Raw genomic sequence first — 144,179 nt, 5'->3', positions numbered from 1 at the left:
TCACTATTCTATCTTGCATAGTCTACCATAGAGAGAACTATGGTGTACGTGTCAGAATCTATTTTGTGCTTCAGAGACATTTCTGTGTGGATTGCTATTGGACTAGAGTGTAAAGTACAGAAAGAAGGTACCCTATTCCAGGTACCTGTTCTGACTGAAATGATTTCAGGACTGATGCCAACAGTCTGAATAAGTATGCATGCACTGTGACCTACTACATCAGCTTCTTTGAGGACAACTGTGAACCATCACACACCATTGAGTGTTAACCATGACAAACCCTGGCTCACAGCCAAACTCAGACCGCTACATTTGCAAACATAGGAGCAGTTTAGGAAAAGGTTCAAAGTTTAAAGGTACAAGGTAAAGTAAGGTTACTTATTCATACCCATAGTATATTTGTTTTGCAGCGAGAGGACTGCGTTATGGCACCCAATTACAAAACAAGCAGGTTAAACAAGGAAGTGAGAAAGGCTAAACAACAGTATTTCAACAGAGAAACATCGACAGAGGTATTGAAAAAAAAATCACTTTGGATCTGTTTTGAAGGATATCAGGCAGATCATTACGTGTAACCTAAAACCACAAATTCTGTAAACAACCAGCGCCTGGCCATTGACCTGTATGTGATCTGTTGTAAAAAAAAATCTGATATATCTAATACCTTGTGAGAAATAAGAATAAGTAAAAACAACTATGGAGCCACACAAACAACTGTTCGGCTGAGCAGGGTCACAACTCCTTCCACGAGTTTAATCAATGAGTTGACTTACTCAGGAAACAAGAATTAAGACCCCTCACAAGGTGGGGACACTAAAGAGGAACCACATGACATATCAATACAAGAAAAAACAGGTCAGCTCCTCCACTCTTTTCACTTATCAGTTACATACTTTAAAAAAAGACAGTGTCACAAGACAGTAAACAATTGGGAACATTCCTTAAGAAAAAATGATTTTCCCATCACATAATACTATAGATTTGAAAGACAAAAGGACAGTCCCGAGACCATTCCCATCTACGAACTCAGTCAATCAGCTCCACCTCACTCACCAAAGTAAAGGTCTGGTCCTCTCAACAACTGCCCACTGCCCACCATCCCATGGTGCAGAGGGGATGACAAAGAACATAGAACGGGTAAAGCAAGTGTTAAACAGTTTATTTTCATTAGTGGTTTTCATTATGTTTAAATATTACTTTATTGTAACTGTCCAATTATTTAATAATTTTAAATTATTGTTTATTATTTTATTTTATTTTTCTTAATTCAATTAAATTCAACATAGGCCAATGCACAGAATATACACTCACCGCCACTGGCCACTTTATTAGTGGGTTTGACCACCTTTAGCCTTTGGAACTACCTTAATACTTTCGTGTTGTGCGTTCACACATGATATTCTGCATACCTTGGTTGTAACAAGTGGTTTTTTGAGTTATTGATGCCTTTCCATCATGTCAAATTAGTCTGCCCATTCTCCTCATGACCTCTGACATCAACAAGGTATTTTCATCTACACAACTGACGCTCACTGGATTTTTATTATCTTTCGGACCATTCGCTGTAAACCCTAGAGATGGTCGTGCGTGGAAATCCCAGTTGATCAGCAGTTTCTGAAATACTCAGACCAGCCCGTCTGGCACCATCAACCATGTCACGTTCCAAGTCACTTAAACCTCTTTCTTCCCAATTCTGATGCTCGGTTTAAACTTCAACAAATTATCCTGTCCAGGTCTACATGCCTAAATGCATTGAGTTTCTGCCATGACTGACTGATTAGCTATACAGTCCCCTCCATAAGTATCGGAACAGTGAGGCCAATTCCTTTATTTTTGCTGTAGACTGGAAACATTTGGGTTTGACACCAAAAGATGAATATGAGACAATAGCTCAACATTTCAGCTTTCATTTCCAGGTATTCACATCTGGATCTGATACACAACTGAGAAGATATAATTATTTGAAAAAGAACACAACATTTGTAGGCAAGCAAAAGTATTGGAACAGATAGACTTTAAATAAATTAAAGTGAATAAACCGTAATATTTTGTCGTAAATACTTTGCTTGCAATAACTGCATCAAGCCTGTGACCCATTGACATCACAAAACGTTTGCATTCTTCTTTTGTGGTGCTTTTCCAGGCTTTCACCGCAGCCTCATTCAGTTGCTGTTTGTTTTGGTTTTCGGTCTCCTCTTTAGCAGGTAAAATGCATGCTCTATAGCGTTTAAGTCTGGAGATTGACTTGGCCAGTCTAAAACCTTCCATTTCTTACCCCTGATTAACTCCTTTGTTGTTTTTGCAGTTTTTTTGGATCCTTATCTTGCTGCATGATGGAGCATCTTCCAATCAGTTTGTTTGCATCTTTCTTTAAATTGTCAGACCGAATGTTTCTGTAGACTTCTAAGTTCATTTTGCTGTTGCCATCATGTGTTACTGTGTTGTTGTCAAGATGAACCTTTACCAAAGTGATGGAAAGGCTAAAGTTTTGAGAAAGAAAGGATCTACTCATGATCCCAAACATACAGGCTCATCTGTGAAACACGGTGGAGGCAATGTCATGGCTTGGGCTTGCATGGCTTCTTCTGGGACGGGCTCATTATTCTTCATTGATGATGTAACACATGATGGCAACAGCAAAATGAACTCAGAAGTTTACAGAAACATTTTGTCTGACAATTTAAGGAAAGATGCAACCAAACTGATTGGAAGATCCTTCATCATGCAGCAAGATAATGACCCAAAACACAACAAAGGAGTTAATCAGGGGCAAGAAGTGGAAGATTTTAGACTGGCCAAGTCAATCTCCAGACTTAAACGCTATAGAGCATGCATTTTACCTGCTAAAGAGGAGACTTAAGAGAGTAACCCCCTAACACAAACAGCAACTGAATGAGGCTGCGGTGAAAGCCTGTAAAAGCATCACAAAAGAAGAATGCAAAAGTTTGGTGATGTCAATGGGTCACAGGCTTGATGCGGTTATTGCAAGCAAAGGTTTTGCGACAAAATAGTATGTTTTATTCACTTTAATTTATTTAAAGTCTATCTGTTCCAATACTTCTGCTCGCCTAAAAATGTGGTGTTCCTTTACAAATAATTATATCTTCTCAATTGTGTATCGGATCCAGATGTGAATACCTGGAAATGAAAGCTGAAATGTTGAGCTATTGTCTCATATTCATCTTGGACTAAATCAGCATGTTGACAAACCAACTCATAACAAAGGGCACACGCTGGACCTTATCATTTTCAGAGGAATGAACATTTCAGACATAACAGTGGCAGATATGGGTCCCCTCACGGACCATTCCTGTTTATTTTTTGAGAGTACAATGTCTGTTCACACAATTGATCAGTCAAAAGTAATCAAAAAGCGGTATATTACAGAAAATACCAGTGAAACATTCATTCAAGCATTTTCTTCGATACCACCCCTCCCCTGTAACTCAGTTAAGGAGCTCTTAGACAACTTTAACGGCAAACTTACAAGTGTTATAGATGCTATTGCACCCACTAAGATGAAGGTTGTCTCTGGTAAGAAAAGATCTCCTTGGAGAAATGCCCCGCAGGTCAGAATAGAAAGAAGAGAGTGCCGTAAAGCAGAACGCAGGTGGCGAAAAACAAATCTCCAGGTTCATTATGACATCTTCAAAGAGAAACTGTGCACGTTTAACTCAGAACTGAGAAATGCAAGGCATTCTTTCTTTTCTGACATCATCACCAAAAACAACAACAATGCACGTGCCCTGTTTGCTACTGTCGACAGATTAACAAACCCTCCTGTGCCAGTAGCGTCTGAGCATCTTTCCACGAGGGCCTGCAATGAATTTGCCTCCTTCTTTACTGAGAAAATTCACAAAATTAGACAAGCTGTCACTGCATCAATACCAAGTTCAACATATGTGTTCTAATGATTATGCCGGTATTCCCTTCACCAGATTTAAACACCCCTAAATTAATATCAGGACGTTTGTGTGTATATATAGCCTGCCAGGTTCGTTTGTTCCTGGTTTGAACCTGTTCCACTATAAAGTTTATGTGTTCATCGACCCCTGCTCTTTATTTATGGCAAACAAAGACCAAAAGCTGATTTACACAATTCCCAAAAGGTTTTACTTTTCACCAAAAACCTTCACACCATATATTACCTTAAAGGCTCTGGTTTTAAAGCATGTTACCCTTTGACCCCTGCCTATCTACAAATCTCCCCCTGTGTTGATCCCCTAACGACCCTTACAATTGTCTCTTCTAATTTTATCCTAGGTTAAGTCCAGATTTCAGACCTTTATCCTTGATAAGTGTTTAGAAAGGAGGAGATTAGATAATAGGTTTTTAAGTTTTCTGGTGGATGAATACCTCACATTTACCCCTAGCTTCAAAAGACTACCGTTAAGTCCTCACTAAGTCCATACACCTGGATGAGCTTAGGCCAATAGATAAATGCAATTCCCTCCTAATTCAAGGAGTGTGTTTATGGGATGTGTATTCTTTGTTATCAGTAGTGTAGCCGTAGTGTAGGTTTGAATTGCTTACCTCAGAGGCGCCGCGGTCTCTTTAAAGAAAAACCCTAATTAGGTCCTTGTTCCCAACTCTAAACTAAAGATTCAGACTCAAGAGTTATAGCGTTTTCAAGAAATTTTATTTAACCAATACAAAAAGATTATACTTTCACAATATAAAAAGAAAAAAATAAAATAAAATGAAAGGAAGGAAAATAAGTACCTACACTCCCATTAATGTGGTTAATATATGTAGAGAAGTATAAGACTTAACTTATGTGTTGTATGTCTTTTGTTCACATTGAATTTAGTTCATGAGTTCTCCCATTTTCAATCCACAAGAGATCAGGAGTATTCTCATCTTCAGGTTTTTTAAAGCTCTACTGTCTACACAACTTCAATAGTTCTGGGTGTTGGCCGATTCTTTCAATCTTGTCATATATATTTGAATATCTTCAAATGCTATGACAAGCTTGATTTTGCGACACAACAATCAGGAAAAGTTGGTTCAACAGTTTATTTGGTTGATCCACAAGAGATCAGGAGTAAAAGTTTGTCCACTGTCTACACAACTTCAATAGTTCTGGGTGTTGGCCGATTCTTTCAATCTTGTCATATATATTTGAATATCTTCAAATGCTATGACAAGCTTGATTTTGCGACACAACAATCAGGAAAAGTTGGTTCAACAGTTTTTCAACCTCAACTCCATGCTATTCTACAACCTGGTTCATCGATTAGTTCCCATCAATAACCCAAATGGTCCCTTACCAAACTTCTCAGAATAGAAAAGGAAGAATTGGTTCCGAGCCTCTTCCCCTTTTTGAAAAGAAAAAATAACTCCTCTCAATTTTTCTAAGTATTTTGCACTCAAAGAGATTCAGAGTGTTTCTTTCGAGTTTTTCTTCTAAGTCTTTCGTCCATGCTAAAAGAACAAAAAAGTGGAACAGTCAAGGCTTCCCCAAAAACCCTCAGCAGCAGCTTCCCCAAAAAACTAAACTTCTTGCTCAAAACCCTGGCTTTATATAGTCTGAAGACAGAGAGAGTGGGTGTGTGTATTAGGAGGGGAGAGGGTGGGGGTAAAGATGAGGGTGTGTGTGTGTGTCCAGCTCAAGGACCCACTGCCCCCCTTGTCTCTCTCACCCCTGACCTGTCCCAGGACAAGCCCAGGCATGCCTTTTCAGAGAGGCCTTAGGAATTCACAATTATGTATATATTTCAGGATAATAACTTGAATACAACACTTTTAGTGATTCTACCTTAATATTAAAGGTCACTTGTTACCTTGCCTGTCTTATTAAAAATATCATACTTTTCCCTACGAAAACAAGAAATATACATTTCACATTCTCCTAAGAACAAGATATGTACAATGAAAAGTTGCAATATTCTTGCCTATCTCAACACCCTCTCTTGCAACTTCATAATTGACCTATTCAACCATCATCAAGACAATAATTGCCTTTGCAATAAAAATCATAAAATTAAAAAAAAAAAATAATAATATTTTTTTTTTTTTTTTCTTTTAACCTGATCCACAAAACATAGCAATATATCACAACCACAAAGCAGTAGGATACAGTATCCGTAATACGAAACTACAAATAAAGAAAAGCATAAACCCAGTATACCATAATATTAAGGTAAAACCCAATTCAGAGAGCAAAAACACAACACCAGATCAAAAAAATAAAAAATAAATGAAAAGTAAAAAATAAGTGATGGATTACCAAAAACCTAATTTATATAAATAAAAGGATTATATAAGCAACCTCAAAGTTCAAATCAATAATATGAAAAGAGTCCCCTAAATCATAGAGTCCCAATAAAACACCACCCTGAGATAAGTAGACATGGAAATTCCTCAAGCAGAATACAAATGAGTACCCATGTAGAAAAATCACAACATCTTGACCAAATTCAGAGTAATGAGTACGTCAGACAGTATAGTCAAAAGTTCTTAAGCTTTTGCTATGTCCAAAAACAACAATTCAGTCCCACGACGATTCAATCATAAAGACAGAGTCCATTTTCTTCAGCCTGTTGAGGCTCTTTTTCAAACACAGAGCATATAGATGAGTCAATATCTGAGTGTCTGCTTACACATAAGGTTTGTCCCAGGCATACACCTTGTTATAATCTCCTCCAAGCTTATAGCATATATGTTGGTGAGGACCAGTGGACTGTATAGCTTGGATTAAGGGGATTGTGTTGTATAGGTGGCGTCGGTTAGAACCCCATAAGTCACATGAAGCAGTGGTCCAGTTTAGTGACTTTACTTATCTTCTGTTGGCATCACATTGGCATTGTGTGTGTGCAAGGGGGTGTGTGTGTGTGGGTGCGGGGGGGGTGTGGTCTCGAGCCTACATCGTAGAACATCTGCAGTTGCCCAGTAGTGAGAGCAGGAACATGGGCAGATGATGAAAGGCCCACTGCAGGACAAGGTAGAGTTGATGCCCCAGCAGGATAGAGTTGCCGACCTACAGCAACTGATGGAGGTGCAATGGTTCACCTCACCCAGCAGTGGATGATTCTGCAGCTTCAGGAAGCATGGCGCAGTTTACCAGGATGTACCAGGAGTTGGAGAGTTGTCACAGCTGAAGATGTAGCTGTCAGGGGACGCCTGTGTGTCAGAGGTGTAGTAGGCCCCAGAAGCCTGTCAGCTTCTTCTGCAGACAAAAAAGTCTCCAAGCGGTTGTGATATAGTACTCCATGTTAAAGAAAAAATGCATATCAACAGCTAAAGCTGCTGAAGCTATATCCGGGATTTATAGAAAGGATCATGTAGATTCTTGGTAGAACATAGAGCTTAATGTTTAGTGAATAGGCAAAGGAGCCCTCTTGTCCATGAGAGGAAAAGTATCTCATGATTGAAAAACAATAAAAAAGTAGCAAATGAAAAACTGTAGTAATCCATCAATAAAATAAAGGTAGCAAAGGTGTCTTTACTGGTGTTATGCTTCTATTGGTTATTTTGATTTATTTCCGGGTACTGACATAATATCAGGTAAGCAAAACAAAAAAATAAAAAATCCTATTACAGGAGTAAAAAAATAGCAAATCATTAAAAAAATTCAGTAGTAACTTAATATGATAAAGATAAAAATCTAAGAAAATTGTGGCTATACTGGTGTTAAGCACTCATGTTTATTTATTTATTTTAAAATAAAACAAAGAATAAAATTCACAGGTTGAAAGGCAAGTAGAAAAGTCTTCAGATTTTGTTTTAAAAGAGCTGAGAGTTGCAGCAGACCTACCGTTTCTGGGAGTCTATTCCAGACATGCAATGCATACAAACTAGAAGCTGCTACTCCATAATTATGTTTTGGCCACTAAGATAAATAAAAAATATGATTTACTTTCCCCAAAACCCTAATATAGGAAAAGGTTGGATGGGCTGGCAAAAGAAAATTAAAGGGTGCTCTGGCCAACCACACAATGGGCCGTCGGACCAGAGACTCTACCCTGCCTACAAGTAACTAAACTTCAAATAAAGCCGCGAAAAACAGTGTTACCAGTCCCATCCTTCCGTAGCAACATCAAATAAAATTTGAAGTCATTCTATTGGTGATTTTAGTTTTACCCTCAGCTAGGAAAACAAACAAAAAAAGAATGTGCTGGGAGAACAACATCTTCTATGTTTGAGAAGACTGAGATTGTGTGAAAAGATAAAAGAAAAAAGAAACAATACACTAAAGTAGTAGAAAGTAAAAACTAAATATAGAGTTACACCAAGTGCAGGTGGTAGAGGTGAACGTCGTAAATTAAGGCCATTAGTTAAGAATGAGATGTCTCCAATGGAGACACCCACACTAGAGACTGTCCATCCTTGCTGTTATCAGTCCCAAAAGGGTTAAAGGTCACAGGCCTAGGCCAGTGAGAAACTGCAAGTGTACAACTGGCATCCCTCTCTACCACTTGACTGATTTTTGCACTCAAAAAAAACAATTGAATGCAAATGTATTTACACATTTCAAATAAAAAGCGCCCCTGAGGAAGACAATACCCACACGGCTTGTGTTATGTAGATAGAGGTCATAGGGATTCAACAGCAGGACCAGGTAAAAATGGGATAAGGTGACTCAATTTAGTTTAGTTTCTTTACAGAGTAGTTTCAGTTGTTTCTTTAACCCATCAACCATAGCACCCTGTTGACCCCTGACCTCAGTTGTGTTGTAAGTGCATTTTAGGCATGAGAACCAGGTTCTCTTTAGAGACACATAAATAATATGTGTCCAACCTGGCCCTTCATATGTGCACCTGCAGTAATTACTTAAAGAGGCTTTCTCAAGTATAACTGTGGTGTGCGATTTTCTTTGTGTTTATCTGATGGAATAACAAAGAGATGTTTAGCCATTTCCGGCCTGGCTTGGGCCATTTCTACTATTCTGTGTTACCACAATATCTATATTCTAAATACCTGCTTCAACAAGCATTTTAGAACATTTTGTTCTTTTATTGAAAACTTAACAATAAAACATTAAACCTATATTAAATAAATTAGTTTACATATGAGGGCTAATTGAAATTGGTTGTTTGTGGATGTTTTGGGGTAGCTATATGGTGGCTCATTTCAAACTTATTCATATACTCTGGACTAGCACCAAAAACTTCAGTGACATCACATGTATTTGTTCTTTGCAGCTGCAATGACTGGCAGCTCCCACTAACGTTTAAGAAGCTCTTAGCGTCAGCACAGAGTCTACAAGTATCCTATTTGAGAATGACAAACTTTCTGTCTTCTATTTTCACCATGTATCTAACTCTCATCACTAGCAACAAGTGCAAGCAAACTTGTTTTTATCTTTGCATGTCATTTATTCTAATAGCAAATGTGATCTCAACTGTCGCACTGTACTCTGAGTCTAGAAATTTAGATTTTTGACAATTTAGAAAACCCTGGTGAATAGCTGATATCTGTTATCAGTTTTATGGCTTTGGGAGCTGCAAGCACAGGCTGCAGGACGAGGGGCAATAAAACAAGAAAAGGTGGAGAGGAGAAGAGGAGGAATACCCCTTCACTACCCCCTCTTCAACTTTCAAGAATAGCTTGTTGACGAATGTTTCAGCTAAATTAAATTATAAAAAGGTAACAGTCTTACCCAAAAGGCCCTTGATAATTCTGTCTCATCCGAGTAGACTCCCTCTGCATTCCTTCCCCTGTTATTGTTAAGATTGTAGCAGCCACACCACCACCATAAGTCAGATTCCAATTCTCTGTATTTGTCATCATACAGGGTTCGGTAAAAGGAAGGCCCACAATAGTAGACTGTAATATTACTAATTTTCCTTTATTGTATTGATTACAACCCCGTATTTCCTCCAGCTTTGGAAAAACGACGGTTGGACTATTTACCACCCCAGAAGAAACGTTGTTATCCTCATTAACATCATCATATGAAGGTGGACATATTGCCATATGTGTCCGACCTCTATTCCCAACCTCATCTGTATAGCCCTCTGCACCTGTATTACTCCTAGAATCAAAAAGTAGGTGCATCAGGGACCTCAGGAACTAAGAATTCCCTGTTACAGACCAAAAACAGTCTGGTTATATCATCCATATTTCCAGAATGATAGTATTTTTCTTGGAAGGTTTATAGCCGTTTAATTCGCCTCTTCTATCCCTGAGTCTTTATAGCACTGGTTAGCAAGGCCAGCTTGACTTTCATAGAGTTACAAGTTACACCATCGGATACAGCTGCTGTCGACGGGAGAATGAGCTATATTTATTAGTCAAATAAGCCCTTTCGCCTGGCTGTTATTTCAACAAGTATCGGTACCTTCTGAACCATATACGCAAAAATAATCAAAATCCACTAACTACCCTAAATGCCCTCCCTTGAAGTACGTTTAGTTTAGAGTGATTTTTTTACTCAACTAGCCAAATGTTATCCCTATGGCAATTTTGCTCTCCCTTTTTAAACAGACAATCCCTTCTCCAGTGAAAAGGGTGACCAGAGTTTTTAGAGGTGAGTTTTATAAGCCTTTGCCAAAGGTCTTAGCCTAGTTTAAATAAAGCAGGAAGTAATAAACACTCAATCCTAGTTTTGCCGGTACATGCGTTCTGTTTAAAGAAAACTTTAACACATCTTAAGGATATTTTGCCCCGTTTATACTTCCTGGCAGATTTCGAATACTCCCTCAGCTTGATTTCGCTGGTTGAAAAAGACCCCCACTAAGGGCTGTGGATCTTTGTATTTTAAGCCGAAAAGAATAATAGTTGCCCTCTCCTCCCTGTTGTATCTTTAATATAAGTAAACAGTGATTATGGGTCTATTTATCTTATCAGCCCCACGTGCGGGCGCCATAATGATTATGCCGGTATTCCCTTCACCAGATTTAAACACCCCTAAATTAATATCAGGACGTTTGTGTGTATATATAGCCTGCCAGGTTCGTTTGTTCCTGGTTTGAACCTGTTCCACTATAAAGTTTATGTGTTCATCGACCCCTGCTCTTTATTTATGGCAAACAAAGACCAAAAGCTGATTTACACAATTCCCAAAAGGTTTTACTTTTCACCAAAAACCTTCACACCATATATTACCTTAAAGGCTCTGGTTTTAAAGCATGTTACCCTTTGACCCCTGCCTATCTACAAATCTCCCCCTGTGTTGATCCCCTAACGACCCTTACAATTGTCTCTTCTAATTTTATCCTAGGTTAAGTCCAGATTTCAGACCTTTATCCTTGATAAGTGTTTAGAAAGGAGGAGATTAGATAATAGGTTTTTAAGTTTTCTGGTGGATGAATACCTCACATTTACCCCTAGCTTCAAAAGACTACCGTTAAGTCCTCACTAAGTCCATACACCTGGATGAGCTTAGGCCAATAGATAAATGCAATTCCCTCCTAATTCAAGGAGTGTGTTTATGGGATGTGTATTCTTTGTTATCAGTAGTGTAGCCGTAGTGTAGGTTTGAATTGCTTACCTCAGAGGCGCCGCGGTCTCTTTAAAGAAAAACCCTAATTAGGTCCTTGTTCCCAACTCTAAACTAAAGATTCAGACTCAAGAGTTATAGCGTTTTCAAGAAATTTTATTTAACCAATACAAAAAGATTATACTTTCACAATATAAAAAGAAAAAAATAAAATAAAATGAAAGGAAGGAAAATAAGTACCTACACTCCCATTAATGTGGTTAATATATGTAGAGAAGTAAGACTTAACTTATGTGTTGTATGTCTTTTGTTCACATTGAATTTAGTTCATGAGTTCTCCCATTTTCAATCCACAAGAGATCAGGAGTATTCTCATCTTCAGGTTTTTTAAAGCTCTACTGTCTACACAACTTCAATAGTTCTGGGTGTTGGCCGATTCTTTCAATCTTGTCATATATATTTGAATATCTTCAAATGCTATGACAAGCTTGATTTTGCGACACAACAATCAGGAAAAGTTGGTTCAACAGTTTATTTGGTTGATCCACAAGAGATCAGGAGTAAAAGTTTGTCCACTGTCTACACAACTTCAATAGTTCTGGGTGTTGGCCGATTCTTTCAATCTTGTCATATATATTTGAATATCTTCAAATGCTATGACAAGCTTGATTTTGCGACACAACAATCAGGAAAAGTTGGTTCAACAGTTTTTCAACCTCAACTCCATGCTATTCTACAACCTGGTTCATCGATTAGTTCCCATCAATAACCCAAATGGTCCCTTACCAAACTTCTCAGAATAGAAAAGGAAGAATTGGTTCCGAGCCTCTTCCCCTTTTTGAAAAGAAAAAATAACTCCTCTCAATTTTTCTAAGTATTTTGCACTCAAAGAGATTCAGAGTGTTTCTTTCGAGTTTTTCTTCTAAGTCTTTCGTCCATGCTAAAAGAACAAAAAAGTGGAACAGTCAAGGCTTCCCCAAAAACCCTCAGCAGCAGCTTCCCCAAAAAACTAAACTTCTTGCTCAAAACCCTGGCTTTATATAGTCTGAAGACAGAGAGAGTGGGTGTGTGTATTAGGAGGGGAGAGGGTGGGGGTAAAGATGAGGGTGTGTGTGTGTGTCCAGCTCAAGGACCCACTGCCCCCCTTGTCTCTCTCACCCCTGACCTGTCCCAGGACAAGCCCAGGCATGCCTTTTCAGAGAGGCCTTAGGAATTCACAATTATGTATATATTTCAGGATAATAACTTGAATACAACACTTTTAGTGATTCTACCTTAATATTAAAGGTCACTTGTTACCTTGCCTGTCTTATTAAAAATATCATACTTTTCCCTACGAAAACAAGAAATATACATTTCACTTTCTCCTAAGAACAAGATATGTACAATGAAAAGTTGCAATATTCTTGCCTATCTCAACAGTTCCCTCTTAAAATCAATTCAAATACAATGACAGAATTTTATCTTATAAACCACAAAAACCTGGAGGACATTATACAACACCTGAACTCCTCATCCTGTTGCCTTGACATTCTGCTCACAGGCTTCTTTAAAACTGTTTTTAGCTGTATGGCCTCAGATGTTCTACAAATTGTCAATATGTCCCTTCAGACAGGTGTATTCCCACAGGCCCTGAAAACAGCAGTCATCAAGCCACTCTTAAAAAAGAACAATCTAGATACACCACTCATGAAAAATTATAGGCCCATATCTAACCTACCATTTTTAAGTAAAATCATTGAAAAAGCTGTTTATCAACAGCTAAATAACTACTTAGCAATGAATAACTGCTTTGATGTCTTCCAGTCAGGATTTCGACAACACTACAGTACTGAGACTGCTCTGGTTAAGGTCCTCAATGACACCCATTTAAACACAGACAGTGGCAAAAGTTCTGTCTTAGTTTTACTGGATCTCAGTGCCGCTTTTGACACAGTTGACCACAGCATATTACTAGATCGACTAGCAAACTGGGTTGGACTTTCGGGAACTGTACTAAGCTGGTTTGAATCCTACTTAAAGGATAGAGACTACTATGTGTCAATAGGCAATTTCACATCTGAGCGGACAAATATTACATGCGGGGTCCCCCAAGGTTCCATTCTTGGCCCTCTTCTATTTAACATCTACATGCTCCCACTAGCTCAGATTATGAATAAGAACAAATTATGCTACCATAATTATGCAGACGACACACAAATTTACATAACCATATCACCAGGAGACTACAGTCCAATACAGGCACTGAGTAAGTGCATTGAACAAATCAATGATTGGATGTGCCAAAATTTCCTTCAATTAAACAACGATAAAACTGAAGTAATTGTCTTTGGTGCCAAAGATGAACAATTAAAAGTCAGCGCACAGCTTACATCCATTATGTTAGAAACTACACCCCAAGCCAGAAATCTTGGTGTTGTTGTAGACTCTGACTTGAATTTCAAGAAACACATAAAATCAATCAATAAATCGGCCTACTACCACCTAAAAAACATATCAAGAATTAAAGGGCTTATGTCTCAGCAAGATTTAGAAAAACTTGTCCATGCATTTATCTTTAGTAGACTTGACTACTGTAACAGTGTCCTTGCTGGCCTTCCAAAAAAATCAATCAGACAGCTTCAGCTAATTCAGAACGCTGCTGCTCGAGTCCTCACTAGGACCAAAAAGGTGGATCACATTACCCCAGTTCTGAGGTCTTTACATTGGCTTCCAGTCACTCAAAGAATTGATTTCAAAATTCTGATGTTGGTTTATAAAGCACTAAATGGTTTAGGGCCAAAATACATTACTGATATGCTGATAAGTTATGAACCGTACAGAGCCCTTAGGTCGTCTGGGACAGGTCTACTTACAGTCCCTAGAGTTAGGACTAAACGAGCAGCTTTTAGTTTTTATGCACCAACAATCTGGAACAAACTCCCAGAGAACTTGAGGTCTGCTGCAACTCTCAGTTCTTTTAAATCGAGTCTGAAGACTTTTTTGTTTCCTTTTTAACTTGCAATTTTCATTTTATTTGCTTCTTTTATTATGTTTTTAAATCGAGTTTTAATTTTAATTTTATTTTTATTTGCTTCTTTTATTCGCTTTTAAATGTTTTATAATGTGTTTTATGTATTCTAATCTTGCCCCTGTAAAGCACTTTGAGTGGCCTTGTGTCTGAATTGTGCTATATAAATAAACTTGCCTTGCCTTGCCTTGCCTTGCCTTTTGGTGTCAAACCCAAATGTTTCCAGTCTACAGCAAAAATAAGGGAATTGGCCTCACTGTTCCGATACTTATGGAGGGGACTGTATGTGTTTACAATAAATTGAACAGGTGTACCTAATAAAGTGACCAGTGAGTGTATGTTGGACTAAAATGATTAAGTTAGAGGTCAATCCGGTCCGTGTATTGGTTGGTCATTCGGTTTGTAGGCTAAATAACAACTTCCTGACGCAAAAATTAATAAACGTGCCGTCTTTTGTTTCAGTTTTGTTTAGTTTAGTTTAACTAATAACTTCCACCATGACCCTTATCCCCCCAAAAAACAAGGACTACATAGCTTAAAGACAACATCCCCGTTTACCAACCCACCACAAAACCATTAAACCCATTATCCTCTCGTCTGCCTGCAAATTGCCTAAAGAGCCAAAGGGTCTGGAGATGATGGAGTGAACATGGTCCCCCACTTCATCCTACAGTGCGTGGACTCTTCAGGAACCCTTGCCAGGATCCTGATGAAAGATTCAGCCCGCATTTCTCGCCTAAACAAACTCGAATACACAACCACAACATAATCAAATTGAGTAAAAATTATTAGGTCTATGAGTAGGACGTAGGTAGATCTTTCGGACCACCGCTCCTCTTCTCAAGACTGCATTCTTTGAAGTGTTTCTCCAGCCAGACAAAAACACCAAAGTAAAAGATTGGTATATAAATGTTTTTTATTTCATTTGGAGATGTTTACAAGGTGTGAGCTTTATTAAGAGGTAGGTAAAACAAAGGGCATGTGTTTGTAGAAACAATCCATAGTGGCTGAAAAGCAGGAAAATGTAAAATAATGTAGTTGTCTCATTCTAAAAAAGTAATTTTTTCCCGATACAATTTCAGGTAAGCTACTGTCATGTTATAATCATCCCATTGACACAAGCAGTTATAATGCCATGTTCCAGCACTGCTACTCATTAGCGACAAACAGCACACAGCTCATGGAAGGAAGGGGTGAGGGTGAAGCCCACAGCTGGTGTCAGATCCAGGTCATCTTCTCTTACTCCTGGTGCAGGTGTGAAACGAAAGCGCTGAAGGAGGGAGGTGAAGAAGAGAAAGAGCTCCATCTTAGCCAGACCTTCTCCCAGACACACCCTGCGACCTGCAAGGAATGGATAAAAGACATATGTCAAGAGCTCAACTGAATCATGCTGTGTAAAATATCTTATTAATCTTCAGACAACAAAAACTTGGATAATTTGTCGTACCTGCAGAAAAGGCCATGAAGGCGTCTCTCCTGACAAATTTACCATCCTTATCCAGGAAGTGGGAAGGGTTGAAAGTGTGTGGGGTCTCCCATTCGCTCTCATCGTTCAGGACAGATGTAAGCAGAGGTAACACAGTAGTCCCCTGTAGGCAAAAGAAGAGAGCAGGTCTGTCATGTGAAGGCTCAGTATGAAGCCCGTTTTCAGGTTTTACGAGTGTATGTACTGTAGGGGAGAACGGGTCATATGTCACACGGGTTGGTTGTCACAATCCTTACATCTCGGAACCAGAAGGCGCTGTCTGTGAAATGTTGGTATGTAAATATCCAGAATTGTGACCAGAGGTCACCTACATAGTCTTCCTTGGAGTTAGACTGCTGAATTTGAGGTGAGAGGACTGTTTGTGTTTTTCACGTCAAATTCAAAATATTTAGCTCCTCAGTGTTCTCCTTCTAGGCTTTTACACAATGGGTTTATAACAAAACACTTGTTACCCTAAAAAAGTGTGAAGGGTAAACTATAGTTTAGAATGTGGTTAGCAAGCTAATTAGTTGTCAGATGGTTGTTGGCCTTGATGCTAGCAAGAAATTCAAGTTGGGGTTGGTCGTCACATTTTTTGGGGGGTTGGTTGTCACATGTTATCAAAAGGCTGCAGCCAGAAAAGGAACCCAATAACGAAATAAATTGACAAGCTGCATCCTCACTGACACCCCAGAGAAGGAAAGAATAGATCAGGAAAAGGCAGCTAGCATGCAAAAGAAAAAAGGGCAACAAAATCAAAACAGTGCATCCCAAACTAGACCAGCTGCCAAGGCTACAGTAAGTTATGTAGGCCTATTTGTCAACTTGACTATGCAATTAAACTTTCAAATTTAGTTCTGCTTCCTTGCCTTCTTTTTAAGATTATTCTCATTAAGATAACATTGTGACAAACAACCCCATAATGTGTGACAACCGACCCCTTGATGGGGTTGGTTGTGTTTAGGTGATGAGCAATTCTCACTTGAGTAAAAAGTGTGCCTACTATCCCCGGTCTCTCCTACATATCGAGCAAAAAAATAAATAAAATTGTGTTCAAGTACTGAAACAGACGTGAGCACTAAACCTTCTTGATGAAGTAGCCCTGGAAGGTGACGTCTCGGCTGGTTTTGTGAGGAATAGCCATGGGGACAATGTTGGCAAGTCTCTGAATCTCATGGATGACTGCATCAATGTACGGCATGTTTTTCCGGTCTTCTACCCGAACTGGGCGGCCTCCTACCACCCTGTTCAGCTCCTCGTGGACCAGGTCTAAACAAACACAATTTTAAATTGCTAGTCTTTGTCTGCATTCACTTGATCAACTCAGCAGCTTTGTGAAGCTGTTCATTGAAATAGTTGTGCTTTAAACACAATGCTAAAATGGTATTGTTCAGCAGGTGTGAAGTTTTCACTATGCCCACTATCTAGTTTAGCATGCAAACCATTGCTAATCAAACACTCAACACAAAGTATAGGGCTGATGGGAATGTCATTTTCAGCTGGAATTTGGTTGCAAACCAAAGTATTCGGGAGGAAAAGTTAAGGTATCATTACATGATGACAATCCATCCAAAAGGGATCATGAATGTGCGTAACCAAGAAATTCCAAAGGTTGTTGGGACAGGAGATCATCAAAGTCATTAGGGTTCCTAGTCTGGGCATTTTGGATATCTGTTTAAAATTGGGTGGTGGTGAACGTACTGACAGACTACTAGCATGGCTAAATTAGTACAACTCAGTCATTAAAGTATTGGCCTGAACCATTCAAAGGATGCAGAGGAGCAGTGTAAAGTGGGAGGACTTGGTTAGGCTAAAGACAAGCCAGGCCGTTGCATTCTGGGTGAGCCTCATAGTTCAGATAGCACATGCAAGCTCACCAGCCAGGAGCAAGACGCAGTAATCTAGCCACCAAACATCAAGAGCCTGGAACAGAACCTGTTCTGCTTCCTGGGTGAGGAATGAATGTATCCTCCTGGTTTGGTGAAGATTAATCTGCCGAAGCTGGTAGATGTAGCCATGTTGGCAGCAAAGGACTTCTGGTTATCCCAGGCCCGGCCCTGGGCATAGGCAGTATAGGCAAATGCTAGGGGCGCATCCATCCGCAGGGGGCGCCGCTACAAAAAAAAGAAAAAAAAAGAAATGGGCTACCAAAACTTTATTTTAATTTGTTTTACTAATACTGTTAATACTATAATTTCAAAATATGAGTTAAGCTTAAAATATGACAACTACTGAGGATAGACAAACTATAAAAAAAAATTGAAGCGCCCCCCTCTCCTCCGATAGAGTCTTCCAGATTTCTGGCGATCAGCCAGGTATCTGAACGGTAACTTCACAGGTCGGAACCGGAAGGAAAGAGCGCACACCATGTCAAAATGACAAAAGCTCTCTCGTGCCAAGGGAAGACTGAGAAGGAAAAGAAGAGGAGGAAAAACGTGACAAAGACAGAGGTAAGCCTACAATGACGTTAATGTGATGAATGAATTGTGTGCTGCATTGTTTTAGCCGTTGTAGGAGCAGTGTTAACTTGCTAGCTTACTTTTGGAAGATGGGTAACGTTACTCCCAGCTTAAATTCATCAGAGGCATTTAGATTTTTCATGTAGCCTACATCCCCTGTCATAATTAGCCAAAGTTTGCACTGCTTGTAATGGTTATTAGAAAGCTATTCCTTTTCCACTATAATTAATGGTTGTCAACCTTGGGTTTATTGTGTTAGTTTACATCAGTGTTAAAAGTGCACAGTATAATAACAGTTAATATTGCATACTTGAGACAAGTCAAGTTTATTTGTGAGGCACTTTTCAACACAAGGTAAATCAAAGTGCTATACATAAAGCCATGAGATATCATCAGAAGGCTTGATTCTGATTTAATAAAAAGCAGGAGCAAACTTTTCCGTTTGATTGTACCTTATCTAGGCCTATAGCTTTCCATTAGTTACTGCTTCTCTTCACTCTGGTTGGATGCTAAACTGCATTTCATTTTAATGACAAGAGTTTAATCTTATCTAATTTCCATTTTAAAGCTTTTCACCATGTATTAATATAAATAATGTAACAACATGTATACTCCAGGAAGAATAGCTTTGGCTATGGCCTCAGCTAATGGAGATCCCAATAAAATACAAATACAAATACTTCTCTTCTCTCTTCAGGTTTTCATTTGAAATACTTTGAGCCACCTGTCCTGCAGACATCTTCTCCACCTTAGTACAGCACGTGTTGCAGCATGAGGAATAAAGGCTTCACCAATAGACCCAAAGGCAAGAGTAGTCAGGCTGTAGCAAGGTGAGGTGAGCTTGTTGAGATATGAAGATGAGGTCTTAACATCTAAATGTAGACAGCTCTCTGTTGGAATCAAGTTAAATAGCAGTACAGACCAGAGGTCTCTGTCATTTAATTTTGTAATATAGCTTTTGTGTGGAATTATATTCAATGCAAAGTTATGATTTATTGAAACTATACTTGTAATAGATTATACTTTTAAATGTTAACGTCTGCATTTTTTTGTGCAAATCGAAATATTGTATTAATTTTTTAATGTTATGTCACTTGTTTTGTAATGTGTTTTTTTATTTTGTGGGTTATTTTCTATCTAAAATAAAATGAAATGTCAAAGACAAAGCTATCCAGTTCTGTGTGAGTGTATGAACAGTGGTGAACCTGACTGCAATGCAATGGGGGGCGCCAGCTAAAATCTTGCCTAGGGCGCCAAATTGGTCAGGGCCGGCCCTGGGTTATCCAGTATCACACTCATGTTCCTGAGAGTTTGGGTATCTATAGTCATGTACAGGTCATGCACTGGAGATACAGTATCTCCCCTGGATGGAAGAGCAATTCAGTCTTCTCAAGTTTGAGCTTTAGGTTGTGTACAGACATCCACTAAGATATGTCAGTCAGACACACAGAGATTCATGCTGCCTCCTGGGTTTCAGATCAGGGAAAAGACAGAATTTGTTAAATCTTTCATAGCAGTAGACAGCCATGTGAGTGAGTAAAAGAGCCAAGGGAATTGGTACAAAGAGAGAAGAGGGGACCCAGAACAGGACTGAGGGACCAGAGTAGTGAGACTATCTTGTAAGTTTAGTCCTTGAGGCAGTATGCAGAGAGTGCAGAGCGTGAGACTCCTGGTTGTAATAGGGGCGAGAGGGTAGGCTGCTCTAGCAGTCTGGAGTTCCTTTGTGACGTTCAGAAGGACAGTTTCAGTTGAGTGGCCTGCCTTGAAACCAGACCGGTGGGGTCAATAAGGTTGTTCTGGTGGAGATGGGTTAGGGTTCAAGATGCTTTTAGAGTGTAAGGAAAACAACTAGTTCTCAAAGAGATATTGATGGGCTGGGTACGAAAACGCAACAAGGAGGTCAAAAGAAATAGAATGAAAAACGTGAGAGGGAAATTCAGGGAATTCCGAAAACCATAGTGTTTGTCCAGGAGTAGGTACACATGTGGTGTGTATGTGATTCCCGCCTCCTCCACAGAAACATATTGGAGGGATATATAGTGCATTGATATGGATGTAACAGTCAAGTTGGTTATGATTTATTCTGATGTGACAGTGGCTGACTCATGGTTTGTAGGCTGAACATTGTTACGTAGTTAAGCCATTAGAAATGTTGAGCATGATGTTCATTGCAGTTTTTAAATATACTGTATATTGTTAGAAAAAAACAAAACCTCATTCTCTCCTTACCTTGTATATGTGGATATTTGGCCATGAGCAGCAAACCCCATCTAAGAGTAGCTGCTGTGGTATCAGTACCAGCTCCAAACAGGTTGGTCACTGTAGATATCATGTTATTCTCATTGTAGTGAGTGTCCTTAACACAAGAGTCCTAAGAGAAAGAACACAGACTTATAATTATAAAATATACATTTGCAAAATTGTTCTTCCATTTCGTAGATGGAAAAAGGTAAACGATGTTGCCTTACATCTTCTTTCTGCTTCCGAATCAGGAAACAGTCCACGAGCCCCCTGCACAGGTCAGGGTTTAGTGTCTCTTTCAAATGCTTGATTAAATCTTTGACATCAGCGACAGACGTCTCAAGATTTTTTAAAACATTCTTCCGGGTTTTGATCCAACTGAGCAGCCTGGGAAACATGTTGAAAAGCTGTGGTGTAACAATAAAAACAACAAAGAGTATCAAAGACAGTGAAGACCAAACAGCAACCCAAGTAGGTAGATTTAATTCTGTGTGCCTAATACGTGTTATGGCTCATATTACATGAAAACACTTTTTTTGTTTTAATACAGTGCTGTGCAAAAGTGTCAGGCAGGTGTGGAACAAATGCTGTAAACTAAGAATGCTTTCAAAAACTGAAGTTTTAATAGTTTATGTTCCTAAATCGACAAAATGCAGTGAATAAACAGAAACTAAATCTAAATCCAGCAGTGCCATCAGCTCCGAACTGCCAGAAACCAGTGGGACCTAGGTACATCCATCATAAAACACATCTTTTTAAACTGACATATTCAATCTAGTTCCTTGTCTCCCACCCATTTCACCCCACTTGTGTAAATTGTTTCAATGTATCTTGTTCTTGTGTTTTTTATGATTGTTGATTTTGTTTTTTAAACACTGCCCTGTAAGGTGATCTTGAGTGCTATGAAAGGCACCCTCAAATAAAATGAATTATTATTATTATTACTGCTCTCAGCATTGAGGACATCATCAATCATGACCAAATCTTCAACTCCATTTGCAGAAACATGCAAGGAACCTCCACCATGCTTCACTGTTGCCTGCAGACATTCATTATTGTACAGCTCTCCAGCCCTTCATCGAACAACCTGCCTTCTGCTACAGTCAAATATTTCAATACAATATTTTTGACACATCAGACCAGAGCACCTGCTGCCATTTTCTCTGAGCACCAGTTCCTTTGTTTTTGTAGATAGTTGAGTTGCTTGACCTTGTTTCCATGTCGGAGGTGTGGCTTTTAGGCTGCAACCCTCCATGAAGACCACCTCTGGACAGACTTGTCCGGACAGTAGATGGGTGTACCTTGGCCCCACTGGTTTCTGCCAGTTCTGAGCTGATGGCACTGCCGGACATCTTCCGATTTCGAAGGGAAATAAGCTTGATGTGTTTTTCATCTGCTGCACTGAGTCTCCTTGGACGACCACTGCATATACGATCCTCAGCGTTGCCGTTTCTTTGTGCTTTGTCAAAAAAGCAGAAACCCCAGTCTACTTTGAAATCTTTGTCTGTGAGAGACATTGATTTTCCAATATAACTACTTTATTCCCTCACTTACCACTATTGAAAATTGATTAAAAAAAAATTATTATTTATATTTGTGAAAGCGTCCTTAGTTTACAGCAGTTTATCACACCTGCCTAAAACTGTTGCACAGTACTGTAATTTTCACATTAACAGTCGACATTGATGAAGAAAAGGATTTGCCTGAAACGGTCAGAACTGGAAAATGCCATGGTCTTGGCCGAATCTATGAAAGGAATAACCTCAGAGATTAATACTCTGCTGCTGTGTACTAACGTGTACATAGATATAAAGCTTTCTCTGCAATAGGCTTCATTAGCAGTAAAAGGACAGAATAGCCAGCCCTCCAAATTTAGGGGGGCTGGTTTTACAGGTTTGTTTGACCACAATCAAAATCACTGGGTGCTAGTGCCCACTGGTGGTGTGTAGTCTGTATGCTGAGGCACAACTCTCCTCACTTATGTGCAGATCTGCTACAGCACAAATGCAAATAGCAGAAGCAACAATTCAGAGGCATTACTCTGATCTAACTGATTATATGCATGTCCAGCTCTTGGAGAAAATTACTTTCAAGCCATTAATATCTATGTACATAATTACCAAGTTTGTGTACAAAAACAGATCAATGTACGCATGTATAGATTTGCATATTTCCAAATCTCGATACACTTGCAAATGTGTTTATCACAATCACAATCTGACTACGGATTGTAGCGACTAAAAGATTCTGAAAACACATTTGCAGATTCCTGGACACATTCACAAATCTCACAGATTGGTTTAAACATTTACAAATCTGACCCACATACATTAACATATCGTACTGGCTTATTCTGAAAAAGAAAATAGCCTACATAATTCATGGCTTTACAATCTCAGAGAATATCCAAGTTTTATTTTTCTTGGTAAATTAAGGGCTTTAAATCTTTTTTTTATTGAAATGTGAAGCTTAAATGTACCTGGATTTGTGCAGAGCCAACATCGCGTATGTTCTCGTTGGCTCTCGTCACCATGTTTATGAATCGGGGATCGCTGTATTCAAACCTGCTTCCATACACGATAGAGGAGATAATATTGGATGTTGCATGATTCATTGGACGTGATGTATCAAATGGTCTCCCTGTTAAACAGCAGCATTATTGATTAAGATTGAAGTACAACTCAAAATGTGCAGTCTTTCACTATTACAACAGACCTCACCATAACTTATACATTGTTCCAAAACTTAAAAAATGGATGTTTTGAGCACAGCTATCGTTTCATTTGTTGATTATAATAATGCACTCATACCTTTATGCTCTTCAAATATCTGGTTCAAATGGCGACATTCCTCCAAGATTTTCTCCTCTGCAAGTCTTTTGCCCATCCCAAAGTCTCTCAGGGTGGTGAGGGCAAAACGTCTCATCTCTTTCCATGAATCTCCGTTTGCAAACAGAATCCCTATGAAACATGGCATGACAATTAATCTGTGCTAGTCATTTATATTTGATAAGATAACAAACTCATCTGGGGTTCAGCTTGTTAGCTAAAAAATAAAAGATAAATAATTGAAACATTAAAGAAATGATCCAGCTTGTAACTAATAGGAAAAAAATTAAGTTTGTGCATACCATGACCTTGATTAATTTCATAAAATATAGGGGAGATATCTCTGTCTCCAAACTCTTCTGCGTGGCCGACCAGAGCCTCTTTGACTGTCTTGTACCCGGCCAGGACCACCACTTTATTGGTTCCAAAGTACACAGTGAATACCGACCCATATGTCTTAGAAAGCTGCAAATACAAAAGAAATGCAGTCCAACGTGAAATCTGCACTTTTGGTTTTTAATGTGAGATATAAAACATGATATACGTATATAATAACATTTGTTTTAACTGGTTTCAACAGATTTATTTTTTCTATTTTTGTATTACTGTCTTGTATTTAGTTTTGATTTCCCTTGATTGTTCTGCATATGTATGTGTGTGTGTGTGTGTGTGTGTGTGTGTGTGTGTGTGTGTGTGTGTGTGTGTGTGTGTGTGTGTGTGTGTATTGTATTCTTATATGCAAATGTATTTTCGGTGTGGTTTCCATATAAGCGTACAAGTTACTGCTGCACCCACACATGTACTTTGTTTTAGCACTGCGTGTTTTTTATATTGTATGCATGTGAAATAAACTAAACTAAAACGTAAAAAGTGAATGTCTAAGAGCATTAATCAATATAAATGAAAGGCAAAACACGTGAAAAGCATCATAAGACGGATTTGTTTCTATCTGGATTAGAGTGCTAAACTCACCTCACAGAGAGTATTGTAGGGTCTTTTGAGATCAAGCTGCAACAAGTTGCCAAGCAGCGGGAGAGACCTTGGTCCCGGAGGTCCTTTTCCCAGGTCAGTGGAAGGGAGGCTTCTGAAAACAATAAAGATGACGAGTAGGACAACAATAGACTCCAACACAGCGGTGGGATGAGAGAGGAGGGAAACAACTACATTGTCCAGAAGAGACATTTTTTTTGCAGAACCGACTGACTGTGCTGCTGTCAAAACGCAATGCTGTTTACACTAAAACAAATATGTGGAATGTCTCTTGCAGCTGCAAGTGTTGGGTTACTACTTGTCGCCTCCCTCTCGATAAAGACTTTTTCAGGTCACAGTTCTTAAAGGTACAGCCTACACTACTTGGATTTTTCGGTTTTGTTTGGTAATTAGGCCTACAAGATTCACACTTAGCCCCACCCCCTAGTTGTTCTCTGATTTAGTGACCGCCAATAAAATAATGTCCAGTTTACGCAAAACCATTTTTTTTCCTTCAATAGGCTATCTTCCATACCATCATGCTGAGTTGGACATTTTATTGAAAATTAGGATTTATAAATTATAGGGGAGAGTGGCCTGAGTTGTGCCGGTGGGGAAGTTGTGCCACCCCTTGTTTCTAGAAAACCATTGAAGAAATTGGAAATGTGACCACATATTTAAGAAGAGCCATCCATTTAACTCATCCTATAAAGAAGGGAGAAACATGGAATAAGATATGAGCACATTTAAACTCAGAAAACTGTTTTTTGCCTTTCAAAGTAAAATGTCCATGACCATTTTTTATTATTATTATGTCTGAACAATTACAGACACGTTTGAACACATTTGACACGTGTTTTTGTGCTTTAGTATGCAACACTTTGTGTCTATATACGTAGTTAGCACGATGTCAGCCCTAAACTGCTGCATCATGCTTATTATCCAAAATTCTGGGGTTGGGGTGATTTGTGCCAGAGGGCCTGGGATGAGTTATAAGTAAGTAAGTAAAATGTATTTATAAAAGCACATTTATAGCAGTTTGCACTGTCCAAAGTACTGTACATAGTGCATTCAGTAGGTAAAAAATGAAGGTAAAATAACAATAACCAAAATAAAAGACATCTTTATGTCTTTTATTTTGGTCAATGAGTTGACTTACTCAGGAAACAAGAATTAAGACCCCTCACAAGGTGGGGACACTAAAGAGGAACCACATGACAGATCAATATAAGAAAAAACAGGTCAGGGCCTCCACTCTTTTCACTTATCAGTTACATACTTTTAAAAAAGACAGTGTCACAAGACAGTAAACAATTGGGAACATTCCTTAAGAAAAAATTATTTTCCCATCACATAATACTATAGATTTGAAAGACAAAAGGACAGTCCCGAGACCATTCCCATCTACGAACTCAGTCAATCAGCTCCACCTCACTCACCAAAGTAAAGGTCTGGGGCCTCATTTATAAAGCTTTGCGTGGGATTCACGTGAAAGCTAGCGTACGGAAGAAATGTAGGATGTGTACGTGCGAACAAAAATATTCTGATTTATAAAACAGTGCGCACTCACGTCCTACGCCTGTTTCCCTTAATAAATCACAATCCACTCTAAATGTGGCGCAGCCTTTGCGGGCTTCACGTAACGCCCATATTTAACCATACATAGTCATTGACACGCCCGAATTAATATCATTTACTGAGTGCATGAAGGCGGTAGTGGCAGTCGCCGACTGAAAGGGAAATGGAAAAATAGACTCCACACGGTGTGGATCACTGCGGTCACGCCGAAGTACCCGTTGGAGAAGTGGCGACCAGGGAAAATTTAGTTTGGTGGCACAGTGTGAGGGTCAAGGCGTCATAGTGCAGCCTGTGGCGATCTCTGTGAACGCTGTGGTCGAAATAAAAAGAAGCGATCCGACATAAAAGTGGACGCAAAAAAGTGCATATCCTCACTCAGTGTTTGTGCCACGAGCGGGGGACACTGAGACCCCCCATGAGATACAGATTCGGAGAATTCATCCCGGTGCAGTGACGGGCGGCGGAGGGTTAATAATAATATACTTCACATTCCCTTTCAAAACACAGTTACGACGTGCTTAAACACAAAGAAAAACACATAGATAAAACGGACTAAAAACAGCGAAAAATTAGCACAGTATGTGATGTACAATAGGCTTATGATTAGTGTATGAAACTGTGCACTCCTGTCTGCCTGACTGAGGCATCGAGAACAGCGTCAGTGTAAAAGTAATAGGTTGTATTCCACCTCAATATTATCAGAATGAATCCAATAACATGCAGAGCTTATTCAAACGTTTTTTTTTTGTTTGTAGGCTATTTAAGATCCTAATTCGTTTTGTTTTTTGTTGGTATCACTCCATGGAAAAATCCGTGGAGGCATTTTTGTATTAGTTGTAAGAATGGCTTCATACGTTTTGCAAAGGATCTCACTATATGAGAGACCTACATGGCATATAATAGCCTATATCTGGATTCATTTTACACAAACACATTGTTTCTCGCACTTCATACATGTGCAGTCGCCGTTTCTCCTTTCTCCACTTTCTGTGCGTACGCATGGGTCAGAGTTTGCGTGGAGGACCGCACATCTTCCCGTCAAGTTTGCTTTTTATAAATCCCAATGTTTGCGTAGAAATTGGCGTGCGCCCTCTTCTGGGCGTACGCCACGTTTATAAATGAGGCCCCTGGTCCTCTCAACAACTGCCCACTGCCCACCATCCCATGGTGCAGAGGGGATGACAAAGAACATAGAACGGGTAAAGCAAGTGTTAAACAGTTTATTTTCATTTGTGGTTTTCATTATGTTTAAATATTACTTTATTGTAACTGTCCAATTATTTAATAATTTTAAATTATTGTTTATTATTTATTTTTCTTTTTCTTAATTCAATTCAATTCAACATAGGCCAATGCACAGAATATACACTCACCGCCACTGGCCACTTTATTAGTGGGTTTGACCACCTTTAGCCTTTGGAACGGCCTTTTTTTTTTTTTTTTTTTTTTTTTTGAATTTCAAAGAGAAGGTTTCTTCATTCATATCATTTCCTGCAACACTTTTTTTTTTTTTTTTCCCTTTCCCCTCCACCCCCCTCCCCTTCTCTCCTCTTTAAACAATGAACACAATTAGCAATATACAAAAAAAAAAAAAAAAACTCAAATAAAAAGAAAATAAGTAAAAGAAAAATTACGTAAGTAATGTAAGTAATGTACACTTAAGTTATGACTTGGTTTTATCCACTTGAATTTATTTATCATTATTTTTTTTTTTTTTAATTATTATTATCTATTTATTTACCCATTTTTATTCTATTCATTTATTTAATTATTTATTTATTTTCCCCTTCTCTTTTCTTTTCTGTGGAATATGCTAGGTCACTGTCTATTGTTAAAGTAATCCAGGAATGGGGTCCATGTAGTTAGGAAGGAATTATGTTGTCCAGTGAGTCTGAATGTGATCCTTTCACAGTTTGCCATGTCTGTCATTAGTTCAATCCAGTCACCAAAGGATGAAGGGGTGACTGATTTCCAATTCCTCAGGATAATTCTACATCCTGTTAATATGGCCAGTCGGCACCATGATTTTTTTTTGCCGTGCAACTGTTGATCACTTGGTATTATTCCCAGAAGACAGAGTGCTGGGTTTTTAGTTAGGGTGACATTAAACAAAACATTTAAAAGGTATACAATATTAGTCCACAGGTCCCTTACCATAACACACTCGTACAACATATGCACCATTGTTCCAGTCTCATTTTGGCAACGCCAACATTTATCATCATTTCTTAACTTGAGTCTGGCCATCTTGCTTGGGGTCCAGTATGCTCGATGGAGGATTTTATAATTTGTGTATTGTGTTTTGATTTCTCGAGCAGTTGTGTGCCAGCTAGATATGGCTTCCTTCCAATGTTGTTGTTCTATATTTTCTCTTATATCTTTCTCCCATACTAATTTGAGACTATTTAATTGTGGTGCATTGGAATCTCTAATGTAATTGTAAAATAATGAGGCACCACCTTTTTTTTGGCTGGCATGATGAAGCATACGTTGTATTTCAGTGTTAGGGTCAGGTCCAGAGCTCATGGTTGACAGGAGACAGTGACGTAACTGGAGATATTTCCAGAAGTCAGTATTTGTCAGATTGTAATGTTGTTTCAAATGTTCAAATGTTACCATATGGCCCTTGTCGTATAAGTCCCCCAAATGTAAAATTCCCACTTTGGCCCACTGGTACCAGCAAAATGGCTTTTTGGCTATTCTAATCCTTGAATTGAACCATATTGATGCTTCAAGTGTCAGTGATGGGTTATTTTTAACATGACAATGTACCATTTTCCAGCTTTCCCTTGTAAATTCGAGCACAGGATTAAGAACAACATTAAACGTGCTTTTCTGTGTCACAAATGTTTCTATATTAAAAGGATAAAGTAGCTCTTTCTCAATTTGTACCCAGGCAGGGACTCTGTGATGGGGCAGGTTAAATTTTGATGTTTGGGCAAGTGAGAATGAACATTGATACCAATCTAATCTAGGAAGGGATAGTCCCCCACTATTCTTAGCAGAGTATAACTTGGTACGATTAAATAGAGGCTTTTTACCTTGCCATATGAATGATTCAACACACTTATCGTATTCTTTTCGGAGATGAGCAGGAAAGGAAAGTGGCAACATATAGGTTATGTAGTTGACCTTTGGCATTATGATCATTTTTATTAAGTTAATCCTGCCTAAAAGTGATACATTTAGCTTGTTCCAATTAAGTAATAGGGACTCAATGCTTTGTATAACGGGCTGAAGGTTAATTTGCATCATTTTTTTAATGTTGGGCATAAGTTTAATACCAAGATAGGTCATACCTGAGGCTACCCATCTAAACGGCCATTTAGTGCCAAGTGATTGTGTGGCGATGTTTGATATGGGCATTACCTCTGATTTGGTCAAGTTAATTCTATAACCTGAGATCTTGGAGAACCTATCGATCAGGGAGCTAATTATGGGGACCGTTGTTTCTGGGTTGCTTGAGACCAATAAAATATCGTCCGCATATAAAAACAGTTTATGTTCCTGATGACCTGCTGTAACCCCTTTGATATTTACATTGTTCCGTATAGCAATGGCTAAAGGCTCAAGGGCAATGGCGAAGATGAGGGGGGAAAGTGGGCATCCCTGCTTGGTGCCTCTATATAGGTTAAAAGGGGAGGATGTGATGCCATTACATCCAATCCACACCAATTATTATATATGACGGCATGGGGTCCATATATAATAATTGTATCCAAGCTAGGAATGTTGGTCCAAAACCAAATCTTTTTAGTGTATAAAATAGGAAGCCCCATTCGACCCTGTCGAAGGCCTTCTCTGCATCTAGTGAGAAGGCCATGACAGGGTCTGGGTTCTCTCTGCTCTCCCACAGTATATGTAATAACCTTCTCATGTTATCAGCGGATGAGCGGTTCCTGACAAATCCTACTTGATCATGGTGTATTATTGTTGGAAGTATGTTGTCCAATCTATTTGAAAGTATTTTGGCTAGTATCTTGGCATCAACATTTCCTAACGAAATTGGTCTATAGCTACCACAATGCATAGGGTCTTTCCCTTTTTTATGGATAATTGTGATCAAGCTTTTTCTCATACTTGGGGGGAGTAGACCCTTTGCCAGTGCACTATGGAACACGTCCAATAACCTAGGGGCAAGTATATCAGTAAACTTTTTGTGAAAATCGGATGGATAACCATCGTCTCCAGGGGCTCGGCCTGATCTGAGGCCTTTTATTGCGTCTTTGACCTCTTGCAATGAAATTTGTTTTTCCAGTAGCTCAGTATTGGGTGAGGAGATATGGGGCACATCTAGTGTGGAAAAAAAATTGTCGTATTGGTCTGTATACTGTGATGTATACAGATCTTGATAGAAGTCCCGAAAAACTTTATTAATTTCATTCTTCTCTGTAATTAAGTCATTATGAATATTAAAAATTGATGGGATGATATTTTGTGTAGTGAGTTGTGTGGTGGCGGATTTTGCATATGATGTATGTCTGGACTCAAATGTTAGAATGCTTATAAATGAAATAGGAAACATTTGCTACAGGCCTGTATAAAACATACATTGACTGTGTTTTAGTGTAAAACTGATTAACTGAAATGTAGTTTAAACCATCCCCCTCAATCTCCCGAGTGGAGCCAGCCTGACTATACATTTGAAAGAGGACAATGTTCCTGCAGACAGCCTCCTGCTGTTCTGGGGCAGCCTGCCCCACCCACGATTATAATATGAATGTATATCTCAAGCCCTGTCTGTCTCCCAACCTGTCTTCCCCTCCTTCCCCCCACCCAGCCCTACCTGTCTGTCTCTCAATTACATGTCCTTAAATAGTCCATGATTTTGAGTGAACATTGTCACTTCTTGCAACGCACTCACTGTGTTGGAACCAGTGACCACTCCGCGGAGTTTTCTTGCTATCTTGATTGAAAATAAACCTGATGCTATACACTATATCACCGTTTGCTTGACTTTTCTTACGACAGTTTTTGGCGAGCTAATTCCAGGAAGGAGAACACCGGCAGAGGGTCCACGGGACCGGACAACAGACTGCAAGAAGATTGATCACCTTTTTCTCAAGCCCTTCCATTTCGGGACAGAGAGGACCTCTGTTGGCCGTCCCGTGGGGAACTCTGTCATCTCCTCCGAATCGGTATGTGAGAATATGTTTTGTTTTAAAGCAACAACAATTGGGTTAAAGGATTACTTCTAAGGACATCTCTGTAGGAACTTTTACACTACAGTCGGAGCGAAACTCTCCCGTTTAAATTTACTTGGAAGTGAGCATGAACATTAATTAACCATTAGTGTAATAAAGCTAGAACGCCAAAGTGAACAGCCACGAGTTAGCTTCGGCCCGGGTGCTTTGTGACTGTTAATGCATTTGAATGGCCTTCCGCCAAGCACGGGACAAGATTGCCGAATTTGTCTTATTTGTTCAAGTTGAACTGAGCAGGTTGAGAGGAAGGTTTTAGGTAGTTTAGTAATTGGTAATGTTACTTGTTCGGTTGACGGACCGGGACAAGCAGTTGGCTTGGAAAGCCTGAATTATTAAACAGGTCCTTCTGGGAGATTAAACTAGAATTGTTAACCCTTTTACAGACCAAGATATTTGTGTTGGTGGGGCTTGTTTTCGATCAAATAGCAAGAATTTTGAAATTTCTTAAGTGTTTTATTGTTTGTCTTTGTTTTTTGTATTGTCTTGTTGTTTTTCATTCTGTTTTGCTTTGTGTTAACTAGCCACGGTACCACAAGGAAAAGGTAAGAAAATTGTGGGCTTCTTTCTGTGTTTATAACAATGGGGATGATTTTTAGCAAACGAGCCGAGTTAGTCACTCCAAATTCGCCTTGTATACAATATATGCGAACGAATTATGGGGATTCAGCTGTGACACAGATGCAAGATTGGCATCGCTTTGGTTTCCCAATAGGGGGTAGTTTTAGCGTCGCTCAGCTCAAGCTGCTGAAAGCACAGTTACAAGGAGCTGAAGAACAAAGTAGTCACAAACGGAAGTCTAAACGTTTCCGGGCCGACTGGCTGGCATTTACCCACTGGTCTGAAGAGGCAAATCGGCGGGCTAATAAGTGTCAGCCAGCCGTTGAAGATAAGATTAACTGTGTCTCCCAGTGCCTTAAACTACAGGACGATTTACATGATACAAGAAGCCCTGGCCCGCTCCGACGGACAGCGGCGGTATTGCCCGCAGGCCTCACACCAGCAGCACCGACCCACCCTGTCCCAACAGCGGTTGTCCCCACAATACAAGAGGCTCCGGCCCCAGTGCTTCCCTCGGCGGACGCACCCACAGAGTCGGCCGGCAACACCGTCACCATCAGCGTTGCCAACCCCAACCCACCGCCTTACGACAATGCATTGCCACTGTATCCTCTGGCACAGCTCCACCAAAGCGGAGGGCTAAAGCCCGGAAAAGAGCCACCCATTGTGCCCGCTTCTCTTACACGCTCAGGTTTGTCATTCCAACCACAGCCGATTCAGCTTCCCCTGGTGAGTACAAATCCTGATTTTACCACTAACGCTGCTTGTGCCCTCCCCATGCTCCAGCCAGCACCAACGAGTCCTTTATCTACCTTGCCTTTAAGGCCACTTTGTTCTGATCATCCCAAAAACACTGAATACACTCTGCCTATGATCGAAGTAGCGGGTCCGGAGGGTCCGATGTTAGTTCACAGGACATGGCATATGGCTGATATTGAAAACGCAATGGTCCTCCTCCCCGTCTTAAAAGACGTGGGGGGCAAACGTTTCGCTGATGCAATTTTGGAATTCTGCCAAGAATTTAAGCCCACAACCACCGAGCTACGGCGTCTATTGATTAAGAAAGTTGGCAGTGATTGGGCCAAGCTCTCTAACTCATTCCCTGAACATGAGATCAGACTGACACACACTGCTTACGAACACGATTCCAACGCGCTATACAGAACCATTATTATCAAATTAGCCGAGCGTTGCAATTCTGCTTTTCCTCCCAAAATTGACATGGGAAAAATTTCCCGATGTAAACAGAACAAAGACGAGTCTACTGCTTCTTATCTCGCTCGTCTTACGATCGTTTTCAATGATTATGGTGGAATGCCGTCCCCAAAAAATCTGAACGAAGGACTGGTTACAGCATATGAAGCTCACTTACGTAACGCATATTTTAGCGGTATGCACAAAAGAAATGCTGATATGATTAAAAAGTTGTGTGTTTCATGGGTTAATGCAAAGATGCAGCTGATCGAGGACTACGCAGACCACGTGGAACAGTTTCTAATGCAGCAGGATGAGGAGGCATTGGAAGAGAAAGCAACGGCAAAGCACAAAGCTAGCCTCGAGGTGTCTTCAACCCTTGCGATGTTAGCAGAGGAACAACAAAGACAAGCTTCGTCCCTCACGATGTTTCAGGATTCACAGAACGAGAGAGGGCGGGAACAAAATGACCGCTTCAGGCAAAATGATCACAGTAAGAACTACAATTCGAACAACCACAGATCTCGTAATAACAAAGTCGACCGCGATGTTTGTTTCCATTGTAAGAAATCCGGGCACTGGCAGCGCGATTGTCCCAACCGTGACAGTGACAATTGACTTGCGAAGGCTCCACAGGACGCTTCGAACCATTTACTTTTAGCATTCAGGCCTGTAGCCTTAGGATATTGAGGCATCATATGTCTTTTAGCTACCATTTAATTCCCTGTTCAGATGGCCTTGCCATTAACTTTGTCTAAAGCTAGCTGCCTATCTGTTTTAAATTCCTTTTTGAGTTTGGAGTTGTCCTGTTGAAGGGAACATTGTGCAAAGTCATTTTCTGTGGCTGAACTAGCCACACGCAAAAACAGGAGCCGGCCTTCGAGGCTGGTTGACGTGTTTTCACTTGATTTTGCTAGTGTGTGATTTCTTTCAGAGGCTTTTCCTGTGGGCTCCATGTTCATTTCCGCTGCTCTCTCCAGCAGAGGAGCAGCGTCAAACACTCTTCCAGTTGTCTCCCTTCAGCACGACAGGGACACTGCCACCTAAGTTGACTCTGTTAACAAATGCCTTTGTCTACACCTCCTGTGTTTACATGGATCCTCTGTAGCAAAAAGGGCTACTCTCATTTTTGCAGTCATGGCTGGACTAGCCTGTCTCCATGCACTTGTCACTTTTGCCTTGTTCTAGCATTAATTTTAGTTTCAATTTGCCTCCTTCTAGAAAGGGGACTAGTTCTTCTGCTTTAAATACTACATGTCCTGGTTCAAGCCAAACTCCCTCATTTACCTCTCTTTAAACCACAGCTAAACATGCACAGCCACTCTTAAAGAAGCTGTATTGTTTTCTTGATAGCTCATTTCTTTTAGATCCACCTATTCTAGGCCCAGCCACCATGCCCATTTTACTTCTCAAAAGCACAGTCACCTATGTTTTTACATTTCTTAGCCTACTGACAATTTCAGCCACAGTTTGATGTAAATGCCCCCCCCCCCTTCCTCCCTCCAGGCTTTGGCTTTGTTTCACAGATGCCCCAACACCTTTTGCACATCACACAAGCTATTGCCCACTGATAGCCCACTTACTGTATAGCAAATTCCCTCCAAGCTTTTCCTACATTGCATTCATTTGTACTAATTTTTCTTTTCTCCAGCAGGTTTTAACTCCTTTAAAACTTTTCCCTTCTTGTGAACAAAGCCTAAGGGCAGAGTTGGCCCTCTATTTGGGTTGTTTTTGTTGACAGTGGAGAGTTCTGTGTTTTACAAAAAAAAAAGAGAGAGAGAGAGAGAGAGATTTTAGTTTTCTTTGTTGCAGGATTTTGTGTGCTTCACAGCACATGTGAGACAGTGAGAGGGTTTGTTGTTGTTATAGTTTGGTTGAGTTTGAGGTGTGTTTTATGTGTGAGGGTACAGAGTTCTGATCTCTGGCTTTGCCAAAAATCAGTCAGTTGGCTTGTTTTTTTTCTTTCCTTTTCTCTCTCTGTGTTTTGTGTGGAATCTCTGGCGTCTGTCTGACCATTAGCCAAATTGGTCACCTTGCTGCCGGCATTTTTGAATGCTTGATTTTTTGTATGTTTGTGTTTTTGTTGTTGTTTGGATTAACTCTGTACACTTGGGTGTGTATTTCAGTTTTTCTGTTGCGCGCAGCGATCGTTTAAGCTTTGCTTAAACTTGTTCCAGCATTTTCTTTATGCTTGACTTTTGATTTTGTTTGGATTAACTCTGTGCACTTGGGTGTGCATTTCAGTTGATTTATTGCGTGCAGCGATCGTTTAAGTTTTACTTAAACTTGTTTCTTGTTTTGCTACTAACTTCATCTTTGCTTCCCGACTCTTGTAGGTGCTGATTATTTCCCTGGAAATATGCTCATCTCATTCTATTTCCATACCTGTTTTCCTTTATGTTTCTTTGTACTGTTTCTCGCATTCTGTGGTTTTCCTAAAACCTAACACAACTCATTTTAACACAACTAACTTTGCAATTTGTTTTGTTTTATTTGCTGCACATTATCAACATTTTGCTGCAAACTTGTTGATGTTTCACCACAGTTTACATTGTTGGCCTTGCAGGTCCAATCGGTAAGTTTAGTATGGTTACGTTTTGCTTGATGACTGCATCCAAAAGGTAAGATCACTTTGTTTATTTGACAAGTCAACATTGTTGTTATTTATGGCTTTGACTTTCTGCTATAAGTGTTATCTTCTTTCCCTTTTAAGCTGATTTAGTGGGCTTTTCTCAATTTGCCATGTTGATACCTCATGTCGCTGTCTCTTTGATTATATTTGAACAATATCCTTCTCTCCTCTATGCGTCACAGTGTATGCAGCAGTGTTTCCCCCTGTCCTGACTTGAAAGGCGCCTCCGCTGTCCCTTCCAGACCTGGAGCTTTGGTGGATGTCTCTGCTTCACGGCATCTGGCCTCAGCGCAAGGCCAAGTTGGCTTCACGGTGATTTCTGCATCCAACACACACATTAGCAGGGGTGGACTGGCCATCTGGCATACCGGGCATCGTCCCGGTGGGCCGGCAGGCATTTTGGGCCGGGCCGGGTCCAAAAAAAAAAAAAAAAATTAAAAATCTTTTTTTTTTTTTTTTTTTTTTTTTTTTATGGACCCTCGGCTGTGTGACTCGGCCCGGCCCGGCCAAGTCACACAGCCGAGGGCCGAGGTACCTTCCCTCTCGGGAGTGCCGTGGACATATAAATGTGCGTGCAGCGTGCAGGCTGTCAACTTCACCTAAAAGTTAAATAAAACTTTGTCCCAGGCCATTACTCATTATGAATGGTTCTAGGCTGGGCCTGGCCCAAACACACACACAGCAGAGGGCCGCCCATTCAGAGGCTGCATTGAATTGTATTATCACGAATTCAACTTCTACTCGGTAATTATGAGCATCTGACGATGGTCAGTTACGTTCAGGGCCGTCGGACGGCGGATAGGCTTGGGGGGCCCAAGGCAGAGGGGGGCTGCACTCAAAAAGTAAAAACGTTTTTTTTTTTAATAATTTTTTTTTTTTACTGGCTCAATATAGGCCCCTGATCTTTGAAGGCCCGACAAATGTTATTTAGGGGAGAAAAAAAAACAGATATCAGGGGCCTTTTATTCGTCAGTAAATTTGTTATTTTTTAATTAACATTGTTCAGGGCTACGAAGATCAGGGGCCTATATTGGGCCATTAAAAAATACAAACGAAGGTAAAAAAAATCCCGAAGCTGACTGGATTTTTTAAACATGTACATTTCTTCTTTCTGCTTTTTGGTCATTCTGTGTCTATAAATTATTCCAGAAAATAGTACTAAATAGCTTACATTGGAAATAGTTGATTTAGCCTTAGTTTTCTCCTCAAAGTGCACCAGATTGATGAATTTTACTTTAACATTTTAAAAAAAATCTTCCGGGGGAGCATTCCCCCGGACCCCCCTAGAAGGTCCAGGGTCCACGACACAGTCTCCCAAATTCCTGTGAGAAACACTGTGCGTGTGCATGTTTACTAAGAGTCATTAGACCAGGGGTTGTGTTCAAGTACGCGTAATGATTTGGTCATTCATCAATAGAAACATTGTGTTGTTATCTGGCTCAGAGAGGGACTAGTCACTCATACGTTTTGGACTATAGACAAACATAGCTTTTACATGTTTGTGTTGTAAGACCGCCTCTCAGAGGGCCCATCAGGACTTCCTGTATAGGGGCCCAGAATTTGGTGCAATGCTCCTGCCTCCGCATATCGTATAAATAATCATGGTGGGCTGCCATGGCCAAAAATGCCAGGGCCGATTTTTTGTCCCAGTCCAGCCCTGCACATTAGTGACAACCCTTTTGATGCTATTTGCTCCTACCCTAAGTAGTTGCAGGGCGCATATGTGATACCTTTACAAACTGTTTCTTTTTGGCTGCCATAGCGGCTATGACTGCCGTTAAACAAAATACTTGAGTTTTCCCACAAACAACTTTTCTAAGCACGCCTACTGTCAACTGTCACTGTCACGGTCACTCCCCTGTCTTCTCTTTCTGCTCTCCACAGACTGGTGAAGGATGCACTACCACGACCAGCCACCACCCGAGGATCGGTTTGTGGTCATGGCTCCCAGACGGAGGTTCTGACAAGCAAGCGAGGGACAGGACCCTTTCAACTCCTCCTCTCCTCCATGACGGCCGTGAAGGTTGCAGAACGGACCACCTGGATCCATGCCAGTCACAGCGAACGGATCGAGAGGCACCTACAGGACTACAGCCCACCAGCATGGACCAGATGACATCAGCTGGACCAGCACCAGCAGCGACGAGGAAGATGACGCAAGGAGAGCCAGACGACCCCCACCTCCCCCAGCAATGGCCGCCTAACCTGCACCACGGATGCCCCCCCCCCCCTTGCCCAGCACCTTCTATTGCCTTACTGGGCGCGAGACGCCTTCAGAAAAACACTGTCTGCCACACAAACACTCTCACACACACACACCAGCCAACTACAACTGCCCACCCCCCCTGCCTGACACACTCACACACACACACAAGCAAATTCCACTGCCCACACAGTCTGACCCACAACCACACACACACACACACTCACACATCTCCTCTTGACCGTGCTGGACCAGCACCTGAACAAATTGACTGTTGCCTTGGGGCTTGATTTTTGGCCTTATCCTTTGCTATTTTCACACAACTTTTGGTTTAATGTTTTCCTCAAAAGACGCCTATTGAGGTTTTTTCTCATTGATCAAAGTTCTCATTTTGTGTCCTCTTGGCCTGTCCTGGGTTTATATTTTTTCCTTACGAGGTTTTTATTATTCCCTGTTATTCCTTTTGCCTTACCTTTTGACTGTTTTGGGGTTTAATTTTTTTCTCCCCTAGTGTATATTTTGCTTTACTGTGGTTTGCTATCTTTTATGTTATCATAATATGATAAAAAGAGAGAAGTGTGGTGGCGGATTTTGCATATGATGTATGTCTGGACTCAAATGTTAGAATGCTTATAAATGAAATAGGAAACATTTGCTACAGGCCTGTATAAAACATACATTGACTGTGTTTTAGTGTAAAACTGATTAACTGAAATGTAGTTTCAACCATCCCCCTCAATCTCCCGAGTGGAGCCAGCCTGACTATACATTTGAAAGAGGACAATGTTCCTGCAGACAGCCTCCTGCTGTTCTGGGGCAGCCTGCCCCACCCACGATTATAATATGAATGTATATCTCAAGCCCTGTCTGTCTCCCAACCTGTCTTCCCCTCCTTCCCCCCACCCAGCCCTACCTGTCTGTCTCTCAATTACATGTCCTTAAATAGTCCATGATTTTGAGTGAACATTGTCACTTCTTGCAACGCACTCACTGTGTTGGAACCAGTGACCACTCCGCGGAGTTTTCTTGCTATCTTGATTGAAAATAAACCTGATGCTATACACTATATCACCGTTTGCTTGACTTTTCTTACGACAGTTGTTTAACCCTATGTGCCAACATCTTTCCTGCTCTCTCTCCTTGTTCATAGTGGCGTTGTTTCGTACAAAAGAGGGCATATTCTGCTTTCTTTTGATGGATACTATTAATTTCAAATCTTGTGGTGTTCATACTTTTCCAGGTAACTATGTCTGGTTTTTTAATATATTGAAGTTTGAGATGATTCAATTGTTGCTCAAGATTATGTAATTTTTCCCGTTCCTTCTTTTTTTGATATGAGCAATGTTGAATAAGTTGCCCCCTTAGGACCGCTTTAAATGCCTCCCATACAATACCAGGATCAGATACAGAGCCTTCATTATATGTCCAGTATTCTTCCATCGCTGCTACAATTACAGAACATGATGTATCATTTTGCAGTAATGAGTTATTGAATCTCCATCGACTTGTTCTTTCCCCTTTGTCTAAACTACTTATTATTAAGTCAACTGGTGCGTGATCGGAAATAACTATGTTTCCAATGGAAGCATTCTGGACATAATTAACAAGGTTCTTGGACACCAATATGTAATCAATTCGGGAAAATGATTGGTGTGGATTGGAAAAGAAAGTAAAATCCTTCCCTAATGGGTGTAGCACGCGCCAGATATCTAACAAATTCAGATCGTTCATAATTGTTTCAATGGCTGTACATGTCTGTCTTGCACCCTGTCTGAACACAGATCTGTCCAATTTTGCATCTCTGACCTGATTGAAATCCCCACCAAGAATAATGCTTTGGTTCCCAATGGTTCTTATAACATTGCAGATTTCATAGAAAAAGTTGGGAGTTAAAACATTTGGAGCATATATATTCATGATGGTGAGTCTCATTGTCTATTTGTGCATCGAGGGCTATCCATCTACCCTCCTGATCAGCCTGGCTATTATGGACCACTAAGTTCAGATTTTTTCTAACAAGAATACTTACACCTCTACTTTTACTGTTATACACACTGCAATATACTTGCCCAATCCAACCCCTCTTAAATTTTTCAGATTCCTCTTACTCAGGTGCGTTTCCTGTATCATTGCAATATCAGATCCATTTTGTTTTAACCAATTGATTATTTTCTTACGTTTAATGGGATGATTACAACCTGAGACATTCCATGAAATCACCTTTAAACCTCCCATATATAGTTAATTTGTTTTAATGTGTTTGTAGGATAGTTTGTATTATATGACATTTTGATGTAAGAAGTGTCTATACTGATATTCACATATAATTTCATATGGATCACCCAGCTTAGCATAATGTCAAGTTGAATACTAGCCCCGGTAACCAAAAAACAAAAGGAGAAAACAATACAAAAAACAAAAAGAAAAAAAAGAGGAGATACATAACCCTTCCCAACTAAATCCCCAACACCCATCCAGTTCTCCCTGCCAGGGAGGGATGGATGTAAACCCACACCCTTGTTGTGCTTCCGGTGGACTACCACTATCTTCATCCTAAACTAATTAGCTACAGAGGAGACTCCCTTTAACTAAAGAAGAGTAGCAATAAAGACAAAATGAGAAAGAAAAAAAAGAAAAAAACACAATATGTGTATAGCTATATCTCAATATGTATATCACTGCAAACTCAAAATTATTTTAACTTAATACCGCTACTGGTAATTCATAGTTTTTTTTTTTCCTCCTTCCTCCTCTCCAATCTCATCAATCTCATCTCTCCTTCCCTATCCCTCTTCTCTTATTGGTATTCAAGTAATTTAGCCTATTAATGACCAACAAAATAGATATTAGAGAAAGCAATAAAAAAGGTAATGACTTAACATTGCCGTTGTTTAAACATGGCATGACAGTAATACATTCTCTGCATCAACACTTAACATGCAGATAAAGAAATAGCGATAGAGCAAGAGGGAAGTCAGTCAAGTGTTAATAAGCATTGTTATCCCCGTTTAAGTTGATGGAAAGTAAAAAGAAAAAAAAGAAAATAACAATAGCTATGACGATCACAGACTCACATGACTCGTCTTGTAGGCATACCCGTATTGTTTATGTTCGTAAACCTCCAATCACCGATGTGTCGTGCGTCCCGACCTGTGAAGCAGTGGACCGCGTCAGGTAGACACCTGTTGCTCATAGAAAGCTCTGGCATCCTCCGGTGAGTGAAAAGTGTGGCTCTCTCCTTTGAACATAATCTTCAGGCGGGCTGGATATTGTAGACGAAACTCCACACCTTTTTGGTATAGGGCTCCCTTGATGGGGTTGAAGGCGGCTCTTCTTTTGGCGAGGGCAACACTCAGGTCGGTAGATTCTCAGGTCGTGGCCCTCGTATTTCATCTCATGTTGTCTAGACCATCTTAGTGCCAGCTCTTTGTCACGGTACTGATGAAAACACACAACGAACGGCCTGGCCTTACCCGCTGCAGGTTTAGGTCCGAGAGTGCGGTGCGCTCTGTCCAGCTGAGGTGGAGACGAGAAGACTCCCGGGCCCATAATGTTCTTCAGTAATTCAGAAACGAAGGTAGTGGGGTCTTTTCCGTCTTCACTTCTTTCTGGTATATTTAATATACGTAGATTAGACCGTCGTGATCGATTTTCTACGTCTTCGAGTCGTTCTAGTAGGGAGGTATTTTGGTTCTGTAATGATTTAATCATCACCTCAGCGGCCGACAGCCGTTCAAAGTTCTCCCCCGCCAGAACCTCTGTTGTTGTAAGGCGGCTCTGGAAAGCGCCGGCTGTTTCGTGTAGCGCATCCACTGACGATTGCAGGGTTGCCGCGGATCTTGAAAAGCATTAAAAGTCATTAAAAGTTTCAATATTCAAGGCCTTAAATGTCTTAAAAAGTCTGGAATTATTGGGTGGGCGGCATTAAATTTACTCGGGGGCAGAATGAATGAGCTTGCCTTATTTGTTTCATTCTAGTTTTCTAGTTTAATTGTTAGATTTCTATGTTTTTATTTTATCGGTGTTTTATATCTGCTACTTCAAAGATATCCGGCAAGTCCGACACCTACGCTAGAGGCAGTACCATGGGCAGTAGCCTACGGCCATGTGAGGCTGAGTACCGCATTTAAAACGTAGAAGAAGAATGTGTGTTCCCTGCTTTCGAATTTGAAGTCGGCCGCGGTAGAGCAAAAAAGGAGAGAACGACCCAGCGAAATGCATGCCCAGCTATTATAAATTCGGTGAGAGGTGGAGGGAGGACGACTGGCTGGCTTTTTTCACCCCGCGACCACACACTGCCGCTGCTTGTAACCACCCGTCCGCTGATATAGGTAGGCTACTGTCGCAAATCACACAACACGTTGATTGTGTTTAGTAAACAATGTTTATGTATCTATATTTATAAATAGCTGCTCATCAGACGTTCATTCAGCTCATTCAGGTCGCGTTGACTTGGCGTGAGCTCATGGAGTGAGACGCGGGTCTCTTTCTGTCACTTTCTTTCTCTCCACACTGCACTCCCTTTCTGACAGCTAGATAAAAACTATTGCCGATCCTCCCATCAATCGCAGATAGTAGCCTACGTTTCCTTTGCCAATCGGTACAACTCTAATACCCGCGGTTTATTAACCTGAACGCCTGCAACAATACTGTATGAAGAAAAAATTACTTTGCGCAAATTACCGCAGGTCTCGTGAGCATGGATGTAGGCTACATCTACAGTTGGCCAACATACGATTTTGAAATTGCAAAAACCTCCCTTGACCTGTGGAACCAATTTTTAAATAGTTTCTGCCATAAGTTCTGAAAAATAAAGTTAATGGACTAAGTTTGTTATTTATTGAATAAGGAATTAAAATATGAAGAACATTCGGGTTATTCTTCCCCCAAAATATCCCATTTTTAATTTAGCCTAATTAAAATATTGTATGCTGCACCTAACACATATTTTCTAAATTGATTAAACTGTTCTTGTTACTCGATTAATCAGTAAATGTAAACCAATTGATACAGTTCTGTAATTGGTTGAAAAGGTGGTAATGGTTGGTTTTCAGGTTGCCTTTACAGTGATCTCTTACACTGTGTGCAAATTTTTTAGGCAAGTTGTATTTTTGAGTATTAATTTTATTATTGAACAACTACAGTGCTCTCGGTCAATCCAAAATGTTAAAGAACCTAAACCTGAATGTTTACGAAAGTAAAGGTGAGATTTTGTCTTTCTTACAAGAATATATATTTGTTTTGCTATTATTAGGCAACTATTAATATGCAGAATTATTCTGCAACTAAATAAAAAAACGAAAATGTTCCCATCTCACTTGTTTATTTTCATCTGTTACAGTGAGAATAATGAAACAACTCAACATTTACAAATAAAAATGTCCGACATGTAAAAAAAAAAAATCAGTGACCAATATAGCAATAAATCAGTGACCAATATAGCCACCCTTCTTTTCAATAACTGTCACAAGCCTTCCATTCATGGAGTCTGTCAGTTTCTTGATCTGTTGACGATCAACTTTTTGTGCAGCAGCAACCAACACTGTTCCGAGAGGTGTACTGATTTCCTTCACTGTAAATATCCCGTTTAAGCAGGGCCCACAGGTTCTCAATAGGGTTTAGGTCAGGAGGGGAAGGGGGTTATGTCATTATTTTTTCATCCTTAAGGCCTTTACTGGCTAGCCATGCAATTGAGTACTTCGATGCATGTGATGGAGCATTGTCCTGCATAAAAATCATGGTCTTCTTGAAAGATGCAGACATTTTACTATACCACTGAAGAAAGTATCTTCTAGAAACTGGCAGTACACTGTAAATAATTACCAGGATTTCACAATATTTAACTGTAATATTTCACAATAAATTACTGTGAAAATCACTTTACAGGCTCTAACTGTAATGTTCACAATATAATACAGTAATTTCAAATTTCACTGTTATTTACTGTGATATTTGCATTACAAGGATTTCACAACATGTTACTGTAGTTTTTCACAGTTAAATCCTGTATTCAGACCATTCCCTGTGAAAACACAGTAATTTACGTTGACGCACTGCATTGTGGGAGGTCCCGCGACTTTTAATTTTTAACCGTCCGTAACCGAGCAGTTAGCTCATTCGGCGCCAAGTGAAGACAGAGGAAGAAGAAGCTTCACTGATAAGGTAAGTCCCTCTCAGTTTTAGCATTAATAGGTGGTTAATCTTAAATGATTGTGGTTAAATGTGTTAACAGTTAGTCTGAAAATAGAATGTGTACATTTTTTTCCATGATATTTTAATTTTTTTATGAAAATTGAAATGTTTCTAAAGCCTAAAATATGCTTTTATTCCAAATATTGTTGACTTGATATACTGTTGATTTTGTCGGTAAATTAACCAACATTCATTTGGATCACTGGGTTATTTTAGCTCGACTTTTTGATGTGAGGTACAAGTTATTGGATTGATCGTGTCACATTGGTTAGCTAGCTTGCTAACGTCCTCCCCAGCAGTGTTGTCTGATGAGAATTACATAGGCTAGCTTCATTGTTGTTTTTTCAACATTTGAAATGCCTGAAGCCTAAAATATTGTTACAGCTTGTTGGTCGTGTCAGTAACTAAATGATCCGACATTATTTTGGATCATGGTTGTGGTATTTTAGCTCCACTTTGGCGGCCTCCACTCGTGTATGATTACCGAAGCCCCTCGCTGTCATTGCCGCCGCGGCAGCAGATGCTTTTCAGCGCCGGGCTCTCGGGTGGAGTCCTCCGGTAAGGAGGGGGCAACCGCGCGGCGGTGTGAAAAAGCCTTAACTGTCTCTAACTTGCCCTGTTTTTGTTCTGCTGCTGCGCACACAATGCTGTTGTGTTTAGTATGATGCTGATTTGCTGTTTGTGTATTTGCCAGCGGTGTGCAAATTTATCACGCATGCAAACTAGTCAGCTTTCGGCGAAATTCGCCGTTTTGTTAACAAAATTGGCCCCCTATATCGTCAGCACTGTGTGTGTGTGTGTGTGTGTAGTGACCATAGCGACTGAGTGAGTATGAGTGACAGATGGTAACTCCTATCATATGTGCGTTGACGGTGATTTGGCCAATCAGAACCTATATTTGTCTCTGATGGGCGGTGACATCAGTCAGTCAGAGCGTCTGCAGGGAAGTTGACTTTTTCTCCTCTCTGCAAGTTTTCGGAGCGTGCAAGAAGCCACAGTATTATTATTTTACCGTGGAAATGTGCCTACTTAGTTTACATGAATCACTTTTATAATAAGTACACTGAGTTTTCCAACCGTTGTTTTATATGGCCGATTGTATTGCTTTATGCACGCTGATTAACGGCCGCGACTTGCGGATTGTAACTGCAGAAAACGTCACCTCAAATTAGTTATGTGCTTTTGGCTATTGCTGTTTTCACGGTTTTTGAAATGTGTGTGGTGTTCTGGCCGACACACCTGAAGTGAATGTAGTGCTTACAGCAGATCAGCGCCAAACCACACACTCACTATGTTACCGTTATGTTCCAGCACACTAGAGAGATGAACAAAAAAAAAATCCAATAAGCATGGCTTTGGTGTGAAGGCCCCTTCAGGCTGCACAGTTGACTGTTGAAAAAGATACGTTAATTTTCCACCTTTTAAATGTATCTGAATCTAGTTGAGCTTTCATTCAGGCAGCTTAATGTGATGCCATTAGAATGAACACAGCAGGTGTTGTCTGTTGCACTGACTCCACACATTCATTCTGAGATATTCTTTATTATAGCATTTTAAGTGTGTGTGTGGCATATGTTAATGTGTCTTTCTCTGTTCCCAGGTGTTTTGTTGAGCATCTATTGAAGGCAGCCATCGCCATCGTATTGTATTTCGCCACTCTCTGGCCAGAGAGGCACAGAGGTAAACTTGTTAGCTTAAAACTGTGCAGTATTACAAATATTATTATATCAATACATTGTAATAGGGCTGGGCAATATGGGGTAAAATCAATATCTCTGTATTTTTGGACTATATCTTGATACACAATATACAGTATATCTCAATATTTTTCAAATGTCTTATGCTCTATTTAATTAATTTTTTTACATAACATCACACCAGTAATATGATTTAAATAGTCCCTGCAAAATGTGTCTGCACTAACGATGCAATATGAAACAACATATTGTTTATATTCTTTAGTGCTTTCTGTTTGAGTTGTCCATTAGACAATCAATTACATCAGTAACAATTATCAATAAGTGGGTAACCAGTTGTGAAAATACTCAAGGTTGCTGAAACTTCTTTCCTTGTTCATTTAGCACCCAACTTCTTTACAACAGCTCTGCATGTGTGTTCTCTGTTCTTTTCAGGTGACATGCAGAAGCCAACCACATGGATGCTCAGCATTGAACTGTCAGAAGGTTGTCGTGGGACCACACCATTCCTTCGGCAATGGAGTAGCTGCACTTCTTGCAAGCCATTATTGCTTTAACCTGCAGTACCCGGAGGAGGGCCCCTCCACTTTGGAGTTTATCCAAAGGTATTTTAACACTCAAATGAATATTGTACTGCAGGGTTTCCCACAGTGCTTTCTAGTTAAAGCGGATACGAAGAACTCTTTTAAATATCTCTAAAAAAAGTCTTATTTTTCCTCTGATGATCATAAATTACCTTTAACAGCAAACAACACCATCAGTGCAAAGAAAGCAGTTTTTATTTAGTATTATTAATGCCTTTGGTCTGGTCGCACACCCAGTCCGATTTTCGGCTTGCGCATGCAGGCCCTATTGTCACATATTCGTATTGGTTGCAGATTTCAGTGTAGCGCAGCAATGCGATTTGAGTAGCCTATCCCTCCAGGTAAGGGAAGGGGAGCGGGAGCCTTGTTTGAGACAGTTATTTATCGTCATATGGCTGATAACGGGGCTGGACCATCAAAGAAAAAAAAAAAATTCCTCTTAAGTGAATGAACGGTACTAAAACAAGGTTTACTTTGCTTCATTCATCATCATCAGACGACCATTATTCATCTGATATAGTCATAATTTACAACAACATAAACACATTACCTCATCGTGATCCATACTGCTGTCTCTCGTTCATTCGCTTTTTGTGAGGGCACAGAATCTTTCAGCTCCTTGAGAGTAGTTAGCTGACACTGCATCAACTCATTGCAATCAGGTGTGTATGGCACTGACCAGCATTAGTTGATGCAGAGTCACTAACCACTCTCACAGAGACGAAAAAAGTCTGTGCCCTCACACTTTCAACACACGGACATGCACTATATTGCGCCCTAATCATTTGACACTTGCACCCCCGGCACGAGCTAGAAAGCCCAAATTCAAATGCCAAAGTTCCTCGTAGCTACTTTAAGGCTACAGTTGAACCAAAAAAAGTACATTGACTTAAATTGTCTTTCATCTCTGTGATGAACAGCAGCCCCTAATTGTTGATACTATCAGTGTGCCCGTAACTTCTTTCTTTGGTGTAAGGTTTACTCCATCTGTCTTGAAATTATGCAATATATATCAATGTAAAACTGAAAGTTGTTTTCTTGGTTCATTCACAGGTGCTTCTTGAGCATCAACCCAGAGACGGGCTCCAAAGTCAAGAAAGGACGTGGACTGATTAATCCACATGTAGGCAGTGAGCACACTCTTACGGAAAATATTGAACTTTGAATGGATATCAATGTAAAATGTGTCTTGTGTTTAGAAAAAAGTGTAAATGTGGTGTTTTTCCTCTTCAATTAATTAATCAGCTGGCTACACTGTGTCCCACTAATATGATGTCACTAGTTACGTTGCTGCTGTGGCCAGTGCCTATCTACGGCTCTGATCCATAGACTGTATATATTCTTTCCGTGCAGCATAAACCCGTCTACCATGTAAAGGTGCTAACGAGCCAGATCTAGCTGTTAGACGTGTAGGCTACATTTCTTTGGTCCATGTTGTTGTTATAATGGCCGATCTGTTTATTCTGTTGTCTCTCATGCTTTTGAAATGACAGTGATGTATTTCCTATTCGCCAATCTTTGCAGACAGAATAAGAATTTTAAACTAGAAAATTCTGCAGACATTTTAAAAGTGCAAGCCCCCCGGCGCCGACCGCCAGCCCCGCTTTCGCGGCCAGAGGCGACCTTAGATGAAATCAAAACGCAACTACTAAACATTCTATGCAAAGGAAGGGATGGGTGGGGCAGAGACAGCTCAGCTGCACCTGCGTAAATCTTTTGGTCAATGGCGGCCATGTTTTGCAAGCTATTCTACTAATCTTGAAAAATATGGCTGCCATTGACCAACACGTTTACGCAGGGGCTGGGCTTAACAGCTAATTGGCCATAACTCATTGAACATAGGTCCTATCATCATGAAACTTGCTGGAAATGGCAGAACATGTGTGGTAGCATGTCTCCCAAGGCTTTTAAAGCCCAATCCATATAGGGGGCGACACAAATGTGAGACCCATAGCTCAGAAACACACGTACAGATCATGGTGCACCACAATAAAGCCTCTTGGACCATAGGGGTCAGCCATGATTCATTTATTTTTTGACCTTAGGGGGGCCTGCACTTTTAAAATGTCCGTGAATTTTCTAGTTTTAAATTATTATTACAATGGCAGGGCACAGCACATCCTGTGGCATATGAAATTAAATGGCATACCACATGTCACAGTGACAGCTGCCATAGGTTGATTTGGGATCTCTGCCACTCAGACCTATGGGTTACCGTGCCCTGCCAAACCGAACTGCTACTCAGTGGGAAGGATGAATAACTATTGTACATTTATAGTTGAAAGCATGCTCATAAAGTTTGATTCAAAATGTTGTGTTTTCAAGGTTTGAAATGTGCTTGAAATTGTGAAACACACAGAAACATTACACCACTTTGCATACAGAATTATATTGTATCAGTTAATGTGAAAACAAAACTACTTGGATCAAATGTTTACGTCACAAAAACACAAGTTCAGATTTTTAGGCTTAAAAATGTAATTATTTCTACAGATTATAAGGTTCTCCGAATCGTACTTCCAACTTGTTTGAAAAAGTTAAATGTATTAATGTGTAAATAAATATTGAATTGAACAAATTGCCTGTTTTCTTTGCTTTCCTTTTACTTTGGATGCATGTTTGTGAAGTTACAGTATATCGCTATATCACAGTATTTGGGTACGACAACTGTGAATTTACACTAAATTACTCGCTACCTAATTGCATTACTTTCACAGTAAAAACTAAAAAACACAGCTATTAATTGTAATTTATGTACTGCAAGGTACTGTAATAACACAGCTATATATTGCTAAATCACAGTAATTCCATGGGCATGGTAACTGAATATACTGTATGCAGTTGTATTTTCCTTGTAATTTGCTGTGATTTATTTACTGTAAATTACTGTGAATTATTTACTGTAAATTACTGTGAAAATATGTACAGGAAATTACTGTGAAATTACTGTGAAAGTAATGCAATTAGGTAGCCAGTAAAATCCTGTAAATTTACAGTATTTTTTTTTACAGTGTAGGTTTGGGAGTGGATTTTGAGGCCATCTTCAACCCGAAAAGGTCTAACTAGCTCATCTTTAAAGATACTAATAGTTCCCTCAAAAGATCCTAGTTGGACCTTTTCGTTTTTTATTTTCTGTAATTAGACAGCAGTTGTTAGCTAAAGTGCATTGAATATTTGGTAGTCAGATTTAATGCAACCCTTTACGGAGTATAGTGTAGTTTGTTGATTTCTGTTACCGCGGTATTGGTATTATTTTTTCATTTTAGAGGTCTTAAAAAGGTCTTAAATGTCTTTAAATTTGAACTTTAAAAATGTGCAGATACCATGGATTGGAGGGGTTTGATAAGCTTCGTCATGTCTCGTTTAATACTCTCCTGATGCTTGGATAGCTCCGACATTAGCATGCTCATGGAAAAGTTTTCACAGGTGCTGGTATCACTCCCGTCGTCATCATCATCATCATGAACAGCTGCGGCTTTCGCTGCTAGTGTGCCAGCTCTGGTTGTTTTTTGTGATGTTATTGAAATCTTCGTTTGTTTTAAGTTACTCATATTGTCCTCCATGAGTGTTGTTAGTTTAACAATATCAGCGTTCTGTCAGGTTTAGAGAGTTTAACGAGTAGTAGGAGAGTTTTGGAGAGAAATATGGGGAGCTCCTCTGTCTCGTGCCTGCTTCCTCTACATCGCCAAACCGGAAGTCCCTTTTTTTCACCCTATCTCCTGGAACGGCCTTAATACTTTCGTGTTGTGCGTTCACACATGATATTCTGCATACCTTGGTTGTAACAAGTGGTTTTTTGAGTTATTGATGCCTTTCCATCATGTCAAATTAGTCTGCCCATTCTCCTCATGACCTCTGACATCAACAAGGCATTTTCATCTACACAACTGACGCTCACTGGATTTTTATTATCTTTCGGACCATTCGCTGTAAACCCTAGAGATGGTCGTGCGTGGAAATCCCAGTAGATCAGCAGTTTCTGAAATACTCAGACCAGCCCGTCTGGCACCATCAACCATGTCACGTTCATAGTCACTTAAACCTCTTTCTTCCCAATTCTGATGCTCGGTTTAAACTTCAACAAGTTCTCCTGTCCAGGTCTACATGCCTAAATGCATTGAGTTTCTGCCATGACTGACTGATTAGCTATATGTGTTTACAATAAATTGAACAGGTGTACCTAATAAAGTGACCGGTGAGTGTATGTTGGACTAAAATGATTAAGCTAGAGGTCAATCCGGTCCGTGTATTGGTTGGTCATTCGGTTTGTAGGCTAAATAGCAACTTCCTGACGCAAAAATGAATAAAAGTGCCGTCTTTTGTTTCAGTTTTGTTTAGTTCAGTTTAACTAATAACTTCCACCATGACCCTTATCCCCCCAAAAAACAAGGACTACATAGCTTAAAGACAACATCCCCGTTTACCAACCCACCACAAAACCATTAAACCCATTATCCTCTCGTCTGCCTGCAAATTGCCTAAAGAGCCAAAGGGTCTGGAGATGATGGAGTGAACATGGTCCCCCACTTCATCCTACAGTGCGTGGACTCTTCAGGAACCCTTGCCAGGATCCTGATGAAAGATTCAGCCCGCATTTCTCGCCTAAACAAACTCGAATACACAACCACAACATAATCAAATTGAGTAAAAATTATTAGGTCTATGAGTAGGACGTAGGTAGATCTTTCGGACCACCGCTCCAGTCTCTTCTCAAGACTGCATTCTTTGAAGTGTTTCTCCAGCCAGACAAAAACACCAAAGTAAAAGATTGGTATATAAATGTTTTTTATTTAATTTGGAGATGTTTACAAGGTGTGAGCTTTATTAAGAGGTAGGTAAAACAAAGGGCATTTGTTTGTAGAAACAATCCATAGTGGCTGAAAAGCAGGAAAATGTCAAATAATGTAGTTGTCTCATTCTAAAAAAGTAATTTTTTCCCGATACAATTTCAGGTAAGCTACTGTCATGTTATAATCATCCCATTGACACAAGCAGTTATAATGCCATGTTCCAGCACTGCTACTCATTAGCGACAAACAGCACACAGCTCATGGAAGGAAGGGGCGAGGGTGAAGCCCACAGCTGGTGTCAGATCCAGGTCATCTTCTCTTACTCCTGGTGCAGGTGTGAAACGAAAGCACTGAAGGAGGGAGGTGAAGAAGAGAAAGAGCTCCATCTTAGCCAGACCTTCTCCCAGACACACCCTGCGACCTGCAAGGAATGGATAAAAGACATATGTCAAGAGCTCAACTGAATCATGCTGTGTAAAATATCTTATTAATCTTCAGACAACAAAAACTTGAATAATTTGTCGTACCTGCAGAAAAGGCCATGAAGGCGTCTCTCCTGACAAATTTACCATCCTTATCCAGGAAGTGGGAAGGGTTGAAAGTGTGTGGGGTCTCCCATTCGCTCTCATCGTTCAGGACAGATGTAAGCAGAGGTAACACAGTAGTCCCCTGTAGGCAAAAGAAGAGAGCAGGTCTGTCATGTGAAGGCTCAGTATGAAGCCCGTTTTCAGGTTTTACGAGTGTATGTACTGTAGGGGAGAACGGGTCATATGTCACACGGGTTGGTTGTCACAATCCTTACATCTCGGAACCAGAAGGCGCTGTCTGTGAAATTTTGGTATGTAAATATCCAGAATTGTGACCAGAGGTCACCTACCTAGTCTTCCGTGGAGTTAGACTGCTGAATTTGAGGTGAGAGGACTGTTTGTGTTTTTCACGTCAAATTCAAAATATTTAGCTCCTCAGTGTTTTCCTTCTAGGCTTTTACACAATGGGTTTATAACAAAACACTTGTTACCCTAAAAAAGTGTGAAGGGTAAACTATAGTTTAGAATGTGGTTAGCAAGCTAATTAGTTGTCAGATGGTTGTTGGCCTTGATGCTAGCAAGAAATTCAAGTTGGGGTTGGTCGTCACATTTTTTGGGGGGTTGGTTGTCACATGTTATCAAAAGGCTGCAGCCAGAAAAGGAACCCAATAACGAAATAAATTGACAAGCTGCATCCTCACTGACACCCCAGAGAGGGAAAGAATAGATCAGGAAAAGGCAGCTAGCATGCAAAAGAAAAAAGGGCAACAAAATCAAAACAGTGCATCCCAAACTAGACCAGCTGCCAAGGCTACAGTAAGTTATGTAGGCCTATTTGTCAACTTGACTATGCAATTAAACTTTCAAATTTAGTTCTGCTTTCTTGCCTTCTTTTTAAGATTATTCTCATTAAGATAACATTGTGACAAACAACCCCATAATGTGTGACAACCGACCCCTTGATGGGGTTGGTTGTGTTTAGGTGATGAGCAATTCTCACTTGAGTAAAAAGTGTGCCTACTATCCCCGGTCTCCCCTACATATCGAGCAAAAAAAAAAAATTGTGTTCAAGTACTGAAACAGAAGTGAGCACTAAACCTTCTTGATGAAGTAGCCCTGGAAGGTGACGTCTCGGCTGGTTTTGTGAGGAATAGCCATGGGGACAATGTTGGCAAGTCTCTGAATCTCATGGATGACTGCATCAATGTACGGCATGTTTTTCCGGTCTTCTACCCGAACTGGGCGGCCTCCTACCACCCTGTTCAGCTCCTCATGGACCAGGTCTAAACAAACACAATTTTAAATTGCTAGTCTTTGTCTGCATTCACTTGATCAACTCAGCAGCTTTGTGAAGCTGTTCATTGAAATAGTTGTGCTTTAAACACAATGCTAAAATGGTATTGTTCAGCAGGTGTGATGTTTTCACTATGCCCACTATCTAGTTTAGCATGCAAACCATTGCTAATCAAACACTCAACACAAAGTATAGGGCTGATGGGAATGTCATTTTCAGCTGGAATTTGGTTGCAAACCAAAGTATTCGGGAGGAAAAGTTAAGGTATCATTACATGATGACAATCCATCCAAAAGGGATCATGAATGTGCGTAACCAAGAAATTCCAAAGGTTGTTGGGACAGGAGATCATCAAAGTCATTAGGGTTCCTAGTCTGGGCATTTTGGATATCTGTTTAAAATTGGGTGGTGGTGAACGTACTGACAGACTACTAGCATGGCTAAATTAGTACAACTCAGTCATTAAAGTATTGGCCTGAACCATTCAAAGGACGCAGAGGAGCAGTGTAAAGTGGGAGGACTTGGTTAGGCTAAAGACAAGCCAGGCCGTTGCATTCTGGGTGAGCCTCATAGTTCAGATAGCACATGCAAGCTCACCAGCCAGGAGCAAGACGCAGTAATCTAGCCACCAAACATCAAGAGCCTGGAACAGAACCTGTTCTGCTTCCTGGGTGAGGAATGAATGTATCCTCCTGGTTTGGTGAAGATTAATCTGCCGAAGCTGGTAGATGTAGCCATGTTGGCAGCAAAGGACGTCTGGTTATCCAGTATCACACTCATGTTCCTGAGAGTTTGGGTATCTATAGTCATGTACAGGTCATGCACTGGAGATACAGTATCTCCCCTGGATGGAAGAGCAATTCAGTCTTCTCAAGTTTGAGCTTTAGGTTGTGTACAGACATCCACTAAGATATGTCAGTCAGACACACAGAGATTCATGCTGCCTCCTGGGTTTCAGATCAGGGAAAAGACAGAATTTGTTAAATCTTTCATAGCAGTAGACAGCGATGTGAGTGAGTAAAAGAGCCAAGGGAATTGGTACAAAGAGAGAAGAGGGGACCCAGAACAGGACTGAGGGACCAGAGTAGTGAGACTATCTTTTAAGTTTAGTCCTTGAGGCAGTATGCAGAGAGTGCAGAGCGTGAGACTCCTGGTTGTAATAGGGGCGAGAGGGTAGGCTGCTCTAGCAGTCTGGAGTTCCTTTGTGACGTTCAGAAGGGCAGTTTCAGTTGAGTGGCCTGCCTTGAAACCAGACCGGTGGGGTCAATAAGGTTGTTCTGGTGGAGATGGGTTAGGGTTCAAGATGCTTTTAGAGTGTAAGGAAAACAACTAGTTCTCAAAGAGATATTGATGGGCTGGGTAAGAAAACGCAACAAGGAGGTCAAAAGAAATAGAAAGAAAAACGTGAGAGGCAAATTCAGGGAATTCCAAAAACCATAGTGTTTGTCCAGGAGTAGGTACACATGTGGTGTGTATGTGATTCCCGCCTCCTCCACAGAAACATATTGGAGGGATATATAGTGCATTGATATGGATGTAACTGTCCCCAAGTTGGTTATGATTTATTCTGATGTGACAGTGGCTGACTCATGGTTTGTAGGCTGAACATTGTTACGTAGTTAAGCCATTAGAAATGTTGAGCATGATGTTCATTGCAGTTTTTAAATATACTGTATATTGTTAGAAAAAAAACAAAACCTCATTCTCTCCTTACCTTGTATATGTGGATATTTGGCCATGAGCAGCAAACCCCATCTAAGAGTAGCTGCTGTGGTATCAGTACCAGCTCCAAACAGGTTGGTCACTGTAGATATCATGTTATTCTCATTGTAGTGAGTGTCCTTAACACAAGAGTCCTAAGAGAAAGAACACAGACTTATAATTATAAAATATACATTTGCAAAATTGTTCTTCCATTTCGTAGATGGAAAAAGGTAAACGATGTTGCCTTACATCTTCTTTCTGCTTCCGAATCAGGAAACAGTCCACGAACCCCCTGCATAGGTCAGGGTTTAGTGTCTCTTTCAGATGCTTGATTAAATCTTTGACAGCAGCGACAGACGTCTCACGATTTTTTAAAACATTCTTCCGGGTTTTGATCCAACTGAGCAGCCTGGGAAACATGTTGAAAAGCTGTGGTGTAACAATAAAAACAACAAAGAGTATCAAAGACAGTGAAGACCAAACAACAACCCAAGTAGGTAGATTTAATTCTGTGTGCCTAATACGTGTTATGGCTCATATTACATGAAAACACATTTTTTGTTAATACAGTGCTGTGCAAAAGTTTTAGGCAGGTGTGGAAAAAATGCTGTGAACTAAGAATGCTTTCAAAAACTGAAGTTTTAACAGTTTATGTTCCTAAATCGACAAAATGCAGTGAATGAACAGAAAAGAAATCTAAATCCAGCAGTGCCATCAGCTCAGAACTGCCAGACACCAGTGGGACCCAGGTACATCCATCTACTGCTCTCAGCATTGAGGACATCATCAATCTCCTGTCCAAATCTTCAACTCCATTTGCAGAAACATGCAAGGAACCTCCACCATGCTTCACTGTTGCCTGCAGACATTCATTATTGTACCGCTCTCCAGCCCTTCATCGAACAACCTGCCTTCTGCTACAGTCAAATATTTCAATAAAATATTTTTGACACATCAGACCAGAGCACCTGCTGCCATTTTTTCTGAACACCAGTTCCTATGTTTTTGTAGATAGTTGAGTTGCTTGACCTTGTTTCCATGTCGGAGGTGTGGCTTTTAGGCTGCAACCCTCCATGAAGACCACCTCTGGACAGACTTGTCCGGACAGTAGATGAGTGTACCTTGGCCCCACTGGTTTCTGCCAGTTCTGAGCTGATGGCACTGCCGGACATCTTCCGATTTCGAAGGGAAATAAGCTTGATGTGTTTTTCATCTGCTGCACTGAGTCTCCTTGGACGACCACTGCATCTACGATCCTCAGCGTTGCCGTTTCTTTGTGCTTCGTCAAAAAAGCAGAAACACCAGTCTGCTTTGAAATCTTTGTCTGGGAGAGACGTTGATTTTCCAATATAACTACTTTATTCCCTCACTTTCCCATTATTGAAAATTGATTAAAAAAATAACTATTATTTATATTTGTGAAAGCGTTCTTAGTTTACAGCAGTTTATCACACCTGCCTAAAACTGTAGCACAGTACTGTAATTTTCACATTAACAGTCAATATTGATGAAGAAAAGGATTTGCCTGAAACGGTCAGAACTGGAAAATGCCATGGTCTTGGCCAAATCTATGAAAGGAATAACCTCAGAGATTAATACTCTGCTGCTGTGTACATAACGTGTACATAAATATAAAGCTTTCTCTGCAATAGGCTTCATTAGCAGTAAAAGGACAGAATAGCCAGCCCTCCAAATTTAGGGGCGGCTGGTTTGAGAAGTTGGGACTTTTTGTTTGACCAAAATCAAAATCACTGGGTGCTAGTGCCCACTGGTGGTGTGTAGTCTGTATAGCTACTAAGGCACAACTCTCCTCACTTATGTGCACATCTGCTACAGCACAAATGCAAATAGCAGAAGCTACAATTCAGAGGCATTACTCTGATCTAACTGATTATATGCATGTCCAGCTCTTGGAGAAAATTACTTTAAATCCATTAATATCTATGTACATAATTACCAAATGTGTGTACAAAAACAGATCAATGTACACATGTATAGATTTGCATATTTCCAAATCTCGATACACTTGCAAATGTGTTTATCACAATCACAATCTGACTACGGATTGTAGCGACTAAAAGATTCTGAAAACACATTTGCAGATTCCTGGACACATTCACAAATCTCACAGATTGGTTTAAACATTTACAAATCTGACCCACATACATTAACATATCGTACTGGCTTATTCTGAAAAAGAAAATAGCCTACATAATTCATGGCTTTACAATCTCAGAGAATATCAAAGTTTTATTTTTCCTGGTAGATTAAGGGCTTTAAATCTTCTTTTATTGAAATGTGAGGCTTAAATGTACCTGGATTTGTGCAGAGCCAACATCGCGTATGTTCTCGTTGGCTCTCGTCACCATGTTTATGAATCGGGGATCGCTATATTCAAACCTGCTTCCATACACGATAGAGGAGATAATATTGGATGTTGCATGATTCATTGGACGTGATGTATCAAATGGTCTCCCTGTTAAACAGCAGCATTATTGATTAAGATTGAAGTACAACTCAAAATGTGCAGTCTTTCACTATTACAACAGACCTCACCATAACTTATACATGGCTCCAAAACTTAAAAAATGGATGATTGGAGCACAGCTATCGTTTCATTTGTTGATTATAATAATGCACTCATACCTTTATGCTCTTCAAATATCTGGTTCAAATGGCGACATTCCTCCAAGATTTTCTCCTCTGCAAGTCTTTTGCCCATCCCAAAGTCTCTTAGGGTGGTGAGGGCAAAACGTCTCATCTCTTTCCATGAATCTCCGTTTGCAAACAGAATCCCTATGAAACATGGCATGACAATTAATCTGTGTTAGGCATTTATATTTGATAAGATAACAAACTCATCTGGGGTTCAGCTTGTTAGCTAAAAAATAAAAGATAAATAATTGAAACATTAAAGAAATTATCCAGCTTGTAACTTATAGGAAAAAAATTAAGTTTGTGCATACCATGACCTTGATTAATTTCATAAAATATAGGGGAGATATCTCTGTCTCCAAACTCTTCTGCGTGGCCGACCAGAGCCTCTTTGACTGTCTTGTACCCAGCCAGGACCACCACTTTATTGGTTCCAAAGTACACAGTGAATACCGATCCATATTTCTTAGAAAGCTGCAAATACAAAAGAAATGCAGTCAAAACGTGAAATCTGCACTTTTGGTTTTTAATGTGAGATATAAAACATGATATACGTATATAATAACATTTGTTTGAACAGGTTTCAACAGATTTATTTTTTCTATTTTTTTATTACTGTCTTGTATTTAGTTTTGATTTCCCTTGATTGTTCTGCATGTGTGTGTGTGTGTGTGTGTGTGTGTGTGTGTGTGTGTGTGTGTGTGTGTGTGTGTGTGTGTGTGTGTGTGTGTGTATTGTATTCTTATATGCAAATTTATTTTCGGTGTGGTTTCCATATAAGCGTACAAGTTACTGCTGACCCACACATGTACTTTGTTTTAGCACTGCGTGTTTTTTATATTGTATGCATGTGAAATAAACTAAACTAAAACGTAAAAAGTGAATGTCTAAGAGCATTAATCAATATAAATTAAAGGCAAAACACGTGAAAAGCATCATAAGACGGATTTGTTTCTATCTGGATTAGAGTGCTAAACTCACCTCACAGAGAGTATTGTAGGGTCTTTTGAGATCAAGCTGCAACAAGTTGCCAAGCAGCGGGAGAGACCTTGGTCCCGGAGGTCCTTTTCCCAGGTCAGTGGAAGGGAAGCTTCTGAAAACAATAAAGATGACGAGTAGGACAACAATAGACTCCAACACAGCGGTGGGATGAGAGAGGAGGGAAACAACTACATTGTCCAGAAGAGACATTTCTTTGCAGAACCGACTGACTGTGCTGCTGTCAAAACACAATGCTGTTTACGCTCTAACAAATATGTGGTATGTCTCTTGCAGCTGCAAGTGTTGGGTTACTACTTGTCGCCTCCCTCTCGTTAAATACTTTTTCAGGTCACAGTTCTTAAAGGTACAGCCTACACACACAAGATTCACACTTAGCCCCACCCCCTAGTTCTTCTCTGATTTAGTGACCGCCAATAAAATAATGTCCAGTTTACGCAAAACCATTTTTTTTTCCTTCAATAGGCTATCTTCCATACCATCATGCTGAGTTGGCCATTTTATTGAAAATTAGGATTTATAAATTATAGGGGAGAGTGGCCTGAGTTGTGCCGGTGGGGAAGTTGTGCCACCTCTTGTTTCTAGAAAACCATAGAACAAATTGGAAATGTGACCACATATTTAAGAGTTATAAGTAAGTAAGTAAAATGTATTTATAAAAGCACATTTATAGCAGTTTGCACTGTCCAAAGTGCTCTACATAGTGCATTCAGTAGGTAAAAAATTAAGGTAAAATAACAATAACCAAAATAAAAGACATAAAGCCCAGACATCCACCTCTAAACAAAAGCCCCTTTTACACAGCCAGTGAAAGCCGGGAAAATGCCGGCATTTCGGCCGTTGGCCCTGCTGTATAAATGCTACCGCTGCAGGGTTCGACATAACGTATAGCCGATGGCCCGGGGCCAGTAAAATCATATGCAGGGCAAGTTGATTGGCCGGGCCAGTGACTGGCCAATCACAGTTCAGTATCTTTTTGTAGACCACGTCATGGTTCATTGAAATGCACGTTGAGAGTCGGAATGAAAGCAGTGTTTATTTAAGACTCAATATAATAAACCTAATATAAAATATATTTTTTTAATGAAAGGCCAGTGGACAACCGATGCGTGGGCGTTTTGACAGGCGGAGCAACAAGCGGGTGCACTCTCGCTCCGTTGGCAGAGCTGCCTACCGTCCGCCTGCGAGTCGACAAATCAGACTTGCTTTGCCCCCTTTCTGTCTTCCCACAGCAGAGGTTGAGGTGCAGAAAATGATAAATGCGCTTGTCCTTTATCTGCCGCCGTAATGTTGCAGTATTTGCATCCAAGCCCCAATGGTAATACAAATGAGAGGCTTTATTTAAACGCTGTGAATGCGTCTCCGGTGATTGTGTCGGTTGTAGACAGAAATGAACGGAGGGACTCCGCTCACTGTACAGTTCCTATAGTCGCGCAGTTTGGCACTGTGTTTTCAGGCTCGAGACATTCAATCAGATCGCGGAAGTCTTTCCCATTGAAATCGCTAACGGGGAGAATATCCCCGGTTATTATTTTAGCCACAAACCACAGTTCATCTGCGCGGCGGCTCACTCGCTGGCGAGATCACACGGTGAAACGCTGCTGTGATCGGACGAAGGCATCGTGTGTTTCTAAGGTGATTTAACGTCATAGTCTTAGACGAGCGTTTAACTTATGCTGCATATTTTGCACTGCATTGTTTTTTATCAATAGTTTGAAAAAATGGTCCCACACCGGACTCTTATGTGAAGCTGACACTTCATGGAGAAGTGACACTCCTGCAGCGCGCTCACGACCAGACGTGAACTCGTACACGGTGAAATCTCCCATTAAAAAAAAACGGCATAACCCACTGATTTTCGGATTTCTATTCTATTTTTAAAGTCAACTTGAGCGCAAGTGGAAAACCGGTCATTCGGTCGACACATTCACATCCCTAATGCATATAGAGAAAGTAATAAAAACAGCCTAATGTGGTGGGTTTCAGTCGTCTATAATATCGAGAGTTGCTGAGCAGATAGCCTTTAAAGGTTAAGGTCACGAGGAAGAAGTAGAACCTCCCTAGATGGACGTGTGTTTGACTTGGTATTGCACAAATGATGAAACGATCTGTCTATTAGTAGGAGACTTAAAGACACATGATACACCCCACACACAGATATAAACGGGTCCTGTAACTAGCAACTTCAGTGCCATTGCGGCCTCAGCCCGCTGCTATCTTGCTCCATGAAATCCTCTGTATGTATCCTGACTAAAAACTCCTGAAATAAAACTCCTGAAACACAATGATGATGTCCGGCCTCGCCCTTTGTCTTGGTCGCCATGGGGAATTCGTCTACCACAATTGGCGTCACGATGACGGATATAACCGGAACATGAAGACTACCTGTACGCTTCGGGACACATCTGTTGGAATGAGATCAGATGGACTGTTGCTGTTGAAATGTTTTTGTCTGTTCCAGTATCTAAAAGTAACTGAGAACTGCGATGGGAGATAATGTGTAAACGGCTGATAGTGCTCTGTGTAAGTTCAAGGTCACGGCATGAGTGTCCGGTCTGGGGGACTACACAGAGGCTCCGTTATGGCCAGGTATCCACGTAGTTCCACTGTTATAACAAAGAACCGTGTGCAGTTTTATTGACTAAGACTTTGGAAGAAAAGCTGGACTGGAAATCAAGCTTGTTACGTCGCTCTGTGCATTCATGTACGCTATGGAAAAGGGAAAAAGACTTTAGAAAAAGTGTCAAGTTTAGAGACCAACGTCTGTCATCAAGATTTCTGCCTACTCGGGTTACTGCTCCCTCGCTGTCACAAGTGCAATGCTGTGGTTATGCTGATAGAGGAGGAGGCCACGCGCATACCAGCCGCATACCAACTTGGACTTTCCTGGGCCACTGGCCACCAAAATTCCACCTCTGGCGGAGTCTGCCAGGTATGAAATGGAGGAGCCATCCTCTGTGCCAAAGTTGGATGGACTACATCTCCCATGCAGGCTGACCATGGCTAAAAATATCTGAACTTGAGACTCTTGAGACTCAGCTGCAGAGGGCTCTCGCACCCTAATCTCATTTTATCATCGTTCAGTGTTTGAGTGGTTGCATTATTGGTCCTATTCAAATGTAGTTTACGGCAGTAATGGTTTACATCTATGCATTGTATTCTACATCACTCATAAAGAGTGTTTCTGTGTTTTGTTGGAGGTTTCTGTCGGGCCATTCAATTATGTTTGGTTGCATCACGTTTTTGGTTGATGAAGTGTCATCAAAATGGAGGAATGTGGTGGGTTTCAGTCGTCTATAATATCGAGAGTTGCTGAGCAGATAGCCTTTAAAGGTTAAGGTCACGAGGAAGAAGTAGAACCTCCCTAGATGGACGTGTGTTTGACTTGGTATTGCACAAATGATGAAACGATCTGTCTATTAGAAGACTTAAAGACACATGATACACCCCACACAGATATAAACGGGTCCTGTAACTAGCAACTTCAGTGCCATTGCGGCCTCAGCCCGCTGCTATCTTGCTCCATGAAATCCTCTGTATGTATCCTGACTAAAAACTCCTGAAATAAAACTCCTGAAACACAATGATGATGTCCGGCCTCGCCCTTTGTCTTGGTCGCCATGGGGAATTCGGCTACCACACTACCACACCACAAAGAATGATCAGGGGCCGTATTCACATAACATTTTATCTTAGCGCTAAGAGTACTCCTAAGGAGCACTAAAAGTTCTTAGTAAGGAGTTATTTCTTAAAACCTATTCACAAAGCTGATAAGACCAACTTTTACTAAGGAATGGGAGGGACTCCTTAGCTAAGACTAGAGGGCGGGGTTGACCCTGTTGCTATGGAGGATGTCATGTTCATACCTACTATGCCCACAGTGATTGGCTGAGAGGGAATGAGAGCTAAGAGTGAATTTATGCTAGAAACACTGTGAGAGATATCCATATCGTGTCGCTGTATTAAAGTAAAGAGTTTTATATACAATTAATGACAAGTGACACTGATTTAACATGAAACCAAGATACTGCAGGGTTTCCCACACCTTCGTTCACAATTAGCCTACAATAGCGCCGCATAGGTCTATTCATTTAAAATTTTACAATGATTTGAATCGGAAACATATCCTCATTGAAGAGCTGCACGCCATGCACTCTCACTGTATTTCTCTCAATGGCGGACTATGCAGCAATAGTCAGACAACGACAAACCAGGAAATTCACAATTTAGAAACAACAGCCGGCGAAATCGTAAAGTGCATGCGGAAGGAAAAAGGCGAGACGCGCAACTATACAGTAGCGGACCTGTGGAATATAGGCCTACTCTAGTAACAAATTAAACCCAAACGTGACACCAACAGTAATTTTCAGTGCATCGTAAACCCAAAGCAACTGCAGGAAAAGGAACTTAATACATATTTTTTTATATAAATATAATAAATATAAATGTGTCTATACTTTCTAAATATAGCTTTACTAAGATCATTAAACCCTTAAAGCTATTAAGGTACCCTTTGTAAAGCTCACTATCATTACATCTCTCCAAAACACCATCAAATGATTGTCTGTGATTTACTCATAGTGACTTAGGAGTCCTCTCGAGGACTCCTAGCTTTTCATAGATTTAGGAGCTAGTTTTAGCTAAAATGCTTTGTGAATTACACTTATCTTAAAAAGTTAGGAGTCCTAAAATTAGGAGTGAAACGCCCCTTATTTTTGAGAGTTACTCCTAAATCAGCACGTTAGGACCTACTCTTAGCCTTAAAATGTTTTGTGAATACGGCCCCAGACCTTCATCTCTTATTTTTTTTTTTATGTTTGAACATGACTTCTGCAGGTGAACTATTCATTAAACTGCCCAAATTCAAGAATAAAAACAATCATCAAACTACTGGACTTTAAAATACTGGCCCACTCTTTCAACATACTTTCAGTTGTAGGCTTCAAATTCAATATGTTTGCCTGGTTTTATATTATGTGTATGAGCAATATCAACATTTCATATAATTAACTAAAAGAAAAATAACCAAATCTAAAGGGAATATCTATACTGTTACAGTATAGATATTCCCTTTAGATATGGTTATTTTTCTAATACAGGTATTAAAATTATTGACACCAAATTATGAAGAAAAAAAAGTGTGTGCAGGGCCAGTGAAAATATACAAGGGGCCAGTAAAACTCGGATCCACTGGCCCGGCGGGCCAGTAGGAAAAAAAAGTTATGTTGAACCCTGCGCTGGAAGAAAGGCGAAACAAATTGTTCCGGGAATTTTACTACCTCGGGGGTAGTAAAATTGCCGACACAATCTGTTCCGCCTCTCTGTTTAAATGTGACTGCTTGTTGATGCGGAACAGTGTGACGTTCCATAGCCTACGTTCTTAACATGCGACCATGTAAGTGTAACAGTGTAAATAATAACTTGGCTTTAATGTTAAATTCCTGTCAAACTTGGGACTGCAACAAAAGGTTTTTTGTGTATTTTATTTTGAAAGTCCACAGCGGAAGTTGGTTTCACACTTTTTGCTGGGCACTTTGTTTTGCGCTCAGAAGTAAAACGAAGTTACGCTGTGGGTACGTTGCCGTTCTGTTCGCTCGGACATAAAGTCAGTAATAAATGAAAACTACATATGATGTGTAAACTATCAGCATTTGTTGTATAACATGCTTGACTAATGGCATTTGTAAAACCAGTAGTTTTGTTGTTTTGTGACGAATTGTTGCCGTAGTGTTTGAAGAGTCTTTGGGCTAGCAGCCAACATGTGTGAGGAATGTTTTATTATTTACTATCTGTGGTTTTAGCTAGTTACTTTCAGCACGAGGTGTACGTGACCTGTATATGCTAATGCCAAGCTCCTCTTTCGTAGTGCGAGCGAGAACAGACTGCACACTGGTTGTGTTTACTGTCCCATGTTGCAGATGTTTATTTGTACTGTTTAATATGCAATGTTGTTATGTGTAATTAATATGTGAGTGCTCTTTTAAACCGGATTTTTCAATAGGCTATGTTTTAATGCCACAAAATGGCAGTATAGGCTTTATTTTGGACTTGTAATTGCAAAACTGAGTGATGCTCATAATTGTGAATGCTCTGTTTTGATGTTAGACTAATTTTATGTAAGTTGAGCTAATTCTGAATGCTGTCAATACAAATAATAGCATTTATTTATTGACTGTTACTCACTATTACAGATTATTAGGATATTTTATGTTTTTATATTTTATTTACAAGTATGTTTTTCAAACCAAATGTTACCACTATACGATCACTGTTAGAAGTAAAATGAAGTTACGCTGTGGTGCGAGCGAGAACAGACTGCAAGGCTTTTCCATTAATTGCACACTGGTTGTGTTTACTGTCCCATGTTGCAGATATAATAAATAAAACCAGTCCAGTGCTCCATCCAACCTGTCCTCCTGAGGTTCATTCAAATAGCAGCAGAAGCAGTATTACAAAGGTCACATTTAGGCCTTTCACACCAAAAAGAACGATGTGCCAGTTCCGGGCTAGTGCTGGGGCCAGTTCAAAACTGTTACAGCCTTATTCCAGTTATGAAACGACCAGAGCCAGGCATGGAGCCGTCAAGAGAGCAACGTCATGACGTCACTGTAAACGTGTGTGTACGTCGCCCGACGCCGCTGCTCTTGTGGCTTCGGTTTCCCTTTTCCAAGTTCGGTTGAGAATAGGTTAGGTCTAGTAAGATCTGAACAAGAGGTTATGATTGTAATGTATAGGTAACATCTGTATTGATAGTAGGAGCTGTGTCTCCTCGCTTGTAACTTTGAGTCTGATGTCAACCTTTAATAAAGTAAACCTGTTGAGACCTGATCCTCTACTCTCCGCGTTTCCCTTGCCTGGTGACGTCTAACCTTCTAGTATCAAATGTTGTGGAATCAAGGCCCACTCGGCCACGGTAATATCTTATTCCACTACATTACTCAGAAGGTTGTACAGAACAGTATAACCCAATTCAGCCCATCTGTGAGTACCCCTTTAACCAATGCTGCCACTTCCCCAACCAATGCTGAAATGTCTACTTCAAACATGCCAAAACAGCTCTCATGTGCAGCTTGTATCTCACAGAAAGCTGAAAGACCCCCCATGCTTCAGAGGGGAGAGCTCTGACTCTGTGTCTGTTAGAGAGTGGGAGGATCTCATGAGAACGTATATTAAGAAAAGTAACCTGGGGGCGCCCTTAGCTCAGTTGGTAGGGCGTCCCCTCCGGCCGGGCCGGGCCCAGCAGCAGACCCGGGTTCGATTCCCGCCTGCGGTCGTTCTCTGCATTTCACCTCCGTCTCTTAAACGCTATCAATAAAGCCTGAAAAATGCCCAAAAGAATAACTTAAAAAAAAAAAAAAAAAAGTAACCTGAGACCCGAGGAACAAGCTGAGGAGATCCCTGTTCACCTTAAGGTGCGAACACACTAGGCACTTTACACGCGTACAGACGCGTATGAAACCCGCCCCTTTTCCATAGGGAACCATTGGTTTACGCGCGTACATGGCGCGTAAATGCGTCACTCGCGCTAAAGCAACATTTTCACTCGCGCTAAAGCAACATTTTTACGCGCGTATATATTACGTGCGTATATATTACGTGCGTATATATTACGCGCGTATAGCTACGCGAGGAGTTCAAAAAATTTAACTTTTGTTGCTCCTACGCGAGACGATTAGCCGCGTTGGCCAATCAGCGTTGAGCTTGACCCTACGTCACATACATTGGCAGGGTCGGAGAACAGTGTACTGTACACAGAGGCTGATGCGAGACACCGAGGAGTAAATGTATTGCGGCGGCCGGTGCTGTATGAAGCCGCTCGGGGTTACAATACGTGGGGAAAGTAAACCAGGAGAGTGGACTTCCTGGTTAATTCAGTGAATATGTGCGGCTGTGCTTTAGCCGATAAACAAAGTTAGCGCCGTATAGCATTAGTTAACTCACCCTGTTGTGTGCGGGCGGCTAGCGCCTCATATTATGAACCCAAACATGACGAGTGTCCGCGGGACTTTCACGACAAGTACACGAAGCACCGGTGTTGATCTACGCCAGCCACGGTCCCCTGTCACGGTCCCCTGTCACAGCCAGGTAGGGTAATTTTGGCTACTTGCCTTTATGTTGTGCCGCCGTGCACCGATGCTGCTGTAACTGTGTTTGTTATGTAGCTGCCGTGAATATGCAATGCTGTTTTAATGCTAGGCTATTTGTGCTGTTCAGTTTGTCTTTTGGCACAGTTGTTGGCCGTATTGTTGTTGTTTTTGTGTGGACATGCACGCTGTTGTGTCGGGTCGGTTCTGATCGCAGCCATGGTTGATAAGGGAAATACAATATCGGGAGGGAGACTCGTCACATTACGCGCGTATAACCATTTTTGACACAAAATGATCAAGCAACATTTTAGCCGCGTTACGCACGTAAATCTTACGCGTGTAAAATGCCTAGTGTGTTCGCACCTTTAGGGGTAAAGCTAAAGACATCGCCCGGGTGGGTACCAGAAACAGTGTCATAGACATCACCCGTGACCCTGAAGCCATCTATGCTCTCCTACGAAAGCACTTTGGTTCTGCCCCATGCTCACCACTCCCACTCGCAGACTTCTATACCACTCTGCCTGAGAAAGGTGAGGAGGCATTTGATTATTGGCTCAGGCTGCACCGTGCCGTTGACATTGCCGTTGAACGGCTTAAAGAGCATGGCAAGATGCTGGAAAGTCCTGGCACTGAGGTGACACGCATGTTCATAAGAAACTGTCCCATTCCTGAGCTTTCGATGACCTTTCGTTCAAAGACCATTGACAAGTGGACTGCTCATGAAGTCCAAGAAATACTGTGCGAATATCATTCAGGTCTGACAGCCACTGTGAGCAAAGTAGCCAAGGAGAAGGTAACAATGAACATACAGCACACTGCTTCTCCACCACCTGTACCGCCTACTGGGGGGCAGGGGCTGCCACAGTCGCAGGCTGTGTTTTTGTTTTCTCCCCTTCCCCTTCTTCGCTTTAGCGATTCAATGGTTATCCCTCCGGGGATAACTTTAAGACACCCCTGGGTCCGCACCTGTGTCCCCCCCAGTCATTACAGGCGGGTGTTTGTCTATGAGCAGAGCAGAGTGTGTGGTTCTTCCTGCTCAGTCTCAATCAATGTCTCCCGACACTATGATCCATGTCTTTTTTCTCCTTCAGACAGTGTTCTAATCTTCTGCGCTCATATTTACCTTATGACACTGATACACATGGTATATAAAAACAATGAAACCACATGCAGATTGCATAAAACCTACTTCAAGCAAATGCTGCAAATTATATTGTGGACTGGAGTTCAGCACTTAAACGCATACTTTAAACACACAGACACACACACACCTGACAGATACATGTACAAGGGTGGAGTGATTTGCAAACACTTCTATGCATACACTTTAATGCATGCTGTCTTTCTTGCTTGCACGCGCACACACACACACACACACACACCTACCTGAGATTTGTGTCTGCAAAAGGAGGCCACGCTGTTATGATGTTATGACCTTGTGGTTACATTGGCACTTTAATGTGTTCAATTTTACTCTACTACTTGCACTTTATACCCAGGTTTGTGGACATGCTATGGTGTTTTATGTCTGTTATTGTCTTGTACTGTTCGTATGTTTTAAACCAATTCTCCTCGCTGTAAACCAATTCGCCCCCTTGGGACACTAATAAAAACCTGAACCTTGTAGAGTTACCCATCTCAGGTTTATCAATGTATAGTTCAGGGAGAGACTCAAGAGTTAATTAAAACTTTCTAAAACAGGTTAAGTCATTCGAAAGCTCTGTCGATCCAGTGTGGGATGGTGGTCAAACAAACTTGTTTCTAGAACTACTTTGATACAATGTCCAAAATACTTTTGATGATGTAGTAGCCGAATGTTCCCCATGGCGACAAAGACAAAGGCGAGGCTGGACTCTTTAAATCAGTGTTCCAAGTTTATTGCAGGAGTTTCCAGAAGACATACAGAGGATTTCATGGAGCATTGAAGCAGCAGGCTGAGAGCCGCATGGCACCTCTTGATAGTTACAGAACAGTGTCTTATATCTCATGTGTGGGGGGGATCATGTGTCTTAATCTTCTACTAATAGACAGATCGTTTCATCACAACAAGTCAAACACATGTCCTTACATAGATTGTTTTCGTCTCTCACCCAGTGACCCCAACCTTTAAGACATACACGCTCAGCAAACTCTGGTGTATCCAGGCCATTTAAATACACTTCATATCCTCCTCTTAGAAGAAACTTCTTCTACCAAAAACGAGAAAATGAAAATAGCAAAGATCATACCTATCTATAAAAATGGAGACATGCACTCCTTTTCTACTACAGACCAATCTCTCTTCCTCAGTTTTCAAAAATATTAGAAAAACTTTTTGCTCTAAGACTTGACCACTTCATAGAAAAGCACAACTTACTGAGTGACCACCAATATGGCTTCAGATCAAACCGATCCACCTCAATGGCAGTCATGGAATTAGTAGAGGAAATATCAACAGCAATCGAAAATAAGAAATTCACAATAGGAGTATTCATAGACCTTAAAAAGGCATTTGACACAATAGATCATACATGAGAAAACTTGAAAGATATGGCATTAGAGGAATAACACACACATGGCTTGGTAATTATCTCTACAATAGAGAGCAGTATGTACACATACAGAATGACAAATCAGATTTAATGAAAGTAACATGTGGGGTTCCACAGGGTTCAGTACTCGGACCCAAACTATTTTTACTGTACATTAATGAAATCTGTAATGTGTCTAAATTGTTGAAATATGTGTTGTTTGCTGATGATACAAATGTATTTTGTTCTGGAGGGGATCTGAGGCAGCTTTTGGATACAGTGGAGAAAGAACTGAAAATCCTAAAACGATGGTTTAATATTAATAAGTTGTCTCTAAACTTAAAGAAAACTAAGATCGTTATATTTGGATACAATAAAAATCAAACATGAAATAAAAATCATGATAGACAATGTTGAAATAGAAAGAGTCTATGAAAACAAATTCTTAGGAGTGATCATAGACCACAAATTATGCTGGAAACCACATATAAAACAAGTAAAAAGAAAAGTATCCATGTCCACCGCAATACTGTATATAAAACAAAAGATGTATTCAATTCAAAATCATTACACATGTTATACTGTTCCTTAATATTGCCATACATTACATACTGTGTGGAAATATGGGGAAACACGTACAAAACTGTTACCAACCCTATTTTTATTTTACAAAAGAGGGCAATCAGAATCATTAATAGAGCAGAATATCTTGAACCAACCAATACATTATTTATAAACTCAAACGCACTCAAATTTAGAGACTTAGTGGAGTTCAAAACAATGCAAATAATGTACAAAGTCAAAAACAGGATAGTTCCAGACTGTATCCAGAAGTTGTTTCAGATTAGACAGAGCAAGTATGAACTAAGGGGAATGTGCATGTTTACCAAGATAAATATAAGAACAAATGTAAAACAAAGATGTATATCGGTACAAGGAGTAAACATGTGGAATGTCTTGGATGATGAAATTAAAACGTGTGACACGGTACAAAGATTTAAAAAAATATTGAAAAAGAAGATGCTTAACAAATATAAAAGTGAGGCATGAATGGCACATAAGCCCCTTTTACACAGCCAGTGAAAGCCGGGAATATGCCGGCCTTTCGGCCCTCCGCCCTGCTGTTTAAATGCAACAGTTGTGGAACGAGGGAAGAAAGGTGCAAGTGATTGTTCCGGGAATTTTACTACCTCGGGGGGTAGTAAGATTCCCGACACAATCAGTTCCGCCTCTCTGTTTAAATGCTCCAGCTTGTTGTTGCGGAACAGGGGGGCGTTTGACGTTCCATAGCCTACGTTCTAAACATGCGACCATGTTAGCAGTTGAAGGACGCGTGTTTAACATTAATCACGGCGGCCTGATGTCCTGTAAAAATCACCAAATAAAAGGAACGGCGTACAATCTATCTGATCATAAGTTCCGCTGCTCAATCCAAACCCCGCGCTTCATTTTGCAGAGTGTATGAGTCTATTTCTGCCCAGTAGAAGTTGTACAATGGAAAAGCTAGGCTAGGCTAAGCGGCTGCTACCGGATGGCCGCCACTATTATTATTATTCTTAGTCTGAGCGTATATCCACACTTTATTTCTGCCTACTGTAACGTGACTTCACACACTGTGTGTATGTGCAGGGCCGCCTTTATGCACGGGCTTACCTGGGCTGAAGCCCCAGGGCCTACGAAGATCAGGGGCCTCTCAAAAAAAAAAAAAAAAAAAAAAACATTTTTTTTTTTTTTTTTTTTTTTTTACACTGTGTCAATATAGGCCCCTGATCTAAGAAGGCCCCGAACATTGTCATTTAAAACAATAAATTATTGACTGGCTCATGATAGGCCCCTAATCTTCGTAGGGGGGTCTAACAGAGATCAGGGGCCCATCATGAACCAGTAAAGAAAAAGGAAAAAAAATATCACATTATTTTTGGCCTATGAAGATCAAGGGGCCTATCATTCACCAGTACATTTTTGTTATTTTTGCTTAATTAACATTGTTCAGGGCAACGCAGATCAAGGGCCTATATTGAGATGAGCCATTAAAAACAAAACAAAGAATTCAAAGAGTGAAGTAGCTTTAGGATAAGGGATTATTTAAAAAAAAATTGAATGCTGACTGACTGGATTTTTTTAAACCTGTATATTTTTGTTTCTGCTTTTTGGTATTTCTGTGTCTCCAAATGATTCCAGAAAATAGCTCACATAGGACACAGTTGATTTAGCCTTAGTTTTCTTCTCAAAGTGCACCAGATTGATGCATTTTACTTTAAAAGGTTCACATTTTTCTTCCGGGGGGGCATGCCCCCGGACCCTCCTAGAAGGTCCTTGGTCCCCACCGCTGTCTCCTCAATAACTTGGAAAAACACTGTAACCAACCATGTGTGTCTGGTTATTAAAAGTCATTAGACCAGGAAGGGGTTAAGTACATGTTACCTTAAGTGATTTTGTATTTCATCAATAGAGACATTGTGGTGTAGACAAACATGGCTTTAACGCATCTGTATTGTAAGGCCGCCGTCCGGGGGGGGGGCCTACGAAACCTCTCAGCCCCGGGGCCTAGTGGCAGGTAAAGGCAGCCCTGTGTATGTGTATGTTTATGTCTGATTGGCAGATCTCTGCTCTCACAAAGAGACTCGCTTACAGCCAACCTGTCACACAAACACACACACAGACACAGAGGTGAAGCGGATTGATTTTGTCAGTTTTGACGTGTGTTTATCATTAATCACGGCGGCCTGATGTCCCGTAAAAATCACCAAATAAAAGGAACGGCGTATAATCTAGCTGGTCATAAGGTCCGCTGCTCAATCCAAACCCCTGCGCTTCATTTTGCAGAGTGTATGAGTCTATTTCTGCCCAGGGGAAGTTGTACAATGGGAAAGCTAGGCTAGGCTAAGCCACACACACACACACACACACACACACACACAGACACAGAGGTGAAGCGGATTGATTTTGTCAGTTTGGTTAACAGTCCCAGTGATGTTGGACTCAGCGCGTAGCGAGATCAACTGGCACATCGTGGGGACAGTAAAATACGGCCCTCTTACGGCAAGCTCCAGCACTCATCTGCTCTCAATTCACCTGCCAGTGTTGTTGTTGTAAAGCAGCTGACCGGCGCGGTGCTAAATGTTTACGTCACACCTGACGCTGTTTACAAGCACCTCTTTCATTCCGGAACGCTGTGTAAAAGGAGCTACTGATGCACCAGCAGGCCGGCGTTGCTTGGTTCTGTGTAAATAACACAGAAGCAAGCAAAGCCGGCATTTTGGAGTGATGATGTTCCGTCAATATGCCGCAATCTCTGTGTAAAAGGGGCTATTGATTGTTTTTCGTCTCTCACCCAGTGACCCCAACCTTTAAGACATACACCCTCAGCAAACTCTGGTGTATCCAGGCCATTTAAATCCACTTCAATGACAATAACGGTCTCTCCCCATATTACTATATTTGAGATTCCTGTAGATTACAACTGATATACTTCCAATGGGATCATGTCTTTCCTCAAGCTAGAGAAGATTACATATTCACTGTGAGGTAAAAGACAAGTTTTACAACAAGTGGCAATCCTTCTTAACATTCTTCAACTCTCTTCCTTCTCTGTCTCCCCCTTTTTTTCTTGTGTGTGTGTGTGTCAATTTGTTTTTATTTGTATGTTATTGTCATACCTTCCTGTAATATCTAAAATAAAATAAAAACAGGAATGATGGCCTTTGTTTTGACTCACTGTCAGCTAGTAATTTCTTTGTGTCCATTGTGCCATATTTTCAATACAAATATTGAAAAAGAAAAACGTTTAGGCTTGTTAACACAATGCATATATGCGTGCCAACCTTTATCGTTGGTTGTATATGTTGCCTATAGGTTTATGAATACATCTCCAACTCTGAAACAAGCTCCTCATATTTTAGTTTTTGGAACACCCTCCAGTGTATACACACCAAAGGCCTTATTTTGAGAGTTTAAAAAGATTGATTTTGTAGTATCCATTCTGTATCTATACAGTTCACTTCCAGAGAGTAAAGTGTGACTTGCAGGGAAAATAAATGAGACCAGTTTCTAGTATACGCAACCATTTGCTTAGAGCATTATTTAATTTAAAAAGAATAGCGATACATAAACAGCGGACAGGGTCATTTCCATGGTACAGTACAGTACACAATTACAATGATGTAAATTCCCTTCTTAAGTATTATACACTGTTTCAGCATAACTCAATGATCCTTCAATATCAGCAGTGCAACCCCGCAAACTACGCATCTACCATTGCAGTTGATTCAAGTCGTACATGTAATGAGACATAAATTGTGCAAATACACAAACCAATGTAACAGTGGAAATTAACGACCACCAAGCCATGTATTTGTGCCGTCCTGGAATGTCAGTCTCCATTTTTTTTCTATACACATACCAACTGACATGAAGAAAGCGCTGTAAATCATACGAATACAATTCCAGTGAGTGCTTTTTTTGTTTTTGCTTTCGTGCAAGTACAGTTAATTACATTCATCTCACTTCTGCAACATCAGAGTGATTTTTTTCCAGAGTAGGAATGTCATTTTTCAAACTCAAGTTGATCTGATCACAAAACAATAATAACATTAGATGAAAAGCAGGAAACGGATAATCTTTTTTTGGAAACTCCAAAAAGTTATTCAAAATATTCCTACAGAATGCTGCACATACATGGTTTTTTCTAATATAAATTCTGTAAAATACAAACAAGGCAAGGAGAAAGTGGTTGGGAAAGCTCTTGGAAACGAGCTTTAAAAAAAGTAGTACATCCAAATGAAAGAGAAACAAACATGGCGCTGATCAGTCTTCCTCAGAACAAGGCATCTAACTCTATGCAGAGGACATAGTTAAGTGTTGCTTTCCATACCATTGTTGGGCCTTCTTATTGCATTTCCTTGCATTCCCCTGCCCGAGCAGCTCTACATGTAAGATGACACAGCAGTGAAGTTTGTTCACTGTACAGTAACATATATCTCTGTTTGAATAATATGTTAAGTGAACTTGTACTGTGTGAAACTGCAAGAAGTACTAAAAGGTCATTGTAGTCTTGCTGTTCTATGTCCAATCAATCTCACACAGCCTTAAAAACTGAAATCGAATCCCATGTAAACTGTAATGGCTGGATATTCACATGGTAACACTCTGTTGCTGTAACTTGTTTTGGCAACAAAAAACACAATCATTGCTTCACTAGAGGTGATCAATGGAGGTGTACTTCATGTACTCAGACTGGGCTAAATGTACTCTGAGGATTTATTCACCCTCAATAAGGACGGTCTGATCTCTTGAGTATCGTACACTCTGTAAAATCCTATTTTATGCATGCATTCATCAATGTCTCCGAAACAGTCTTTAAATGAGAAAAATGTTCAACTCTGGCCGGAATAGGGTAAGTGTTTTTTTTTTTTTTTAGAACCACAAAAACATCACATTATTTACATCTGGCAGCAACATTAAGAGGCTCTTAAGGATAACCAGGCATTTTGTATAGGGCAATATGAAGAAAAAAGAACCCTCATAAAGTTAGATAAGGCGCAAAAGGTGTGCAACAATTTCAGAAATATATCAAACGGAGTGGTTCATTCTCTTGCGACGATTGATGCTCACACACACACGGAGAAAAGCACAGATTCTTGGAAACACAATCAAGTTATAAAATAAATCATAAATAACGTAAAAAACACACACAGACACATAAATGCACAAACACAAATAAACACAATTCAGAGGATCAGTAGTATCTGATTAATGGTGTCAGTGTCTTTGAACTCATCTTGTTCATTACTTGGTATAATCAACATCCCCGTTTATCATAAACCGAATACTCTCTCTCGTCACACCACAACGACAACAACCACAAACGCTGAGGTTGAATGAACTGGCCCAGTGTGTATGTGTGTGTTTTTGGTCAAGGTAAAAATGTAGATAGACCACACCTGTGCATACACACCTGCTGTGTTTCCAAGTGCTTGTCCATGTACACAGGTCCAACACACACACAAACACACGCACGCACTGCAGAAAAAGGATGGATGGATGGACGGATTCCTCTCTTGCAGCTACTTTCTCCCGCTCTCTATGCAGTGCTGGAACTGCGCAAAACTGAGGAAGACCTGCTCCAGTGATATCTGGCTCACACAGTAGTCTTCAATGCGGTATTTCTCTTTGGCTGCCTCCAGAGTGCCAAACACCTAGGTAGGGGAGAATGAAGGAAAGTAGTGAAAAGAGTGCATCTCTGCTTTGTGCTAAGATCACCATGCAAAGCTACTATAAGACAGTTCAACATTGAATATACAGATAGATTTTACTGCGTTCCACCCACACGTCGATAACCCCTGTCCACCATAATGAGGTGGAAGGGAGGAGCTCTGCCTATTAAAAATCACTTGAGAACATTTGGTTGAAGCTATACAATGCCATTGTACCATGTGTCCACCAGAGGGAGCTCTAAGTCTGTGTAAATGGGTTACCTGGGCCCAGGTCAGTGTTTTGTCAGTCAGATGATAGTGCACCATTCCCTGGTGCTCATCCTTCAGTTGACTTCCTGTGGTGGGAGGAAATCGACATAGTTAAGATTGGCTATGATATTCTTCTTCAGATTACTTTAGCATTCTGATCATCCAAAGAGAAATAGTCACATTTCTTTTATGGATAATTGCCCATTTAAATGAAGAATGATAACTCTTCATACGCACAGCTACAATCAAACATTTTGTTTTGTTGTTTTGCAACCTTAAATACCTTGGAGATGTAAAACACGATTAGAAATATAGTCTTGGTTATTTTTATAGTTACTATTGTAGCAAAGTCATATTTATTTTCTTTAAGTGAATTCAAATGTGAGTAATCTTCATACAAGCCATTATTGTAAATCTTAAATGAAATGTTAAATGTTAGCATCTCACCTGGGAAAGTACTTTCGATGAATTCCTTAAATAGCTGCAGGTCACTGTCCTCCAGATCAAACTCTATGTGCACTTTAGCCAGCAGGGTGTAGCCGCTACCGAACTTGCTCTTCAGGTGCTGGGGACTGCCCAGGCACTTGAACTGACCGTTGACCATCACTGCCAGCCTGGTACACAGGGCCTCGCACTCCTCCATACTGGTGAGGGAACATATCAGCCAATCAAAATGTAATATAGCCCAATATCACAAACAGCCATTTACCTAAGTGGGCTTCTCAGTCCATAAACAATATGGCACCCTCTTCCCTTACACCCTAAGCTCGACTGAAGAAAAAAACTCCCAGCCAATAAAAATCCTTTAACTCTCCTTTAATCCTTTATCCTTTACCACGGAAAATAAATGCAGCATTCACACTTCTTCTTTCATGTTAACAACTTTAATCTTAACTCAAATGTAATCATTATTTAACTTAAAACATCAAAAATCAGAAGTATTTATTGGTTCAACAAAATGGTGTCATATATTATAATATGTAACTTCTCCTGACACAGTTTTTACATTAGGATGTTAAACATAAGCAACAGTATTTTTATATAGTTACTATTAATGCCTTTACCCGTGTACAAATTCCCATGAACTAAGACAAAACAATTTAAGGCAGGCAGAACGGAACCTCCCATATTTCCCGAACAGCACTAAATCAAAGTTTGCTTTGCTTTAACATCATCATATAACCATTATTAATCTTACATCGTCACATATAAATACATTACCTCATGGCAATGCATCCTGCGCTCTCTCTTTCACTCGCTACCTAAACAATGCATGCACCGCCACCTGAAAGTTCCTCATAGCCTGTAAGAGCCAATCAGGGGTCTTGTATAAGTAGGAACCAATCTGTGGTTCTGCAGTTTGCTACCCGGAAGACAAACGGTTTTTGACCATACACACAGTCATGTAGCACGCCATACAACTTGGCTGCAGCAAGGGAAATGTTTGTAATCACTGCTGAGTAGAATAAACCGAACGGATGGTTTTAATTGCAAATATGACTCTCATTCATAACAACCAAGGAAAGATGCATGAAGAAGGTATTCTGTGGTACAGCATCTCGGGGCTTAAAGCTTAGGCTTGGCCTCTACATAGCCATTTTATTAAGTCTAAAGTAACTTAACATACTATACTACTATAAAGCTCACCTATGAGAAGTGATGATAATGGCCTTTCCAGACTCTCGTGTGCGTGTCACAGCATCCCACAGCAGCCTCCTGGCCACAGGGTCCATCCCCGTGGAGGGCTCATCCAGGAAGATGACTGGAGGCCCACCGATCAGAGCCATGCCCGCACTCAGCTTACGCTTGTTACCGCCACTGCATATGTTGATGGCAACACACATATATATATATATACACAAACCTACTAAAAAGTATAAAAATAAGCGTTAATCGGGCTAATATAATAATATAATACCTGTAACTGCGGACTAGTTTGTCAGCGTGAGGCTCCAGCAGCAGCGACCTGAGAACATTCTCCACACAGCCGGACACATACTTCTCTGGTATTCCTCTGAGCCTGGCGTACATACTGAGAGTCTCTCTTCCCGTCATGTGGTCCAACACGGCGTCAAACTGAGGACAGTAGCCGATGCGCTGCTGCACCTGCGACCCACAGATAAATGTTCCCCGTTTAAAATCTCGGCCCTTTGAAAGCCATTTGGCTCTTCACTGAAGATGTAGCGCCAAGGAATACTTCACCCATACGGAAACGGCGTTCTATTATTATAAAATCGCTATAATAATATAATGAATGAGGTTTTCCTTCCCTCAGTCTTCCCTTGGCCAAGCTGTCCTGTTAATCCTAACTCAACATTTTACCATGTGGGATGTCACACATGGTAAAATGTAGGGTGAGACCATAAAACACTCTTTCTGCCTTTTCTCAGGCTAGGATGAACCGATTTCTAAAATGGTTGCGCATTTATAATAAATAGGATCTCAGAGTTCAATACACCTTCAAAGTCCCACCGGTGAAGGAGGTCTTTAACTTCAATCCAAAAGTTTGAACTACTGATATCGATTTATCTCTCAATAAAAGAGAAATGTCCTCTCCTTCCATCTCTCCGTGCTCCTACCTTCTTTATGTCCCTCAAGACGCTGTATCCATCGATGTAGGCGTCGCCGTAGGTAACGCTCTCATCGCCCGTCAGCATCTTAAAGGTGGTGGTCTTGCCCGCTCCGTTGAAGCCCAGGAGGCCGAAACACTCTCCTTTGCCCACGGCTAGAGACAGCCTGTCCACAGCCAGGAGATTCTCCCCGCAGCTGTACACCTGTGGAGCAGAGATAACAGGTAGATAACAGTTGGCCTGTAGCGCCTTGTCACACACATTTCAAGAGTGAGGTGCTCTCCCTTGGCGTTTCAAAACCCACACAGACAATCAAAAAAGGACTTGTGTGCTACATACTTTGCTGAGCTCTTGCATTACGAGGGGGCTTCCAACCATAGACTCTATGACTGGCTGGCACTCCAGGACCCTCTTCCTCTCTTCAGCCACGTCTCTGTCCTCTGGCAGCAGTGCTCCATCCTCTATTAATGGAACCTAAACGGAAAGTATGACATAACATATCATCCACAGAGACAAAGATTGTCACAGTAAGGAGGACTTTAAGGGTGTATTCACACTGGGAAAGTCCGCTAGTTCACTTGCTTTGGTCCAGACCAAATTGAGTTTTGATTTTTTTTGTTTGGTGTGGTCCACTTTCACATTGCCCCTTTTGCAAGTGAACCAGCATTACGAAGCAAAACCACACGTGATCTGAGGTCATTCATTCATTGGACAGACATTCTGGGGTGGAGAGAAGCAGGAAGCACGAAGTTAAAACTGCAAAATATACCATTGATATAATATGGGGTTAAAAATAATAAAAAGGCCTACATCTAGCCTATGAATAAAGAGGAAAAACATCAAATTATTGTTGTTTCATATGGTTATAATATGTAGCCCTATGTCAATGCCACGTTATGTGGCTTGTAGCCTACGATATGAAACATCATTTTTACTGTATTTTTGGTGCTGGACGCGCGGCTCGCGAGAAGAATAGGCTCAAGCTGACACTCAGCTGATTAAGCTGTGTATCAGCTGGGTCGGCGCAGTTCAGCTCCAAACTGACACGGGGATAGTATTGACGGTCCCGTACATGGGGAGCAAAATAAAAACACACACTTCTTGCGCAGCGTGAACCTGTTGGCACTGTGCGGGAGACGCTCCCCTCTCCTGCATCTGATCGCTGAACACATTCAGCATTTTTACGCGTCCTCTCGATCAAATGTAATATATTGTTCTGGGCTCCCGGTCAAACCACAACTTTTCGTCCTAACAATGGCGACAACAACACTTTCCCATAATGTGAAGCTGACTGCAATTTATTAAAAAAGAAAAGAAAGAAAAGGCACAGTGCGTCCTGCATTTGGGTCGGATCGAGTTCGGACAAATTCACACCACAAACGAACTGCAGCAGAGTGCGTTTGAAAACGGACCGAGACTACCTCTTCAGCTGGGTCTCGGAGCGTTTGTTTGGTCCGCCCCCGAGTGCGATTGCTGTATTCACACCTGCCTGAAAGATGCGCACCGAAGGCAGAAGTGCATCTGAGTTCGTTTCAACCGAACTAAACACGGCATGTGTGAATACACCCTAAGTTGATCCTCTGGTACAGAAGGAAGATACACACAAATGATGTAATACTTTACTTTGTGCCAAGAGGGGGTAGAGGGTAAAATAATCTGGTCATGAACAAGATTAAGCAGGCTTATCTTAATTACATAACAGATGGAGTCTGTGGAGGAAATTGATATACAAGAAGCATAGAAATATCAATATATCCATGTATATATTTCTTGAATAATAGTTTTGTTTATAGAACATTTAGGGTGTATTCACACTGGGAAAGTCCGCTAGTTCACTTGCTTTTGTCCAGAATTTAGATTTTTTTCGTAAAAACGGCAGGTGGGAATACGCCCTTACAAAACACCTACCAACTGTCCAAAAACAAAACCCAAAGATATTTAGTTTAGCATCACAATCACTGAAGTTCTTAAGCATCAAATGTTTGCTTGACAAATGGGCATTAAAATATCATTTGAGTATCAAAATAGTTGCAACTACTCAGCAAGTCGTTTCAGCTCTAAATGCTTTCTGTTCCCAGAAGACTGTTTTCGCTGAAGTGTTTTCTGAATTCAGCAGGAGAGAAATGTCATTCTTAAATGTCAAACTGAAGTCTGCCTGCTGATGAATGCAGAGGTGGAAGACTGAAGAGCCTCAAGAGTGACACCCCCCTGCCTCTTCTGCCTGATCAAGAGCAGCTGGGTCTCTGCTTCCCTTGTGCAAGGAGTGATATATAAAATGTTATTATTCAAATATTCAATTCATGACTCTCCCCAGTGACTTAACAAATCACTTTGTATGTTTAATTACAGTATTCACTTTGTGGATCTAAACCCACATCTGTCCAGATTTCTTGTCTTTGGAGATGTTTGTTGTAGTCATCAGTTTATATATACTTAACCACAGAGACCTCCTACACACTGCAAGCTGCTAGGTAAACCTTTTTGATGAAACCCACACATTGTCTGGTTCAAGCGGCCCCACGGTTCAACCATACCTGTTTGCGTTTTCTAGTCAGCGAAGAGAGGAGTCGCTTCAGGTTGCGGACACACTGCAGCTCGATGACAAACAGCAGAGTGATGAAGAGCACGCCTTGCAATGACAAGGCCACCAGGTAGCGCCCCACACCGGGAGCCTCCATGGAGAAGTAGTTGGTCTGGTACGTGATGTCTAGAAAAAAAACCATCTTAAATTGAGTGTAAGTGGAGTAAATTAAGGGCATATACAGTATTTAGGAACTGGACAATACATCTGGTCATTCCATTTGTATTCATAAATAACTGAAGAAAATTTGATAAAAAAAAGACTCCATCATACTGGATACATGATTGATACTGGACTAGAAAAATACAATTTGCAGTTTAAAGTATCTGTTATTAACTAGACTTTGGTGCTAGATGGATCCCATTGGAGTTTCCATATTCTTATCATTACTTTATAATACAAGACATATTTGCTGAGCTGTCCTCTTTGCAAGACCATTATGTTTGCTAGTAAACTATGCATGGGGACACACAACACAGGTGAAAATATATCATTTTAAATCAATATGCAATCTCCACTTCTGCCTGACTGAGAGCCCTGGTGCATATTTACATCAGTTCATTCTGTGAAAGCTACGTGAAGGCAGCAGTACTCACTCAAGACCTTGCAGAACACCTCTGTCATTGGACTTGTGGTGCAAAACGAGATGAATTCGTAGTTCTGGTAGAACTGGCTGAAGGACATGCCCAGGCAATAGTTGGGGAAGATCAGGAACACCTTATCCAGTAAGTGTGACATGTCCTGCAGCTTCAACTCTGGAGAAGAATCAATAAGTAGAGATGGTGAGGAGACATCACATGTAGCCAAGAAGCTCACTCACTATCATTTTAAAATTCTTCAAACAGGCACGCAAGTCAAACAGTAGGAGTTGCTAGAACACAATCCCTCAATGGCTTCCCATCCACAAATAATGCCTCTTGTATTACACACTGTTACGACTTTACAAACCATTAAATATGACTAATTACATATTTGCCTGAGTTCAAAAGTGAAGGATCTTATTATATTGGACAACTACACATTTACATATTCGCAAAACATCAGACAGCACCAGTACATGCAGTGTTGCATTATGGGTTGTTTGAAGCCATTTTTGCTAGTGTAATTGTAGTGTCTCTTAATCAGCCCTTAAAGTGCGTAGTTACTCCAGTTAAACCAGCGTGAATCAAGTTTTTACGGTGAGATCCAAGAAGTACCAGATTTAAAAAAATCTCACAATGTGGAGTTCAGATGGATAGTCTGATAAAGATACATGGTAGATGGTGGCTTCATAGATGGGAGAATAGCTGCACCTGAAAACATATTTGGCCAAGCTATACACATGTGGGATTTAGGAAGGATTTCATATTTCCCTTACAATAAATAAAAAATAAATATCAAGCTCTGTCATTTTTAGATTGATGGACTAGCCTTGAAGTGTTGATCATCTTCAAGTATTTTCCCTAAGGCGGGGCTGTCTTCAAATGGGCCTGGTCTTATATTCTGGCAAATACGGTAAATATGAGCCACTATAAAAAGGGTCTAGCATTGCTCCTCTCACCTGGGATGGTCATGATAGTGACAGACAGGAAGGTGGCCGTGCCAGAGATGACATTGAAGATGGTGAGGCGTGTGTAAGCCGTAGCCGCGGTGGAGAAGCAGAAGCTGAGGAGGTACATGAGCGGCACCACAGCCCAGCCGTACAGCAGCAGCATCAACAACACATCCACCAGGTGGTTGTGTTCTACGAAGGCCTTCACTCCGAAAGCCTGGAACACCACCTGAGAGAAAAGACAAGAAAATAGTTAAGACATGAGGCTGTACTATGCAAGGAATAACTCCTGCAAACTGTGTTCCTTGCCTGGGGCGGCTGTGGCAAAGTGGGTAGGGCGGTCGACCATTCCCCCTCCACATCTCGAAGTGTCCCTGAGCAAGACACTGAACCCCTAAATTGCTCCCGATAGCTAGCCTGCTATCCGTGTATGAATGTGTGTGAATGGCAATGTTAGTATCTGGTCTCAATGGGATTTACCTATTATAAATAAAAAGGCTCAAAAGAACAAGTTGGACTGTCCTTTTTTGCACAGTCAGCCTCAGTGGCTCCATTCACTTACCAGCATGAGCATACAGGGCAGAAGGAAGTTGACCAGGTCCCAGAGCAGGGCCGAGAACCAGAAGTTGGACAGGTAGACGCCGCTGACCTCCTGCACATGCTTGGACTTGATGGAGGACTCGGTTACCAGCAGCAGGGCGAAGGTGCTGGACAAAGACGCCATGCCGTACATTAGGTTGATGGCGATCGCAAAGCCCGTCTTGCCCCTACACATGGAGGGGGAAGAAATGAAACCGTTAGGAGAGAACAAGAGAGAAGGAGGTGCAGAGGGGTCGATGACCGGAGGGAATCGCTGAAAGGAAAGGTTGAGGAAATAGCAAGAGAGAGAGAGAGAGATGTGAAGTAAGTGAGACAGACATAAAATACACAACTGTTCTCTTGTAGAATCACACTCCTTTTTTCACCTTCATCTCATGTTTAAGTCTTCACTGTTGTTCCTAATATAACCCAAAGGCTTACAAGATTCCTGAGTAATACTTCTAATCACATACTAATGCGGACCTCACTAAATCATATAACCTTCTTCTTCCCAGTATGAACACTTGGGGTCTCTTCTCGCCCCTTACATCTATCCACACATGTGTTAGGTTGTTGGTGTCAACCTTCCCTCCACACTCACTCTGTGAGCTGGCTGTGGGCCACCTCAGACACGTTGCGGGGCATGGGGTAATTGCCGGTCTGGATGGAAGCATTGGGCCCTGCTAGGAGTTTAAACAGAGCGTTGTCCACCATCATGAGGGCGGTGGCGGGCGTGTGGTAGCCCTCGTTGTTGAAGTAGGCTGTAGCTTCTGCCAGATGACTGCGGCCGCGCAGCGCAGCACCCACCACGCAGCGCTCATTGAAGCTGCCGCCTTCCTCCGCCGCCTGGGTCAGGATGTAATCAGTAAAGTCTGACAGGGAGATCAAAGGGGAACAATACGGTCAGTCAATATTCAATTAGAGGTGGGAGTCAGTGATTCTGGACTGGTATGTAAACAAAGGAGGCCCACCATTGCTAATAACCTTCCCATTAACAGAGCCTAGGCTGTGTATTAATACTGGATAGTGACAAGATATTCAGTGATTTAGACAAAAAGTGATTATGATAACAAGCATTCCCCAGAATGGCTGACTCCACCTTTAAGCAGCCAAGTGTTCTAGTCCTTTCACTACACTTACCTGTGATGTTCTTGAGCTGGCCTAGCTGCTCAGAGAGCTGTGAACTGTATGTATTAGCCAGGGCAGAGGCCAGGGGGCCGGAGCCAGGCTGCAGAGCCACAGGGACCCTGGTGGAACCGTAGCGGCTGAGGGCCAGCCTCAGCTCAGGAGCGTCCTGGTGGTTGGGAAAGGAGCGCGCCACAAACAAGGCCACAACAGTGAAGACTAACGGGACCAGGAACTGAGCCACCATCACCTTCCAGTTCCTCCAGCTGTACAGCGCCCTCTTCAGGAACATGGCGTAGAACTGCTGCAGGTGTAGTCTGACCTGTCGGGGGAGGGGAAGGCGAGCTCAAATGTGAGCAATAGTCAAGTCTACTTTATCGTCAATTCAGACACATGCAAGACATACAGTACATAAGAATCCAAATTTTGTTTATCTCCGACCCACGGTGCAATAGGAACAATAAAATAAGGTAAAGTAGAATAAGATAAAGATAAATAAACAATATTTACAGTAATTCAATTCTAAATAGCGCAAGGGTACGAAATACAACAATATATTTAAATATGAAAAGAAAGTAAAAAGTTAGTAAATTAAATTGCAATGTGCAATTTAATTCAAGCAGCATTTCCGACATTTATTGCAGTATGTCCGTCCTGGGACAGGGATCCCTTACTCTGTCAACTGTCCCTGAGGTTTCTCAATTTTTTAATCCCGGTAATTCTGTATGGAATGTAAAGCCCACTGAGGCAAATGTCTATTTGTGATATTGGGCTATACAAATAAAAGTGATTTGATTTTGATTTGATTTGAGTCTCTCACCCCGGTGTTGAGCTTGATGTTGGAGCAGTCCTCTGAGATGAGCGTGCCGCTGTCGGTGAAGTCGGTGACGTCGGTCATGCCGCTGATGCTGCTGGAGTCGTCCGTGGTCCAGTCATTGGAGCGCCTCTCGTGTTGGTACTGCAGGGCCGGCAGCTGGATGGCCTGGATGTCCAAACTAGAATCCACCAGTTTCCCCACTCTGAACACACACACACACACACACACACACACACACACACACACACACACACACACACACACACACACACACACACACACACACACACACACACACACACACACACACACACACACACACACACACACACACACACACACACACACACACACACACACACACACACACACACCAAGTGCGTCAGCTTCTCATCCACACCCTGCTGGCAGTCCCTTTCGACATTCCTGACTACTGTGAAATGGGTTAGCGGGAGTTTATTGTTGTGTGTGCGTGTGTAAAAGGCACGCTATTTCGTGTTGGTTTATAGTTGTTAGAAAGATCAACCTTGTTTGTGTTGGCCTAAAATATGAAGCTTTCAGTTGTTGCAAAAAAAACTTTTAAAAAATCCACCAACATTGATAACTGCTTCCTTCAAAAAAATGTCAAAATAACTCTTAATAACCTTTATAAAATGTCATGTTTTTGTAACATTACTTGATGGAAAAATGTCTTCTGTATTAATATATTGAGAAGAAAAAAATATCAACAGTAGTTCTTTTGTGTGAAAAAAAAATGTTTTTCTTTCCTTTTCCTTTCAGCACTGCAGTAAGATAAAGAAAGGCACGGATGCTTTTTCAAATCTATTTCTGCACTTACCATTAAAGATTCCAACAGAATCGAGGTTCCTACATGGGGGTGGATAGGGTGGAATCCAACTATATAAGAGACCCTCATCTCAGCAGATATAGTGTGCCTTTGTGACGCTAGATACATTGCATCAATCGGTCCTCTCTAATTAAAATATTAACAAACTAAGACAATAAGATTTGGGGGGAAATGGGAATCTTGTCTTAAAGCTATCATAGAATATGTGTGTGCATTTGACATCAATGAGAGTAAACCTCACAAATTGTGAACATATTCTAGTTCAAACTGTTTCCAGAGATTTAAAAACATCTTAAGACCAAGTCCATTATGCAGTTTTTAATTTTGTATTAATAACTTCAATGAAATCAAAAATGTAATTAAAATTATTTAATTGGTGCAGTCTTAACATCTAAACTGACGAGTCGTTTTACTTGGCTGCAGGATATTGAATGCCAGAAGGGATATCTATGACCAAATGTTCAAACAGCAGATTTTTCTTGGTGCCATGTTTGATGTTTGATGTTGTGGTGTTTATGTCCAGTACACACACACACACGCTGATGGACTAACAGTAGGACTTGTAAATAACGAGGCCTGTGCCAGCAAACATTCAAGGCAGTGCCAATTACAATGTCATATATGTGTTAGCACTCTAGCAGTGGAAACACACTCTCATGCTCGTTGCCACAGAGACACATATCCAGTCCACAGGGAAGCAGAAATAATGGCTCGGTAAACAGCAGGTGGCTGGGACTGAGATGTGTGAGGGAAAGGAGAGAAGGCGAACATACTGGCCATAGAACTGGTCATGTAAAGAAAACAGATTGGACTGGAATATGTCGTTACATACAAATTGACATAGTGCACCTTTAAGCTGCAAGGCTACATTTTTATAGCATTTTTATTTTATTTTTTTTTAAATTGCAGTAGTATATAGAATCGACTTTCCTTAAAATATCCCCTCTGACATCTCATTTGTTACAGTGATTTCCCTCAGTGTATTGGTTCAAAGAACTGCTTGAATGAAACCGTGCCCCCACAGTTAACCATGAGTCATATCCTGCTGATTTAGAAAAATGGGAAAGACTGTCACATTTGTCCTACCGGAGAAACACCTCTTCCATGGTGGTGACTGAGGCTCCGTAGCTGGCGATGCCCAGCTCCTCTCTGTTCATCTCCAGCTCGGCAAACAGCAGCTCAAACCTGAACCAAAAAAAAAACAGAGTGCAAATGGATTACATACTACCTCACAGTGGGACACAATGCAATCACTCAATATTACACTATGAGCTCTAGGTGGGTGTAAAGTGGACACATGTCACACTGGAGTCATATCAGGGACAAAGACTGCAAATTAGCTGAAGCTAGACGTCTTATATGCATCACATTTTCCCATTTTTTTGTGGCAATGTTGTATGTATTGTCCCTGTCAAATAAACATAAAAAATATATATATATATATATATTTTTATATATATATATATATTTTTTTTTATATATATATATATATATATATATATATATATATATATATATATATATATATATATATATATATAGTACCTTTAGTTCGGCCTTAAGTCTAAACATAGGACAGTAGTAAGTCAATTGTGGTGGCAAAATCCAATTTGTGGGCAGAAAAAAAGGTGATTTCAGTATTGAAAACAAGAGAGATGGCTATGAAATGGAGAAATAACCTGGAGGGGAGAAAAATTCATGGTAAAGTGAGAGATGGACAACTTTTGTATATTTGCCAGTCTGCATCAAGTGTTTCTGTGTTTTCTTGAATGGAAAGAAGGTGGAGTCTGATGCACAGGGCCAAAGAGAGAAAGAGCCATACAGTTACTATCCGTTTCTAATATAATCATGTTCTCAGTGTTACTGTACGTTCGGCAACGGAATATTTTTCTGAAATTCATTGATCCATATTGGGACATTTTGTCCCCTTTTACACAGCTTGCCATGTACTCACTCTATTCAACAGGTGTCCATTCTGGTCAATGCCCCCCCCCCCTCCGCCCCCCGCCTTATGTCTCTAAAGGTCACACTGTGCTATTGTGAGTATTTCTACGAAAAAAAGAAAAAAAAGACCTGAGTGACTCACTTGCTGGTGCTTTCTTTGGGTAGAATATAAGAGAGCTCAGCGCCGGCACTGCTCTCCAGCGTGGCATTAGGAACATACATGTGGACGAGGCGGGTGATCTCGGACACGTTACAAAGAGCATCCTTTACTATCACCATGTGGTAGCCAGCACCTGGGGAGCACAGGAAAAAGAACAGGCTTTTTGAACTTCATCCTAACAATCATGTATGCTCGCACCATTAGTGGATTTTCAAATTCAGTTTCATACAGATTCATAGTCAAAGTCAAAATTATTTCTATAGCACATTTAAAAACAACATCAGTTGACCAAAGTGCTGTACATGATACAATACAAAATAACATATAAGATACATGAAAAAAAGTTAGGAGTGTCAAAGTCTCAACTTGTGTTAAAGGCTAATGCAACAAAAGTGAGTCTTCAGCAACGTATTAAACTGTTCAACTTTACAGGGATCCAGGTTCTATTCATTCACACACAGTCATGGTGGTAAACTACGGTAGCACTTTCTGAGCCTGCTGCTAGCCACATCCACTGGGCCACACCCTTACCATATTTGTTCTTGAGGAAGAGTGGTGACCCGCAGCACTGCAGCTCTCCTCCTGCCATGATGGCGATGCGGTCTCCCAGCAGGTCGGCCTCGTCCATGAAGTGTGTGGTGAGCAGGATGGTGCGACCGCGCTTCTCCCCCTGCAGAAGGTCCCACGTGGCCCGGCGAGCAGAAGGGTCCATTCCTGATGTGGGCTCATCTAACATCACCACCTGGAGAAGAGTTAGGAAGACATGAGGCCTGGTTAAAAAGGTGCTACGAGGAAATATTTCTGAAACAGTCTAATTTTTTCCCCCGATGATCATAAATGACATGTAAAAGCAAACGAGAACATCGTTGCTAAGAATGCAATTTTTATAAAGTTTTTCTTAATGCCTCTGTCATGGGGTACGCTCACCCAGAAACTACAGTTGTAGTAGTAAAAACACTACCGCTTTTGCAAGACTTAAGAAAAGCTGAAAGTTCCTCAGAGCACCTTTAATGTGGAGGAGGGACAGGACATAAAGGAATGAGGGTTGAATAATGCTCATGAGATTTCTTAAACCTTGGAGTCTCCGATGAGGGCGATGCCAATAGACAGCTTTCTCTTCATGCCACCAGAGAGGGTCTTGGAGCGGGCGTGACGCTTGTCTTCAAGGTTCAGGATGTGGATGATCCGGTCCACCTCATCTGGGATCTTCTCTTTGGAGTAGCCTTTCAGCTGAATACCAAGCAGACAAAACACACACCAAAATAAGCCATACTCTCATCCAACGACAGGAATAGGAATACTCTCAGTTAAACTAACATAGACAAATATGAGCTACTACCTAAGCTCCATTTACTGGTACAGGAGAGTTCTGCAACTATCAATATGTATGGAAATATTAATTTATCAGTCTCTTTTATAGGTAAACCTGTAAAATCTAGTGCTGCGACAGCTCAGAGAGGTATATTAATCTAACTATGTGTGTTACTGAGACTTCAGTTTCCAGTGGTGTTGAATTGGACTGCATTATAATTTAAGTTGTTCCATATAGTTTTGTACCCCCACTTCACATCAATAAGGGTAGGCCCAATAACAAGAGACATCTCTTTGTACAATGCAATACAGTTCAACAGGACCACAAACAACATCCGCTGGTCTTGATCACACAGATGAAGCAGTTGAACAAAAACTGAATATAATAACCCTCGTGAAGGCAGAATAGTTGACTGTTGCATTAGACTGCTTTGCTCTTAGCTAGGTGTACAATACCGACGCTAACTACGACCTTGATAATAAACATATATGTATTTATTTATTTATCTATTTATTTATTACATCTCTTAACACATTTCTGTTCATTCTAACAAAAACTGATTTGAAAACTTTGTAAATGTAGAATATATAGCAGAGCTGTTTTACTGGACTGTAAAGGTGTAGCTAATAAAGTAGTCAGAGTTTAAATTTACTTTAGCTCACACACACACACACAATCACACTCATGTGCACACACACTCCTAAAAATGACACTTTCATTCTACACAGAGGCAGCGCACTCACATAAACAGGAACGGGCAAATATAAGAACTTTTATGAAAGTGCATGTATGCGCGTGTCCGTTTATGTGCGTGTGGGGTAATCAAGTGACATGCAGCTGCACACTCAAACTAGCCTTGATTGGAATCTGTCTACCCACCCAGACCCACGCAACTACACACACACAGTGCATGCAGCAGCTGTAGGATGGTTGAGGCTGAGTGAAGTCCTTTACAACTGTGGTTCCCAACTCTATGTACCCACACACCCCTATCAGATGAGGTCAAGTAGCCCATCGCCTTTCAACCATTTAGCTTAGACATTTAATACACTTTCAACTATAATTTTTTTTAAAACATCTCTATAAACAATAAACTAGCAAAATAATAATAATCTTATGAGTGAATCTTGTTTATCTGTGTATTAGTGCATGACTGTGTGCGTACCTGTGCGTAGAAGAGCAGGTGCTCTCTGACAGTGAGGTTATCAAACAGGACGTCGTGCTGGGGACAGAGGCCTAGACTGCGGCGGATCAGAGCCATGTCCTGGCAGATGTCGTAGCCGCTGATGTAGGCCCTGCCACTGGTCGGGGGATACAGCCCTGCGGACACAAAGGTTAACCCGTTGAGTTGAGATCATATACTGTAGGTGTGTGCTGTGATTTGTGTATATCAGTTGCTTGTGTGCAAGTGTGTTTTGAGCTTTGTATTCTCTTCCTCAATGTCTTTTTACCTAGCACCTATTAATCTGGGTTGTTGTGTGTATATATGTGTATTTATCTTTTTGTATATGTGTTTTTGATTATTATGTATTTATTTGATTGTACTTGCTTGTATATATTTTGTTAAGGACTTTGTAAACTATTGTTTTTAAAAGGTGGTGTATAAATAAAGATATTATTATTATTATTATATTATTATTAAGCTGGGCTACCTGTCAGCATGGACAGCGTGGTGGTCTTCCCAGCACCGTTGTGTCCCAGCAGCACCGCGATCTGTCCCTCGAACATGTTCAGCGTCAGGTCCCGCACAGCCTTCCGCGTCTTATTCCCCACTTTGAATTCCTGTGGAGCGGATAAACCCCCAATACATTGTTTAGGCTACAGGGGCAGAGTAACCTTATTTGCTTGTCGATTCACATTCACCCTTTCACAGAGTCTGTTTTCCCTGCTCTCACCTTAGCCAGGTGTTTAATCTTGATCCCGGAGGCGATTCCAGCGGGCTCCTCCTCTATAAACTCCCCTTTTAAAGCCTTCTCTGCATCCTCCTCTTCCTCTTTCTCGTTGACCAGAGCCATGCGAGGACTGCTGCACCAGTAGGACGGCTGCAGGTCAAAGGGTAGGGAGAGAAGGTGCACTGTGTTTATAAAAAAGCTTTGTAAAGAAAAAAGTACAGCAGTGCAATTCTAACATTCATTTTCAACACATTTCCACCAAGATGAAATAAAACATTACTTCATGGATTGCATATGTTCACTGCATCTTTTTTCAATGGAGCAAGATAATTAGAAGATGCAACAAGGGAAGCAGAGGTACACCATCATTCATAAAAACACAAGAGAGAGAGAGAGAGAGAGAGAGAGAGAGAGAGAGAGAGAGAGAGAGAGAGAGAGAGAGAGAGAGAGAGAGATGGGCCAACATTAACATTGTTTGTGTACACTCCACATTAGAGTGAATTGTTTCCTGACCAAATCTTTCTCTGATGACTTCCTGTTGTAGAAAAAGCTACACACACACACACACACACACACACACACACACACACACACACACACACACACACACACACACACACACACACACACACACACACACACACACACACACACACACACACACACACACACACACACACACACACACACACACACACACACACACACACACACACACACACACACACACACACACACACACAAAGTGCGTCAGCTTCTCATCCACACCCTGCTGGCAGTCCCTTTCGACATTCCTGACTACTGTGAAATGGGTTAGCGGGAGTTTATTGTTGTGTGTGCGTGTGTAAAAGGCACGCTATTTCGTGATGGTTTATACAAGTTGTTAGAAAGATCAACCTTGTTTGTGTTAGCTGGGCAGACTCAGACGTGTCCTGTCATTCTGACTAGCTGTATACAAAGACTTCCTCTGGCCAACACCTCAGACACACTTACTGTCTCAATACCACTTTTGCCACATCCGAGACACTTTCAATGAGTACGGTAACTTATTCAAGTCAGTGGCCATTTTTATCTTACAGGAAACCCTGACCTTCAACTATAATAGTGCTGAACACCACCCGCTTGCAACATTTGTTTAAAACACACAAATAAATAAACTGTGTCTGACCCATGTTCAATTCCTGGTTGTAATAGTTTAGGGTTGTTCAAGCCTTTCAACAAACACAATAAGCAGTGTTCACAGGTGGGAAAGGCAGGTTAGGGGCCATGTCCTTATTGCTGCACTAGTAATATTAGTATTAAGTATCATAAGTGTTTGATTCTGCTACATACCGTGTATGAACTTTTACCAGTGGTTTCTCCATCAGACAATAAATAGCTCCACGAATATTTGTACAAAATGCTATTTTCAGATTTAAAACAATTAAATTAATGGAAAATTCAGCATTTGATTGCTTTTTTTTTTATAAATATAAAAGCTAGGAAGAACTGTTTAGAAATCCAGAGGCAAATAGCTTTTCATTTAGGTTCCATAGCAAACTCTGACAATGACATATTGAGAGAATGTCATTATATTTCCCGTTTTTTCAAGTTGAACAGGTATATTAAATCAATGAATTATTCAATAAATATTATTTATAGGGCTGTCAAATTAACGCGTTAATTTCGATTAATTAATCACAGAAAAATGTACGCAATTAAAAAAATTAACGCAGATTAATCGCACTTCTATATTGCCCTTTGACCCGGTGCAAAAGAGGTGAGGCGATAGCGGAGCTGCACTGTAGCTTGCGCACATGGCCCGCACGGGATTAAAGAGTAAAGAAAGAAGCAGGGGAAAGGGGCAAGGGCTCTATGGATGTGTTATGGGCTGCTCCGGGCAAATAAGCATGAAGGTATAGGATGGTATAGGTCTTATGTTATTCTCCGCAGTGTCTGTGCATTGATTTAGTGGGTGCCTAATTAACAATGTAGGTTCAAAACAGTATCTCTCAATCTTCCTCCGTGTCTCAATTTTGTTTGCTAGCTGCGATCGTCTCCAGCAACCAGACACCCGCCCCCTCTCACTCTTCCTAGCATATGCCTGTCTTTTTTCCTCCTTTGTGTGTCTGTGTGTGTGTGTGTGTGTGTGTGTGTGTGTGTGTGTGTGTGTGTGTGTGTGTGTGTGTGTGTGTGTGTGTGTTGAATGAGTCGACATAGGCTATGCGCACCTGTGTGGCAGTGCAGCGCTGTCTGTTGTGGGAGCTAGACAGTCGTCATTTAGCCTGCTTGTTTTTTTGTGTTTTTTTTTCCGGCGCTAGTAGTTCCTAAATTTATTTCATGTAAAAACCTGGCTGAGGGGAGGAGACAGAAGTTACGAGAGACGGAGAGAGAGAGAGAGAGAGAGAGAGAGAGAGAGAGAGAGAGAGAGAAACGAGCGGTAGCCTATACAGTTGTTTATAAACAGGCATACAAGTGTCATATAAGTATGTGATTAATTTAGATTAATTAATCACAGAGCCTGTAATTAATTAGATACATTGTTTTAATCGCTTGACAGCCCTAATTATTTATAATGTCACAATTGTCGCTAAAAAAAAGTGTTAAACTTTGAATCTATTTGTATTACAATTGTATTGCTTTTAATTGCATTACCTGTTCATGCTTTCATCCCACTAATGTATCTTTATTCAGTGGAAATGGGTGTGAGTGCAAGTGTGAGCTGCTCATCTCTAAAAGCATACCAGAGCGAAGAAGTAAGATGGTCGAGGTACTCCATACTCCCCAGGAAACACTGCCTCCATGTACCAGGCCACCAAGCCGTAAAGCACAGAGTCAAACAGCAGCAAACCCAACACCTGGGCCAGGGAGAAGTCATCATCCACTGTCACAGAGTCAAACAGGTTGGACCACTGGATTCCTGTGCCTACAGGGTGGAGAGGGACCAGATTAACATTTAAAAAGTACAGTTTCCTTAGCCAGACAGTACCAAAAAAATATGCACCTACAATAACCTCAAGACTCACCTTTGCCTTCAAACATGCCCATGAGCTGAGCTCCCATGGCCATGGCCACGTTGGAGATGAGGCAGGCGGACACCTTCTGGGCATGGCTCATTAAGTCGTAGCGCGGCCACAGGAACAAATAAGGCAGGTAGCTCAGGAAGTAGATGAAGCCGCCCGCTGCTGCAGCCACGTTGGCTGAAATTTGACAGAAAAATAAATGATGAGAGAGTTGAGGGGGATGCTGAACAACAGCAACATCTTGCAGTGTATAATCACAGCCCTTGTCTCTCTGATTGTTTGTCACAGCAAAGGCAGGAAAGTATCGCTGTGTGGTTAGAGCTCAAACTCACACCTGAGCAATTGTAGAAACTGGTAAATTACTACCTGAAGAGAACTAGTTTGGCAAAACCAATTTCCCTGATTGGAGTGGCACGCAGGGTCTCATTATATACGTCATTACTGTATCGCTTGTTAACATAAGAGGTTTACTTATAAACTTAAAAAAAAATTAAATATAATTTCTGACGCACGGTTAAAAATCTGTGTAGCTCCCATTAATATCTGACTCCAACGTGATTGGGTTACATCCGTCACACAGAATCATAGCTATAACTACCACAGTGAAGTCAAAACATAGAAATCACTTGTTATCATTTAAACATTACTTCATTGTGCATTTTAAACCATTTTAAACTTCAGGAATTTTAATACAATAATCATGAGCAGCATTTTGAACTAGATATGGATTTTTAATCAATTATTTTCTTAATGGCTGTCGTTACACTGATTATCAGAGATAGTCTGCGTGACGTTCAGGTGAAGCATTAGGGAGGACAAGTTAGAGATTGGGAGAGAAGGTCGGGTACTGTGTGGATGAGGCAAAAAAGATGTTCAGGAGCGTTTTTTCCTTCCCTTTCTAAGCAGCATGGCAAGACCATCTCGAAAAAAGAATGTGAGTGACAGACAATGGGACAGACAGAGTGACATTTAAAAGCCTGTGTGTGGAACAGGCATTGATTTAGTCCCATTGCGTTTTCATGAAAAAGACGAAGTTCCCAAAGAGCTGCTCGCACAAAAGACAAGCCTGAAGAAGAGATTTTAGTCGTTCCAAAGTAGCCAAGGAGGAGGAGGAGGAGGGCACTTCAGCATGATTTCTGTCGGTTTGACCTATTTTTCCACACAAAAAAAAGCCCCTGGATGCTTAATCATAACCAATCATAATCATTTATGTTTCTCAAGATCCTAGACAAAAAAGCCAAAGAAAGCCTTAGACTACAGCATGACTAAGTGAACAACTTGAGAGTGCTTATGTGCTACTGCATTGTACAAAACGCTGCATAACAACTGAGGAAGACTAGCACTTGAGTATGAAAGGAAACGGAGGCGGGTCTGAATGAGTGTTGGATAAAGAAAGGCAAGAGGAACATGAGAAAAGGAGGGATGGCCTCTAAGCTGAAGGTCTGTGCTGTTCCATATGAACAGGGTATTTTAATTTAAATGAAGTTAAAGACTGGAAGAGTTCAGGGCTACATACATTCAAGGGAACCTACTACTTTTGAAAAAGCAAACCAAACATTATTCAGCATCATAAATAGATTTACTGAACAAGCTACTGCTATGACCTGAATATGTACACATGCTGTAATTCAAGGAGAGACTGTGTCAGACTATGTTAAGCAATAACACCATACAAGGCAAGCTTAAAACAACGCTTTGTCCTGTCAACATAACAGCCTAACTCTTCCTTGTGTAGATCTTTGTGTATTTTAAACAGGTTTTTTTTTTTATAGCTTGTGTGCCTTTTATAGCTGTGTTTACACTTTGGACCACCTGAAACGAAAAGAGCAAAGCACACAGCAGGTACTGTGACCTACAAAGACAGAGAGACCTGAGAAACCACACAATGTTGCACGTACTGAAATGAAATTCGGCAAAGCGGAGCTGGAGAGTGTTGCGTGATAAGGGCATACACACACACACACACACACACACACACACACACACACACACACACACACACACACACACACACACACACACACACACACACACACACACACACACACACACACACACACACACACACACACACACACACACACACACACACACACACACACACAGTTCAGTACAAAGCAGTGTGCAACGTCAAGAGAACAAACCCCCCACACACACCTCGAGAGAAGAAGGTGCTGATCATGAAGCTGAAGTTTATGGTGGCCACGGTGAAGAGAAGCAAGAAGACAAAGACCAGCGTGGGGTCGCTCTTGGTCAGCACTGCTCCGTTAGGGCTCACCTAAAAACAACAGGGGTATGGACAGTCCCAGTGTTCAGTTATCACGCGCAAAAAGCACATTTATAACTTGTGAATGGGGGGAAAAAAATCACTAATTCCTGCATTCCTCAAATGTTGCAGGCATGACATTTGACAAGCTATTGCTCAGTGATTTCACTCAATAAAAAATAAACATCTAATTATTATTTGAATTAAAGAGACATTTCCCCGTTTCCATACTAATTTCCATTTGTCATGATTTGCTTTTTTTTCTAAAACCCCTCCTCATTGCTTAATTAAATCACACTTCATGCAATTCTAGAGCTTAGCTACACATTTGTTGTGTTAAAATGTATAGAAGTATATAAGTATTTCCACTAAAAAAAAACTACTGTAGACCATGTACACACTTATACAGTATAAGAAGCAGCTTAAATATGGGGTGAAAGCATTGTGTGCTGGAATGTGCCCTAGAGTAACCACAAACTCACCCGGATACAGAGGAGCACGGTGACAAGAAAGACTGAGATGGAGAGGAAGAGGAAGAACATGAGGAACCAGGCGCTCCAGTGCAGCCAGTTGCTGAGACCCATCATCCTCATATACTCCTGAAATGCACCAGAAAAAAGGTATACGTTAAAGAAATCTGGCAGTAGTACAAAAGCTTTGTCAATCCAGTATGGGATGGTTATCGCTAAAAAATATTATTCTTAAGGTTCGGAATAAGGAGATAGCCCCCTGCTTTGATATATGTGGCTCATGGAGTTTTCTTAGCACTCTTTATATGGAGAGAATCCGTTATGAGTTTTCAGGAAAAGTAGAAAAATGTCAACAGATATGGCAGCCTTTCCTGGACCATATAGCAGTGCTGAAGTGACCTTCATTTTTTTGTTATTTACCTTTAATTTAAAACAATGTCTTAGAAACCTTTTAAGTAGAGCCGTGTTAGTTGTTTATTTTGTTTTGTCTTTTCTTGTGTGTGTGTGTGTGTGTTCACTTCTCTAGTTGTGTGTTTGTTCTTCAAAAAGAAAAATCAAAAAATCAAGTATTTAACCCATTGATGGCGGCTGCTGCGCGATGCCACATTGGCTCTCCTGCCTGATGCTGCGTCGCGCAGCATTATTACTTTATCTAATTTTCATGGCATTCCCAGCATAGAATGCACTGTCATTGGTTCAAATACACATGAGGTGGGTTTTGTTGATTTTTTTAAGACCACGTGACCACCCAAAAGTTGTGTGGTTTGCCGAAAATCATGTCAATCAAAAAAATAAAAAATAAAAAAATAAAACAAAATAATAAAAACAATACGCCAGCTATGTCGGCGACAGAACAGTTAGTGGCGTTTGGTGCGCAGAATCAAGGTCTACTATAGACTACTGACGAAAATCACACAACACATTGCATCTATTTATTAACAATATTTAATAATTTTCCAATTCATCTTATTTTGACGATTTTTAGAAATATTTGTTGGTTTGTAAGCGCTAAGGGAGCATGTTTAAATAAAACCTGTGAACCTTAACTTTTAAATGTATTTTATTTCATGTTTCTATGTGCTACACAGGCTTAGATATTAAGGTTTTGGTAGACTTGACAATTCCTACTATTTTTTCAGAAAACCCTCAGGCATTAAGGACATGCATCCTAGATTGCCATAGTCATCAATGGGTTAAAAAGAAGGTATTATGTTAAAAAATCTGGTAGTCAATTTTTTATTTCCAAGAATCGCAGCCTATACAGAGGCAGACGAGACACACACCTTGAGCTTCCTTTCCTTCTCCTGCACCACCGAGCGCACTATGTTGAGGGAGGTGTAGGTGAAGCTGAGCACCAGCAGCAGAGGCAGTTGGTTCTGGATGGCCAGGATGAACACGTCGTATATGAAAGCCGGGTACGGAAACCGCGACAGCACCACTCTGATGTTTAGCAGCAGAGAGGCGGCCGCGGTTCTGTTGTATGAGCGCATGATGGCTCGGTCAACGGCATGCTGCACAGCCAGGAACCCCTCCCGCCAATAGCCTTCAAAAGGAAAAAAAGAAAAAGAGATTAACATTGAAGAAAATGTGTTTATACCACCTTTAAAAGCTACAGTGCGTAACTTTTTCAACTAAATGAATTTCGGTTACATTCGAGCCGTCACCGATCGAGTTGACACATAGCGAGTGAAGCCTACCAGCTCCACAAAACTCTCTCTGCATTTCTCAGTGTGGTAGCGTTAACAAACTGGTGTCGGACAATGGCGCTGGAATTGATCAAAATTCCCAAGAGGCGGCCAAGAAACGTTTCAGTTGTCGATTCTACTGCCAAGGAAAAACCCTGGACGTACAGCAGAAGGAATACAATCCATGCACTGACACAGAAGGCTTAACCTCATGTAGAAGCGCCAACAGTGTTGTTGCAATTACTCAGAATTACTCATGGGACGTGAGAAGTTACACACTATAGCTTTAACATGGGTCCAGAAAAATGACGCATGGCAGAACCCACTTCCAAAGCGATGCGAGTACTTCCTAAAGTGAACATGGAAATGGGTAAGAGGCCTTGAGTAATAGAAGTGGACCTGCGTATGTGAGTTTTTTTTATGCATGTGGAGGTTGGAAATCCATATTCATGCGGCCGTAAAAGCTGCTCAGATATTATGCTGTGAGGATGCCCTCTGTGTAACACTATAATTGCACTCAACTTTTGAACTCCATTATGAAAAAAAAGGGGGGGTGTGTCTGCAGAGGGACAGCAGAACAGTGTCTTAGCTCATCCTTAATTCACCATCATCCCCGCATTTTAAAGTTGACAAATCAAACATCCACAGGGACCTGATAATGTGAAGAACACACAAATGCCTAACAAATGGCACAAGGGCACAATGCATCCCGATAGTGCCACAAAAAACAAGATAACACTGAAGCATGCCGGAGAGGTTGCTGTTCACGGTTGCCACGGAAACAAAGCCTGAGGAGATGGCCCTCGCTTCCAGAGATTGTGGAAAAACTATGCGCTTTCCATAAATCATGACTTCCATCTGTGGCTTTTTTTCAAGACTAAAAGCTGCTCTGAATAACTCCTGACTGAAGGGACATTATGAAGAATATGTAGCATTGTAAACAGCTGTGGTGACGTGGGTAGGGCAGTCGACCCTCAACCACAGGGTCGGTGGTTCGATCCCCCGTCCCCACTGCCACATGTCGAAGTGTCCCTGAGGAAGACATTGAACCCTAAAATTGCTCCTGATGATTAGCCTGCTATCGGTGTGTGAATGGCAACGTGGGAATGGGAACAGGTCTCCCTTTAAAAAAAGAGTCTACGGTATCAATGGAATTTACCTGTATAAATAAAGGTTTAAAGAAAAAAGAAAAGAAAAAAAACAAGAACAAGGAGGGCTCAAACAGATAAAGAGATGTCGGTGCTCACCAGGCGTGCCCCCTTCCTTGTCATACTGCTCCCTGGGCCCCGGCAGCTGGAAGAGGGGGAAGAGGCTGAGCGTGTGCCAGTCCAGGTCACTGTTGGGGTTCAGCTCTGACTTCTCCTTGGGTGGGGCGTTGCGTGGGGTGAATTTGAAGCGGAGGTGGTAGCTCACCTGTAAAACCAAAGTGCAAAAAGAAAAAGTGGAATTAGTGGATCCGAAGGTGCAGGTAAAGGAAGCGCTGCGGTATGTCTCGGCAGATTGACAGGAACACTGGACAATGAACGGAACTTTGATTCAAAATATTGGACGATGAATCCCCCCGAAAATGTGGGTTACAGCTCCCTGTGTGATACTTTCAAGCTTATCAAATCTGTTCAAATATTCCATCACAGCAGACAGAGCCGGATATAGATTTTCCAATATGGTATACCCTGTACAAACCTGTGGCTTCATCCATCCTCTGTCAAGTTCTTCCCACTACGCAGATACGTTTCATTGCCTCTTTGATTCAACTTCACCATTTTAAACCAAAGAAGATGGTGGTTATAATCATTTCATATCCCTACCATTTATTCACTATTGTGCTTTGTAAAAACAACTGACAAAAGCACAAGCTTTTTTGTTAGTTTAAGAGTCTTCTTTCTATGTTTTAACACTATGTTAAAAACAGCTTAATGCACACACACAGTTTCAGGTAGGGGAACAAAGTCTTTCAACTAGTGTACGTAACACATACTGTAAAAGTAAATAACATTCATTCTATTCGGTTAATAATGTAATGGCGTCACGTCTTTTATAACTCTTAGTGCCTCCATTAAAATACAGAACATCAGAAATAACCAATCATACTGTGGCTAGACTGAAGTGTCCCTGATGCAATTACCAATGTTAACAATGCACTGTATTTGCACCTGCTCCCAAACAACCATTTAGAGTGTGTGTGTGTGTGTGTGTGTGTGTGTGTGTGTGTGTGTTGCCTTTTTACCTTTAAGGGCAGAGGTTCATCATCATGGGTGAAGGGGTGCTCAAACACCACAGCAGCCAGTAGCTTCCCTGACAGAGGGTCATTCCTCACAAAGTCTTCAAAATGCTCCTCTGTGTCGAAGCCACGCACTGGGAAACAAAACACACACACACACACACACACACACACACACACACACACACACACACACACACACACACACACACACACACACACACACACACACACACACACACACACACACACACACACACACACACACACACACACACACACACACACACACACACACACACACACACACACACACACACACGACAAGTTGCAGTGCTGTATTCATCTCACGTACATGTGTTTTCATGCCTGTCTCACTGTCTGACCTTGGTGCTCTCTATTCTAACTAACAGCCGTAAACGGTTGGTTGAGATGCTGTCAGCATTCATATTGATATCAGGTCAAAATGTATCAAATAGAATACAGATATAGCACTACACTCTTTGACACACATGCTAGATCACACACACACACAAGGGAAGAGATGCACATTAAGCTGAAAGACACACAAAAGTACTCGTAACACCAACAGTATCATAGGCAACAGGGAGAGAGGACAACTGGGAGATAAAAACAGATTTGAGTTTCTTTTCACTATGGATTACAGACCTGCACTTCTCAAAGGCCTTTTCCTTCTACTTATCAGGCACACATGGAGGTGAGTCTGGCAGAGGACAGTAGTAGTATACGTTGGTATCAGGGTTAAATGAAAGTCTCATTAAATAAACATGTACATGGACACGCAAACAACCAGCTGCCAAACACAGCAGTACATACATGACCTCCACAGTCCACACACTGCTCTTCCCTGCAGCTGCCTTTCTTGAATACGACTGAAATGGTCCGTTGTTAAAGCAGGTAATTCCCAAACAGGGAAGAGAGTCAAAATAGTTATCTGTAAGTTATGCATTCTGTGCGGTTTAAGTGGTTTGATAAAACGATAAAGTCATTTATAAACCTCTTAGTTTAAAGAAAAAACTAAAGAGTGAACATTTTCATTAATAAGCTAAGTAACAAATAAATGGTTCAAGTCGTAGCGAAGAAGTATGGTAGCTAAACTGTTGAGACAGTCACAGCTTAAACCAATGCTGTGAAATAGTTTGCCAAAAGATGAAAAGTTTAAGTAATTAGCTAAAAGTGTTTGTGCTATGCTATGCCTATCAAATAGGGGTACTTTGACCTTGCACCGTGCATGGAAATTATACTCTTAGAAGAAGTTTAAACCTTTTTCGCATTTAATGTGAGGGTGAACTTTGGTTGAACTATGGCGCCACTTCTGCAATAATGAAGCTATTGAATTAGCTTTGAATTAGCTTCTGCTCTGATTCACGCCTTCCACAGGATTTTCATAGCAATGTTGGCTAAGGCCCATGGGGTTTTTTAATACTGTAATACTTAGAGCAACAACAAAGTGGAAATAATTGAAGATGGTGGTCCTTACATAAATCCCTTTTGTCTATTAACATTTATATAGCATTTTTTTAATCAATTGAAATGAACACACATCAATTAAATGGTAAATTGACTCAACTTATACAGCGCTTTTCCCTGGTTTTTCACTGACCCAAAGCACTTTACGTTGTTCAGTACACACTCACCCAATCACACACACATTCATACACCGATAGCAGCAGCTACCACACAGGGTGAAAGCTAACTACCGGGAGCTATTTAGGGTTCAGTGTCTTGCCCAGGGACACTTTGACATGTGGCGGGGAGACAGGGAATCGAACCACCGACCCTGCACTCCAGTGGACCGCCCTACCCACTTGACCACAGCCGCCCTAGGTCAAAATGCGTTGATCTTTAGTGTACATGACAATAAAATTCAGCTTTGATTATTCTCCCTCCACCGATCCCTGTGATTGCTGAGACCATTTCAATTATTCATTTGTGACTGAGATCTCAACTGGCTGTGTACAGGAACACCTGCATTCACACAGCTCTGTCTACCTTCAGCTACAATTCTACCTCCAGCCTCCTACTGCTGCTGCTACATGTCCATCCTGCTGATTGTCCTTCAGCATTAATGACAAATATGTCACCATCCTGTTTGCCAAACATTCAGTCAACTGTCAGACTGTCTGTCTGAAAAGATAGTCAGGCAGGGGTGTGTGTGTGTGTGTGAATTAAAAAGAGATAGCGTGAAGATGTCTTGAGGGATGACAATAACATGATACTGTGTGTGTGAGCCTCTTATTTTTCCCCCAATTGAAACTCCCAGCTGAATACAGTCTGACACGTACAGAGAGGGTGCGGCCTATTTCTGGAGGAACCAGTATTCCCAGCTCTGTCCCAAATTAGAACTGGTTTGAAGGCTGTAGTATTTGTTTGACTGGTTGTAGTAGTGTAACAGATGAGCTTGGCCATCTAAACATTACAGTAGACTTTGCTACAATCATGCCAGATCTTTAAAGCATCTATTCCTATTCCATTCATCTCAAATGATTGAGGGAAAAGATGTCACAATGTTTTCTGTAATACACTTTCTCTTCTATTTCAATTAAAGATAAACATCGTAATAAATGGTGGTCTAAATTGTGTTTACTTCTTCAGTGTGCTACTTTATATACACATCTGAACACTGAGGCTTTTGGTTTATTATTATTATTATTATTATTATATCGTTCAAAATATGTATATTGAATCAATATCCAATGTATCTATTGGAAAATACATTGTTCAGTAAACATATTATCTCAGGTTGTATGGAGTAAAAGTGGCACTGAATTTCTGATGAAGTGTTCCATTCAGAAAATGAAGAGGCCATATCAAAAGGAATAATTTAAACCTTTGGGGATAAGTAGGTCAAGCTATCTTAAACTAGGAATATCCTTATGTACATTTCAGTTTTTGAACAGATAAGTAACAAAAAAGAACATGTACATTTATTTGTAAGCAATGTACGTTATAGTAGATTAAACCATCTTTGAACAAAGCCAAGACAGCTTTTTCCCCATTGTCCAAGTATTTACGCTAAGCTAAGCTGCCTATAACCTTATAGTCACCAGACAGGTATGAGAGTGGTGTTGATCCTCTCTTCTATCTCTTCACAAGAAGGCGAATAAGTGTGTTTCCCCAAAAAATGTCAAACACACAGGCTGCAACATGGCTAAGACAACATTCAAAAGAAACGAGAAAGAAACTTGAAATTCCTACGAATAAATTGTCATTGAAAAAATACTAATCAAATGGCAGATAAATGGCAAGCTTTAGAAAGGCTAGTGTTTCACAGATACGCAATTTACAACAAGCCAACATTTTTGCCAGACTATATGACCCAGGTACCTGAGGAGAGGAGCAGGCTGCCTCGCACATCCTCCGCCACCTGCCGCACCACGCTGGAGTTCCCAGGTACGTAGGCCAGCTGCAGGCTACGGAAGGCCAACTTGGGGAGCGAGTCCGCGGCGTAGCTCTCGTAGACGGTGGCGTTGGGGTAATCTTTAAAAGGAACCTTCTGACGGAGCACGATGAGGATGCTGGAGAACAACAGAGGCAGCAGGATCTCCACCACAGTGACCAGGATCTGACGTTTCTGCAGAGAAAAAACAGAGATCATGTGTCACCTCTTTGATAGGGGATAGATACAGATAAGATAAAGGCTGAGTTCCATATAATAGCCATACTATGTACTATTTAGTATGGTAAGAAAAGATTTAGGTTGTCCCGATTCTTGTGGCCAGAGTTAGTATGGTTAGAAATACCGGGATGTCTACATCCGGCCGAGATTTTTAGTGGTGAAAAGAGCATCTTATTTGGGCGATTCTGACCCATAAAACAAACGGGGATGCGACGGATATAAAAGCAAGAGGCAAGATCTAGGCGCAATGTTATGATAAAATAAATAAGTAGAAGTATGTCCCAAGTGTTTGCCTACTGCATTCTAACTAGATTATTTTTATGGTCAGATGTAGTATGTAGAATTTAAAAAAAAGAGTATGTGATATGGAACGCAGGGGAAGAGTTGGCATAAAAAATATAAAAAGAGATTTGAGGGAATTGAAATGGAAAAACGCTTTAAAATGGGTTGAATTATCGAGGAATGAGGCACAGACATCAAAGGTTATTAAGATGTTTAAACTATGCTATGTGTGATAGAATAGTCTTGACTTTGATCTTCAAGAATATTAATGAGCAGTGTACAATTATGGTTATTTTAGCTCCTCTGACACCCAAAACGAATCTTTCAATATGATTAAACAAAACATCATTGTTATCTGAGACGGGGTCCAGCCATCATTTCATAATTTTTCACAGGGTTTGGAATTGAAACGATATGATTTCACAGAGGGCTGAATCAAAGCCTAGTTTATGTGATAGCCTCCTCCTGCTGAGTGAATGGGAGCACAAAGTGACGTGGACAGTACAGTCAATCCCAGAGGAACGCCATTATCAGAATCCCCTTTGTCTTTTTAGCACTCATTCAAAATGATCATTTTAGAGGAACAAATGGAACCCAGGAATAGACCTGTTCCCTGTTTGTCCGTGTTTTACGCATCAATACATTTGATCTTTGAACAATAGTGTTTTGTACAAGGCTGCGTGCGTATTAAACCTTAATACCTTTAGTAATTATTACACAAGTGTCAAAATCTGCTTCTACTCAGAACTAAATGCTAGGTCAGTGTTGTTTGATCAAATATTTCCCAACCTAAATGATAGTTTTGTAAGATTTTCTCCATTTTATGTAATCTTGAAAACTTGTTTACACTCTGCAAATCAACATGATTATGTTCTGGAGCCAGTATTGAACCACAGAACGCAAGCCTCTTATACAAGACTCTAAGCACACAGTTTATTTTTTTTTAAACAGTGGGTGAACTGTATAATAAAATATATAAATAACAAATAAACTTGTTACAGCAGTGTAACTTACAGAACTTTTTATTTTATCCGTGTGTGTGTGTGTGTGTGTGTGTGTGTCTGTGTCTGTGTCTATGTCTGTGTCTGTGCGTGTGTGTGTGTGTGTGTGTGACAGCCTTATGTTATAGCCTCAGTATTAAGTAGTCAGTGCAGCCACAGTGCCTCTGATGCCACTGGGAGACAATGTCCATGTGGACTCTGACATACAGGGAGTAGTGCACTGCCAACTCAAAGCAACATGTGAATGAGGCGCGGAATAACAATGTGGTGATCGTCTCAAACACTGGCATAATTTATCATTAAAAAATGGTTATTTTATATATTACAGTATGTATGTTCCTTGATTCACAAAATAGCTCAATATAAATGTTTCCTTTTCGCTGTCGTTAGCAACAGTAAACAATTATCAAATAACTGAAATCTCATTGACTATCAGCTGATGTAGCCGAACTGGAATTGGAAAGATGTCAACATGATCTATTCTAAATGTGACCAGTTGTCCATGGGGTTAAGGACAACTAGGGAAAAACAAGAACAGGGTAACCCAGAAATACAAGGTCTTTGCCAAACCCTGCTTTTTACAGGCCAAAGTTACAGGTCCGCACTTTGCTTCAGAGGGTGAAATGTCGTATTGCATCATATTTGGTAATGAAGTTGTATGTGATTAATATGCACCCTGTGTCTGTGTATTCTGCTGCCAAGACGGACATGCAACACCAAGACAGTGTATAATATATTATCATTATATGCCACACACTGTTTCCTGCATTCTGGTCATTATGGAGACTCGTCTTCTCAAGACGACCACAACTGGAGCAGCAGGAAGTGAATAAAGAATGGTGGTGCAATCCCCTGACGCTATGCACAACGTTCAGGGGATAGCCACTCCATTGTTTTATTTGCAGTGTTGTGCAACCATCAACTGATAATAATGTTCATGACTTTACACGGTGCCACGGCTATACGCTGGCACTGTTTGGTGTAATCAAATATTTGCTGTTTTTCCTAAAACTGAAGACTGATCCCATATCGGATTACTGAATGAATTTACATGAGCCAATAGTACAATGGTGGAGTGAACTGTAGGAGGCCTTGTCCTTCTTGGGAGATTTGGGGTTTTGATAAGTTGTCACTCGGTCTGTAACCTGCCTAACATGTTTACCAACTGTTGAAGAAGAATAGAAAATGGAATGGCAAAGGTGATAGCCTATTTACATGTGTATCTCCAGTATAGAATACAGACATTGCTCATGACAACCCCACACTTCCTTTAACTTTTTTAAGTTAAATTGTATGCGTCTATTTCCCTCTCTATTTGCCTTTATTTTTGAATATTCTTAACTGTAAAGTACACTTGTGTGTTTATTATATGTATACAATATTTGGGTAGCTTTATTTGTGCCTGTTACCTATGTGTAAATATTGACCCTTACCTGCCTTTTTCAACAAAGTAAACTTTTATCATTAGACTTTTATCTTATCGGTCTGCCTTTGAGCCTCGCTTTTGGTATCAAGCTTGCCTTTATTCTAAGCTGTTAAAACCCTCAGCTGTTTTTTTATGTTACTTTGACCTACATATTTTCTTTATTTACATTTTTTTTATTATCGTTATAATTCAAAAGAAGAAAAAAGTTATTTGGGGACACGTGATATGGTGTTCCATAAATGTATACAATGCCAAATCCAAGGCCTTTAATTAGCTATATAACTAAAAAGGTATAAATAATGATTTTCCCTAAGATACCCATATAAGGCTTGGAACAGCAATCAACATGGCTAGAAGCACAATAACAGAGCAGGCAGGCTGTATAACACTGGGGTCAACCAACTTTCCAAGTAGCTGGGTAACATCATAACTTGTAGAACATAAAATGTTAGTCAGTGTACTGTATTTACGATGAGCCAAACGCCTATAACTTTAACAATACTGTCATACAGGCTTCTGCTCTGTAAACACAACTACCTCTGACAATTCTCAGTGACAAACAATGTCATCACCCTAAAAAGGAAACATACAAGCTGGGTGAAGGTGCACCTCGCTCCAACTCACCTGCTGGAGATAGTTCTTCCACATCAGCAGTCTAAATTGTTGTCCGGTAGCCATTTTATATTTCTTCTACGGTGGCTGCAAAATAGGAAAAATGACAGCGTCAACCTCAACGTCTGCTAAATGTATACAGTTGACCCTTTATGTTTCTCCAAGCTTGGTTGCCTTTCTTCCCAAACAGCTTGGATTGCTTGGACTGCCGGCTGTGAAATAAGTTTCTGATCTCAGTTTCTATTTAAAAATGACTTGGGGAGAAAGAAAACCTAAAAAAAAAAAAGAGAAGTGAAATTGGGCAATAAGCTGCAACACAATATTGTGTCTAGTCATGTAGAAAAACCAAGTGGATTAATTATGAAACAAAATCACAAGGTAGTGGACGGGGAAGTGGTAGGCCTACTAGGCTATAACATGAGAGGGCTTGGCTATTGAGTGAGGAGGAGGAAAACAACAACAGACAAATGAATAAATTAGAGATCCACTGTACACGCTGAACCAGTTGGTCAAGCCAATTGAGATGGTGACAAACAGACAATCGTTATGGCTCATTACAAGAATACAGCTCATTTACTGCCAACACTAGAATATTAACTAAATCATATTGACATTCACGTATTAGCAGATGTAGTCACACAACTAGGTAAAGAGCCAAAGAGTGCGACCTAGAAATATTAAGTGTAAAAGCTACAGCAGTCATGTCTGACTGATTGAAGACACATTTCTTCTGTTATCAAAATTGGCCATGCTAGTCTGAGCGTCTGAATTTCCCACTATTCATTTCCAAGTAACTGCTACCCAAATCCCCCTCTCATGTCATGTCAGGGCTCACTGAACGTAGGCTATTATCCCGGTAATTGAATTGAGAAGACCATGTGCTTCATATTTAAGAGCGACCATTCCTCTTTTAGGCCTTGTGAGGGTATTTTCTTTATATGTCCATGGTATTTTCTGGCAAACAATAAACAAAACATTGGGGACGTGAACCATTTCCTTGTGAACTGAAACCCGCCCTGTTCCCTTCTCTGATTGGTCCAACGCGGCCTTCTGTATCTCTTGATTGGACAACCGAGCTGCTCGTCAATCCCAGAGGATTCTGATGAATGCTAAGGATGGAGCTTAGGGGGAGAAAGCTAGGTATTTCCATAATACGATGTGCTGACTCACTGGCATGATATCATTTTACACTCCATTTGTCATTCTCAACCGAAGTAACTAAGCGATGTCATGACAAAAAAAGAAGTCAAGTTACCTCAAAAATAAACAGGTTTCGGCATATGAACTTTACGAGCTGTGTGCTCCCTCTTCCTAGGAGGTGAAAACAATTCTTCCTTTATTCGTCACAAAGCGATAACCAAACCATCACTGCAGGTGCTTCTTCCTTCACCGACACTATCGAGGCTCGGTTACCATTCGGGCGACTGCAGTCCCGGTGCAGGTCTTTTACTCCCCCTCGTCCAGTTTGATGCCTTCTAGCGAGGCGATGACATTGCACCAGCCCCTGAATTCACGGTGCGAAATGAAATGCAGCGACAACCGTCAACAAAACACCTCACGTGACCACTGTGGGGCAGAGTGTCACGTGATCTCAACAGCTGGGATACAGAGGCACCACAAACGAATAAAATACCATCACTTATTGTTATAATTTGCCTTTTATTAGTGCCATATGTGGTTTGCTCTTAAACTTGTGTAATGGTGCCTTTTGCGCCTGATGAACATTAACTGAACTTTTTCCACCTGCCCAGCCACAAATACTATCGACATATTTTCCAGATAGCCCTTTGTTCCCCGATAAACATTTGATTTTAAGTTGCTTATATAATAAAGTACAAGAAAAACAACTTGTTTGAGAATCAATACAACAGCCCACTGCCTCTAACCCATAGTTCCTTCTTACAAAACTCAGTTGAGCTGATAGCACTGGGAGAACAATTATTTTGAGCTACATACCCAGGGGGCAAAGTGATTTTATGGACATGGAGCGTTGTAAAAAGGTTGTTCACCAAAAATTAAATCTAGGACCTTCCACGATCACAACCTGGGTGGACAACCTTGTCAACAAGCTGCTGGAAAGCTACAGCGTGCCGACATAGCAAATCAGAACCACTGTTTAAGTGAATGGGGGTGAATGGGGATGGGCTAATGGGGAATTTTTTGAACTTATAGATATCATTATGAAACTTTGCCAGTTGATTACTGACAAAAAAAATTTGTATTACAGTATTTTCCAAAATTTAAAAATTAATATGAAAAATCATCAATATCTTACTAATGATGCGTACATTTGCATATCTGCAAAGCCCCAAAATCTAGATGTTGGAAGAAAACAAAGTCAATTTGTTTTTAAATTTTTAAAACAAAACCAGTGTCCAACTGCCTGAAGCCTTTCCTAATCACAGTTCAAATTTGATCAATAACCCATAGAAAATAAATTTTTTACAGTTACATTTCATGTGCCATGGACCAAAAGTGTCCTTTTGGAGTCTCCAGCTGGTATTTTAAAAAACGGCTAGACATTCCCTTGGAAAAAACAGTGTAAAAATTTAATTTTCTATGGGTTATTGATCAAATTTGAACTGTGATTAGGAAAAGCTTCAAGCAGTTGGACACTTGTTTTGTTTTCAAAATTTAAAAACAAATTGACCAACATCTAGATATTGGGGGCTTTGCAGATATGCAAATGTACGCATCATTAGTAAGATATTGATGATTTTTCACATTTATTCAAACTTTTTGGAAAATACTGTAATACAAAAAGTTGTTTTAATGTCAGTAATCAACTTGCAAAGTTTCATAATGATATCTATAAGTTAAAAAAATTCCCTATTAGCCCACCCCCATTCAATTAAACAGTGGTTCTGATTTGCTCTGTCGGCCCCCTGTAGCTTTCCAGCAGCTAGTTGACCAGGTTGTCCACCCAGGTTGGGATCCTGGAAGGTCCTGGATATCATTTCTAGTGAACAACCTTTTACAACGCTCCATGTCTGTTTTTTTTGTTTTTTTAAAAAGGGGTTTTGCCCCCTAGGTAATAATTAAATTTGCTATTTATAAGTTTGATTGAAAACGAATGAAAATTTACATTGAAAGGAAACCTGCATGATGGCTTGTTTTAATATGAACTCAGTACAAAATGACATATTCACATCACAGGTCTATGGAGAAAAACACTGCACTGTAGAAAATAACAAAACATTTGATGAAGAAGAAAATAACTGCCTTTTTTGGAATGAAGCAACAAAAAAAACTATTTCAAGTAGTAGTGGCACTTCTTTGTCCTCCATTTATACATATAGTTCCATGTACATCTATATAAAACACAGGAGTTAAACCAAGTCTGGCGTAACAGTTTAAAATGTATTTACAGTCAGTGGCAGATTGTGTACTCCGGGGTCCTGAATGAGGCATACAGTACTTTCAAAAAGCCCATCATTTTCCTTTAATGCCTGAACTTCCCTTTTTCGTTCTAAGAAGGCAAGGCAAATCCATTCAGAAATACTTTAGCATTGATTGTTCAAGCGTGGGAAATGGTCACATTTCATTGAATTGTGCTCCTTCTGTGATGAGGAAAAAAGTGCCAGACCTAATTCAGATGGGAGGAAAAGGGGGTCAATCACAACTTATCAGCTTGTTAGCGTTTCATGTTGCGTCGAGTGCCTGGTTACACTTGAGCTTAACAGTTCACGAACCGTGCAGCACAAATCATCAGGATGACAATTCGAGACTTCTACCATACCCATCTAGCTGCTGGTTCTTGGTTTGTTACGTTAACAATTTTTTTTTTAAACATATTCCGTGTCAATGTCGTAACTGTTATCCACCCCTCCTGGTGGAATTAGTGTGCCATAGGTCTTTTTAAAGTAACATTGGACAAACAATACAATAAACAGTACATCTGGTGTACTTGTACAAGACTTGAGAAGAAGCAGACAACTAAAAGAAAGAGCTCACTTCACATGAGTTTGAAAAAGGATGAAAACAGAGTCAACAAAAACAGTACCTTTGGCAAAACACTGAGAAACCAAGGACAAAACAGAACCCGAGGAATTCGTACAATCTTTTTTAGGCTTCAGATGCAGACATTTCCATCAAACCAGATGACAGTTGTCGTCTATTGATGACATTCACAGAGTACAAGACAGATTCATGTACAGACAGTGCATAACAGAAACTGTGATAAGCAAAACAAATCGCAATAACATCACAGCTATGTTCAAAGTTACTTTTTCCAAAATGAATACTTTTTCGCCCCTCGAAAAAACAAGTCCATGAGGTTAATTTTATTTTACAACCATCTAAAGTGATGTTAGCGGTTGTTGTACAGGGCTGTGAAAAACAGAAGCTGTACCAGTGTCCTGAGGAGAGTGAGGTCATGTTCCAGTGGTTTCAGAGCTGACGGCAAGAACTATTGATGGGAGGTATTGTATTGCTCATGCCTGTAGACATGGAAATGAAATGGAACTGAGATAGAAATGCTAGTTTCTAGGTATATATTTCATATTAATTCCCTTACTTTTCTTTAAGCTCAAAGTGTCTTGATCATTTGGCAAATTGAGGGACCAGTGCAAGACGGACAGGAGAGTGGATAGAGAACAAAGTGCTGGAGGACTGAGCAGGCTGATCTGTGTCTATAGGCTCAAAAAGCCTGCGTTGGCAGAGAACCTGTCCCCTTCTCTTTCCACCTCCCCTCCACTGTGAGCCGCAGAGTTCTTCCTCTTTACCTGTTTGCTGGAGGTGCCTCGGGGCCGCTGCATGGGCACTAGGAGGCGGAAACCTGGCTGGGCATCGGCGGAGGAGGCCGCGCCCGGGCAAGTGGTAAAGGTCTTGAATGTGCAAGGGATGAGGGAGGAGGAGCATGTGGACGAGGGGCTGACGCTCTGGATGGAGGAGTATCCTGAACTGTGAAGGTCTGTGGAGAAGGACTGGGGCTCCTGGCCTGGGCAGTCCTTGCTCGCCTCATTCTCCGCTTCACAGAAGCTGTCTTCGTCACTGGACAGGGCTCTGCAGTGCTCTAGTCTTGTCTCTTCTTCAGTCAGCGGGTGCAGTTGGATGGATATCATAGAAGCTGTTGAAAGGGAAGTGGTGTCAAGAGTTCATTTCCTTTATTTAACCTCGAAAGAACAATTGAGGGGTGACCCTCTTTTGCAATGACGTTGAGTATTACAAATACAAGTGGAGTGGGACTGATTCAAAATAATACGTTTAAATTGGTTAACAGTTATGAGTGTATTTATTTTAATTTAATGTTGTAGTTCATTACAGTCAATCATGTTGGAGGAAAGATTACACAGACATACACTCCGTACACCATTATCATCAATCTACATTCGTCCATGACGCCTGCGCTATATGAAGAGTATGTGCTGCTTTATTGTTCTGGACACTGCAACTGCTGAGTCATCTCTTGTCACATAATGTCTTCCTGGAAAAGACTGACTCATGCATTATTCTATGGATCTGTTTATTCATATGCTTTACAGAGGAAAAAAAAAAAAAACATTTGAGACGCTGGTAGTAATCCCAGCGGAATAAATTTGCCCAACCCCTTCCCTTCCTCAGCACTTACAATCATACGTATATCTATGCAATCTCATTTCTGAATGATTACGATTCTCTCGCTCAGTCATGCTGAATGTTAATTCCTTTGCTTGGGAACAATTCCGGCCATTATATATTTAATACATTTTTTATAGCTGTTACTTTACAGTCTATGTGTTTAGAGTGTCTAAGGTCACTACAGGATTTTGTTGAAAAAAACAAGAATTGTATGAGAGAATCATGATATCAATTCTTGAGGAGTAAAGTCACTCTTCACATACAAGGGAGAATGGTGAAGCCCTACTTACAGTCACTGTCTCTCTCTCCCTCGCTCTCCCCCTCCTGGTCCCCCTCGTAGCCGGAAGAGGAAGTGTCCAGGCTCCAGTCCAGCATGTCTCCCAGCAGTGTCTCCTCCTGATTGGACAGCTCGGCGGTGGGCGTGGCTGCAGCGTTGGCTCGGTGGGCCTGCATGGCGTCATCGCGTCTCCTTGGGAGAGAGAGAAAAGTGGACAAGCAGCGGGTTAGAGTGAGTCACCGGAGCATCTCCCAGATGGCGTAAACAAAGCACCTTCTGGACAAGACTGTTATCAAGCCTGTGTGTCACAGAGCACAGGAGGCCTCGGCGCTGATATTAAACTGCTAAATGAGCAAAGGGGGGGCGGGTAGTAGTCATTCTGCTGTCAGCAATCCAGTTGTTTCTCCATCCTGGGAGAGGATCCCTTACTTTGTCGACTCTCCCTGGGATTTCTTCAAATTTTTTAATCCCGGTAAAGGGTTTTTTTTACTGGGAGTTTTTTTTCTCAGCCGAGCTAAGAGTATAAGGGCAGGGTGTCATATTGTATGGAATGTAAAGCCCACTGAGGCAAATGTCTATTTGTGATTTTGGGCTATACAAATAAAACTGATTTGATTTGATTTGAACACAATTGTTTGCCTGTCTTTCGAGTCCTCCTCGCACAGACACCGAAAATACACTATCAATTTGAAGGGAAATATACCTTGCAAGGCTGCGTGCTACAATATGTGAACAGAACACAATTATTGTACTAGGATGTTTTTCATCTGGGATTATGGCTATAGTGTTGGTGATGGTCTTACCTCTTGCTGGTGCTGGACGGTGAGGCCAGGAAGGTGTGGATGTCTGCAGGCTGACCGGTGGGACTGGGAGGCTCCATCTCAGGCTCCACCTCAGGGATCTCCAACATCTGACACAGCTCTTTAAAGTCCATCACCTAAGAAGTGGAGGCCAGGACACAGTATTAACAATCATTTAAGAGAAGTAATCAGAGACATGCTGTGTTACGATTAATTAACAGTGTTTACTAATTGACAGCTATTTTCAAATACAAAAATAATAATGAAATAAAATACCTGATTTTCCTTGCTGATGTGCTGGTAGGCCTCGTCTTCGAACCGTTGCTTAACCCCAGTCAGAGACACGTGCCTGTAATCTCTGGGAACATCTTGACTGAAACTGCATGGGAGACAAAGAGACAAGAAGATCAGCCTTGCTTACTGCAGCATCTCTGTAATCAGCTCTTGGAGGAAGACAAATCTCGTTACTTGTCCATTTGAAAATTACAGTTTATCGACATGATGGTCACCTATCAAAGTGACTCACCCCGAGGCACGTTTCTGGCTCGGTTGGTGATTCACTGGTGGTTACACACACACACACACACACGCGCCCTCCCTCCCTCCGTCTCCCTTAGATCTGCAGCCCAAATGCCTCCTGCAGTCTTTATGACTCTGTAGCTCTTTCTGGCCTTCACAATGGTTATAAAAACCTTAATGGCCCTTTCCTTGGTCAACAGACGTTTTAAAACAAGCTTATATCTATAATCAATGTGGCAACATCAGTATGCTGAAAACAGGCACACACACACACACACACATCAAAACAATTCTTGTGACGTCTTTCCATGGGAGGAAAGCACGGAGAAGCAGTAGTCCTGTCGTGTGAGCCAGGTAAAGTATCAGAATCAGAAAAATGGACTGGACCGGCGTTTAGCTTAAACTGCTTTTACACGTGCGTCCCTTTAAATCTTGCAAATGAAATATTTAACCTTTGATGAGGGCAGTGAGTTGAAGGCCGGGAAGATATTTGTTAAACCAAGTGTTTCATTTATCATCAATAGATAATAGCTTTCCTATGGACTGTATGAATGATGAATTTTGATGTGTAGGGGTTTTACAGCCATAGCTTCACTTAAAAAGGTTATTTTAGCTAACTTCCTATCAGTTACTGCAGTTAGCAGTCCCCTCGCTCGTCCCTACGTCACCACATTAATGCACTGCGGTCTTCAAGCAGCGAATTATCTAGCATCATCTCAGATCCATAAGTGTGATAAAACATGATAAAAACCATCAAATCAGACATTGGGAAGGATTTTTACCTGCTCCGCCATTGTAGACGCATAAACATTCACCCATCTGTTGCTCTGCGGGTGCACCGGCAGTGAGACTGGTGCCAGTTTGTAGCGTTAACTTCTTCTGATTGGATACTACTGTCGTGATCCCCGAACAATTTAATTTGCCGATTACATGCAGAGCGGGTGACGGAGAGATCGGAGGTATTAAACACGCACAGTCGCACACTAATATATAAGTGATCACTGTATGAATATAGAGCGATTTAATACTTATATTAACCTAAATTATATATCGCTCACGTCATCTTTAAGTGTTTTATGTTCTCAAAGAGCAGCTAATGGACCGATGACTCACTCACCACACAAAAGCACAGAGCAAGACCATAACTCTGTGCGTAGAGGCAGGTTTTATCTGAACGACTTTGGAAAATATGCACCTGATTTCTTTGTGTTCAAAACTTTTCAGTCTTTAGAAATTAAACTAATACAGGCTGAATGATGCCAAAGGTCGGGAACAATGCCTTATGCATAGGGCTTAACAATGTGGTTCCGAAAGTAAAAAAAAACATTATTTTCTCCATAGAGGATTCGATTATTAGCCACAAATGTCAAGGCAGACTTACCGCTAGATGGTCCATGTACATTTTGAAATAAGGGAAATTGGGGATTGAGGGATGATAAATTCCTTAACGAATTAACAAAAAAAAAGGAAACAGAATTGAGCGTGCTCCGTTTCACAGAAGGGGCACCCATAGCTCAGTTGGTAGGGCGCCCCCCCCCCCACCCCCCGGGCCAAGGCCCCGCAGCGGACCCGGGTTCGAATCCTGCCCGGGTCAGTTCTCTGCATGTCCTCTCCTCTTTGCCCCATTTCAACACTTTCTCCACAATCTTTCTAATAAAGCAAAAATGCCCCAAAAATAATATTTGGGAAAAAAAAAGAAGAGTAACAGAAGTGTTTCTAAACCTGAACGTAACCTGGTGACACACACACACACACACAAGCTTACCACTTGACGTAGAGCAGCACAGAGAGGGAGACGAGGTCTTGTTTGGAAAAGCCGGTGTAGTCGACTAACTGTCCGGGCCAGAGGGGAGCTGCAGAGACGGAGGTCCCAGACATAAGTCAAGGTGGAAACAAACTCAACATTCAACTAAAGCCGTACATTGAGAAGTGTGTTTGTTTGAGAAGCTTATTTGTGCCGAGTTTCAGTGTTAAAGGGGTGATACGATGGATTATTTCTAACGGGCGAATGTTATTACCATAGTGATGTAGTGCTCGTGTAAGCAGAAGTGCAGCACAGGCCAGTTTGGCAGCGGGCGGAGTGGCCAGAGCCGAGTAGAGCAGCGACAGCTCACAGATGTAGCTGAAGAGGTGAGTGGTCCTCCTCTCCAGAGGCAGCAGAGACAGCAGCACCTCCCCGTAGTCCAGCAGTGTGGGGCCCTGAGGGGAGGGGCAGAAACAAAGATCTACATTTAGTCATTTCCCCACAATGGCTCTTGAATATTCAATATTACAAAAAAGGATTAACCGTTGTACTCACCCTGATCTTCCCGCCGAGCACAGAGACAACCTCCCCCATCATTCGAACAAGGTCTTCATATTTGTAGGTGTTGTCCGTGAGCCAGACTGCTTCGCGTATGGTGAGGATTTCTTTACTGACGTAGCTGAAAAGAAAAGAAAAAAGACATTGTGCTACAAGTTCAAAAAGAAAAAGGAAAACTGGATACAAACGTGGAACAAGCATGGGGTGTGTGTTCTTACCGTGTACAGACTACCATGCAGGCGATGCCCAACAACTGGAGGCGAGCCTTGGGGACGGAGCGCAGGGACAAGTAGCGGTCCACGCAGCCCACCGTCACATGCAGCGTGAGGCTGGAGAAATCCTTCATGGTGGTCACCTCCACAAGCCAGTCCACCAGGATGTACCTGGAGAAGAAGAAGACAAGTAGACATTGAAGATCGCATACATTGAATATAATAAATAAACCTACTCTAGTCTTAAGAGATGAAAACAAAACGCCTAAAAAAAGTAAAGATGATCAAAAAACAGAGTCGTAACTATAACCTACAGCATTATTGAATTGTCCAAAGTTATAATTCACCAACAGCCTGTAACCCTAATCATGTCAATGTGTATTACCTCATGGTATCCTTAATGCCTCGTCTGAGGATGTCCTGAGTGCAATGTCGCGCAGCCTGGTTAGATGGACTGAAGAGCTGAGCCACTAGGTCAGAGCAGGCTTTGGACTCCAGGCCCAGTGGGTTTCCACTGCTGCACACTTTGGCCAGCGAGAGCTAAAAGGAAAGAAAAAGACAGAAATGTTTCAGAACGGCTTGACAGCTTGTTGGATTGGTAGCATCTGAAGTCCTCCTGCATCCACACTATTCGCACTTTACTTTAGTATTACCATATAAACATCTGGTCAATGATCAAATTCCTTCGTGATTTTCTCTACTTATGACATCTATTGCAGTATGTCCGTCCTAGGAGAGGGATCCCTTACTTTGTCGACTCTCCCTGAGATTTCTTCAAATGATTATTTTTTAATCCTGGTAAAGGGTTTTTTACTGGGAGTTTTTTTCTCAGCCGAGCTAAGGGTGTAAGGGCAGGGTGTCATATTGTATCATATTGTATGGAATGTAAAGCTCACTGAGGCAAATGTCTATTTGTGATATTGGGCTATACAAATAAAACTGATTTGATTTTGATTTCACACAAAAAGACAGACAACAATACGCTCGGGTGCTGCAATGGTTCGCTGCTATAATTAGAGAACTTGTGAATCAGATGAGTCATAATTCTGTGATACAGCTTGGTAAAGCTTTGAGGGAGAAAAAAAAATTAAAATTAAAAAGTAAATGAAAACTTGTCAAGCCCAATGAACAAAAAAAGGCAGATGAAAAGCCATCCGAATAATCTCATTTTGTTATCACAGTGAACGCTCTGGGGCGAATAAAGCAGCAGATTGACAAAGAAGGCCATCACAAGAGAGGGAAAATGCACAACAACAACAACAACAACAACACGTTAATTCAACTGCTGTGTAAATATAGTGGCAATTTTCTGCCCGTTAATTACACACCTGTGCCTCCCAGGATCCTTTGCCAGCGTAGTCCCTGAGGGTCCGGATACACTGGAGGTACCTGCCTGGATCTGCCATCTGAAATTCAAAAGGGCAAAAATGTTATATTATATGTCGCCTCAGACAATGCTAATTTCCTTAAAAAAAAAAAACAAGATAAAAAGGTTTCTACATTATGAAATATTTAAAGTGTTCATTTAGTTTGTCTATTATTTTATTGTATGCAAGAAGGTGTTTTCTCTGAGTGACGAAGGCAAGTAAAGGGAGCGAAAAGAACAAGGGACGCCTGGGCTGCAAGAACTGAGATAAAGACTAAACGAGGTCATTCATTTCATAATTAGCTAAGACACTAAGTTTTTCATCGTCTGAAATGTTTCAATTATGACAAACAATTGATAAGGATAAAATGGCTTCAGTGTCATTGTGATTTAATACTTTTAGGCAAATGCATTAGTTAATTAACAGTTTTATAATATTGCTGTCTTAAAGGCCCTTTTCAATGAATAACACTAATTAGTTAAAATGTGTGTGTTTCTAAAGGCAGCCTTAATCATTTGTGTGAACGCCTGGTCTAAGGTCGGTTCTAATTGTATTTGTCGAATACAAAGAAAATACCGGTATTGAAGAGACAGAGATTGTTGCATGGAATGAGATGTGTCTCCGAGAATAATAAAAAGACTTAATGAGAGATTGAGACTAACGGCTGTTTTGCGGTTGTGCTCCCACAACAGGTAGGAGCTCTGTAGACAGCCTGCTTGTGACGACTCTTCCAGCATCGATATGGCATCTGAGCGCCTTCCATCCTCCTGGAAAAAAGGGAACACGGTTACAAACGCGGTTTCGGGGGTTAATAGAAAATAAGATGACCACATACAAACAGAGGGAGCAGGTCAGATTCAGTGTGAGTCTCTCTTATCAAACTCACTTCAAACAGCTGCAAAACACGGGCCAAACAGTGCAACAGGGGCCCTCTCTTCTCCTGTAGAGGAAAGAGAAAAAATTAAATGAGAAACACTTTGCATAGTAATATCATCCTTTTAAAACACTATGTAATAAATCACGTAGCCTTTGACGGAAATGTAAACTTTTCAGTGAATTTAAGATGGGAGTTTACAGGTCTGTCCACAGAGAATAGAAGAAAATCTGTCATCAAGGATGGTCAAACAGAAAACAAATTTGCCTGCCCTGTTAAAAGGTGAAGTAAGCGATTTATTTATGTTAATATAAGTATTAAATCGCTCTTTATTCACAGTGATCACTTATATAGTGTGCGCATTTCATAAAGCCGATCTCTCAGTCACCCGCTCTGCATGTAATCGGCAAATAAACTTTTTGGGGATTCCACTACTGATAACCAATCAGAAGAGAGAACGCTACAAACCGGCACCCGTCTCACTGCCGGTGCACGTGCAGAGCGACAGATGGGGGAATGTGTATGCGCCTATAATGGCGGAGCAGGTAAAAATCCTTCCCAATGTCTGTTTTGATGGTTTTTAAATCATGTTTTATCACAATTACGGATCTGAGATGATGCCAGATAACTTGCTGCTTGAAGACCGCAGTGCATTAATGTGGTGACGTAGGGACGGGACTGCTAACTGCAGTCACTGACAGGAAGTTAGCTAAACTGACCATTACGCTTACTGAACCTTTAATTGGCCGTGGCGAAACCTACCGCGTTGTTGTCACACTCTGCCTTGAGCCGGTCGAACACCACTGCTTTGCAGCAGCTGCCAGTGGGCGACCACGGTGGACGGATGAACACCCAGATGAAGGGGTCCATGGAGGGAGAGCGCAGGCTCTCGGCCAGGCTGAAGAAATGGGACGCTTTGCGACCACATACGTCCGCTCGCCCCTCGTCACTCAACAGCGCTGTGGGAGACAAAAGAGACACACGTGAAAGAGCTGTAATCACTTGTGGAAATCAGCAGCAAGGTTTAATGTCCCCCTGATTTTAATTCGACCTTTAATGACATTGTAACAACCAAATGAAACAGGAATTGAAAGCCCTTTCTAAATGAGTAGTTGAATTAGGGAGTTGCAGAGATTCACTTACGTCCTTCATTGTACAAATAAGCAATTCCTAGCTTCACAGAGGCTTCAAAGTTCCCTTTCTCAGCAGCTCTGAAAGAAACAGATGTATCAGGTTATAACCCATACAGAAGAAGAACGATACATTTGAGAGTTTCTACTAACTATTTGACTAGAAGTGACCGTACCTTTCAAAGAGCCATAAGCTCTTGGGTGATGGCCACGTGTCTCTGAAACTGACCCTGGCCCACACACTGGAGTGGTTGTCAACAACGTCCCGGAGCTGGGAGTGAACCTGGAACAGAGGGCAAGACAATAATGAGTCCCCCCCAACCAGACAATCTGACCTCTCAAAAGTCAGGTGGTCACAAGATGCCCCGAGCCAAGGACACATCTGGGGTTGTGTGGCACGTTGACGCTAGAGGTTGTGTCATAGTGTGTTTACTCACAGCTCTGACAGAGAGCAGGTCCTCAGCAGAGAGGCACTGGAGCACACAGAGGAGCACCTCCTCAGGTAGAGACAGCAAGGTGAGGGCTGGAGTACGCTTACGGACCCGCTTTCGTGACGGAACTGTGTAGCATTTTGAACAACGGCAGTGAACTAATGGAAAGAAAAAAAGCAGTTCAAAGTTAAGACAATTCAGAGAGTTTAGCATGGTTCTCATTCATTCAGAGCAATTAACAGTACAGTGGTTAAAACACACACACACACACACACACACACACACACACACACACAAAAAGCATTTCACATCTCAGTGCAGGACTCACAAAAGTAATTCTCACATCATTGTCTGACAAATATTTGCACGTCATTTAAAGCAGGCCAGTATCCAGTTAACATGTTAGCTAAAATGGTAAGTTAGTCAACACACCAAGGTGGAGATTATGGCTACACATTCAAAACGACCAACGTAAAGAATCTGTGGGTGGTCTCTACTTAATCCTTCTGTTTGAATGCGAAAATGATTAAAGCCAAGGAAATACTAATATGCAAAAAATAGTATTGGAATAAACATCGTCATAAAAACTGGAATTAACAACCAATGCAATGTAACGAAGGCGAACTGAGCATCCGAATGAGAGAAGTCAAACCAAGTGAGCGCCCAAATTTCCCTCCCGAGATTCAAATGTAACCAACGTTAAGATACGACTAGGTTTAAAGAAGTTTAACGTTATATTTAAAAGGTGTTAACAACCAAAAACGAGTTAATTAACTCGAGGGCACGCGTTGTGTGCGAATATTGTCAGCATTTACCCATTTGAAATTACATCAGACTAATGTACAGGAGTCCATGGCTACCCCGGTTAACGTTTGTGTTGGCTAGAAGCTAGTCAGGTAACAGCGCTAGCTCTGTCATATCTTCAATAATGTATCACACGTATCCAAACACTTGCCTTAAATTAAGTCATGCCCATATATCAGGTATTAAGAGCTACTAAAAAGGTGACTAATGTTACTTACCGCCCGCTTTCATTGCAAGTGTAGTGGTCTCTCCTTCAGCAACAGCACTGGGCAGCGATTTAAACGTTGCAAAGATATAGCCTTACTAATAATTACTACACACACAGACAAAACAGGCGTACAGACTATTTCACCTGAAAGTAAAATACACAGTTTGTCAACACTTCAAAGTGCCTCGACTGTGCCGCTGTAGATGACTAATATCTTAACAAGTTGTTAGCTCCTGCCTGAATTCAAATTCAAGCACGCGTCCTCACAAGTTGGACCCTCCCCAATGCTACTCTAGGACCGCCCGCGCTCACCGTTTAAACTCCACATTCAATTCGATTGGTCGGGGGAAATGACGCCCATACACAGCGAACTATCCCTATGATTGGTCGGTAGGACGAGCAGCAGCACCGATTGGCCAGAGGTTTATAAACTGTAAAACATCAGAACGTCATTGGACAACGTCACTTCATTTCGAAGTACGCGCTCGCAAGGGGACACATATGATTGGTTGACCTGTTTACGAGGAACGTCCACCGACCCACCTATTTCATAGTGTTGGTTATGGGAAATGTAGTCGAGGAGAAAAGGCGTTTTAAAGGTACTCTGTTTAAAGGCACAGGCGCACAAACGGACCCAGAGTAGAGTTTGTATTTTGCTTATAAGCAAAATACAAACTCAGTCAAAAATACAGTAAAAAATGTAGGCCTATGCTTGTACCAGATTCATTTTCTAAACAGTCAGATAAATAGTTTTGAACACTAAGTACTTGTGCCACATATAGGCCTATATTCATGAAACCGTTCAATCATAATTTCTCTAAACAGCCTATATCCCTACATTTTGGTTTTTAAAGGCCTATACATTGTAATCTATAGGCCTAGGCCTATATGATTTTAATGCTTGTGGAAAATTCAGAATCCCTTCTGATTAAGTGATCAGTTCAAATTCTAGATATTTAGTCGAAGGACAGCATTGCTGTCATCATTTTGTCACTGATTTCTGGTCTGGTCTGTGGATTAATTAAAAAAATATGCAGGCATTGGCCTAAATCTAGATGACAACTGTCAATTGTTTCTTGTCAGAGAGAACTTTAGCTAAATATTTAAACAAGGACAAAGACTAACACTAAATGATGAGTGTAGTTTGATTTAGTTACATCATTTATAGCTGTATTGTAAATAAAAACTTGACTTAATCAGCTTTAATCTTAGTTTCGTAGATCTGTGTGACTGAAACTACAGCTTTAACGATCCTCTAGTGGGCTACGGTAAATCAGTAGTCTGCCTATGTGTATCTTATTAACATAACAAACAGGCTGAGCTTAAAGCATACGCATAGCATTCGTAACACATACGTTTTTTCAGGTAGAGAAATTGTCCCGATGTGTTTCTGCATGTCTCAGATAAAAAAAAGTAAAGAGTAAAGAAAACTGTAAAACGCCATGGGAGCAAACAAGATTATTGATGTTCTCCTTGTATGGAACACAATATCAAATCTTCATGTCTTTTCCCTTGTCCTGTTTGCTTTTCACACACACACACACACACACACACACACACACACACACACACACACACACACACACACACACACACACACACACACACACACTTAAAAGTGATTGTTAATCAATATGTAGGCCTAATGTGGCTGAGAAGAGATGCAAACGCATCAATCAGCAGAGTGGCTCGGCCTCTGAAGCAGCAGCTGCCTTTGAGGAGAAGACATGATGATGAAGGTCATGTTGGACACTCCATTGTGAATAAAAGGACTGCTCTGTGAGTAGTGTCATTGTGCTGGTCCTTTCAAGAGGATCCTAGATGAGCAAAGTATACTACCAGCAGTAATCATTGGTTCCTTTCAGCCTCACTATTGATCTGCATTTAACTCAGATCACCCAGTCTCAGTATCACCTACAAAGAGCTAAAGGGTTCAACATTACTGCTTAATAGTTGCCTTTAAGCAGAATATAAAAATGCGTTTGTAAGATAAAAAATAAAATAAAATAAAAATTATATTTATTAACACCCATTAGCCAATCAGTGAGAGATGCTCTGTATTTCCTGTAGCCTATTTGTTACTCTTCCATAAACAGGAACTATACATGTGTGATGACGAATAAAGAAAATCAAACATTTCTGGCACTTTTACTCATTGACATTCCTACATGTGATTCTGGCTGCATTTCAAACAGGATCTAATTATCTTGTAAATAAGATGGGTGACCTCGGACATGGGCGGGTTGCTGTTAGATCATCAATTGGGTGCAGCCACAGTTTCCATAGATACTCATTTCGGCCGTTTTTTGCAGTAAAACACAAAGTGACCACTAATGTCTCGGGGAAAAAAGCAATCAGTTGGTGCATTTAACCTTAGTTGAAAATAATTACAGCAATAAAACTGTACACAGTGACCTTAAGAGCATGTCCATGTAAAATGTTTCTGTTCCCTAAGCAGCCATTATTTTTCTCAGAATTTTTTCAGTGATTTCATTTGATCTGAGAAGTGGGATGGGGGAGGGATAACTTCACAGGGGAGCAGTTTACTTCAGTAGAGATTGCCCAGATGCAGCAAGGTATGAAGGTATACAAGGAATGATGATATACACATTTTGTGAAATAGCTTTTTCTGGATTGGAAAAAAAAAATTGACGATTGACATTTGTGACAGGAAAAGACAGAGAGACAGGAGATGAAGGGAAATAAGGGAAGTTAGAAGTAAGGGTGATTCATGGTAGAGAAAAAGGTTTTTCATTTTCTTTTGTGGTTTCAGTCTACACCTGTCTCGAAAACAGATGTTGTCTCATATCTATAGCGGTGTTGAAATGTTACTCCATCCTGCTCCAAAGGTATAGGTCGACACCAACAGCTGGCAGTGACGAATTAAACACACAGATGTTGTTGATCAGGAAATCATAAATAAAGTCATCGTGTCCCCAGTATGGCTCATAGACAGACTTCTTAATGTCACGTTGCCCTGCTTGTGTTCTCATTCTGGCTTTGAAATTTATCATTTGGGAACTGAGGACATTAATTGTTGACATTTTGTTGACCTTATATGTATATTTTGTGCTTAATAATGCACCACATTTGTTCAATGGGAGACAGGTATGGACTGCAGACAGGCCAGTCTAGTACCTGCATGCACTCTGTTCCTACGAAAATAAGCTGACGTGCAGAATGTGGCTCTGTATTGTCTTGCTTAAATAAGAATGGACGTCCCTGAAATAGAAATTGTCTGGATGGCAGCATGTTGCTCCAAACCCTGCATGTACTTTTCAGCATTAATGGTGCCTTCATAGATGTGCAAGTTACCCACTAACCCGCCCCCATACCATCACAGATACTGGCTTTTCAACTTTGTATTGGTACAATCTTAATGGTCCTTTTCCTCTGGAGCCCGGAGGACACAACGTCCATGATTTACAAAAACTATCTGAAAATGTAGACTCGTCAGACCACAGCACACTGTTCCACTTTGCGTCAGTCCACCTCAGATGAGCCCAGGCCCAGAGAAGTCTGCAGTTTGTGGATGTTGTTGATATATGGCTTTCACTTTGCATGATAGAGTCTTAACTTGCATTTGTGGATGTAGCGACGAACTGTGTTTACCGACAATGGTTCTCTGAATTGTTCCATGGCCCATGTAGTGATATCCTTTATAAAATCATGTCATTTTGTAACGCAGTGCCACCTGTGGTCATAGGTATTACATTTTAATTTTGGACCTTGCCCCTTACGTGCAGAGATTTCTCCGGATTGTCTAAATATGTTAATTATATTATGGATTGTAGATGGTGAAATCCTTAAATTATTTGCAGGAAAGTTGTTTTTAAACTGTTGGACTGTTTACCTCTGCAGTTTTTCCTACAGTGTTGAGCCTCACCCCATTTGCTTGTGTAGACTTAAACTTTACGGGATGCCCCTTTATATCCATTCATGATTACATCACCTGTCACCAGTTAACATGTGTATAATGCTCCAAACAGGTTTTTTAACATTCTACAGCTTTCCCAATCTTAAATTGCCCCTGTCCCAACTTTTTTGAAACCTATTGCAATTTTTCAAATGTTATATTTATGTATATATTTATAAAAAACTATAAAATGATCACATTCTGTTTTATTCACATTTTACATAATGTCCCAACTTTTTTCGGTATTGGGTTTGTGTGATAAAAAGCCAAATAGTGCTGAATGCTTGGGTTGGATGCCAAGTCCTGGAGATGGATAGGCGGGTGAGTTGCTCCCATCTGGTTTCCTGTGACCTGTGCTGATCTTATAGCAATCCAAACTGACCACTTCCACTCCAAGTGCTCTTTGGCCCTGGTGGCCTCCCCACCCTTTACCCAGACCTAACCACTGTTCCCTCCACACCCACGACACTTTCCCAGCAATACTGAAGGATAAATGAGATACAAACGGTGTGGCTCAACAGTCCCTATTGCACAGATATTTATGTTATTTACATGCAAAACAACTTACTGGTCCGTTTGACATTTTTTGCCAGTCATTCATTGATTCTGTTCTATTTTTCTTGACAACCAAAGGATCCCACATGTCTCTGGGTGTCTGACCAAATCATCCAACCGGGCAGGGCAGGACATGGCTATGTGTCAATATACAGCATAGACATTTCAAGTACAGGAAAAGCTCAGGTGGTCTCATCAATACGAAGATATTTTTTTTTATGATCTGTGTAAATGGTTAAGTAGTGGCAATTATAATCCCATCTGTTTGTAATATAAAACCAGTGTGAGTCTATGTATTTTCTCTAAAAGCCAAGTTATATGTAAACAATGCTCAGGGAGTCTCTCCTCAAGCTGCAAACTAGAACGTCACACACCAAGGTGTTCACATAACATTTATTTATTACAACATTACAATAAAAATTGACATACAAGTAGAAATAAACAGTAGAAATATAAAATAGTCGTATATACAGCAACAAATATTGGAGGGCACACAAATACAAGTAACAGCAAAAGGCAGACAGCAAGGCCGTCCACCAAGTGAGGAGCATGTTTCCCCATGCAGCAGTGAGAGGTAGGTTTTCCCTTTAATATTTCAGAAGGCAGAAGGGAAATCACTTTACTCCTCTTACAGACACATTCTGGTCACATGCCATCAATGTGTAGTGTCAAAACACTGGCACAATTATGCTTGAAAATGAGCAAGTATACAGCCACCATGTATTTCTAGGAAATTATCATTTAAACGTGAACGTTGTAAGGATAAACAAGCCAACATTCAGGGCACATTAGAGCCTATAGAGTCATTGTCATGAAAAACTACTCAGAAATACTCTTTATGTTAATTTCCTTTGACATTTAACCACAACATAAATGAAGGGCTGACACTGCTGTACACGTCGCAGATGCTTGGTAATACAGACTGATCTATGTTAGTCCCAATTCTGTCAGTAGACAAAGGTTGACAGAAGATTTACTCCACGCCGCTTCACATGGCCTTGTCACTGCGGCCAGTAAGGCATTATATCTCCTAAGAATAATACTGCTGTGTTCAGGATGGTTGATCCCAATCCAACTGCTAGGATCGCTTCCCACTCAGACATAACAGTGAAAGTAATGACTTCCCATGCTCTGCCTTTGTCTTCCACCACTACATCTTTAGTTCTTACCATCCTTCATTTTGTTCAAACTAACAGAGTAAGGCTGACGATCAGACGACACGACACAACATCCAAATGCTGCAAATAATGTGTGAGGAAGGACTGATCCATTGCATGCCTATTGAAGCAAGCAGGCAGACGCAGCCCTGTATAACTGGCAAGCTGGCCTGTAGGGCAGTCTTTGGCATTCTGTGTTAACTGCTACCTCTGGATGCATAGACACATTTTACTCAGCAACAAATGGCACTAATCTGGTGGCCGGAATCGATGCGACAGTGATCAATAATAATTCTCAAGGGTAAAAGAATGCTATAGTACACAGTCCTCCACAGAGACTGACTTCTTCTGACTTCTGCTTTCAATTTTCAATGTTACATTCAGTGAAACTAGAATATTTAAGACAAGAATACAATGCCACTGTGTGTTTCTTACACACACCAAGAGAAAGCACCTATTCACAGATGTGAAGCTGAATGCAGCTACATTCACTCATTATCTCTGTAGGAAAGGGAAACCCCAGAGCACACACCTCCATCATGTTTCACTAGGGAACAGCATCGTACCATATTTTTAGAACGACGTAGGTATTTGCCGCTCTGTCAGTCAATATCCTTTCCAATGTGAGGAAACAAGTTACACCCTCTTTGGCTCCTTCTGATAAAGAAAAATGTTTGTGAAACTAGGGGGTTTACATTACAAGTTCACGTGTGTGTGTGTGTGTGTGTGTGTGTGTGTGTGTGTGTGTGTGTGTGTGTGTGTGTGTGTGTGTGTGTGTGTGTGTGTGTGTGTGTGTGTGTGTGTGTGTGTGTGTGTGTGTGTGTGCGTGTGGGTGTGTGTGTGTGTCTTAGTTTGAATGAGATGGAACTAGACTTATAATGTGTAGGTGTAGGATGCAGGAAGGCATATGAGATGAGGAGAATCCTGTTGGCGTAAAGGGGAGGGAGAACAAGTGGGGGAATTCTCAGGGGTTCAGATGGAAAGAAGGGAATGCGACAGAGCTTTTTTCCATGAGTACTTGCTCAAGGCATCAAGCGGGAGGGGCCGTAGGGGAGCAGGATCAGTCAAAGTGTCCCTGCAGTGGCATGTCCCCTCAGGCAGTGTCCTTCAATAATCCTGGCCTGCCCTGTGAAGGGTTGAGGTGCCCCATAAAGACACTCTGGCTGGGCGTAAATGCTCTCATATAGACAGGAGGGCAATCAGTCAGTCAGGAAGTCAGAGCCCCACTCCTTTGTAATATGAAGCTAAAACTACAAAAGGCCTTTCAGAGTATGTTGCTTCGCTCAACGTTCCTCTTGCTAGGCATGGATATGACCATATGTGCAAATCTTTTGTTTCTAGTGAAGTCCAAGGTCCAGCATTCTTTCACTTTTACCCAAATCTTTATTTGAGCACAAACAAACACCTTCCACTTTCCCCAGCAGGTCCTCTGCCCTCTCCAGTTCATCGTCCACACAGATGCCAGTAAGATCCTGCTGGACTCAAGTTCCACTCTCCCATTGCGTAAAAAAAGCCCCCCAACACATTGCTGCGGTCACAGGACGAGTGAATGACGCTGGCCGCTGACGCGGGTGCCCTGCTCTTTGGGCTGGGTATCGGGTTGCCGTCTTTGGCCCACTTGTGGCCTCTTGGAGAGTCACCTGTCCTGGCAAGAGGAATGCTGTGACTGACGTGCCTAGTGACGCCAGCATTGACTCCGGCAGCAGCTCTGCATAGCGTGTTAGGTGTCTCTGTGCAAGCTCTGACTGCTTGTGCATATGTGAGCGAGGATTGCGAGGGCCATGTATCCGTGCGTGTGAATGTGCACGTAGTGCCCAATGCATATTTGTGTGTCTCCTCCGAAGTTGTTTTGACACTGGACACCTGCTGTCTGATGATAAAAAAGTGTGTGAGACATTGGTGATCCCTCCTTTTACAATCGAAAATGGTCCAAGACTTCCAGACTAAACAGATCTTTAGTTTGCTGTCTAACTGTTCTTCCACTCTTTCTGATCTCTCAGCCCAAGTTCTCTCCGGAATGAGTTGAGCCAAACTCTGTGATAAAGAATAGAGGGGATTTCGCACTGGGAGGAGGTGAAGTGTTGGCTTCTTTAGCCCAGCCCTGAGCTCACAGCCCTGGGTATGTCTGTCTTTAACGTTCCTGTCACTTTGTACCCCCCATGTGCTTCACAGGGGACACTGCTCAGAGGTGAACGAGCCTCCCTCTTTCTTTTTCCTTCTCTTCTTCTTGTGGGCAGACCAACAGGCTGTGGCCGTCAGCAACAGCAGCAGACCCATGACAAGGAGCACCACCGACACCACTTTAGTCTGAGGCAGGTCGTTGTAGGTGTAGGTCACTCCCGTTCCTGCTGCACCGATCACCAGAGAGATGATTCCAAAGGGAAAGATGCAGCGGTACCAGGACTTCTCCATGCCTCCTGTGGCCTGCGACAGACGCTCCAGGGAGGAAAGCACCTCTGGGACTTTGGCACTATCAGCCTCCAGGGACTGAGCCTCCTGCCCTGCGTCGCTCTGGGGCTGGGCTTGGCAAGCCAGGTGGCCTGTTGTACACCCCATCCCGAGGGTGAGGGCCAGTGGGTCCTGAAACGGGGCTGCAGTGTTGGCCTCGTGGATCCCGTTCGTAGTCGGCTCCAGTCTGGAGGAACTGAAAGAAATAAGAGAGAGAGAGAGGAGAAGGAGGTCTGGATGAGACCGGAGATATGATTGGAGCAGGGTTGGCAGGAGCGTGTCAGATGAAAGCTTCAAAGCCAGCACTGAAATCCACTCACACTGTCTCCTTCTCTGCCCCCCTCTCCGCTTGTTGCTCAGTTAGCTGCCTGGTGTCTCTCTGGCAGCACATTGTACACTCTGCTGAGTGTAGTGGCGAGGGATATAAAAAGGAGCAGGGGAAGGGGAGGAGCCATGTCAGGAAAGCTGGGAAGTCCAAGTGCTCCGATTGGTCTTCTTCTGGGTGACGTCAAAGACTGAAGCAGGGAGAATAGCACAGGAAGGGGGAGGGGAGTAGAGTTAACTGCTCTCTGTTTTCCTCCTCTCCCCATCATTGCCTCCAAATTGTAGTTGTGTGTGTGTGTGTGTGTGTGTGTGTGTGTGTGTGTGTGTGTGTGTGTGTGTGTGCGTGCGTGCGTGCGTGCGTGTGTGTGTGTGCGTGCGTGCCTGTGTGTGTCTCAATACAGAAGCCTAGTGCTGACTGGAAATCAGAGGAGATAGGGGAATCCCTCATTATCTCATATTGAAAAATGACTTTTACCATATGTGCGTGATGGGTGGAAGGAGAATTTCAACCCATACTTTGACAGCATGGATGTCGCCTGCATATCGCTAAGTTATGTTGTACCAAGTGCACTGTACCAATTCAAGCTGCGGACAGAAATGGTACGACCACCCACACACTTCTCCTACAGTGTGCACGTAGGCAACTGCAGACGCCGGTTTGCAGAAGGATATTAAATATAGGGATGTATGAAAGCGTAAAGAGACTAATGAGCATGCCCACACGTGACAGAGACATGCTTGTGAAAGACACAGGCTGCCCCCCCCCCCACGCCCCTTCCGACTCCCCACTCCTTTTCCACCCACACACACTGCTGCTGCTGCCAGCCCTTTCTGAATGGAAGGCAACCTAGTAGTAGTTAATCTCCAGGACGCTATTCTCTCTCGCTCTCTCTCTTCCTCACTCTCTCTTCTCTGAAAAGAAAATCAAATCCAGACAGCTCTTCTGTGCTGCCAACCTTGCTAATCTCACTCCCCCACATCTAAACAGCTACGTCTGTGTCTACCGTCATTTACTGGGGAAACCAACCAGTTCTTCCAAGTGCATATGAGGTTGTATACCTCTGCAAAGAGACAACATGCTTGGCTTGTGTCCCAATACTTGTTAATTGTTGTAATGTATTTATTTTTCGTTCTCACTATAGGCCTAAAGAGTCAATTTCACAGTCCATGACATCTTCAGTATCTAAAGAGTGAAGAGTTGAGCGGCAGCCAATGAGATTCAATTATGGGTTTGGAAAGACATCTAGCATGACCTCCAATAAGCAACAGGTTTATTCACCGGATAATTAGAGCTAAATATTCCTGCCCACTTTTTCCAGAGTCACATAATCATTTCATCTATAAGCATACATAGATGAAATGTCTTTGTCTTCACAGGACAACTGCGTTTAGACACTGTATTCTTTGCCGTGCTGGAATATTGCAGCTTGACGGAGAAGGCTGACAACAGAAGCGCTGAATGGTGGGGTGGGGGATCAAATAATAAACCCTAATGCAGTCTAATAGAAGACCAGCATTCTCTCTCTCTGCAGCAGCTCAGTCGGCAACAGAGCTGTAGATGAGAGAAAAAGGGTAAATAGAGGGGAAGTGAGGAATGTGTTTGTGAGGGGCAGAGTGAAGGAGAGAATGTTTTTAGGGCAATGGGCATCTGAAGGAGGGAAAGTGGATTCTTGGTAGCACAGTTCGGTTTCTTTGGATTTGTACTTGGACTCCAGCACTGCGGTGGACTGAGGCTTTGAAAAAAAAGAGAGAAAAAGTTCAAATGAAAAGGGTGAAAAAGAGTGAACAAGTAGGAAGGAATGTGTGCGACCAACAGAATGACTATTCAACGTTGTCCCTCTCTGTGTGAGAGAGTATCTGATACGTGAAAAAGAAAAGAGCTTCTCTCATGGAAAATAGAATTGCCTTGGATCCCTTATGTGACATAAAGAGGCGTGAGAAAGAACAAGGAGACAAAGGCGTGAGACTTCGGTAACCTGGGCAGGGCCAGGCCATGTTGTTGGCTGGTCAGTGGACGAGCTCTGCTGGTGACAGCCTAGGCCAGGCAGTAGCTGATGTATGCAGGTCACAGGAAGGCTGAGTTGCGTAGGCGCCACTCCCACAGGGACCTGTGTGTGTTGACGTGCTCTAAAGGATGCTACCCTGCCTCCTCCTTCACTCCCTTCTCACACATTGATCCAAGGCTGCATGGGCGGACCAGAAGCCTTCAGCACACTGCTATAATCCTGTACAGAAGACTTGGCTGCAATCCACAAGTAGTGAGAGGTGTGGTGCTTTTAACAGAGCAGGGGATCTTGTGAACATGTGTGTGAGTGTATTCCTAAAGCAGTTGCTTCCGTCATTGCACTCTTGTTGTTTTAGATGCAGACACTGTGTAAACCTAAACCGCCTCTCTCTTTTCCAGTCTTTTTATTCCTCTCATTGGGGAAGTACGCTATTTCCATCTGGAGAGAGCCAGGTCCCCCGGGCGCATCGTCTGTGTGACTCAGCTAGGCTTTGGGTGTGCATGTCCCTGTGGTTTTGTAAACACCAGGCAGGTTTGGTGCAGCAGGGCTCAAACACCCACGTCCGGCTGCGTGAACCCAGCGCCACCTGTCGCCCGGTCTGGCACAGCTCTGTGCCATTCACACATCATCTGTGGTCACGATGCCTTTAAAGCCTCTGCAGGCCTTCCTTCATCTCACATACACACTCACATCCCATTTGTGGGATCCCAGATCATGGAGGCAGAGTATTGGCTCCATATGTCTTATCTATCAAGCCGAGCATGGAAATCACACACTATGGTAGGGTATGAGCTTTTCCCCTTGTTTCAATGCTTCCTCATTCCTGCTTATTCCAGGTTATGGCCATGGTTGGTACGGCACTCAGTCAACTGAAACATAGCAGAAAGGTCACCTCTCCATCTCATGACAAACAAGCACAATCATTCAGATTGTAAACTATTAAGAAACTCTGATTGGCCAGACAGTGAGACTGAAACACACAGAGGATGAGCATGAAGTCATGGCATCATCACTGCTGCATTTGACTCAAAGCAGGGATAGAAATAGGACACACCACCTCCATTGTTCCTTGACATCACAAAAGTCCAAACACAACCAGGAATCCAACAGTCAAGCAGCACAATGATTTGTTAATATTTAGCCTACGTCTTAGTTTTTGATGAAAACTATTTTTGACTTTTCCATGTACTTCTAAGTCAAGGTCATGGATTGAATCCAACTGACCAATTCCTTGCTTTTGGATGCAACCAAAATAAGTTAACAATCGATAAACATGAGTCGCTTGCTAGTGTCTTCTTCATCTGTGAGCTTAGTGCCACCTGCTGGTTTAGCCAGTGTTGCAGGAGCTCTATTACTGACTCCAGGTTAAGATTTTTTCCATTGCACACACAATTCTCGGTATTTATTATGGACTATTGAACTAAAAACAAACACTTAAATAAAAATTTAATTTTAAATCAAAATATTGGAATAAAACCGAAGCTGTTCATATATAAACATTTATGAGACCAAATGTTATTACACTAGCCTGGCTCCGCCCGCCCACCTACTTCCGCCCAAATTTCATTTTCCCTTCAGTAGTCTTCTGTACAAATGAAATGAAGTACAATGGTCTGGTTGGACCAGGCTATTATTACACATTTCCAGACTATAAAATTGATTGGCCATGTGATAAGATTGTTGTCAACATTCATAATCATTTCTGTCCAACGCTAAATAAACACACTGGATTATAATAAAATGCTCGAAACAGGGCTTTTTATTAGCTCATAAAAAGCTGACACTTAAACACAAACTTCTTTTATAAGACACTGATGAAATTGTGACAACAGAACTCCAGCCAGAAAGCAACATTAAAGAAAAATGATAAGAAATCATAATCAAGTCCTACAAGTTATTTCATGGCAGCACACACTAAAACAAATAGTAACGGCACGCTAAAATCAAACATACATTCATTATCATCTTGATCCAAGGATGAGCATACACTTTATTAGGTACACCTGCTCAGTTTAAAGAAATCCTGATTCACCTTCATTCTATAGTGTGGTATGAATCAACTGGTAGTGTACTGTGAATTAAAATATATATATTTGACGTCTTTTATGTCTGTAAATTGAGGTGGACAAAGCACTTTATAAACTGGTAAATAAGTGCTAGAGGCCCTGTAGTCAGTCAGGCTCAGAGTCCATGACTACAGCGGGGAAACGCTCCCCTCCTTCCCCCAGCAGGGAGTACATGTCTCTCAGCACACCGGCGTTAGGACATCCAGGCCTGGTGGCTATAGATGGAAGGTGAGGGGACAGAGTGTCCAACAGAGCCTGTCACATAGAAGAACAAACTGTCAGCGCATCTACTAAACAGAACGCACAAACTGTTCTCTTACCAAATGATTCAAGCGCAGGACTCTTACCTGTTCTAGGTAAACCTCCTGCTGCAGCAGAGCCACCCTCATCCTCAGCATCTCCAGCTCCCTGAGCTCGCCCTCTGTTGTGTAGGTTATGGTCGGGGGCAGTGGGGCAATTCTCCCATCTCCTCGCACACCATTTGCTCCAGAGGGGCAAAGACAACCTCCCTCAGGCCTCCATCGATCCCATGCTTTCCACTCTGATGGAAAATGGTTATTTTTAGAGCGTGAGCGTGAGCAACCGTACCCTAAAACGTTTTTCTGCACTGCTGCCTCAGCCTTTAAATAGCTAGGGCCCTTGCCATAGCCGCGTCAGGGCAGACAGCTTTAAAAACCCCTTCCGTCACGGGGAGGGGGGGATCAGTCCTAGCCAAGGAAAGTACTGATCTGGCACTGAGGTTTCACTGCGGCTCTGTTTTCATTTTCCATACGCCAAGACGGAGAGAGGCTGCATTAGCTCGTTAGCACGCCACATTCACCACAGTCCTTCTTCAAATGCTGCTTCAATGCTCCAATAGATCCCTCTCTCCACAAAATGAAACGCTTTAAAATGAAGCACTTTCTGAAGCAATGAGGTGAGATGCTAGATCGGATGCAATGCGGTCACACGCCAGATGGAGGTGTGTATGTATGGAGGAGGGGGTTTAAAAAGTTACTGGAATCTTCTCTCTCACACCGGCTTTAGCAGCATACCTGTGCAACACTGGAGCTATGACTGGTAAACATAAACAAACCCCCCTGGCCTGAAGGTGATACGGTCATTAGGGTGGTGTGAATGGAAAATCGCTGGGCGCTTCAGCTTCATTATAATTGCATCGTTGGAGGTAATGGAAATCATACCATGTTACATACTGTAGGTACTGAGTGAGTGATACCCTGACACCCACACACATGATCATTCAGACACAGCTGAAGGAATCAGAGTCAAACACACGGCCATGACTTCCCCCGCCTCTTGATTATACAAGTATGTGCTGTGGAATAAATTGTTGTAATGATATGGTGATTTAACGCAGGTTTAGATGGGGTTTTTCTTTAAGGGACACACATGGTTTTGACAAAAGCAGATTGTATCACGGTGAAACAGGATTATTTATTTCCTACCGTCTTTGGCTTGTTCTGCAAACAACCGGAGCTCTGCTGCCGTCATCTGCAACCTTTCAAGTGTCAAGGAGTCACACGTGTTTGGTTTTACACCTGTAAAAAAAACAAGAAAACACAACACAAAACATGAACTTTACTGGCGACATTATTCCAGGGGAGATAGTGGAGATTTTAATTTGTCTCATATTTGCAGTGACTGTTTGCCAAGGAAAGGCTCAACAACGCTTTTTCAGACTAAAAAGTGTTTTCTTTTTTTTTCAGAAAGTCACTTCTGGCTGAGCACTTTCTGCCCTAATGATCCCTTTCTAATTTTTTACCCAGCTCTGTGGCTGCCTCTGGGGGCTGTTTGTTCAGAAGCTCCTCTGTCTGGCAGTGCTGGGTGAGATCAAGCCCTCTGTGAGCCAATCTGTCCACCAGAGCCCTGGTCTGGTCTGGGCAACCACCTGGCCAGTCCTTGGGGAACTAGAGGGGGTCAGAGAGAGAGATGCGGTCAAGGACGATGCACTGGGTCTCTAGACTGCTAAGAAGAATCAAAATGTACTTGGGGTTAGGTTTTTATAGTTGGTAAATGAAAATCAGTGAATGGGAAGTATGTGAATGTTAAAAAGGGTGCAAAAAGTACAGATTGTTTTAGCTTCTCAACATCGGCCTCCCGTTTGTTGAAGGATTGATTCTTAGTTTTTCTTGGTTACTTTTAAGTCTCTTCACGGCCTGGCTCCAAATGATATTTTAGATTTTCTTTTTGTCCTCTTTGTGCCCTCACGTAGTCTGAGATGGGCTGGGTCTCAGAGGTCCTTTCTTCCTGCCAGCCACCAGGCTGAACTTCTTTATTCTTTATTTCAGACCCAGGGGGTTCCATACCACTACAAAAACAATGCGACAGAGCCTTTTTTCTGTCAGAGCCCTGAGGCTCTGGAGGGACCTGCCTGAGGAAATAAGGCTCAGTGTCCTTGTTGAAGTCTATACTCAAAACCCAGACTTTTATCAGTGAGATTTTAATTGAGCCAGTTTTTTTTTTATTCATCGGGTTTCAATGTAATTGTTTTAATCCTGTCTTCTCTTCCCTTGTGTGTGTAACATACATGTACTTTATTATGCATTTGTGTTTTTATAGATGCTTTTCTGATCTGTTTAGCCCTTTAAAAAGTGCCATAGAAGAGTATATAGTAATATAGTATATAGTAAGTGTATTATTATATCTCTAAACGTGGAATACATGTCTGAGGATTTCCAGTCCATTATAACCGGCTGCAGTAGAAAAAGGAAGGATACCATAGCTCTCATTCTCTCCATGAAGTGTCCCCTCCCAGGCTCCGGTTTCCTTTGTAGGGCAACGACTTTGTCCCACAACCTGAGGGCAACGTAGAGAATGCAACTTAGTGACAAAAACGTGAATCAGTTGAACATTGTTTATTTATATATTTTGCTCAAATTTGACTGAATCGGCAGACTGATTTTGGCCACCTGTGTTGCTTGCTCCTTAGAGATTTCCATTTAGCGGTTTGATCAGAAGCCTTCCTGCAATGAATCAAAGGCAAACAGAATGATTATAACAGCACAGAAAACAAAAAAGAGTATGACTTTCTTCACCATGTAATCTCTTAAAGCCTACCCATTCTGTTGAGGTAGACTGCCATCTCTGGACTCCTCTCTATGTGAAACAGGCATTGTGCTAATTGAAGAAGTCGCGGAAATAGCTGAGGCTTTGTCGAGGTCACTTCCACCCTGGGAGCGGAGGGCAGAGGCATGTAGCTGACCCCGACCAAGAGAGCCAGACACTGAGACAGCCTGCTGCGATGCCCCAATGACACTGTCTCTATTAATTGTTGTTTTGCACTGTCCAGATTTGTAGTTAGCTGAGGACTTTGACCCGAGTGTGGAAGATATAGACGTACCAGGCTTTTGGAGCTTTTTCCTGTCACGACTTGCAGATGTATAGACGGACCTGTTGGTGGTCTGATTGCCTGATGCAGTCGCCTCCATTCCCTCTTTGGATGTGCCGACTTTAGCGGCCAACTCTTTTAGATGAACCAATTGCTTGTCTCTGTCGGGATCTTTTTTAGAATGTCCTCCTGTCCCAGTGCGGACTCGAAGGGCTTTCTCCAGAGCTCGCTCCAGCAGTTCTATATCTTCATTCTCCCTCGGTGAGGTATCTGTGTCTGGAGATAGAGGCATACAAACATGCAGTTAAGAGTTTACTTCTTTCATTTAACCTTTACGTTATCTAAAAATGTTATCTTTAGATAAACAATCCCCCCTTACGAGTGAGACCAGGCCAAAATGTTCTATGGTTAAAGGTGCTACGAGGAACTTTTAAATATTTCTGAAACAGTCTCAATTTTCCTCTGCTGATCATTTATGACATGTAACGGCAAACAAGACCATCAGTGGAAAGAATGCTATTTTTCTGTAATTTTTTTTAATGCCTTTGTCATGGGTACACTCACCCAGGAACAACAGCTGGCGTAGTAAAAACACTACCGCTTTTGTCCAAAGGGGGTGCAAGAATGAACACAAACTGTAAGTTCGTTGGATCGCCTGGTAATCATTAAAAGCACTCCTAATTGATTTACAATAAGACAACCAATAACAAGGACCGGGAAAGCATTTAAAACAAGCAAAGTCATAACATTGCACATGCTCTCATCATTCACTACTTGGCTGCATTGACTCAAAATGAGCATTTATTTTATCTTATGTTTAATGTGATGTATTATGTGTTTTTGTTTTTAATTACCTGTAGCAGCAGCCTCTGCACAGTCTGATTCATCAGAGCCCATCTTTGGTTGCAGTGTTCTGCGAAGGAAATACTTCATGTGACTTAACACTCAAATAAAACCAGCACAGAGAAGGAACTTCCATAATACATCATGATATTTTGAGTTTTCCCAACATAGTAGGCTAAGACGTGTGTTACGTAATGTGTCAATGTCTAGGTACATACAGTTTACCACAGATCTTAATGAGTGGATATTTGAAGGTTGGTTATAATCCTTCTTGAGGGTGTTTCTTGCAGATACATTTTTTTAAACCATAAACATGCAACATCAATATTTATTTTGATAAAGTTCCTGTAAATTTGTCGATAAACGAACTGTGACCAAGATGTTAACAAGGCATTATAAATGTCTGTGGGGCAAATCTTGTCAGTGCGCTCTGATGGACATAACTGTACGTTACGTGATAACAAAAACATATTTTTGGCATTACTCCACAATTTCGTTGTGTTTATCAGCCAGCGGATGCATTGATATAGCGTGTTGGCCTAGGCTTCACAATGTGCTTTTTATAAAGTGTAGGACGTAGTAGTATTTATTCTATTCATCTTGCACGAATACGAACTAAACAATATATACATTCGTGCGTGAATAGATTGATCAAACGAAACCTTCGGGGCCTGGAAAAGGCACTGCTGAGATTCGAACTCAGGATCTCCTGTTTACTAGACAGGCGCTTTAACCAACTAAGCCACAGCGCCGGGTGTGTGAAAAGACGTAGAAGTTCAAAATATAGAAACAAATCGGACGTTTATTATCATACAGACTATTAATACCTGGTTATATTTCATCTCTCACTTCAGTAAATATATCAGAGAAGATAATTCCACTTTAAATTAGTGGTAGCAGGTATAGGCTATATCAGACAGTTCGTTTTGTAATTCCCCCTGTATTGTAATTGTAAACCATTTGAACCGAGAGTCCTTACAAAAAAGTTTAGTTATACAGTAGCCTACTCACAAGGTATGTAACATGTCTCTGTAGAGTTGAATACTGCCGTTAATCTTGGCTTGTTCGGCTTTGCATGCCTCGATGGCTCGCTCCACCGTGGACAGAAGTGACATACTCGGGTCTCTCGATCATAGATCTCGCGCAGTGGTGACTGGCTGCCGTGACCGCGCGCAACAAATCATTAACCAAATGCTTAAAAGTTGATTCAAAAACGTTCAATTGACGTACGCATATTCTCAAATAGTATGCCAATGCTTCTCAGAGCTGCCAAATACCTCGTCGGTAGGCATTTTGCCTTAAAAACAACAATTTTAACGCTGGCTTTTTCGTGCTGACCCACTCAATCGAACTTAACGGATGCGGAAGTCACTTCTCATTTCTCTCTGGAGCAAAACAAAAGTTAAAGGACGAGGAAAACAATAGCCTAAGTATATATTCAATAATGTATAGACGTCAAAGAACTAGCTTGACATTCGTCAGCAATTAAATAAGGTACACCCAGCACTCGTTCAAATCGTTCAAATACATGTGCTAATTTGTATCTTCAGTTCCACAACAACGGTTTTTCTTTCTTCTCGCGAGAAGTGTCACGGTTTTCAGGGAAGACGCTGCTCTTTGCTGTTGCCACAACAACACGTTTGGAAAGTATTGAAGCCTCTTGTTGTCCATCTCCATGCATTGTAAAGATTATTGCATGTACATTGCACACATAGGCCTAGCTAACTGAACAAATCCTGCTAATCTAAATCTTGACAGCCTTGCTATTTATTTAGGACTTTATTTTCTTTGTTGAACCCAAATTAATCATATTCATTGACTTTTTCCCCTAGCACATCATTTGAATTGGAAAAAAGAACCTTACTGGTGCTGCAGCCTAGCTATTGTTAAAATGCAGCAGTTCAGGATGTCATCAGTTACACCAGTGTTTCACAAGTCTTAAAATGTGCAGGCGAAAAGGTCTATTTAGCTTTGCTTTCCCATTTTGACCATGTGTTGATTTGTTGCAAAACTAATATTTTGATATGATATTTGTATTCTTTTTTAATTTTTCCATCTTCATGCTCACGTTTATTCTTTGTTATGATCTAAAGCATGCGACCCCAGGTGCTGTGAAAGAGTGGTACAGTGAAATGGATCTCCTGCTGCATTTCCTCTCAGGCTTCTGTCCAGACTTGTGATTGTTTTTGATGCATTTGAACGCCATATGAACTCAGTCTGACAAATGAAACAAAACGGCAGTGGGAAAGAGTCAAAGAATAATTCATTCATCAAGCATACAATTTGTTTTAAAGAAAAAAGGGAGATCAAAGAGGATAGGCTAAGGTTTGTCTATATTCCCTCCTATATGAGGATGTACACCACAGGATGACACTGAAGCGTAATTATGCAATTCAATAAAAAAAGAGGGGGGTTCTTTTTTTATTGAATTGCATAATTACGCTTCAGTGTCACAGAAGCACTTGCTAAAGCAATGTAATGTGATGGCAACAGCTTGCTGGCCCCATTGGAGGAAAGTGAATCATCCAGATGGAGTTAGCTCATCCCCCCCACTAGCCTCCTGTGCCTCGGTAGCAGAGCAGGGGGCACCCACCAACCAAGCATCTGACACTGCCAGACGTATAGGCTCTGGCAGTCACACACACACACACACACACACACACACACACACACACACACACACACACACACACACACACACACACACACACATATTCTCAACCCCCATGCAAACACACAGGCTGGCGGACAAATCTGTTCATACATCAACAGCCACCTGCACATAGTTTGTGAACAGCATGCATGAATAATATGTACAGAAAAAAACACCTGCAAAATCAAGATGAATCTGATCTGTAATTGGCAGAATGCCCTAACAGCATGCTGCAAAACAGATCACATGAAGGAGACTTGTGTTGTTGTTTCCAGAGAGAGACCAACATGTTGCAGTTTGACTCAGGAAAAGACATGGATGGATTCAGGATGTTTGGAGCTCAGGACAAACACCCTTTCAACTCTCTTTCTGCCAAACCTTGAGCAAGCAATGTAAAAATGATTATGACAAAAAGAAAAGTGTTGTTTCGAACTAAATATACAGGGAAAACATACGACTAAGCCTGACGTTGGCTCTGTAGTGGTGTGATGTGACGTTGTGAGTAGACAGGCTTTTATTCTTAAACCTCATATGCCCTTCTTTTTTGTTTTATTTCTGTTCTGTTTTTATTGTTTTTTTAATTGTATGTTGTGATGGTGCAGGTGTTTGTTTTTTTGTGTGTTGTGTAAAAAAAGGAAAAAAAATGCAATAAATATATTGTAAAAAATCAAACTCATAGGCCCTCCATTGACAGACATGTGCTCAGGTAGCCCTGTGGAAAGTAGAGGAAAGTGAGGAAGGGAGGAGAGACCGACCTATAGGGCCATTTTATAGCTGCATTCCACTAAAAAACAACTAATGAGTTGATTTAGCAACACTGCACACTGTCATAACACAGATAATTGCATGCTGAAAGATATGCTGTTGTTGTGGTTGTGATCAACAACTTAATCATTTCCAAATAAAATGAATAAACATAATCCTTTCAGAGTGGCCTCAGCAGGGAGCAACACAGGGGGATTTGCTTCATTTCATAAACTGAAGACACGTATTGTAGGGGAAGAAATTAGGAATACTTCTTTTTCTGAGTTGAGTAAACTGCGTTGTCATCAATTAGGAAGGCAATAAAAGATGCATTCACTTCCAAGAACGATGGATTGGACTGGACACATCTCATGTATAATATAGGCAAGCAAAGTATTCTGGCGCTGGCACACTTCATATTCATCACCCTGTAGGTTTTGCTCTAATCGATTTTATAAGCAGAAACCTTTTGCCAACAGCTTTCATGTGGATTTGTGGATCAATATGTGACTCTCAACAAGATCAAGCACTAGCTGACGTGTATAGAGAATGTGTTGATACAAGAGAGCTTATTTATGCTGGAACATGAGAAGCTGTGTCTGTTATGTAAAAAGCAAGGCCTATTATTACCTTAAGAGACACTGTCTTGTAGGATGGTTGTGTCTTCCTGACAGTCATATTGTAATGTATCGCAAACTGTGCTTCCCAATGTACCAGATAGGTGCACGGAAATGAATTCACTACATTAAAAAAATCTACTATTTCGCGATATGTTGTTATTTTATTTCTTATGTGCTTATTGTGAGGGAATTTTGGGTCTTTAGTTGTAATATTAATGGGAAAGATTAATAGGTCGTATATTCTTATCTTGTGTGTCTGTCTCTCAGATTCTAGGTCAGCCTTGGAGCCTGTTAACAGACACTTAGGTCAATTGTATAAAGTCTCATCTCCTTCTACTCCAGAATGTTATGGTTCACTGTGTTCTGCTCTGAACCAAAACATACGCTTGGTGCCCGAGCCGGGGAGGTTTTAGAGATAGCGCAAGGTTAAGACACAGCTCTAAGCATGTGTCTGGCAGAATTGAAGTGATAGTCACGAGAGACGCAGTCCGGTTCTCCTTAGCCAAGTCTGTAATAAATATTGCTTCTTAATTCATCCAAGTCTCCTGAAATATTCTTCCACCTGAGTTGACCTCCAACCTTAACAGAACTTCCTTCACACTTATCAGTGGCCCTATTGTTTTTATGTCCTTGTATGATCATGTCATAGTATTTTGATGAAGTTGATTTGCAGTGTGAGTTTCATTTGAGTAGATATTATTTTCTCTTCTTTATTAGGTCAAATACATTGTTATTTGGTCCTTCAGAGCACCTATAAATGACATATGATATCCGTCCAATTCTGGTTACCTTTATCTTTGTATTACTGTATAATGTGTGTGCCCACTTTTTGGTTGCGTATATGGAAATCATAGGTCCTATACTGCTGTAGCGTAGGCCTACTTGTCTTTGTTATTAACGTCATGGTTCAGGCTTCAAACCTTTGTCCATTTTAACATCACGATCAAGGTCAAGATTGTGTGTTACAGCATATTCACAACATTACAGGAGCGGTCATTTGCAGTGAAATTCCCATCAACATTGCAACATAAAAAAGAAAAATGTAAAGAGTAAGCTAACACACAAGTGAAGATAGAATCTGAAATGAATGCACAGACATAGTATCACATAGCAAAACATATGTAAGCTATACAGGTAAAACTCATATTATTAGAATATCATGGAAAAGCTATTTTTTAAATCTAACTTAATTAAAAAAGTGAAAGTTCCATATATTCTAGATGTATAAGACATACAGTGATATATTTCAGGCTTTTCCGGCTTACAGCTCATGAAAAAATCCAGAATCTCAAAATATTAGAATATTCCATAAGGCCAATCAAAAAAAGTAGGCTAATACAGAAGTCTCGCACTTTTGATATTTTCCTTCAACTACTATATACTTGGTCTGGGATCTTATTTTGCATGAATGATTAGGCTACATGAATGCGGCATGGCATGGTGACGATCAGTCTGTGGCACTGCTGAGGTGTTATGAAGCCCAGGTTGCTTATGGCCTTCAGCTCATCTGTAGCCTATTGTTGGGTCTGGTGTGTCTCATCTTCCTTTTGACAATACTCCATAGATTCTCTAAGTTGTTCAGGTCAGGAGAGTTGTCTGGCCGTTCAAGTAGGCATGGTCAGCCATTGACATCACAGTGCCATCACAGTGCTGGAAAAGGAAATTGTCATCTCAAGCTTGTCAGCAGACAGAAGCATGAAGTGGTCTAAATCTCGTGGTAGAAGGCAGTGTTGACTTTGGACTACACAGTGGACCAACACCAGCATATGAGTATGACGATACCTCAAATCATCACTGATCCAAATTAAATATTACGTTTCATTTGTAAATCAAGGTCCCCGAGTCT

At 41.2% G+C, this 144,179-nt stretch overlaps 5 protein-coding genes across 5 annotated transcripts; all 5 read right to left on the bottom strand.

The window, feature by feature from the left end:
* Positions 1-15,326: 15,326 nt before the first annotated feature.
* On the bottom strand, positions 15,327-24,593 carry LOC307262892 (cytochrome P450 2K1-like). Its single transcript, XM_080043904.1, has 9 exons — positions 24,359-24,593; positions 23,689-23,851; positions 23,369-23,518; positions 23,038-23,198; positions 20,786-20,965; positions 20,547-20,688; positions 16,943-17,127; positions 15,841-15,982; positions 15,327-15,734 (listed from the first exon to the last, which is right to left on the bottom strand). The coding sequence occupies exons 1-9, from the start codon at positions 24,566-24,568 to the stop codon at positions 15,550-15,552; spliced, it is 1,518 nt and encodes a 505-aa protein (XP_079900030.1). The 5' UTR covers positions 24,569-24,593; the 3' UTR covers positions 15,327-15,549.
* Positions 24,594-51,048: 26,455 nt separating this feature from the next.
* Positions 51,049-108,675, bottom strand: abca3b (ATP-binding cassette, sub-family A (ABC1), member 3b). Its single transcript, XM_080043908.1, has 40 exons — positions 108,446-108,675; positions 107,203-107,277; positions 103,578-103,824; positions 100,236-100,363; positions 99,256-99,421; positions 97,607-97,866; positions 96,336-96,452; positions 95,745-95,865; positions 93,591-93,764; positions 93,309-93,490; positions 90,589-90,735; positions 90,346-90,475; positions 89,859-90,013; positions 88,456-88,611; positions 87,913-88,123; positions 87,364-87,514; positions 86,364-86,462; positions 84,434-84,632; positions 83,629-83,935; positions 83,090-83,360; positions 82,472-82,676; positions 81,919-82,138; positions 80,975-81,133; positions 80,332-80,504; positions 78,137-78,271; positions 77,807-78,001; positions 77,146-77,333; positions 76,875-77,045; positions 75,675-75,871; positions 75,240-75,313; positions 74,833-74,960; positions 58,149-58,257; positions 57,479-57,641; positions 57,159-57,308; positions 56,828-56,988; positions 54,762-54,941; positions 54,523-54,664; positions 52,613-52,797; positions 51,515-51,656; positions 51,049-51,408 (listed from the first exon to the last, which is right to left on the bottom strand). Exons 2-40 carry the CDS (start codon positions 107,254-107,256, stop codon positions 51,224-51,226), a joined length of 6,537 nt encoding a protein of 2,178 aa, XP_079900034.1. The 5' UTR covers positions 107,257-107,277; positions 108,446-108,675; the 3' UTR covers positions 51,049-51,223.
* Positions 108,676-110,422: 1,747 nt separating this feature from the next.
* On the bottom strand, positions 110,423-121,802 carry ccnf (cyclin F). Its single transcript, XM_080043196.1, has 17 exons — positions 121,684-121,802; positions 120,668-120,819; positions 120,407-120,513; positions 120,244-120,311; positions 119,863-120,059; positions 119,113-119,166; positions 118,889-118,993; positions 118,188-118,265; positions 117,245-117,399; positions 116,866-117,030; positions 116,645-116,768; positions 116,364-116,544; positions 116,111-116,198; positions 114,103-114,205; positions 113,830-113,963; positions 113,040-113,218; positions 110,423-112,258 (listed from the first exon to the last, which is right to left on the bottom strand). Exons 1-17 carry the CDS (start codon positions 121,694-121,696, stop codon positions 111,822-111,824), a joined length of 2,340 nt encoding a protein of 779 aa, XP_079899322.1. The 5' UTR covers positions 121,697-121,802; the 3' UTR covers positions 110,423-111,821.
* A 6,207-nt stretch (positions 121,803-128,009) lies between these two features.
* On the bottom strand, positions 128,010-130,124 carry LOC307262672 (uncharacterized protein). Its single transcript, XM_080043627.1, has 2 exons — positions 130,070-130,124; positions 128,010-129,945 (listed from the first exon to the last, which is right to left on the bottom strand). Exon 2 carries the CDS (start codon positions 129,855-129,857, stop codon positions 129,468-129,470), a length of 390 nt encoding a protein of 129 aa, XP_079899753.1. The 5' UTR covers positions 129,858-129,945; positions 130,070-130,124; the 3' UTR covers positions 128,010-129,467.
* A 3,770-nt stretch (positions 130,125-133,894) lies between these two features.
* Positions 133,895-139,860, bottom strand: tedc2 (tubulin epsilon and delta complex 2). The gene is made up of 9 exons (XM_080043577.1): positions 139,328-139,860; positions 138,328-138,386; positions 137,203-137,749; positions 137,055-137,108; positions 136,863-136,941; positions 135,908-136,052; positions 135,591-135,683; positions 134,493-134,686; positions 133,895-134,400 (listed from the first exon to the last, which is right to left on the bottom strand). Exons 1-9 carry the CDS (start codon positions 139,429-139,431, stop codon positions 134,251-134,253), a joined length of 1,425 nt encoding a protein of 474 aa, XP_079899703.1. The 5' UTR covers positions 139,432-139,860; the 3' UTR covers positions 133,895-134,250.
* Positions 139,861-144,179: the final 4,319 nt, after the last annotated feature.

The sequence above is a fragment of the Ammodytes marinus genome (genome assembly GCF_949987685.1).
Source record: "Ammodytes marinus genome assembly, chromosome: 16".
In the NCBI taxonomy this organism is placed as follows: domain Eukaryota; kingdom Metazoa; phylum Chordata; class Actinopteri; order Uranoscopiformes; family Ammodytidae; genus Ammodytes; species Ammodytes marinus.
This window is presented reverse-complemented; position numbering and strand designations above follow the sequence as displayed.

Bases quoted from the DNA above. Each gene is read 5' to 3' on its own strand.
- abca3b (XM_080043908.1), bottom strand. From the start codon at position 107,256: ATGGCTACCGGACAACAATTTAGACTGCTGATGTGGAAGAACTATCTC. The intron at 88,612-89,858 runs GTACGCACACAG...CTTGGTATTCAG, and splicing joins ACCTGCTCTTCTACGCACAG to CTGAAAGGCTACTCCAAAGA. The intron at 82,677-83,089 runs GTGAGTGTGGAG...CTCCATGTGTAG, and splicing joins GCCCACAGCCAGCTCACAGA to GGGCAAGACGGGCTTTGCGA.
- LOC307262892 (XM_080043904.1), bottom strand. From the start codon at position 24,568: ATGTCTCTTCTGGACAATGTAGTTGTTTCCCTCCTCTCTCATCCCACC. The intron at 20,966-23,037 runs GTACATTTAAGC...GTTACACCACAG, and splicing joins TTGGCTCTGCACAAATCCAG to CTTTTCAACATGTTTCCCAG. The intron at 15,735-15,840 runs GTACGACAAATT...CATTCCTTGCAG, and splicing joins CTTCATGGCCTTTTCTGCAG to GTCGCAGGGTGTGTCTGGGA.
- tedc2 (XM_080043577.1), bottom strand. From the start codon at position 139,431: ATGTCACTTCTGTCCACGGTGGAGCGAGCCATCGAGGCATGCAAAGCC. The intron at 135,684-135,907 runs GTAAAAAATTAG...TTTTTTTTACAG, and splicing joins AGAGGCAGCCACAGAGCTGG to GTGTAAAACCAAACACGTGT. The intron at 134,687-135,590 runs GTAGGAAATAAA...ATTTTCCATCAG, and splicing joins TGCAGAACAAGCCAAAGACG to AGTGGAAAGCATGGGATCGA.
- ccnf (XM_080043196.1), bottom strand. The intron at 113,964-114,102 runs GTATTTTATTTC...TCCACTTCTTAG, and splicing joins ACATCAGCAAGGAAAATCAG to GTGATGGACTTTAAAGAGCT. The intron at 112,259-113,039 runs GTAAGTAGGGCT...CCCTTTCAACAG, and splicing joins GGGAGAGAGAGACAGTGACT to CTTCTATGATATCCATCCAA.
- LOC307262672 (XM_080043627.1), bottom strand. From the start codon at position 129,857: ATGGGGTGTACAACAGGCCACCTGGCTTGCCAAGCCCAGCCCCAGAGC.